The 144,179-nt window shown below is 45.1% G+C and overlaps 1 protein-coding gene and 1 long non-coding RNA gene across 2 annotated transcripts; both read right to left on the minus strand.

Moving 5' to 3' along the window:
* Positions 1-4,055: 4,055 nt before the first annotated feature.
* LOC139053201 (protein NEDD1-like) lies at positions 4,056-80,351 on the minus strand (the record flags this gene model as incomplete). The annotated part of the gene is made up of 13 exons (XM_070530289.1): positions 80,323-80,351; positions 76,225-76,250; positions 70,573-70,667; positions 66,117-66,230; positions 63,845-63,982; positions 57,691-57,920; positions 54,040-54,247; positions 46,877-46,982; positions 29,808-29,852; positions 21,820-21,861; positions 20,106-20,173; positions 10,921-11,002; positions 4,056-4,169 (listed from the first exon to the last, which is right to left on the minus strand). Coding segments are annotated over exons 4-13 (1,102 nt in total), but the record flags the coding sequence as incomplete, so codon positions are not given.
* Positions 80,352-83,166: 2,815 nt separating this feature from the next.
* LOC139053202 (uncharacterized) lies at positions 83,167-84,655 on the minus strand. Its single transcript, XR_011510297.1, has 2 exons — positions 84,543-84,655; positions 83,167-84,478 (listed from the first exon to the last, which is right to left on the minus strand). It is a non-coding gene; the product is annotated as an uncharacterized lncRNA (long non-coding RNA).
* Positions 84,656-144,179: the final 59,524 nt, after the last annotated feature.

Below are 144,179 nucleotides of genomic sequence, written 5' to 3' on the forward strand. Positions count from 1 at the left end.
CACATGCATATGATGCAAGGGAACGAAGTGAGTTCTGCGTGGAAAGCAGTGAATTCACTTTGCATCCCATAGGTTTCTCCAAGTTCACCATGTAATTTTTTTTAAAACCAAAATACACTTGAGCCTCATTATAAGGAAGTTGGAGAGGAAGTAATTTGTGATATCCATTACTTGGTTATACTGAACATTGCCCTTTACTACAGTGTACGCCCAATGGCACACACAACGTTAACCCTTTGAGGGTAGATTTTTTTCGCCATATGCGACCACCCAGGGTCGATTTTTTTTATTGCACATTTAAATTCTTCAGAGGGACCTATTTCGGAAAACATTTACCGTAATTTTTCTAGGGTGACCGTAAAGTGAGAAAAAATGTTTTCCATTGGCATATATGTACTGTTTAATCATGAAAAACAAAAAAATAGCAAATAAAGTTATAAGAAGTAAAAAAAAATTGCCGCATTGTTGTATACAATGTCCACACGAGAAAAATACGCAAGAAGAATGCGCATACGAAAATTTTTCGCAAGTCTCAAATGTTCCTCTTGCACTACTATTTATTCAGCGTGTGGTAGTCCTTGAAGCATGGCTCCACACACAGCGGTTTGTTGCACACAGCGCACGTGTACCTTGTGTCCTTGCGATATTTTTGCCGCCGAGTGGTGTAGGCGCATACGTGGCACCTCCTCTGGGTACTGCTTCCCTGAGCAGCCGTGGGAGGAAACTTCTGAATAAAGTGCCAAAAAAGGAAACGCATGCACGGCGGCATCTTTCGTATGCGGACCCCTGTGAGTAACAAACGAGCGAGTAACAGGCGGTCACCCTTTGAGTGATAAGAACGAGATAGCCATCAGTTTTGCGAGCGAAAGAAGCCGAAGCCGCATGCGATACAAAACCAAAACTAACCGCCGCGCGCCCGCGAGGGCGCCAATGCGCGAGCGGTAGCAGACGCTCCGAAGCAACGAAAACCGAAGGAGATAGACGCGAGCAAAAAATTCCATGTATTCCCACATAGTGGCAGCACATGCCAGGCAAGAAAAAGTTAGGAAATTAGCGTGCGTTTTAAACGAACAGACGGCACCGTAAATATACGGCTTCGACCATTTTCGGACCTGTTCGCGGCGCCGTATATTTACGGCGTCGACCCTCAAAGGGTTAAACATGCGAAGGAGAATATAGCTCTAAGGCCCTCTGAACCGCTACTAGGTCGGGTATACGATGAAAATTCAATAACGTAACAGCAGTAGACTCTACGTGTGCAACATGAAACTCTAGCATTCTCATGATCCAAAGTGATGTCCTTTTGCTTCCACTTTCCACTTGACCCACCCATGTCGTAAAACTGCCGAAACAATGACACAGTCGAAGGGCCCAGCTAACAAGCTGCAACGTGAACAGCCATCACATTTGACCAGCACTAACAGTGCAAACTATGCAGCTGGCGCAGTATTCTTGGGCGACCTCACTGACATTCTGAGAGAGTTTCACTTTCAAGATTTCACAAAGGCGTCTAAGTATACAGCCTGCAGAGCTTGGCCCACAGCCAGAAATGTGGACGTACGAGTGGATGTGTTCAACCTGTGAAAGCGAAACTACTATCTGATCTGCCGGTCTTTCGTGGCCCCGCGGCTGCCGTGGCTCCACTGTACGAGCACACCAGCTTGGCTTGGTCGGCTCGTGCTGGTTTTACCCAATCTCTGAGCTCATGCCTAGCTGCGCCAGTACAGCATGGTGTGCGACAGTGAGGGAGAAGTGGAGGCACTGGTCTTCAGCAGGCCACGGGCAAGCATCATCATCGATATGTGGCGTGGCACAGCTAGGAGTGTCCTCAGAGATTGCCCATTCAGAGGATCTCCCTAGTTTCACCATCTGGGAAAGGCGGGCAATAATATCAGAAATAGGTGCTGCTTCTGCCCGGCTATGAGCAGCGGTGAGAAATACCAGTGTTGTTTGAGAGCACATTTGGTACAGAAAATTTTTAACTACCATGCCGGACGATGCAGAACCAGGCGGAAAGCAATGTGCTAAATTCTGCAAGAGTATTTTTTGGTTTCGGAGACGACTAGTTCGTTATATCCATCGGTAGAAAATATTCATTCAAACTGAGCTCTTAAATAGATGGATCTCTGTGGCTATTTCAAGGGGGATTGCATTTACTTTGTTCTATTGCATCTCGTTATAACAAGGTTCAAATGTATACAGTATAATCTCGGTGATACAATCGCGCCTGATATGAATTTCAGGATGATAAATTTTTTTCAAAAGTCCCAGCCCACGTGAATTAGCTTACAGTATGCTAAATTTCAAATGTTCTGAACACTTTTCGCACCGTGATGGATGATACAAAGAACTGGGTTGCTGCGATATCCTGGGCAAGGAGTGCCTGCAGTGCCAGACACTGACTTTGTGGACATTTGTTGGCCTCAAGTGCAAGTGAAGCTTCTTTAAATGGCTCCAAAAAAGGTGATCAGACCTCTCAGCATATTCTTGTTAATCGCTTTCGTGGCAGCAGCATCCCTTGTTTCAAGCAGCACTTTTATTTCTTCAACCTGGCTGAATATGGATCGGAGCATCGAAAGTTTCGAGTTCCATTGTGTTGGAACCTCCCATAGTACTCCACTGCTAAGCAGACTGGCTAATCCATTTTGAGGCCCCCCGTAGACCGGTAGCACAGGACACTGGCCGCTGTGAGGCCGGTAGCGCAGGCACGCTGGTGTGCTGGTCTCATTCCCTTTGCCAGAGCAACCAATGTCACTCTGCCTTGACTACCCTACTCACCCAAGAAAAAAACGCCTTTGTTTGTTTGCAATATCGTACAACTTGTCCGCCTTTTTTCAAGCATACTGCAACTTTATCAGGAACTGAAAATCACATGCGACCCAGCCTAGCCACGTCTGCAAGATTGGTGGCAGTTGCTTCCATGGGTAGTCTTATCTCTGTTTTACGCCTTATATAATTTTTGGTGTTCGATGGATATTCAACCTTTTGACCTTTTAATCCGTCACACTGCACAATACGAAGCACCTTTGCTGCCGCACAGAAAAGTGCACGACTGCCTTGCATAAATAATGTCCTTATCACCATCAGGCAGCAGCTAGGATGCAGCAATGAAAAAAAAATAATAACCAGGCAGATCTTGCAATGTTGGCCTCGGAAGAAGTGAAGTGCACAGCTCGCTGCTGCCAAAGTGCGTGTGAAACAAGCGCGCCTGTGATACCAATTCACATCAGCCAATAGGAGCATTCCCTGCACACCATGTGACTGCAGTAACAAATTGTGACTAGTTTATTTCATTTTCGCGCTCGCTATTGTGTTTATTTCTGTGTGGAAAAATATAGTGCTGCGGCTGTCTGAATCTCTGATCTCTCGTGCTTACAATGATACCACGATGGCAACACTGCATCAACGAAAAGCCACACTCGCATGATCAATGGTGTGATAGCAACTGCCAAAGCCCAATTTTCTTCCCAATTTCCAAGAAAATAAAAAGTGCAACTTACCCAAATTCTGCTCCGTATTTCTTCCAAGTATTTCCCCGTGTGATAAAGGAAGCAAAAAAAGGGATTGCAAAAAAAATTGCATGTAGGAATTGTAAAAAAATAATAAATAAATAAATAAATAAATGATATTTTGAGCCAAGTTCACTACATATTTCATGACTGCCATAAAGCAGTAATGTATTACACACCGCAGCCCTAATCTAATGATGAGCAGTGGTTGAACCAGGATTGTCACTGAACCGAACGTTTCAGCAAGGGGATTTGTCTTCAGCAGGGCAGCAACTGTTTCGGTACTACTGATCACACTTCAAGGCTTCATCTTCCTGTGAACTTCTATCTTGATTGGAGCATTCAACTTAGATTATCCCACTATAGCATTGACAACAGTAATGAAATTTCAGATACATGTAGGTGCATCTTGCACGAAGCGATAACATTGTAACAGTACCATTTCGATGGCGAAAAACACTTAACTGGGGAATGGGAAGGTAAACAATGTACATGTGTCAATATTACACCACCGCACGGGGAGCAGCCCCAGCTGCAAGCACTGACCTGCTGCCTGGCTCTTCTCCTCCGGTACCGATTCTACTGACAATGTTGTCTCGGAGCTGTTTCTGTCGGGGCTTGGCAATGTATCGTTCAGTATTGGCATGAAGTCACTCAGCCCTGTCACAAAAACAAAAAGAAAAGGCATTCCCACGACGTACAAGGTATATGTACTAAAAACTCAGATTCAAATGCAAACATTTCTGAACAGACTGAACCTTGCTTTAATGATTATGCACTAGTAAGCAGACATTACACATTTTCAAAGGGTAGTTAAGGGTCAGCAGAACGTTTAGTTAGGATATGAAGAGACAACAGTGAAAATTCAAGTAATCCTATATAGTATGTTATATAACTTGGACTACTTATGATGTTACTTATAGAGCAGGATCACATGTAATTCAGTCTTTTCTGACACCCATTTATCTTCCCATGGAACTCAATGTATATGTGTACAGCTCACAGCGCAGCTGCACTATGAGCTGTACCCCCCTCATGTAAAACCCGACACCAGGGGCGTTTGAGGTACAAATAAACAAACAAATAAATAAAGAAATAAATAGAATACTCGTTATAATATAATGTGGCTTCCGGAAGATCTAGCAGGCAAGCAGAGGCGGCAAGCGCATTTCTTAACAAGGCGCACCGGTGGAGGGAAGGGCAATGCAGAGATGTGGGGAGAAGGAACAGAGAAGAGGTTGAGGGAGCTCAGTGGGAATGCAGAGGTTGCCTAGGCGATGGAGAAGTCTTTTGCTCTGGCCACATGTCAGTCATGTGCGGTTCCCAACAAATGCGTGCACATTGTCACTCTTTGGCTCTTCACTTTGTGTGCATGAAGTAAATACAGTCCCTGACTTATCTTTCCAAACATGGATGGAGTCGCAAAAATGTCTGAATTATTGGGCAGGCTGGATAAACAGCTTTCCACGGTAAGATCAATTTGTTGTTTTATACAATTCCAGCACTCTTACTGAACTAATTAATCGATTCGTCCCTCTAACAAAAATAGCCTGCACCCCGACAACCCCGTGGTTTACCGTAAAGCTTCGGCACCTTAATAATAAGAAAAAGCGTTTATATCGTAGAGCCGATAAAGCCTGCGACTCAGATTCCTGGCACCGTTATAAGACCTGCGATAAGCAATATCAGTCACTGATAAAATCATCTAAATGACATTTCTTTGCCCATGACCTATATTCTATGCTCACTAACAATCCTCAACGTTTTTGGCGCGTAATAAATCCGAAGAGCTATCCCGATTTAACACTACTTGATGAGCACGGTGATATGGTCCACCACTCGGAATGTGCTGATTTACTGAATAGCGCATTTTCATCTGTATTTACACAGGAAGACACCATATCTTCACCAACCCTTGACAATCTAATTAACATATCAATGCCAGAAATAATTGTTAGCGAAGCAGGTATTTCTTCTTTACTAAACAAACTTAAAGTTTCTTCTGCCTCTGATCACACTGGCATTAATAATAAAGTGTTTAAACATTTGTCACCTAGTTTGTCACCTATATTATGTGCACTCTTCTCGCAGTCTTTATCAACTAACACTATTCCACACGATTAGAAGGTGGCAAAAGTCATACCCATTTTTAAGTCCGGAGACTGAACTCACCCATTAAATTACTGCCCCATCTCCTTAACTAGTACTATTTGTAAATTACTTGAACACATCTTGTATACTGAAATCATTAACTACTTAGAAGAGCACAAAATTATTGTTGGTTACCAACATGGCTTTCGTCGTGGTTATTCATGCGAAACACAGTTAGCCGGCTTTTTACATGACATACATTCATACCTAGACCTAGGGTTTCAAGTTGATGCTATCTTCCTGGATTTCTCGAAAGCTTTTGATCGCGTTGCTCACCATAGACTAATACTGAAGCTAATGAACCTTAACATACACCCAACCATTATTGGATGGATTAAGGATTTCCTCTCATCCAGAGTACAATATACGTCTGTTAACAACAGTAATTCCTCTTATACCAAAGTAACCTCCGGTGTTCCGCAGGGCAACGTTCTTGGCCCTTTACTTTTCTTAATCTATATTAATGACCTGCCTAACTGTGTGTCTTCCCACATCAGGCTTTTTGCCGATGACTGCGTAATATATCGATTAATTTCATGCGACAATGACAAAGATATTCTTCAAACCGATCTTAACGCTATTAACACATGGTGTTCGACATGGTTGACGACTCTTAATACAGCTAAAACAAAGTTATTATCATTTACTAGGTGCAACCACCGTATTCCAACATCGTATGTAATATCTAACAACATAACTGAACTTACAACTTCATATAAGTACCTTGGTGTTCACTTACAGTCTGATCTAACGTGGCATCATCACATCCGCCCGACGTTGGCATCAGCTAACCACTCTTCAGGCTTCCTCAAACGCAACCTTAAGCATGCTCCAGCTAAACTACGCAGACTAGCATACATCACATTAGTACGCCCCAAAATCGAGTATGCATCAGCTATCTGAGGTCCTTTTCAAACATATATCACCCAAGAAATCGAATCACTGCAGAACCGCGCGGCCCGTTTCATTTTTTCTGACTATTCACCCTATACTAGCATTTCAGCACTAAAAGCTCGCGCTCAGCTTGACTTATTTCATCGCCGCAGAATTGCCCGCCTCTCACTGCTGCACAAACTTTATCATCATCCGCACCTTCACCGTATCTTCGAACCAGCGACAGCCTTCTTTCCATGCACAGACCATATCTTCAAGATAAAACGCATCAGTTGTCGCTCAGCTAACTATGCTAACTCCTTCGTTCCCCGAACAATTGTTACATGGAATAACCTACCATCACACATTGCTACTCTTCGCAACCTTTCAAGAACTTTTACGCAATAGTTACGTGTAAATATCCATCATGTACCGTTTCTTCATACGTTGTTCAGTGTATATATTGTTTTGATCATTTGTCTTACCATTCTGCGTGCACATTGTACAAGTAGATTCATGTCTCATTAATTTGTTAACGTGACAACTGACGCAGTTTCGAGCAACACCCTGTTTAACTTCTTTTACATTGTACCTATTTAATTCCCTTAATTTATTTTCTCAGACAGTTTTGTATTTTATATCCGAGTTTCACTTGCCTAATGTATTTCGTATATTGTTTTACTTGTGTATTTTGCTAAATATCGTACTTTTGTTTAACTTTTGTGTTTTCTTTTGTAAAAATTTTGTATAAGGTTTGTGTACTTCAGTTGTTTTTTCCATAACGCGCAAAGCTCATTTTTTTCATGTATCGGTACCCCCTGTGTAATACACCTTCGGGGTCTTTAGGGGTATTATGAAATAAATAAATAAAAATATCAAGCAACGCATAGTCATTATCAGTGAATTTCACCATTTCTCCATTCATGCACGCTGCTAATCGGGTGAGCTTTAAAGACAAGGCCGGCTGTGGGCCTTGCATTGTGTTGGGCCCCTCTGCCAGAATTCTTTACCATGATGGGTCAAGCGCATACTGATTGCTGCAGAAGCAACTTTCTGAAAGACCTCTGAGCTGATCCTCTCAACAAGTTTCACTTTGTAGGCTCCATACCAGAAGCAAATTGCAATGTGTCACGATGTGAACCCGAACGAGCGCACATGTGAACAAAGCGCTCCAGGCATTTATATAATAGGGCAGTGTTTGGGACTCAACTCGCCTCTGGAAAGCTTTTTTTTTTTGTTAGAAAAACATTCAGCATCTGGCTAAGCTTGTAAAAATTGGCCACTGCCATTTCGGAGTATATATTTAGCGGCTCGTGGCTGCATACTGGAGAAAAGTATAGACGTACTCTGATCTCAATGCAGTGAAAGTGTAACCCACATGTATTATGGAAGAGGGATGACCTGATGGAATGTGGGGTAGCTATCACCTGACAGTTCGGTTGAGGCCTGGTCAAGTGATTGCAGAACCTTCTTTGTAGCAGCTAAAGGTTCCATTCAGACATGGTCAAGTTCTCAACAGTGCTAGATTCTGCCACCGCCAGAGTAATAGGCCCCAGAAGCATCAGCAGCCTGGACATCATCGCATGCTCCCTGTTCCAAGCGAGTTGGAACATCCTGAACGACCTCAAGCAGATTTAAGTGCATCTCTCTATACTTCAAAAAGGTGTGCTCAGGCAGTGGCGCATGTCTTGTACCAGCCTACAATACTTCGGCATTTTGCGCAAGGCTGCACGAACCCTTTCACGTCTCACTTCACGTCACTAATGCAAAGCTGAAGGGTGTGGCCAAAACATTACACGCCTTGCCAAGATGACCGCGACCATAGTTGTAAAGTTTCTGCCGTTGTCTACAACCACGTAAATTGGCACTGGACTTTGAGCCGGGATCTCCCGCTTTTGAAGGCAGCTTTTGATGAAAATTCCAAAGTTGACAGCGATATGAGACTCCCATTTCAGCTTGTGCATATGCTGCACAAACTGCTTGTCCATGACGTGGCGAGTGACACACACATAACTCATTAGCATGCGAGGTCCTACGATCGGTAGTCAGAGAGTGACTGAACTCCGCTTTGGAAAACCATCATGAGATTGTGTTTTACCACTTTTTTTGCCTTCTACAGGTCTCGAATAATCACTCTGGAAAATGTCATGCATAATGACACTGAGTCATCTGGCATGGGAAAATTCGACATACTGAGAAACCCAGGCTCCTCAACAATGCGATACAAATGTATACTGCATGTAATGAACTGGGCAACGAGTTTTGTCATCACTTGTGCTCACAAAGTCCGAAACATCCACCAAGTCTAAATTTTAAAGAAAAATGAAAATGAAAAAAAAAGTGATATAATCCGGTATAAATGACTGGTATATAAGACAAGGGTAGACTTTTTGCCGCACTTTTTTTGAAAAAACTTTCAACCTATATTCCGGTTTTTATGGTAAGCGTTTCCATTTCGGATATCTAGTCATGGCAAAGCTAGTCCTGATGCAGCAGACAGCAGAATTTCTGCTTTGAACTGCAAACACAGTGTTGGGCCTTGTCTGTACTTTGTACTTGACGAAGCAGTCACTCCCCCCTGCCAGCACTTTTTGTGGTAGCGCTGTCCTAGTGCAGGCGACACTATCAGCTAGCTGTGGGAGTGGAGTCAATGTGAAAGTGGGGATGGCTTCGCTTAATTCTTACTGCTGATGTGAAGATATTGTCAATGTGGCGTGAAACCATATCATTCGTCGATGACTCCCAAATTCATCAAACTAAATTGTTTTCTCACTCAAACTTTCTTTTCTGAACTGCTATGGCCCCTTTTCCTCATAAGAAAAATCAAAACTCGATCGGCGACTGCACTTATTTGCATAAGAAGTCAAATTTCAATATAACGACTTGGCTATAACAAAGCAAATTGCTGATTTGACCTACTTCATTATATTGGGGCTTAACTGTGTATGAAAATGAAGGAGTATTGGCTAAAGTCGAATAGTGCCGGGGGTGGTTTATTCTTTTAGTGGTTTTCACCTCTCTAAGTAGAGACCATACTGCATGAAAGCTTTTCATGTTTTTTAATGCACTGCAGACATTCCGAACCAGCTAATGCTACGTGACCACGTCGGCAACCAAACCGAGGTGGCATCAGTGCCAACGAGCCCTCAAGCCAGCCATGCCAAATCGAGCAGGCAATACGAAACCTCACGTCTAGAGCAGTGACAGCAGAAGTTCTGCTTTGAACTGCAAACATAGTGTTGTGCCTTGTCTGCACTTTTTAATTGAAGCATTCGCTCCCCACTGCCGGCGCTTGATGTGGTAGTGTCGTCCTAGTGCGGGCGACACTATTGGCTGTGGAAGCAATGTGAAGATATTGTCAATGTGGTGGCATCAGTGCTGACGAGCCATCAAGCCAGCCATGCGAAGTCCACAGCTCCGCTCCCACAGCTGATGGTGTCACCCACACTCTCTTGCTCAAACGAGTCACCGAAACTTGAGATTGTGCAACCTCCGGTAATAAAAGTGCAGCAACACAGCTAACATGATGCCATGCCGTCTCGGCACACCAACTCTTTGCGCATGCGGCAGATTACCTCTAAAGCAGGGTGCCCAGCTGTGTACGCATTCAGCCACGCTTACAGCCACGCACTGCCAAGGCCGAGACATGCGGCCAAAACCGCGAAGCGCCAACTTAGGTGTACGAGAGTAAGCCGAAAAGGATGGTGGCTCGAAGCGCACAGTCTTCCCACACGAGTGGGAGGGACTATATTGGCCACATCGTTATCTTGAGAACTTTTGCAACGGTAGCCGACTTAAAAGTATTGTGTCGATCTCGTATAGAGAAGCATTGCTCTATTATTTGTGAAAGCATGATCTGAATGTTTGACAAGCTGACCGTGAATTCAATTTTTTAGAGAGACTAATAAAAATAATTAAAACCTTTTGAGCACCCACTTGACTTTTATTGTCTTCTATTTTTTTCATGAACACTGCTGTCACTGCCGTATATGAAGGTATTAAATTTCGCCATGTAGTACCACAGGAATGTTGTGTCATTTGATGTACTGAATGTCATCTTTACATACAGATAGCATTAAATTTTCATTATTTAGCAGGGGTACTATGTGCCCCCTCTAGTACCAAATAAACAACGGTGACCATTCACCAGACATCTCGCAAGGTATTTCAGCAGCTCCAGGAAAAATGCCTACCCCCAAAAGCCACCTTTTTAACCAGCACTCCCACTTCTTTCCTTCAAGAAAATTGCAAGAAACTGACTGCATAAAAACCCGTACATCTCAGTAGGGCATTGGTGAACAAGGTTTCCTTATTCAGGTGGACGTTGGTAAAGCAGGCACTGCTGTTCATTCTTTTGTTTTGTTTTTGCTTACATGCAAATACTTACGAGAAGGTCGACAATGGGGACTGCGGCTCAAGTTCTCCGCAGAAAACCACGATCCATCTAAAATGCAAGATTCTGCCCCCTCCTGCAATAAAAGAAAATTACTATGTTTAGAAAACAAACAGTAAACTGTTGTTCTTTGGCACCACAAAGCCAGTTAAGGCAATGGAATTGAAGTAACGCCATCCTTCCTTCACTAAGTCATGTCTGCTATGAAATATAAATGCTACAATGCCTGGTTACAACATAGTTGAAGCAAGGCGTATACATTTGAAACAAGATCGCACAACCTGTGGGCAGCTTGACCTTATACAGCTGTTGGGGAACTAATGAATGACAACAGTCACAAGTATAATTCATGGGCCTTATATTGAATGTCATTACATACAAGCCATCTTCTCATGCTTTCTCAAGTTGTACACATGCACTTGCACAGGATGCCACTGTGCGGTGTATAAACAAGCATTGGAAGTGTGTGTATTGACTGTATTTCTTGTACTGTCCCAGTTTGCTGTAACCTAATAAACTAAAACTGCCTGCAGGCTTACTTGAAGTCCCGCAGACAGAAGCAGTACTCCAAGGCCCAAATCTGTAAAAGAGGCTGGTGTTGACATTCTCTGTCAAAAATGTATCCCATTGTAGTGGCACCAGCCCTCGCCAACAAAATGATCAGCGCAGCGGGTAGCAGTGCCAGTGCTCAGACTATTTACTTCAGACCATGGTATACGAATACTTCTTACACCGTGCTCTAGAAAATCGGACACCTGTGCATGCTCTTTCCTTCTCTTTTCTCTCCCTCACAGCGGCGGTCTGCACCTCCTGCACTGGCCCACTGCAGTACCATAGAGAGTGAATAAACACACTATACCAAGGATTTCCCATCCCGGGCCCCTTCCTACAAAAGGGCCCTACTATTGGCGACACGATTTTTCCATTAACCTTATTAACGTAGAACCGCCTTCGTGGCCACTGACGAAGACAGGACACCAACGCAAAGCTGCAACGGAGTTGCAGTTCTAGCTTTCACAGATCACCTCTCAGCAGCAGAAATTTCATCACATCATCAGCTCACTCCCAACATCAGCCGCAGAAGAGGAAGCGGATATAGTAACCACATTCCGCAACAATCCACCGGCACAGCCCTACAATGACCTCAAGGCGGCCCTGCTCCAAAGAACAGCTGCTTCGGGCAGGACGAGGATCCAGCAGTTTCCACAGAGAAGCTCGGTGACAAACAGCCAAGTCAGCTCTTGTGGCACATGCTACAGCTGCATGGCACTAGTGCTCAGACCGCAGTGCTGTGTTAAGCGAGCTGTTCCTCCAACGCTTACCATCCCACAAGCAAACAGTGCCGGCCACAGCCACAGCTATGGACCTGAGATCTCTGACTGCATTAGCCGACAAAGTGATGGAGGTAGCTACACCACACCTCTCAGCTGCAAACAGTGCTGGCCACAGCCACAGCTATGGACCCGAGATCTCCGATTGCATTAGCCGACAAAGTGATGGAGGTAGCTACACCACACCTCTCAGCTGCCTCCGTAAGCACTACCATGCAGTCTGCGCCACCGGCCGCCCCTGTCATGACTCCTCAGCTGCGCCACCCTGCACCTACCACTGCTGATCCCACCAAGGTTGACCGCCTTTGTGTCCGGCTCAAGCAACTCATCGCGGCAGCTACTCACCCGGAGCCGCCAATATCGACGCTCCTCAGCATCTTGCCATCGCGGACAGGGTGAACAAAGTGAGTCTGTGGGTCCATGAATGTGCTTTTATCATCCCTGCTTCGGCGTCAACGCCCGCCACTGCCTCTTGCCATGCACCTGGACAGAAAACCGGCCGGCCAACCGCTAGCGGCGACGGGTGGTCAGTGCCAAGAAGCGTGTCGCCCCTTTCACGTCGGCGACCGAACAGCCAGACAAAAATTACTTTGGAGCTCAGGTGACATCGGAGCTCAGGTGAGCGTTCTCCCAGGCACTAAAGCAGAAAGTGCTTCCCCTGCAACATCCTATCTCTGCAAGCAGTGAACGGAACACGCACCCGTGTGTACAGGCAACATTCTCCGACGCTCAACCTGGGACTTTGAAGAATCTTCCGCTGGGTGTTTTTGGTCGCCGACATTGGATCTGCCATCATTGGCGCTGACTTTCTAACCAAACACAGACTTCTCGTTGAAGTCAAGAAGAATTGCCTCCTTGACTGCACAACCAACCTATTCATTCAGGGTATGGCTATGTGCACAACTGCTGATGTGGCAACCTCATGCACTACAACAGTTGCCAAGGAGCCGTTTGCAGCCCTGATCAAAGAATTTCCCAAGCTAATATCACTGCCGGACTGGACTCCTCCAGCCAGCCATGACACTCGGCATCATATCACAACCTCAGGACCACCTGTCTTCTCTAGCCCACGACCCCTGGCTCCCAACAAACTCAAAGTGGCCCGTGCAGAATTTGAACCCATGTTGGAGTTTGGCATCATTAGACCCTCCTATAGCAGTTGGGCATCTCCCTTCCACCTTGTCCTCGAGAAGTCAGGAGACCGGACACCATGCAGAGACTACCATTTCCTGAATACCAAGACCCTTCCAGACCGGTACCCACTGCCAAACATACAAGACTTCACTTACACTCTGCATGGTGCAACCATCTTTTCCAAAACTGATCTGGTTAGAGCCTACCACCAAATTCCCGTCGCAGAAGACATCCCCAAAACGGCAATCGCCACACCATTCGGACTGTTAGAGTTCTTAAGAATGCCATTCAGATTTCACAATGCTGTACAGACCTCCCAGCGTTTCATTGATTCCGTCGTATGTGGCCTTCCCTTCGTATTTGCATATGTGGACATCTTCGTGGCAAGCTCATCGCTTGAAGAGCACTTGCAACACCTCCGCCAACTTTTTCAACGACTTTCCGCAAATGGCGTAGTCATCAACACCGAAAAGAGTGAGTTCAGATTGCAAGCCTTCAAATTTCTCGGCATCACTTGGACACAAAGGGCATCCACCCACTCCCTGACAAAGTGCGAGCCATCATCGAGTTCCCCAAGCTCACTTTAACCACGAAGCTCTGCCAGTTTCTTGGCCTTGTAAACTTTTATCGCCGCTTTATCAGAAACTGTGCCACGCTACTGGAACCCCTCGACCGCATGGCAAGAACTTGGCGAAAGCAATACCCTGGGACACTGCGGCGGGTGATGCCTCTAATGCCACAAAGCGTGCCTTGGCCAATGCCACTCTACTCGTCCACCACAACCCTGACTGTCCGCTTGTGCTCATGACAGACACTTTCAACACAAAACTTGGAGCTGTTCTTCAGGAACAGGTCAGTGGTGCATGGCAACTTCTCACCTTCTCAAAACGAATGACTCCTGCACAGACCCAGTCTAGCGTTATCGGCTGCGAACTTCTCACCATGTACCTGGCAGTACGTGATTTCCGCCACTTACTTGAGGGCAGGGTGTTCACCATTTTCAAGGATCACAAGCCTCTCACCTATTTAATTAGCCATTCCACATCCCTATAAATGCCACGGGAAGTGCGACAACTAGCCTACATTTCCACATCCCTGTAAATGCCACGGGAAGTGCGACAACTAGCCTACATTTCCAAATTCACAACGGACATCCGGCACATCAGTGGTGTTGACAAGTCTGGCTAACGCTCTCAGTCGCGTCGATGCCGTCACCCGCAGTCGTACGAAAACATCAATGTCGTCCGCGTTTCCCTTCGATCTTCAAAAACTTGCAACAGCACAAGCAAGTGACTTGAAGCTGTCACATCTATGCACAGGACAAACGTCTCAAGCTCGACACAGTCCCCACTGAAGACACCTCTACAGGTACACCGAGACCCTTTTGGCACGTGCCTTTCCGGAAGAATATCTTGATTTCCTGCACACCCTTTCGCACCCTGGAATCCGGCCTACACAAAAGTTCGTCGGATCCCGCTTCGTCTGGTCCCATGTGAATGCAGACATTTGCGACTGGGTCCACGCCTGTGCACCAAGCCCAACGTTTCCTGCAGCCCAACCAGCGCTTCGCAGTAGTTCACGTCGACATCGTTGGCCCTCTTCCCTTTTGACAAGGTCACCGCTATTTATTGACACGTGTGGACCGCTTCACCTGATAGCCAGAGGCAACGCCTATTCCCGACATCACAGCAGCTACTGTTGCCGCAGCCTTCGCGTTATCAACTTGGGTGGCTCGGTTCGGCTGTCCTGCAACCATTGTCACGGACCGCAGACGTCAGTTTGAGTTGTTTTTCATGGAGCTCCTCAGGCTGCTCGGAACAGCACGGCTACCAACTGCTTCTGATCATCCTCAAACAAACAGACTTGTAGAGCATTTCCATCACCACCTCAAAGCAGCACTCATGGTGCACGGTCTCCCTTTCAGATGGGTTGAGGCTCTTCCTCTCACGCTACTCGGCATCCACTCCGCATTCAAGGATGACCTTTCGTGCGCCTGCACCGAGCTCGTTGATGGCGCCCCTCTGTCTACTAGCAGACTTCTTTGAACCCACAGAAGCTGCTGTCTCTCCCTCACCAAGTGAATATGTTGACAAGCTCCGAGATGTTCTCCGCGATTTCCAACCACAGCCAATGCAATCCTACCCACACACTGGATACGTGACTACGGACCTCAACACAGCAAAGCATGTTTTTGTGCACTATGGCCCTGTGCGCAGTCCTCTCCAGCCTCATTATATCGGCCCCTTCCATGTTCTTGAACGCCATTCTACTCCTGTCGTCGACATGAATGGGATAAGAGATGCAATAGCACTCAAGCGGCTCATGCCAGCCTACGACGACTGCCCCGTTTCCTCTGTTTCAGCCTCTGAACAGCTGGTGCCCAAAGGCCTTCCTACTCATCACCAGGCGTCCTTGCTCGTCACCAGGCGTCCGGTACAGCTGCGTGCATTGGCACCCCAGCTGTATGCACAGCCTGGAAACACTGTTGGCAAGTGGAGCCATATAGGAGCAACACAGGGGCTCCGAGATCACCGATTGCACTTGTTTGTCGTGCCAATTCACATGCAGAGCTCAGACTGTTTGCCGGTGTTTTTCTTGCCGTACCCGTGTGTTTTTGTATGTGCATGTCATGCACACCGCTGGTGAAAAGTTAAACCTCAATATAACGAAGGCGGCACAATCGGCCATTCACTTCATTATATCAGAATTTTCTTGTACAGTTGACTTCTGTGACCGAAAAAACTGGTTGAATTAAATAAAAGGCAGAGAAAACACCGAAACATGCCGATGATTTACTTGGCAGTATTCGCCACAGTACAACCACGTTATGTGGTGAAGCACACCAAGCATGGAGGAGGGGGGGAGAATACCACTGTTACGGAACATAGCACGTGTTCCTTAGTTTACGCATGCACATGCACCATCTCTGGTCACAACACAAGCACCTAGAGCCGTAAGAAGTTTACCGGCAGACCTTCAGAGTTTTACGAAGAGCCCCACTCTTTTGCTGACTTCAAACTTCCCTCAACTTAGAGTATTTTCATGTTACTGACTTCCTTTCCCAAAACACAGATGTTCTTTTTCTGCTTCACTGTGCACGGCGAGTGCAATAATTAAGGAATGCGACACAATTAATTCAGATATAATTAAAGGCGAAACAATGGCTCAAATCACCACAGCAACGTCAGAAACAGCTCTGAATGGTTGCCAGTAAGCTCACAGGCACCTAGGTGTTCGTAGTGTCACCGGAGACTGCACATGCGTGCCTGTATAATTAACAAATGCGTACTTTGTCCCGTGACAGTGACCCCTTTGTGTTCTTGGTATACTTCACCGCATAACATGGCTATATTGAGGCGAAGCTGACGAGCAAACTTTGAATTATCCGGCTAAAACCAATGTCGAGATCGATATAACGGGTTTGGGCCCAGAGAAATGTACGGGAGCCAGCCAGAACCTCCAGTTGACATCGAATTAGCGAAAAAAATCGACACTTTTATACAAGTAAGTACAGCTGCCGGTACATTTTATTACCCGAAGGGGTGCAAAATTTTCTGAACTATCACATCATTACAAAAAAACTCAATTCAATGACACTAAGGTTGCAATTTCACCCGAAATGCGAAGCACTGATACCAATAGCAAAATGTCACAACACTACACAAAGTAAGGTTCATAGTTTTGCTGGCCGTAAAAATTGTAAACATTCGTTTATTGATTAAATTATAGTGAGTATGCCTCACACACGCACAGACAAACGTGAAAACATCTCACTCGATGACTGCGAACATAACTGCAGGTGTCATGAACGCAAACAGAGGGAAGTGAACAGTTCTACTGCCTCTCTGAAACTTGATATGCAACCGCCAGCACTATGCACAAGTGAAGACAGTGCACAGCCCCACACACTTGACCATGTTACTGTACACCCACCTCCTCTACCTCGCATGCGCAGGAAAGCGGCGCACACCAAACCACCATGTTTGTCAGCTAATGTTCACACCCACAAGAGGGAGGCTAGCATGGGGAGGTGTGTAAAGCTCGGCACATATTTTGCTTGCCAGATGGGATCCCTTGGCGTACCGATGCCGCTAGGGACGCTGCTGCAGAAAGTGCTGTGCCGTGAGTAACTACTTAAGAGGAAAAAACGGAATCAGGAAAGAAATAATTTATGATAACTCAAAGGGGAGCTCCTTACTTTTCAAAGTGAGACCAGGATGCCTTAGAACATGCGCTTATAAAGCGAGGTACAACAAGGAATAAAAAAAAGTATTGGGGTTTTACATGCCAGACGACTTTCTGATTACGAGGCACGCCGTAGTGGAGGACTCTGGAAATTTCGACCACCTGGGGTTCTTTAACGTGCGCTTAACTCTAAGTACATGGGTGCTTTCGCATTTCGCCCCCATCGAAATGCGGCCGCCGTGTACAACAGGAATAGGAAGCATATGCTTGCTGCAGTAAAGCTAGAAAAACAATGGAGCATGCTTTGTTAGAATGTGAAGATATCTGCCGAACGGTCAATTTAGGCACCTCTGGCCTCCTTGAAGCCCTTGGGTTCAGTGTGAGCAGGGGAATAGTAAATATGTTCGCAATGGAGATTAGTAAGAGGAGATTGGAAGATTGGTGGAAGTAGGGAAACGACAAAAAACAGACATACAAAATCAAAGTTCACAATAGGAGGTTAGAAAATTTGGTTGTGCAAGTTGTTTTTTTTTTCGTTTTTAATCTAGGTAGGACATTAGGCAATATAATGACAAGTGCTTGGTCGCACAACCCACCAGCCCATTCCAAATAGAACGCTCGCAGCATCCATCCATCCATACATCCATTAATTAATTAATTAATTAATCCATCCATCCATGCAGGCAGCTTGTTCGTTTTTCGAGCCTTGAATAGTGAGTAATGCCCTTGTGGCCCGACGGCCCAGGAGTTGCCGAGCTCTTTTGCTTAGTGGGTACCCCCACCGTGGGGGGCGAGTGCCACACCTGGAAGCTCAGTGCGCACACGTCGCATCCGCATTAGCTGTGCACCTTTTTGTGGCTTCTTTGTGCAAGATATTTCCTTCGATTTTCAAGGTAACTATTAATTTCTCTTTTTTTCCATGTTTCACAGGATTGGGAATTTGCCGGGTGGTCGCCTTCACAGTTCACACAGTGGGGTGTGCCGCAACAGTTATCGTAGGAGTGATCTTTGCCACCATAATTTGCACAGGCGAGTTGACCTCGGCAGCTTTGCAAGCCGTGGCCGCACTCCTAGCACTTGAAACACTAACGAGGGTTAGGAATGCAGGGTCGGACATGGATTTAGTACAACCTGTCTCGAACGTGTCTGTTAGCCCACTAGAAGCAAATGTAATGATCAGATGCTTTATTGAAATTTCGCTTTCTTGCCCAATTTCATTTTTTTTCTTTTTACCTCAATGACTTTTCGGTCTTGCCAGCCTTCCAATAGTTCTGCTTTGGTTAGTTCTAATAAGTCCACATCTAAGATCTGGCCTCAGACTGTTCAGGGAATTATGTGGGGTCATTGTTATTTGGATGGCAGCAAAGGCTCTGAGTTCTGCTAGCTTTTCATGTTGCAGCTTATCACAAAACTCAAGGAAGAGGTCGTCACTTGCCACCTTCGTAGCTTTATAGCCTCGTCCAATCGTGTCCGTTAGGGATTTAGACAAAAGAAAAGGTGACATAGCTCTTACAGATATTTCAGGTTTATCGCAATGGACTAGTTAACATCTTACTCATTGGCTTAATTCAATGATCATGAAATTTTGTAAATGCCAGTTGATCCAGTCCTTGACAACCTTTATACAGTTATTAGCTTACTGCCTTTGAAGTCGCCTAGGAAATCCAATGCACAGCGTTCCACGGTTTACAAGGTTATCGATTTATATTGTAAATGGACAAACCTCAAGAAGGGGGTAGCCACTTGCCATCTTTCTAGCTTTAAAGCCTGGTCCGATGGTGTCCGTTAGGGATTTACATAAAAGTAAAGGTGACAAGGCTTTTACTGGTTTTTTTCAGGTTTATCGCTGTGGATAACGTGGTATCGTGGAAAAGGTTCTTTGTGTTGAACAAAAAAGTTCAGGAAGTCTTCAGTGCGTACACACTGAGCAGCGGTACGATCAGGTAGCAAAGGGAAAGATGCTCTATGCACGTTGGATGTAGTTGCTTGTAACGGCAGCCACCCGCCATGGAGCCCAACAAGAGGACACTACAAGCTTGACAGAGCAATGACTGGCACACGCCAGCTATGCATCACTGCTATAACCCAATGCACCATACTCAAGGTTAGATATACTGCACCAGATTAACCCAAGCCGCCTGGTAGAGACAGAAAAAAAATGGGAAGAAAGGAGATGACAAGAAAGAAAAGGTAAGTTGATAGGAAAGCAATAGATTGAGGAAAGGGACAGGAAATACCAACCACCAGTTCCGCCTGGACAGTCAGTCCAGAGCTGCCATCTCCATGAAGTCGAGGCCAAAGAGGTGTGCTGCCTCCGCTGAGGGACCTTAAAGGTCCAAGCACCTAGCATTAGCTCGACTTCCTAAGATCCCTTTTTTCCAGGACACGGCTAGGCACAGTAAGGTCTAATGTACCAAACGCCTGCTGACACAGACTTCCCTGCAGGCTGCGCACTTTGGTAGAATACCAGACAAATGTGGTGCATGCCCATGCATCATCTAAGCTCAAATTGCTGTCTTGTTGACTAACCTGGACTTCTTCATCACGTGAGAGAGCCAAGTTGGCAGCATCTTTGGGGCTGGTTGGCAACTTTCCAGCTGCAGGGTTTGAATAACAAAGAATGAAGTATCATCATCACCTTGAATATACTAATAGCACGAGTCCACAAACTTGCCCTATTTGAATTAAAATTTAAAATGATATAGTGATAAACGAATGAAACATTCTACTCATCACAAAAAGTAAAGGGATGGCACGAGAAAACGAACAGCATTGTAGCTTGAGTGCGCCTGCAGTCCCATAAATAAACTTGGTGCAAAGGCACAGAGTCAAACAAGAGCTTGCACAGATTCAACCACAGATGAAGAAATGGGAACACTTACTGTAGACAAAATGACAAAACGAAAATCACAGTAAAAGCACAACATTAACAGCCAAGCATGAGAGTTTTAAGCTGGGCTTGTTGGTTTACACTCACACGCAGGTAATACTTGGTTTGAATCCTGGCGACGCCGAAAAACCCACCAGATTTTCTAGTGAGCAAGTATGTACCTTGGGCTGGCACTCTGCTACTTGTACGTGTTCTCATCTCAAAAGGGGCCCAACAGATAATTCTAGTTGTGGTTTCCGGGCACCCCTTGTTCAACGGTGGATGGCCTTCGTGCAGAGCATCCGCCACAGCTGTAGCAGGCTTACCAGAGCTGCTACCAGGTACGAGCATGTTCCTGGCCATGCGCTCAGCCTTTAGGAACCCGAATGCTTGGAAAGGTATTTGTTCCCAACTAGAAGACGTGCCCATCTAATAGGTGCTTTGGGATGCTATATGAGAAATTGCCACCACATGAGCAGCCAAGAACTCCTTTTTACAGGGTTTTGTTGTGCCCATAGGTTGACAGAACTTGCATAGCACAGGCTCCTCTCCCAAGACTGTTTACCCCGGAAAAAAGTGGAGTACCGGGCCGTGGGTACACCCATGCCCATTTGCATAACCGGTGGGATAACAGGTGGAAGAGTATAAATGAATTCAATTATCTCATGATTTGCATAATAAATAGTGGTGTTAGACAAATGTGCCAAGATTTTGACCCTCCTGTGTAAGCAAGTGCCAAGATATGTTCTTACCTGTCACCAAGCGACTTGCTGTCATTCATTTCAAAAAGTTAATACAGTTGAACAGTGTTCTACCAGCCCAGTCTTTCTTTCTCTGCACTCTTTTCCAGTTTTCCTTACACACAGGAATGTGTGTCTAAATTTCAACTAGCGCAACTTTGTGCCTTTAATGAGTAACAGCAAAACAAATCTTGTCAAGTGGTTAGGTTGAGATCAAGAAATTGTGCCAGCCCTTCAAGAGCAAGTCAAAATACCGGGTCAGCTCACTAAAGCTGTTGATCAAGTGTACCCGCATGCGTTCCTCACTCGGTCCTTAGCGTCTGAAGCCAAAAGGACAACAGATAACGAAGCCAAGGAAAGCATAAGAAAAAAATGAACCATCTTTAATTGAAACATACACATAATTCAGAAGATAAACTAGGCATTGTGGTACCATCCAACTCAAGAATGCCTTGCTTCTTGTTATGTTAACAGGACATGCCAAATGCAACAACAAATTTCTTTCCCAGATTCTCTTGCATGAGTAAATACAGTATCGAGGCTCAGCACAGCTGAGTTCGGCTACCGGGCTCTCACCCAGGCAACCTTCATTCACAAAGACAAACCGCCTTCTCTGTGTTCAAAATACACTCACGTGTGCCAGGGTCAGGGTGAATCTGGATGGTGGGCACATCACCTTTGCACAGGAAGACAACACAGTGAAGGGAAATAAATATGTGCAATTGCTTGCAAGTGAAAGCAAGTATTGATGCATTTTATTTCAAAGTGACGAAATGCATTACCAATGTGCAACACTTACACACAAACTTCTTTGTTCAGATGCAAGAACATGCACACACGCTCTTTGTTAAAACAAAAGCAGCTGCCCATTGTCGCAATCGCTCAACAGGCCACATGATGCAAGAATGTGTCACGCGTACAAGCAAGGTGATGTGCAGCTGCAAAGACAGCTCACGACACACATGCTTGCACTAGCTTGCATGAAACATGGCCACACACTGCCAGTAAACACATGCATACATTAGGTGCCCCAGAAAAATGATGGAGTGCGCTTAGTAGAATGACGTGCGGCACGCTAATTGCATGGGATGACTGGCATATGCACCAGTGGGAACTGATTACGTCTGCGTTTACAGTCTGCTCTGCACAGACCAGTGTATTAACAATTCGTGTGCATGTGTTGCACATGCACACATTCTGTGTGTGTGTACAAAGTTCATACCGGCAGCAGAACATAGAACGCTGTCGGCACTCCACTATAAAGTGGATTGAGTGGAGTAAGAGGGTATGTTGACTTGGTTTCTTTGCTGTCTTACAGTAAAGGCAACTGCGTAGCTGGCATCTAACCAATGCAATAGTGTGCAGCCATCCAAGCATATGATATGTGAACTGAGTGTAAGAAACGCTTTACTAGAAACGTTTTCCTGTGAAGCAACACCACTTCTCACTCAGTAGATCATACCAGGACAAACATACATGCACAGGGAAAGACAATGAGTATGTGACATGATTGAAGAGTGAAAAGTAAGACCTGGCATGAAAGAAAAGCATAGACATGGACAACAGCTAGTTCCATGATTACAACGGACTAAAAACAAGTACACTGACACATGTACTTATCTTTCTTGGCTGACCACTTTTCACCATCTAACAAATGTTATGGCTCAACACAGGACGCGCCTGCGTGTATTGGAAGTTTCTCAAATGTTATCGATGCTTCTATCCACTATCTTGTCACCGAACCTTGTGTAATCTGACTGTATGCACGACGCGAATAGTGTGCTACTTTCTGGAAGACACGCAGGCATCAGTGATTACTCTGGAATTAACATTCGATGACTCACGTATAAAAGCCGACACGCTTGACACGCTGATCGAATTTTAGCCAACCGCCAATTGTGTTTGCCACTACCGTTCTTTGAGTATAGCCCGTTTTTGAGGGCACATGTTCGCCCAATAAAACGCTAGTTTCTTCATTCACAGTTTTGATGCTTTTTTCAACGTCACTACTATGTGACATCTCAAATGCACAGAGGAGAAACTGAAGTGATGCTGACAGGCATCAGCCCAGAGTTCAAACATTAACAAGGGCACAACAACTGCATACATCGAGGAAATTGTGGAAACTAGCAATGCGTTTTCCTCTCTGGTTCTGCTGCATCTACCTCAATGACCATAGTTGCCGAACCAGACTTTGACATAAATCCAAGTCTCTCTATAAGTAAGCAACAAAAGCTCGAAAGTATTTTCCAATGATACAAAGACTACTATGTGATCTCTTCCAGGATTCGACAAGTACCCGTTGCAAGACATCACATAACCGAAGAATCCGATAGACCACTCCACCAGAGCCCTTAGTTTCGACACGAGAACATGAAGCTATAGACCCTTTCACTGTTTACAAACATAGGCCGTGGACGACTTCTGGTTGTGCTCACTGAAGTACCCCGCTAAATCTAGCAAGCAAGAAAAGCATTGGCCACTATATCCAGTAGCAGCAGTTTGTTAAAATCTAAGCCCACAGATAGCCCACAGATTTTCAACACTTTTCCTCTGTACATAACGACAATTTTACATGTCGAGATTACCGCAAGCAATACAAGAAATTTTATGTATTAATCTTAAGGTGCAATGCACATGTCTTTTGTCTCAAAACTTAAAAATAGACTTTCCACTTAGTGAAAGAACTTAAAAACGCACTTTGTCTTCCGGCACAGCAGATTGACGAGGCCCGTGATCGGAAGTTTCTAGGGGACGCTCTTTCACTGCCGTTATTGCACGAGTGAAACTGTCTATAAGGCAACAAGTTGACGAAATGCTGTGCGACGACATCATCCAGCCATAGGAAAGCCTGTGGGCATCACCTGTGGTCTTGGTGAAGAAAAAGGATGGAACCCTGCATTTCTGCGTCAATTATCAGTTGAACAAGATCACAAAGAAGGATGTACACCCCCTCACACATATAGACGATGCATTGATCGGCTCTGCAACATGAAGTACTTCTCGTTGATAGATCTCAAGACTGGCTACTGGCAAACAGAAGTCGATGAGACGGATCGTGAGAAGACTGCCATCGTTACTACGCCAGACAGCCTCTACGAGTTCAAGGTCATGCCATTCGGACTGTACTCGGCACCTGCAACATTCCAGCATGCGATGGACGCGGTGTTAGCAGGGTTGAAGTGGCAGACCTGTCTTGCTTACTTGGATGACATCGCCTTTGCGGGAAATTTCGCCCATCGCCTTAGGCAGCTTGCGACAATACCGGAAGCCATCAAGCCATCAGGGCTGACTCTGAAGCTGGAAAAGTGCCACTTCGCTTACGATGAGCTTCTGTTTTTTCAGCCCCGTCATGAACAAATCTGGACACTGCCCTGATCCACAGAAGACAGCTGCCATTGCTAACTTCCCACAGCCCACCCAAAGGAAGGGAGTGCACAGATTCCTTGGCTTGTGTGCCTATTCCAGACGCTTCAGACGAAATCACACATCGATTTTAAATGGGAAGCGCCGCAAGCCGAAGCCTTCCAAGGGCTTGAAGGGCGCCTGCAGTCACCACCAGTACTCGCCTACTTCGACGAAGACGCCGACACTGAAATCCACACCAACGCAAGTAGCCTAGGCCTCGGCGCCGTCCTAGTCCAAATGAAAGATGAATTTGAAGGGGTCATTGCTAGCGCCAGTCATGCACTGTCAGAAGTGGAAGCCAATTCTACGATGGAAAAGGAATACCTTGCCACCATTTGGGCTACCACGAAATTCTGCCCTTACCTTTATGGCAGGCTCTTTTAAGTCGCAAGCAACCACCACGCCTTGTGTTGGCTGGCAAATTTAAAGGATCAAGATGCCTCGCGCAATGGAGTCTGACTCCAGGAATTTCAGGGTGTCTACCAAGGTAACATTTCCAAATTCCCTGAGTTTTCCAAGTTTTCCCCGAGTGCCTTTGCAAAATTCCCCGAGTGATGCAAAACTGTTTTTTTTGTCAAGCCAAGCTGAAACCATATCGCCCGGTGCTGCCACTCTAGTAAGCATATGAAAAAAAAATTTAAAAATGACTTAATCCAACTTGAACATTAAGGAGTAGCGTTTATGTTATTCAAAAAGAGAATAGAAGGGAGAAGTTAGTAAAATGCACAGCCAATAAAATCTCTTCGAAAAAAATTGCAAATCGAGTCGGACATTCTCAAATACGAATAAAAAAGGAGATGCATACAAAAGCAAATATTTTCGAATATGGGCTACTTCTATCAACTGATAACAAGCTCAGTGGTATGAGGCGTGAACTTTCTCACAATTGAGATTCTCTTTCAACAGCTCGTAAGTCAACCTCAACTGTTCTGACATACTCTCAGCCCGCACACGACGCCTCAGTGTTGTGTTTCACCTATTTAAAGAGTTTATTTTGGCTTGGATGAGGGACACTTGCATCTCGGCGTCAGCCAACACTTTGTTTTTTGAGCTCAAGCTCCTTCAAAATGGTGGCAGCATGCTTCCTATCCCGTTCATGCCTCAATGCATTGGTCCTTTCTGTTCTTGTACTCCTTCCGCTACTCATTCGCCCCACAGACCATTCAAAGCACCTTCTTGGTCAGTTGAACAGTCCACATCCGACTTTTTGAACTCCTTAGAGGCCGCGAAAATGTCTGAAAAATTGGCCAGTTGGAAAAAAATAAATGCACATCATTTACTGCCCTTAAGGGCTCAAACCGCCACAGGCACATTCGAAAACGCTCTGAAGGCCTGTCGGTACACGTATTAGGCATATCGGTGATCATGCTCTGAAAGGAAATACCGGGTGCACGCATGTATAATTAAGGAATACGTACTGTGTCCCGTGGCTATAGCCCCTTCCCACGTTTGTTATGCTTCACTGCAATACTTTTGCGTATGCTTCACCAAGTAACATATCTGTACGGAGGCGAAGCTGACTTTCGGGACCCGACATTAGGCAACGCACCGTGCTTTCCAAGCTTCTAAGCCAATCGCGAAGACCGCAAAGGCGGATTCCGTGCCATTGCTGACAGCAGTAAATTCTTTCAATAAAAAACACGGCACCCAACGGCAAGAAGCTTCATAGCGAACGTCGAAGTAGCTAGGCCTAGCGTTGCCGCAATGGTGGTTACGGCTGCCAGCGGATCTGCGTGCGAGAGCGCCGATTTGAGGCGGCGAGGTAATCAAAATGTGAGCAGTGGTGGAGTTAATGCCGTTTCGGACCTGCGGTCACGGCAAAACATCCGGAAAATCAGACGGCGAAGAGTTCTTGCGTCCGAAATTTCAGACGTTCTGATACAAATTGACTATGTAGCACATGGTGGTGCCGCGAAGCCGTCCAAATTATCGGGAATCCGGAAAGTCGGTCGTTGACTGTACACTGGTAGCACCTCCAGCCGATGGCAGGACATCAAACACGATTCATTACGATTCCTGTCTGTAACTCGAGCCAGCATTACCGCGACTTTCGACCCTTTCAATAAAATTACGCCTAATTATCCCTGATAGAGGCACAAATTCCCCGAGTTTTTCCGGACTACTGAAAATCCCTGAGAATTCCCGGCTTTCCGGTTGGTAGACACCCTGAATTTGACATAATCGTCGTCCACAAATCCAGTCAGAAGCACTTTGACGCCGACTGCCTATCACGTGCCCCCATTGACCCGCCAGCGCAAGACAAGGACAATGATGGCGCCTTCCTAGGAACAATAAGCACAGAAGACTTTGCTGAACTGCAACGAGCAGGCTTGTAGCTAAAAAACCTAGAGTATTTGGAAGGCAACATCGACAATGTCCCTAGGGCATTGATATCCTTGTAAAAAAGGACTTCTCCCCAGTCTGTGCAAAGTTCCTCCTCATTGTGCCAGCAGCAGTCTGGTCAGAAGTCCTGCACACCCTGCACAACGATAGGACAGCCGGGCACCTCGGGTTATCCGTACGCTCTCAAAAATACAACAGAAGTACTATTGGCTGCCCCTGACCGACGACGTCGTCCGTTCCGTCGAGACATGCCAAGACTGCCAGAGACGCAAGATACCACCTGCGGTGTTACTACAACGAATCAAGCCTCCTTGCCAACCATTTCAGCAGATAGAGATGGATTTGTTAGAGGCCTTTCCGACCTCAACATTTGGAAACTAGGGGATCCTCATGGCTACCGACTACCTTACCCGCTACGCCGAAACAAAAGCTCTGACAAAAGGTAGTGTGGCAGATGTCGCTAAATTCTTCATCGAGAACATCATGCTGCGACATGATGCCCCAGAAGTCTTCATCGCCAATAGAGGAGTGGCCTTCCCTGCAGAGCTCACCCAAGCCATTTTGCAATACAGCCAGAGCAAACCACACGAGGACTACTGCTTACCATCCACAGACAAATGGTCTTATGGAGTGGCTGAAGAAGGCCCTCGCCAACATATTTGCAATGTACATTAACATCGAACACAAGACATGGGATGCCGTCGTGCCGTACGTAAGCTACGCTTACAACACGGCGGTGCAAAAAACAACACAGATCGCACAATTTAAGCTGGTTTACAGGAGGAACCCGCACCTGTATGTATCGGAAATTTCTCAAATGTTATCAATGGTTCTATCGGCTGTCTGTTGTCACCGAACGTTGTGTAATCTGCTTGTATATGTGACGTGAATGGTGTGGTACTTACCGGAAGACATGCAGGCACCAGCGATTACTCTGGAACATTCAATGACTCATGTATAAAAGCTGAGGCACTTGACCCGTGATCAAATTTTCGATGATCGCCGACTGTGTTCGCCGCGACCGTTGTACTTTGAGTGTGGCCTGTTTTTGAGGGTACAGGTAAGCCCAATAAAACTAGTTTCTTAATTCACAGTTTTGCTGCTTTCTTCCCGGTCACTACTATGTGACAATATACACTGTCCACTCTGCTTCTGTAGATGCTCCCTCTATCAAGTTTAAAAGGCCACGTCGCATTGCCTGTTGTCTATCCCACGCATGGTCATGCAAAAGAGATTGAACCACTTTACACTTATAAAAAGATATGAAAGGCCTTAGAGAGCATTTAAGACAACATTTACTGTGGTGTCGCATGTATTTTTTTGTTGTTGATAAAGAAAATGTAAACAAAATCAGGGGCCAAAATGCAGACATGCCAAAACCACTTTATTACAGTATTTACCCGAATCTAACATGCACCCTTTTTCTAGAAAATGGGTCAGAAAATCATCTCTGTTACAGTCAGATACCAAACCAAAACCACATCTGCAGCATTCACAACAGCCCATCATCATAGGCGTCAAGACACAGTGTCATCGCCATCACAAGATGGCGAAAGAGCAAATTTTCATGAAGGTAGCAGTGGGTTAATTTTGTGCTCGACTACAATCTGGAGTGGTATTTCCGGTCAATTACTTTGGGAGACACTTTCAGTTTCATGAGATTTCATGGGACTTGGCATCTGATAGGTTGGCATATAAGCTCGGCAGTGTCCCATAAAATCTCGAAAAGTGATCATAGTTGCATCTATAAAAGAGGTCCCTCAAAAATACTGCCGCCATGTTTAGCACCTTTGGCCAAGATGTGCAAATGGCAAAGAGTACATGTCACTTATATTATGAAAGCTAATTAAAAGAAAATCCATTTTTTGTGAAGGTAAATTTTCTTCTATAAATCGGGGGCATGTTACATTAAGGTGCACTATTGTTTACTGCAGTATAGTGAAAAATTGGATGCACATTCAATTCGGGGTCGCGATAGATGCGCGTACACGAGGCACGCTGTAGTCGGGGTCCCCAGATTAATTTTGATTGCCTGGGTTTCTCCAACATGCACCTGAACCTAAGTGCACAAGTGTTCCATATTTCGCCCCATGAAATTTGACTGCCACCTGTGGGATTGAGCCCGCCATAATCACTGGGCTACCGGCGCAGGTACTGTGTTGGTAGCACCTCAAGGGGCATGAGTTCTCACAACTTTAGTAACCAAATCTTTGCATGTTCATTAGTGCACACTAATGTTTAGCATGTGGTTAACCTGCATTAACAGAAGCACCAAGGTTTCAACCACCAAAAGTTAACAACCGAGGTCTTGCCCTCAACTACCATTGCTTCAAAATACCAGGAGAGCTACCAAATGTATATCAAAAGCAATTTTAACCATTTTAGCAGCACTGCAGAAAAAAAAGAACAAGAAGAAAGATAGATGACCAGAGTGGAAAAATTTAGTGCATGGTGCTGCTACTGATGGGTACACAGATAGCGAAAGTGTCACTTTCCTAGGTATATGGCATGGGAGAGGCGGACAACTGCTGTCAGACGCAATAAAAATGTTCAAGCCTCATCTCAGTCATGTAAGGAGACTACAATTCAAAAGCAACGATAAAAATAATTCCAAAGGGAAAGCTTTAGTGTGGCCTTACAGTAATCAACAAAAAGTTAAAAGTGGAAATGGCCTGGCAATCTTGTTATCCATGTGTTTGCAAGCTGCAGTGTCAAGCAGACTAATTTTTGTGCTCCGGTCAAAATTGCTAACCTCTTTCCCAGATGACCTGTCCCCCTTTTCCAAACTAAAGAAAATCTCTGTATAATCAGAGTACACAGGAAATTATAAAAAAGTGCATGCCAAACCACAAGTTTTTCTTGACCACTCACTATTTGGTGTCGAAGCCATCACAAGATCACCAGCAGCCTCCGCATCTGAAAGAGCGGCACAGGAAAGCTGTGTCAAAGCTTGCATGCTTATTATTGTTGAACAAAAACAGAAAATCCTCTGCAGATGTATGCTAATCTCAGCAGTATATACATTGTGGACAGTAAAGCAGTATACCCGAGTTCTCACAGCCTTCAAAAGCACAAGGGCTGTTTGATGGCTGTTCTTACTTATGATCCATCACCAACGATGCCTGCAACTTCTCACCAACACCCTGGTCATACAGCTGCTTTGGGGATCCCAAGCAGACTGCTATGCTGGCTGCCCTTTGCCACTGCAGCCGTAAAAGCTCCCAGATGACCAACATGGCGCCAGTAAAGCATGTCGCATGGAAGAAGAATAACAGACTACTAGCTAAAAAAAAGCACAAAAGTGTATTTGTGTGAGACGTATGCAAGGTAACCTATTTTATAACCATTGATAATCACATTTCAAAGCAAAACTGACGCAGTTGTGTAATTGATACTAAGCACACCACCACATGCCAGCCTTCGTTTTATGAGAACAGCTGGGGAACTCCCATTAGGAGCTTCGCTGCAAACTGCAGAATCCAAGCAAAAAACCGTGGGCAGAGTCTTGAATATCCTAGCAGGTTCATGTGACCATTAGTAAAGTACGTATGAAAAACAGCGTCAGCTGTTGAATGGCACTCTCCCCAACTCCCTGCTAGTATCTCCAGCAAACCGACACGACAGTTACAAGACATTTTCTTGAATTAAATGAAGCTTGTGAGGTCTTAAGCGTGCTCTTGGGACAAAGGAACATCAAGACAGTAATGGAAGCAAACAAAAGGGTACTTATTACATCTTCTATTCACTAATGCCAGCTAGCTGAACTACAACTAGTGGAACATGCCGATGGGTGCTGATGAATCAATGAGTGGGAGGAGCAACAAACATTTAGTAAAAGAAATTGAAAACACAATAAGGCTTCTTGTTACTTGCACTAGCGGGGGAGGGGTCTAGGCCAAGACTCCTGTAGCCTCGACTCCTGCAGCTGTGCTGTGCTGGTCACGCAAGTTAAAGCTGGACGACACGGCCTCCGGCCGTTCGTGCATGAGGTTGGTAATTGGAGATGTGTGTGCTGTGTAGGCACATGCCCAAGTGGTGCAGTATAATGAGGCATATTCTTTGCGGTGCGGACATTTACAAGAGTAAAGTGTGGGGTGTATGGCACAGTAAAGACCGAAGTGAGGACATGAGCATTCAAAGCTGTCACCCTACCACGGTCTCTTCCGGCGCGAGACATGTGGAGATGGGTAGGTTCGTTGAGCAAGTCTGCAATGTGCTTTTACGGTGCTGTATTATAGTGGCATAGATTCCACTTTGTGATATGATCTTCATGCAGTGCCCAGAAGGCATGGGCCCTAGCTACAGCATAGGCACACTTTCTCAAAGGGACTTGTGTCCAGGGGTCCATAGTGGGCTTCTGATTATCTTTCCCTGGCAGTCCCAGATCACTGCCGAGGTGATCTGGGACTGCCAATGAGCATTGTGCTTGCAGCATCTCTGGCTGTTCTAGACAGTCAGGGACAACAAATCAAAGAGGCCCACTATGTCAATGTCCAGAAGGGTCATGTCAAGAGGTTGGAATTATATGTATGGCCAGGTTGCTAGACTGGACAGCTCAGTTTCTGTAGGACTCGGCAGCCCGGTGTGGTAAAAGCCAGTAGTTCCTCTGAATGATGAAATGTGCTTCAACAATTTCCCATGCGCTGTTATGGATACCCAGAGCCTTTAGGCAAAGGGTGGCCATATTTGGAGAGTTCTAAGGCCTGTTTGTAAGGTTTCTTAAGAAGGACGACGATCTTGTTAGACTACCACGGGGTGAGTGAGAGGTAGGGTGTTGCGTAAGCCACTAGGCTGATAAGAGCGTGGATGAGCTGAAACATATCTGCTTCTTTGAGGCAGATGTGTCGAGACATCACTATCGACCATGCTTATCTCTTGAACTGTTTGTGTGAGATAATAAATAGTGGTGGCACCTCCTCTGCCTTGTAGGTAAGGACCTAGAATGAGGATATTGTTTACGGTGGGGATTGGTCAGTCGTTAAAGGGGTCCTGAATCACCCCTCATCTTGGTGAAAAAACAGCCCACGTTTAGCATACACTGCAGTGAACATATCAGCCAAGTTCTGCACTTGTGTGCAACGCATGGAGCTCGCAAGCCGAGCACGAAGTCGCCTTTCTTTCAAATGCTCTTTCCAACAGAAGCCTGCTCCCTACTCTTTTCTGGATACTCATTTTGTAATATAGCATATTCCCATACGCATCTGCTATTGGCCAATAGCTGACATCAATCAAGAAAGGTGTTTGGCTCAGTGCGCTTCTTCCTAGTGCTATTGTGTATATTTGTTGAAGTTTAACAAACAGGCTAAAATAAGTGAGAATCTGCTTTCGAATTTCAATAAGAATTACATACTTCCAGAAGAAGCCGAATATTGTCTATCCACGCTCAGCTACAGCTGCCCATATAGGAATTAAACTTTCGCCACCCTACTTAGTGGTGTGGTAGCCATCGGGTCTCGCTAATTTAGACTAGTTTTGAATGCTCAACAAGCCTCAAAACATGGGAAACTTAAGGTCAGGCCACACACACGCTTGCCAGTGCGCATTCAATCATGGCCACTCCTTAGACGCCCTGGCAGACTTCGCTTCGTATTGAACTATATCTAGCGCTTCAGAATGCGCACATTGGATTAGACTATTATCCATTGGTCAAGCTACTATCCAACTACTATCGGTTGGTGCAGGACAATGCCAGTCCGCCCAAATTATCGGGAATCCGGAAAGCCGGTCGTTGACAGGGCGTCAGGCGTCAAAGACGATTCATTACAATTCCTGTTTATCACTCGAGCCAGCATTACCGCGACTTTCGACCCTTTCGATAAAATTACCGCAAATTTTTCCTGATAGAGGCAAAAGTTCCCCGAGTTTTTCCAGACTACTCAATATCCCTGAGAATTCCCAGTTTTTCCTGGTTGGTAGACACCCTGAAAGCCAGACTGCTCTCTCCTCGCATGCTGGCACACGCACGGGGAGTCCAGTCTAGCCATGGCAGTGCTAGCCATGATGCTGCAGGCAAAGAACAGACAAGGCAAAACACTATGTTTGCAGTTCAAAGCAGAACTTCTGCTGTCTTTGCTCTAGACTTGAGCTTTCGTATTGCCTGCTCAACTTGGCATGGTTGGCTTGAGGGCTCGTCGGCACTGATGCCACCTCGATGCGGCTGCCACCGTGGTAGCATAGCATTGGTAGGTTCAGATTATGCGCAGTGCATTTAAGAACATTAAAACTTTTCGTGCAGTACGGTCTCTGCTTAGAGAGGTGAAAACCACTGAAAGAATGAACCACTGCCGGCATTATTCGATTTTAGCCAATACTTCTACATTTTCCTATACAGTTAAGCCCGAATATAATGAAGTAGGTAAAATCAGCAATTTGCTTCATTATATCCAAGTCGTTAAATTAAAATTTGGCTTTTTATGCAAATAAATACAGTCGCTGATCGATTTTCCTTAGAAGGAAAGGGGCCACAGAATTTTCCAAAATATCGGGCAATCCAAAAAAGAAAGTGAATGAGAAAAAAATGTATTGTTATGAATTTGGGAGTCATTGACAAATGTCTCCCAAATTGACAGGCTGCCATTGGAATATGAACCTGGCAACGTTTAACGCTAGAACGTTATCTAGTGAGGCAAGTCTAGCAGTGCTATTGGAGGAATTAGAGGGCAGTAAATGGGATATAATAGCGCTCAGTGAAGTTAGGAGGCCAAAAGATGCATACACAGTGCTAAAAAGCGGGCACGTCCTGTGCTACCGGGGCTTAGCGGAGAGAAGAGAACTAGGCGTCGGATTCCTGATCAATAAGAATATAGCGGGTAACATACAGGAATTCTACAGCATTAACGAGAGGGTGGCAGGTCTTGTTGTGAAACTTACGTAATAAGAGGTACAAAATGAAGATTGTACAGGTGTACGCCCCTACATCCAGTCATGATGACCAGGAAGTCGAAAGCTTCTATGAAGACGTGGAATCGGCGATGGGTAGAGTGAAAACTAAATACACTATACTAATGGGCGACTTTAATGCCAAGGTAGGCAAGAAGCAGGCTGGAGACAAGGCAGTGGGGGAATTTGACATAGGAATATCAGGGGAGAGTTATTAGTAGAGTTTGCGGAACAGAATAATATGAGGATAATGAATACCTTCTTCCGCAAGCGGGATAGCCGAAAGTGGACGTGGAGGAGCCCGAACGGCGAGACTAGAAATGAAATAGACTTCATACTCTGCACTAACCATGGCATCATACAAGATGTGGACGTGCTCGGCAAGGTGCGCTGCAGTGACCACAGGATGGTAAGAACTCGAATTAGCCTAGACCTGAGGAGGGAACGAAAGAAACTGGTACATAAGAAGCCGATTAATGAGTTAGCGGTAAGAGGGAAAATAGAGGAATTCCAGATCAAGCTACAGAACAGGTATAGAACAGGTACCGCAGCCGTGGTCTAGTGGTTAGGGCGTCCACCTCGGCTGCGGTAGGTGGTTCGTTCGAAACCCGCCGCCGGAGACCCTACCGGTCAAGAAAACGGGTACAGACGTGAACCCTGGCCAGGCGCCCGGCTTTCCTTCTAGGGTGTGCGTCTGGGGGAGGCCTCGCAAACCCCGCCCCCTGGGCTGTAACAGTCTCTTATAGCCCAATAGTTTCGAACTGTTCTAACCTGAAAAGGTGGTACCCTCGATACGTCTGTGAATCACAGGTCGATCAAGTACGCCCGTGGTACTGTGATGACAAGTCTCACAGGTAAACACTGGCTGTCACAGGCTTGTACTATGATCACAGGCTTGTACTGTGGGGCGACTACGTTGGGAGAGCGAAAGGCACTGCCGCTGCCACTGGTCGAAGCGGCTGCTGCCGCTGCAAAGGCGGGACTCCTAGCCTGGATGGAGGGAGGCTCTGCAGGCAGGGCGGTGGAGGAGCCTGCACGACTGGATGCTGCTGCAGCGAGAGCTGGGGATGATGGCACTCCAGACATGTGCGGGGACGTTGGTGAACCCTGCTCACCCTCTTCCGCCGCTTTCTGGATGATGATTTCCTTCGGTGGCTCCCCATAACGGCCGGCAAGCGTAAGACTGATGATCTGGTCTCCCTCGACCTGCACCGAGAGGATGCCCAGCTCGCGGAGTGCCCGGTCACCACGCTGGGCCAGCTGCCGCAGCCGCAGCGCCGCATCACGGGGGAGCGTGAATGTCACCCGCACGCTGTTCCACGGCTCCACCTTTTTCACCCACAACGGCTGCTCCTCATCGGAGATGAGTTCCCTGAGGCGCAGCACGAGGCTCCGGAGACGCCCCGGGAATCCGGGGTCGCGCAGGTCCCCCTCACAGGTCAATACTGTGGTGGCTAGGTCCTGGCCTTCCCCTTCCTCCATATCTGCTTGAGATATTTTTTCGAGCATAATTTTATCCCCGTGATGTGCGCCATGGAACAATAACAGAATAACAGAACAAGGAAGAGGACCTTAGTGTTGAAGCAATGAACGACAATCTCGTGGGTATCATTAAGGAGTGTGCAATGGAAGTCGGTGGTAACTCCGTTAGGCAGGATACCAGCAAACTATCGCAGGAGACAAAAGATCTGATCAAGAAACGCCAATGTATGAAAGCATCTAACCCTACAGCTAGAATAGAACTGGCAGAACTTTCGAAGTTAATCAACAAGCGTAAGACAGCTGACATAAGGAAGTATAATATGGATAGAATTGAACATGCTCTCAGGAACGGAAGAAGCCTAAAAACAGTGAAGAAGAAACTAGGAATTGGCAAGAATCGGATGTATGCGTTAAGAGACAAAGCCGGCAATATCACTACTAATATGGATGAGACAGTCCAAGTGGCTGAGGAGTTCTATAGAGATTTATACAGTACCAGTGGCACGCACGACGACAATGGAAGAGAAAATAGTCTAGAGGAATTCGAAATCCCACAGGTAACGCCGGAAGAAGTAAAAAAAGCCTTGGGAGATATGCAAAGGGGGAAGGCAGCTGGGGAGGATCAGGTAACAGCAGATTTGTTCAAGGATGGTGGACAGATTGTTCTAGAGAAACTGGCCACCCTGTATACGCAATGCCTCATAACCTCGAGCGTACCGGAATCTTGGAAGAACGCTAACATAATCCTAATACATAAGAAAGGGGACGCCAAAGACTTGAAAAATTATAGACCAATCAGCTTACTGTCCGTTGCCTACAAAGTATTTACTAAGGTAATCGCAAATAGAATCAGGAACACCTTAGACTTCTGTCAAGCAAAACACCAGGCAGGATTCCGTAAAGGCTACTCAACAATAGATCATATTCACACCATCAATCAGGTGATAGAGAAATGTGCAGAACATAACCAACCCTTACATATAGCTTTCATTGATTACGAGAAGGCATTTGATTCTGTCGAAACCTCAACAGTCATGGAGGCATTACGGAATCAGGGTGTAGACGAGCCGTATGTAAAAATACTGAAAGATATCTATAGCGGCTCCACAGCCACCGTAGTCCTCCATAAAGAAAGCAACAAAATCCCAATAAAGAAAGGCGTCAGGCAGGAAGACACGATCTCTCCAATGCTATTCACAGTGTGTTTACAGGAGGTATTCAGAGACCTGGATTGGGAAGAAATGGGGATAAAAGTTAATGGAGAATACCTTAGTAACTTGCGATTCGCTGATGATATTGCCTTGCTTAGTAACTCAGGGGACCAACTGCAATGCATGCTCACTGATCTGGAGAGGCAAAGCAGAAGAGTGGGTCTAAAAATTAATCTACAGAAAACTAAAGTAATGTTTAACAGTCTTGGAAGAGAACAGCAATTTACAATAGGCAGCGAGGCACTGGAAGCCGTAAGGGAATACATCTACTTAGGGCAGGTAGTCACTGCGGATCCGGATCATAAGACGGAAATAATCAGAAGAATAAGAATGGGCTGGGGTGCATTTGGCCGGCATTTTCAGATCATTAACAGCAGGTTGCCATTATCCCTCAAGAGAAAAGTGTATAATAGCTGTGTCTTACCAGTATTCACCTACGGGGCAGAAACCTGGAGGCTTACAAAAAGGGTTCTACTCAAATTGAGGACGATGCAACGAGCTATGGAAAGAAGAATGATAGGTGTAACGTTAAGGGATAAGAAAGGAGCAGATTGGGTGAGGGAACAAACGCGAGTTAATGACATCTTAGTTGAAATCAAGAAAAAGAAATGGGCATGGGCAGGACATGTAATGAGGAGGGAAGATAACCGACGGTCATTAAGGGTTACGGACTGGATTCCAAGGGAAGGGAAGCGTAGCAGGGGGCGGCAGAAAGTTAGGTGGGCGGATGAGATTAAGAAGTTTGCAGGGACGGCATGGCCACAATTAGTACATGACCGGGGTTGTTGGAGAAATATGGGAGAGGCCTTTGCCCTGTAGTAGGCGTAACCAGGCTGATGATGATGATGATGACAAATGATAGTTTCATGCCATACGAGCGATATCTTCACATCAGCAGTACGAATTAAGCGAAGCCAGCCACGCTTTCGCATGCACTCCATCCCCACAGCTGATAGCATTGCCCACATTGGGAGAATGCTACCACGAAAAGCGCCGGCCGCGGGAAGTGAATGCTTCATTTGCCTCTCGCTCCAACGAGTCACCGAAACTCGAGATTAGGCAACCTCCAATACTAAAAGCACAGTAAGAAAGCTTACTTGGAGCCACGCCATCTTGGCACACCCACTCTTTGCACGTGTGGCAGATTACCTCTAAATCAGCATGGGCGGCTGCATATGCACTCACAACCATGCATAGCCTTGGGCCGAGACACGCACCAACTTACCCCCCACTCCGCCCACCCCCTCGTGTGTGCTTGATCACGTCACCTCTCTTTCCCTTTGCTTGCGCAGGAAGGCCGCACTCGTGAAGCCACCATCTTTCTTGCCTCACCCTCGCACACTTTCACTCATACCTAAAGCACACAAGTGCGTGTGGCACGATAGGATCTTATTGCACTTGGACTTTATACAGAACATGATATGGCTCCACTTTGGCGGTCACTCTTGTCACGCAGCACATGATTTGAGAGGTGTGCTTGCAAGCAGCCGTTTGTAATTCAATAATTTACCCATCTGCGTCCTTGCATTGTATTGGCATTCCTTTCCGGCGGCAGTAAAATTTAGTTATATTGAAATCGCATACGAACAGTTAGTTATATTGAGGTTCTAAATACATGGTGTTCTACGGAGAAGAGGTCATGAAAAGTTAAATACTTCGTTATATTGAGAATTTTGTTATATTGAAGTTCGTTACAACGAGGTTTAGCTGTATTGCTTTGCATGCATGTGCATTAAGCAGTCTGCCTATATATTGAGTTCTATGAGAGAAATACTGGTGGTCAAGAAAACGTGTTAGAACGAGTACCGCACTATAAACAGTTAGGTTACGAATGATCCGTACAGTAAATATTGTGGCTGAGAATACAGAACCCTGCCATGTGCCGTGATTGGGGTGCAGGCAGAATTTCTGTGCCTAGTGGATCAATGCTAATGGCAGCTGTGCAATTCGTTGGGAAAGCACAAATGAAGGTCTTGTATCTGCAGTGGCTGGTGTTAAGCTTGAGGAGTACACTGGGATCGCAGTTATTATGTCCCCTGATTTCGCGACGTCCCGGTTTTCATGACGAATTAGTGCACTCCCCGTGAACTCTACGTAGAGACAATGCATTAAAAACCTTGAATATATGACGTATGCACATCCTATCTCATAAAACCTCACCTCAACTACTGTCAACACGTATGGGGAACCTCAGCACCCTCTAGCCTGCAATGCATTCATCTTTTGCAGAAGAAATACATTAGTCATGTTTTAATGCACCGTACCGATCCCACACAGCCCAACTTTTTCACAATTCTAGAATAATTAGCATACACAGCTTTTATAAGTACCGACCGAGTGTCAAGTTCAAAACAGAAATAAGACATAACCGCAATAGTTTACAACTTTTTGCAAATTTGCAAAACAAATTACCATACTACCCAACTTCATATGCAGAAAGCTAGTTAGCAAATACTCCTCGTCTCACTACTGGACAACAACGTTTATCCTACACGTTACCCTCTTTTTTGAACACCTACAAATTATATAGCTTTGATTTATTTTCTTGTTCTTACCAGAATCTTCGCCTTATGTATGGTGCTTAATTCTGCGTACTTCCTTTTGCAGTGACTTCATTTTCATGATTTGTATTGTCATTAGAACATTTCTTTTCGATCATTTTCCTGTATATATATTTAACTCAGCAGCGGCAGCTGCTGTTGCTTTGTTTTGTTTGCATACTTTCATTATGTTGCTGTGCTTGCCAAAATAAACACACCAGGGGTTGTAGGCTCGTCAAGTTGCCCTCAAGCGGCTTTTTTCCCCTCCGCCCTCCCATCTAACATGTATGATGGCAAAAATAAACATTATTAACATGAGAAAACAACCTGCACGAAACTACGAAGCCAATGGCAGACACACGAGAAGCATGACCAGCTCCACCCACTCCCTCACGGCGCTGTCCCCTCCATCAGAAATGGGAGAGCGCCCCTTCGCAAATGGAAAGCTGCACAGGTTTCCAGACTGCTTTCTAGCTGTTTTCCACCCCTCGCCTTCACTGCCTTCTTATCGTTCATCTCCCTTCCCCCTGGATCACGTCGCTTAAACGGCACCCACTTTCGTCTCTTTGTTGCTGTCTCATTCCACTTTCTCGGCATTTTACCTTAACAGCACCTGCTCCTGTCACCGAACGAGTTCATGTGACACAGTGCCTTTGACACAGTGCCTTTGTGACACAGTGCATGGCACAGTGCGGCATCTTTGTACAGTACAGTAAGGGCACTCTCGGCTGCATATTCCTATGCATCCATTGCAGAGTCTCACGAAAATGAAACTATCTCTGAAAGTGATCACCCTAAAGTAACGCCCTAGTGCATATGGGAAGTTTGAAAGCATACACAAAAATTGAACCCATCAGCCACCGTAAGGCACACAGGTCGTATCGGCTAGTGTGCTCACATGGGGAATTTGCCGCACCAGCACCTGTAGGGGCCTGCCTCCCTAAGCTCATCACAACAGAAGGCTTGTTTCGAGGCTCTGCCCCCTGTAGTCTATGAGACTCTTTGTAGACTATTTTATCTAAGCCTAAATATTTTTGGTGACACATGACTGCTTTAGCTGGAAACAGTGCTTCATCACTAAGAAATGGTACATCACATCTCCTTCCAGAAGAAAAAACTGCTAAGGCTAACGCATATAACAATTTTTTTCAGTCAGTGTTTACTATAGATAACATTATTCCCGCAATTATAATGCAACATTACATGAAAATTGGTAAACGAGACATTACAAATGATGGTATTTTCAATCTACTGCTTAAACTTGACCCCAAGAAAGGTGGTGGCCCCGACGATATACCTAATACTTTTCTTAAAAGATATGCAGAGTGGTGTAAATATCTTGGCTTAGTTTTCTGGAAACCACTTACGACTTCACAACTACCTCAAGACTGGAAAATTACAAAGGTCATCCTGATCCACAAGGGAGGTGACGCAACATTGCCTCAAATTTCAGACCCATTTCACTAACTAGCACATCATGTAAACTTCTCGAATGCATAATCTTAAAGCAAATGACAGTATTCACATGAATTTTTTCTCTCCCAACCAACATGGTTTTTGCAGTTGTCTATCAACAGTAACTCAACTAACAGAACTAGTCCACGATCTTGCCGTTACAGTTAATAACCGCGATCAAACTGATTTGATTCTACTCGATTCATCCAAGGCTTTCGATTGTGTTTGTCACAACAATGGCTAAACTTTAATATGTTTGTGGTATAGGAGAATTGTCTTCTTAGATAGAAGGCTCCTTAAATAACCGCTTGCAATTTCTGGTTTACAAAAAAAAAAAAAAAACCGATTTCTAACACAGTCGCAGTAACATCTGGAGTCCTTAAAGTGTGTTCTCTGACCACTGCTTTTCTAACTCTACGTTAATGATATCAGAGCTAACATCAATTGCAATATAAAACTATTCGCAGATGACTGCATCATTTACAGAGAAATATGTTATAATGATCATATTGAATGCTTCTCTAGCCGACATAGCTAACTGGTGCTGTAAATGGCAGATGAAAATCAACATACGAAAGTCCTCGATCATGACTAACCAGGAAGTGGTATCATCAATCCTAATATACGCAATTGACGACACTCCACTAAACAAAGTTGAACAAAAATATCATGGCATTATATTAACCTCGGAGCTCAAATGAGACAAACATGTCAGTAATATAATCTCAAAGACGCTGCACAAGCTATTTTTCTTAAAGAGAAGCCTGGCGCTCAACACCACGTCAATGAAGCTGCTAGTCTACACATCATTTGTAAGGTCTGCTCTAGAATACCATTACTTTTTTGGTTTTTGGTTTTTGGAATTTGGTTTCCGCATACACTGACATAACATAAGCAAACTGGAATCAATACCAAGGAAGCTGCGATGTTGATCCATAACAAATATAAACATACAGACTCGCCAACAAATATTTCAACCCAGTCCAGTTTGCAAACCTATTCATAAAAGTTAAATGCAATCGCCTAAAATTCTTGTTTCAACTACTAAAATATGACTATACGATAGATACCCCCAAATACATTTTATATTCCTAGGCTTGACTTACACGTAATAACCATGTGCACACATTGACAGGACATGTACGTAAAAATGACTAAGTAGTCTTTCTTCCTGCTCACAACAGCAGAATGGGACCAACTTGATCCCATTATTGTCAACATTGAATCATCTGAATTTACCTCACAAACAGAAAGAACTGTGTAAGAGTGCCTATACATGCAGAGGCATCGGCACAGATTTATTTGTTCATTAGGAAATTGTAATGAACCTTTTCATTTACGACAGTTTATCCGTTTGCCATGATGATTCTCAAATGCTCAAAGTAATTTTAGTTACCGTATTTATTCGAATCTAACGCGCACTTTTCCCGATAAAACAGGTCCAAAAATTGCGTGCTTGTTAGAATCGAGTACGACCCTAAATCTGCGTTACCATATCGCCATCGGAATTTCAAAATGGCCACCTCGTACGCACTTCGAGTCTAGCTGCCGTAGCTTCCTCCATGTGCTACGGTATGTGTGCTTAGGCAAGGCTTCGTTTGGCTTAGGTTAGTGCACCGTCCATCTTTCCGTTTTCTGCGTTTGCTGTATCAGTATGGAAGTGCCGACTACAAAGACATGCCGAGTTCATCAGGATGCCGCAATTAAAAGGAAAGCAATCACGTGTGCGGAGACGGATGAAAATCGGGCCGCATCCCGGGCGTTCGGAGTTCCTGAAACTTGCATGCGGGACTGGCGCAAACAGGAGAGGCGATCTACACTGGCTGCTGCTACGTGCAGCACGGCCGCGCAGCCTCTATCTTGAGAGCGATCTACGACGGAGACAGGAGTCTACGCATCTAGGCGCACCGCGCTGTGCTCTCGTCACTTAGTTCACATTGAAGCGAGAGGCCACACACAGGTCAATTCCCTTGCTCCTGCTACCACCCTTCCTCGCTCCAGCGTTTTGATAAAGAGTTTCCATGGTCAATCAGTGAGACGTGTTCATGTTTGCTTGTCTGAATGTGACACCACGGTTGTTAATTTAGCTAGTAAGCGAATGTTTAAAAGCTTATACGGCCGATAAAACTACTGTGGTATCCTGTGTTGGCTTCTGGTTTCGGTTTTGGGTCATTTACATCAGGGTGCCACTCAGTGCCAAACGCTGTAAGTTGCCTCCTGTTTCCCCTCGCAGAAATAAAAATTCATTCTTTGTCTGGTCCTTGACTAAAGCAGTCCGGCTCTTTCTTGCGGCGCTGCGCACCCCGACCGTTTAGGCCTCATGCTCCGTCCAGCCGGCCCGTCGGAGCTACAACTACTATTCTTACTTTTCGTACAGCTGTCTACAAATTCGCTATGGTAATCGATGCTTAGCTTTTCGAATGAAACTGACTTTTTTTATTTATCGCAACTGTACTGCATAGGGAGTAAGTGTTTTTTCCAAATGAGAGGAAATTGTATTTCTGCATGAAAGAATGAGGTGCGCAGTACTGTAAAGGACTTTTTTTAGGTCACGGAAACGGGTGCACGTTACAATCCGGAGCGTTTCTTTCTCCTAATTTTTGGTCGTGGGAAAGAGTGCACGTTACAATCGAGGGCACATTAGAATCAAGTAAATAGGGTACTTGTTTATTACTTTCCCCTAGTGATACCTGTGCTATCGTTATTCTTGGCCATTTCTCGTAAAGCTTCTTGGCTTATTATTTACTATTCCATTTGGTTTTAACATTGTATTACTTGTATAGCTTGTATAACTTGAACTGCATATGTCGTTTTTGTATAACCTGCACTTTGTCTGCCTTGCACTGTACAGAAGAATTATTTTACTGCCCAACTGCCACGCTCTCGAAGGAGAGCAGCAGCATTGAAAATAAGATGTAAACACAGAATGTAATGGCAATAATTGCTTAAAAACAGATAACTTGCTTTCCCCAATGAGCCTATCTGTATGCCAACAAGCTGATTATTTTTAACACAAAAGTGTTTTAAGCCAGGCTCCACCGAAAATCGGTCCCACATATGTACGTCACGCAATCATCATGCAAATCCATGATATGGCCATACTCTGCCGTTTTGTACCAATCAAATGGTCAAGGAAGTAGGCACAATAAGGTTAGAAAGGATTGCTTCATTAAAGAAATTGTCCTCTCAATGTATATTTGTTGCAATGAGGACATTTAGGTATAATTCGTCTTATTGCTGAGCAATTTAGTTGACATGGCCAGCAGCCTGGACACCTACCAGGGTAGTAAAAATGCTAGTGCTCAAGTACCTTGCAGTCATTTATGGACTTCTATTGTGAATGTGAAACAAAGCTGCCACTGCTTGTTATAATACACATTTCACTTTCATGTTATATAACCAATTCCTCTTAAGGAAAGCAAAATTGGTTGGTTCCTTTTTATGCTGCATTTGCGAGTTTAATAACTTTGAAATACGCAATGTATTTGCAGAAACTTGCTAACGTTAAGAATACTGTAATGTGAACACTGCTTTACCCTAATGGTGAAAATTTTTCATTATCACAAACTATTTGCATAGTATGCAACATTCAATTCACTCTGAAAAATTACTGTTTGCATGCATCTAGCAATGACTATCACAGCTACAGTTCTGTGAAGTGTTCTGCAATGATCATGACCAGCCTTATGAAGCTTACAGCAGGATATCAGCCTTTCCCAATATTCTCCAATTACCTCAATGTCATCTCACGACTTCAAAGCTGATAAAACTCCTGCAAATCCTCTTCTGCCTTCCCCAGCATTTGTCTTCCTTGGTCACCAATTATATTACCCTAATAGACCACTGCTATCTGCTCTCTGCACTAGATGATCTGTTATGCTCCATTCCTTCCTTTTATTACCAGCATCGTACATCCACATTTAGATGCAATAAAATTATGAGGAACTCTTTGTAGGACAGTGGGACGTACACGTCCTACTTGGTGATGTGCGTGTAAACACTGCTCAGCAGCAAGGGTACAGATTTATCTCTTTTGTTTTGTGCTGCCTTCTACCTAAAGGTTTTCACACTTCATGCGAGAATAGTTTTGGAAGTGGTACTAAGTGGCAACAAGCATACAAGAGCTGGAAAACTTGTTTCTATTGTTGGAACACTTCCTAGATTTCGCCCACATTTTTTTGCAAGAGGAAAGTTCTTAATATCTGAAATAAGTTATTCCTCTTCCATGGTTTTAGATTTACACCTCTAGCTCACAATGAGCAAAAAAACGCTGATGCTGTTCATGTTTCGATGCATGGGTAAGAAGTGCACAAAAACCTGATCTGTGCTGTTCTGCACTGTCCGTTGCGCTTCGGTCCTTTTCACGAGAGAACTGGGGTCGTATTCTGAAATGATCCACTTCGGCGATACTATTGCCAAGGCAATAGTCGCATTCAATGAGTCAACTGCCTGCTTAACCATGATGACAGCATGCACTACCAACACACAATCTTGAACGCCTGACAGCGCACAAGAGAGCGCATCATATGAGTGCAGAGCGGCTCAGGTGTGCTGTTTTCGAGCGTAATGGCTGCAGTATGGATTCTGCGCACCGACTACAGTTGGCTACGGCCGCTTTAGGTAAAATAAACTGGAAAAGGAAGTTTAAGATGTTTTATCTGAATTAATAAATTGTGCTACACCTCATGCGGTTGCGAAACATTTTTTTATAATATATATAACACAGTGTTTCTGCATCTGCATGTCAGCCATTGCGCACCGCCAGAGCGGCATCGTTTGGCTTGTCACTACTACACTTCACCACCAACTGGTCACCACCAACCAGCAGTGCGCTGTTCATGGTGCTGCTACTAGCTGTTCCAAGACACTATCACTGAAAATTGTCACTTGCAGAAAGCAACACAAAGCAAAACAATGAAACAGCCGATCAACAGTCAACAAATATAGCACAAAACTGCATGCAAACTGCCATTAAAAGATACTACAATTAAACCTCGATATAATGAAGTCTGTAAAATCAGCAGTTTGCTTCAGGCAATAAAAAAAATCAAATTTGAATGAGAAAACAAAGAAAACAATTCACTTTGATAAATTTAGGAGTCGACGATGAATGATACAGTTTAATGCCCCGTACATCACTGACATCTTCACATTAGCGGTACAAATTAAGCGAAGCCACCCTGCTTTCGCACGCAATCTGCTCAAATGGCTGACGAGGGCGACACGCCCGCACTGGGACGACGCTATCACGAAAAGTGCTGGCAGTGGAGAGCAAATGCTTCATCTGCCTCTAGCTCCAACGGGTCATGGAAACTCCAGATTACGCAACCTCCAATACTAAATGCGTGGGAAGACAGCTTACTATACGCCATGCGCTCTTGGCATACCCACTCTGCATGTGCGGTAGATTACCTCTGAAGCAGAGTGTGTGGCAGTGTAAGTGCTTCATGGCACTTACAGCCATGATCAGCTATGGCCGAGATGCGCCAGAAATCGAGATGCGCACCAACTTACCCACACCCGCTCACACGCCCTTGATCGCGTTACAGCGAGTTCATTCCCTTCACCTCTTTCCCTTTGCTTGCGCAGGAAGGTGGCACTCGTGAAGCCACTATCTTTATTGTCTCACCCTCGCACACTTTCCCTTGCACCTAAAGCACAAAGTGAGCGGGCCACGATAGGATCTTATCGCACTTGGACTTTACTCGGAACATGATGCGGCTGCACTTCAGCAGTCGCTCCTGTTGTGGGGCGCGTGATTCGAGAGGTGCGTTTGCAAGCAGCCATTTGTAATTCAATCATTTGACCATCTGTGTCCTGAGAAGTTTCCATTTATTCTCTCGGCATTTCTTTGTGGTGGCAGTGAAATTTCGTTATATTGAAATCGTGTATAAACACTTCGTTATATTGAGGTTCTAAATACACGGCGTTTTATGGACTAGAAGTTATAAAAATATTAATACTTTCTTGTATTGAGAATTTCATTATATTGAAGTTCGTTATATCTAGGTGTAACTTTATAAACTACCAACACTCTTGTCTCTACTACACTACACCGTTGGTGGAGGCGTGGCCAAGGCGATAGTATCGCCAAAGTGGATTCTTTCCTCATACGGCCCCTGGTCAGATATCATTTTGAATGGAGACCCCAGAGGACCACTGGACAAACAAGTGACCTTCTGAAGAAAAAAAACATTTAGTGCCAGTGGTACCAATACTTCTCACTCCTGTAAAATAAACAGCTCATTGTATGGAAGTGAAATTCGTTGTAAACTACTCATGAGCCTCTCATTTACTCATTTCAAGAGTTGGGAGGTATGCTTCTGTTCAGACACTGTCAATACGCTTCACGCGGTGCATGTATTCCACTCACCAGAGCCCAGGGAAAACCGGACTGGAAGTTTGCGCTGCAATTGAACACTGCTGGCAGCAGATACACCTTCTCCATTGGCAGCAATAGCGCTCACGAACGCCATCATCTGCATGCAAACAGCAGCACTGTATGTTGAAACAATGTGTGTGACTGGGCTAGTCAGTAATCCATTGTAAAAATAGTGCAACAGAAGACAAAAAGAAAGAACAGACACAAACAGCACCATTTAATTACCTCCCATGCTACAGCATCAACAGTCACTGATAAGAGTGCTCTGGCAAATGTAACAAAGATGCTTCATCAACTAATCATTGGCATTGTACGCCATTTCGTACATATGCTACAGGCAACAATATGACGGCTACAGAAGCCTCCCTACTCTCGTTCTTGACTAAAAAATATGCGTCACATATGCAAGAGAGATAACGGGCATGCATACGTGATTCGACAAATCGAAGAGGCACTGGGGCTCATCGACTGCCATGAAGTTAAAAATTATCGAGTTGAAAAAGAAAAATGAAATCTGACATTGACACAGCATATGGCCTGACATTAGGGAAACGATTTAAAACTGCTTCCGTTGTGCTGGTTTCAGCAGTCCTGGCGGCAGTGAAAAGTGTTCCGACGTGTGCAACAACGCCGTCGAAGCCAACAAAGCCGTCGCCGGTTTCCACAAAATTTGGAGCAAGTTTTTAGCATTTCCAGAAGCTGTTGACAGGGCCACTGTCTACATGTTTGTGTCTGCAGATGAAGATGCCAAACGGGGACTTCAGTGCTAACATGAATGAGGACATGAAAGAAGGGAACAGTGACGACAAGCATACTAAGCCCACCTGCTCGAATGTGATGCATGCGCTCACCCTGTTCTGGCGAGAATGTGGAAGGCTGCGGGCTCAGCGGCTCCAAGTCCTTGGACAACGTGTAAAAATGGGTGCTCTTCCAGGGAACAAAGATATTTAAGCAGAAGAAGATTCGGGACTATTTCGTGCCACAGTAAACCAAAAGCAAGTCTATTTCATCATTAAAGTGCTGTAATGCTGCTGTTGAAATGCTGTAATGTAAATGTTGTGTGCTTTTAGGTTGTCCAATATTTTAGAATGTTTATATCAAATTATGCACTACATAGGACCGGTAGGCATTTTTATCGGTGCTTTTGCTTTGATGCAATATGCGAGGATGCAAAATTGTGCACACAGCACTTGAAGGGGTTAAACATACAAATTTCACCCCAAAAGGCAGTGCTTCAAGGCATTTCCTTTTTTTCAGTTTGCCAAGGGCATAAATATCAGTCGTTCTGAAAGTATGTAGTTGCGTCAAAATAAAGTATAATCAGAGTCCCTCAAGACACAAACCAAGAAAAATACCAGTTCGGTTCAGTTTCATTCCAGTTCAGGTTCGGCAAAAATTAATGTTTAGAATGGCTCGCAAACCGGTTAAGCACATTGAACTCACTGGTCCATGGCAACATGCTGTACAGTGTTATTAACTTTTCTGCACGGCAAATCGGGAGCTTTCCCCTGTTAGGAGGAGAAGAACTGAACTTCCTGGCACATGTGAGACAGCAATCAATGTTTCTACATGAATATTGATGTTTCATGTTCTACAGCTAGCCACATGCATAAAATGCAGCCATTTAGGCAGTGGCACTGCAAACGTATGGCGCACATGGTGAGGCATCTCGGTGTGTCCCCATTCCTGCGCTCCCCTTTCTCACCTTCCTTACGCCGAATTTGAGAAAATTGCACTTTTTAGCATGTTTTTGAAATTGAGAGGAAAATTGGGCTTCTGGAGGTGCTATCACACTACAGATCGCTGATCCAGCTTTCCACTGATGCAGTGCTGTCGTCGTGGTAGCACCGTAAACACGAGACATTGGAGATTCAGACAGCCACAACACTGCATTTCTCGACGCAGAACTAAGAACAAAAGTGAGCCTGCAAAAAGAAAGCGAGCTTAGATATTCATTACTGCAGCCATGTGGCGCACAGGGAGCACTCCTATTGTTGACGTGAATTTGAATTAACTGGCACGCTTGTTTGTGCACATTTTCACAGCAGCGAGTTGCCCCCTCCACAGGTTCCTATAGGCCGACATTTCAAGATGAACCTGGCTATCTCGAGTTTCTTGAGTAGCTGCATCCTAGTTGCTGCCTGGTGGTGATAAGGACATAATTTGTGCAAGATAAGGGAAACGAGAGCGTCGTTGACAACTGGAAGAAACACACATTGGCTCCATTGCTTAGCGAGTACGATGCACACTGTGAGGCAGCTCTTTTTACATGATGCTGCCCACAGAGACGTTTGCAGTGAAGGACACCGCGGTCAAGGATCGAAAGCAGGGCAAGATAAGAATTGCCGTTCTGTTCGGCGCAAACATGTGCGGTAAACGCAAGCTGCCGCTACTCGTAGTTGGAAAGAGTGGGAAGCCTCGCTGCTTTAAAGATGCACGGCTGCCGCCAAGAAATGAGTTTATCTACTGGCACAACAAGAAAGCCTGGGCCACAAGTGCAATATCTGAAGATTACGTTCGGCAGCTTGACTGCAAGTTTACGGCCACAGGCAGGAAGGTGCTCTTTGTTGTCAATTGCCCGGCGCATGGTGACATCCCACACATGAAAGCTATCAGGATGGTATTTCTTTCCCCGAACACCATGTTGATCTCGCAGTCAATGGACCAAGGCGTCATTCACCAAACGAGGAAGTTAGTTAATTCGGGTTTAATGACGCAACATCGACTAAGGCCATGTTGCGCCAGTCACAGGACAGTATAAGATCCAATGTTAAGGCAGCAATAGCTGCGTTACCTTAAAGTCGATGTAGATAACCATTTTCCTCTAAAAACTCGAACTACTTAGTGAATGGCACTAGTGGATCACCGCCCAATATTAAGGCAGGGTGCAAAGGTATATGTAAGTGATGCAAATTTTTGAAATGTTTCCGCCTCTGTGTTTCAGTGTGCGGACATGATATGATGTGGGTTACTGTAAGCATTTCATGACATTTCTTGCATGTTGGTGGGTTTTCATTTCGAAGCAAAAAATTGTGTGTTAGATGCGTGTGTCCAATTCGAAGTCGACACAACATTCCCTCATAGAACTGTTCTTGGTGAATGCACGATTTCCACTTGCGAAGCAGGGTTTTAGTCATATGTAACTTGTTATTTATACACGAGTTCCATTCTTGTTGCCATTTTGATGCTAGGGCCTTACGAACCGCTCGGATACTGTCTTTGTATGGAAGTTGTATGTGTGTTATGCTTTTGTGCACTGCCATGGATGCATTTCGATCTGCAGCTTCATTCCCTGCAATCCCAACATGGCTTGGGACCCAGCAGAATCGTATGGTTTCTCCGTTTTTCCTGTTAAGTACTATGTTTAAGATATCGTCAAGCAGGGGTTCAGGCGCAGAGCTTAAGTTTAGGGCTCTTAGGGCACTTAACGAGTCTATAAATATTAGCATTCTCCTGCTTGTCGGTAGTAATTTTCTTAAGTGCCATCCATATCGCATTAACTTCGGCTGTAAACACTGAAGAAAAATTATTTATCCGAATGCTATTTTTGCAATTTTTCTTTACGATCCCGACACCTACGTATTCTTGTGTTTTAGAGCCGTCAGTGTAAAATTCCGTGCAGCTCTTATATTTTTCTTGAACATCTTGGAACTCTTGTATGATGTGTTCTTGTGGAATGTATTTTTCTTTAGATGTGTTGATGTCCAGTCACATAGCTGTGAGAAGTTGTACCATGGGGGCAATCTTGGTGGCCTTTCGGCAACCTGCAGGACCTCATGAGGAACTTCATAAGTGACAGCATTGTTCGTGTCTTAATATCTGTGGCCGAATCATGTTCAGTTTGTTTGTATAGTGTACCCGTGATGTGCACTGTTACGATGCTGTAGCATATATGTTGTGGTGATGACCGAATTCTCAGTATGTAGGAAGAATTGCCGTAGGAAAGTGTAAGTAGTGCTCTGCGGTGCTGTTAAAGACGGCTCGTTGAAGTCAACGTATAAACTTTGGACAGGTGATGTTCTGTAGGCACCACTCGCCACACGAGGAAGATTTACTGCCACCACCTGCTCAAGTGCATGCTCCTTTGCTACGACAATGGCAAGGAGTACTCCATCGACCTCCTCGGGGCCATATGTCTTATTGTGTGTGCATGGAAGCTCAAGTTAGAAGTTCAAGTTAGATACGTTTCAGGTATTTCTGAAAAATGAACACCATTCCAAGTTTGTGAAGTGGTCAGCAAATCCACAACATGCAGACGCAAAGCCACATTAAAGTGCCGTAGTGTCTAGGCGACACTACGAAAGTGGTTACACGTCAAATCAACACTTATGTGACCGCCGCAGCAGCTTTGTGGCTATGGCATTGCTTGAGGTCGCGGGTTCAATCCTGAAAGTGGCAGCCATATTTTAAAGGGGGTGAAACACAAAAATGCAATTGTATTTAGATTTAGGTGCACGTTAATGAACCCCAGGGCATCAAAATTATTTCAGAGTCGGCCACTACGACATGCATCGTAATTCGGTTGAGGTTTTGGCACGTACAGACAATTCAATTGAAGTTTAACACTTCTGCCCTATGCTAACCTTCTTGGAGGTTATGAAAAATGGTGCACAACAATGCCTCAGGCAAACATGTCACGCTGCGTGTTCTGTCCGATGAGCAAAATGAGAACAAGGTAAAAGCAGAGCCAACATTTCGACAAGTGGACTTGTCTTTTTCGGAGTGTCCTGTGTACTATGCAGACAAACAGCAGAGGTGAAAGCAAGATATGTTTAACATCAACTTACCAGTCTCGTATTGAACTAAACGCTGAAGAAATTGAGCATTCCCTGTCAACATGCCCACTAATATTCGTCGGTCAAAGCAAGAAGCAAAGAGAGCTTCGCTTACATCGATTTCCACAGTGCGCAGGATCAGCATAATTTTTCAGTTAAGTTTTTGACTTGTGGGCACCATATGATAATGGCTGCGGGCACTAAGCACAGTCACCCATGGCATCCAAGATTTACGGTGCCACGCAGTGCAACACATGCAAATATCGGATGTCGTGAACCAAGTCAACACATTGCTTTCAGTGCAATCTTTACCATGCATGCTCATAGCTGCGCTACAGCAAAAGCTCGTTAATTCAAATCCCACGGGGACGCCACAAAAATTTGAATTATACCGTGTTCTGTCCGATGAGCAAAATGAGAACAAGGTAAAAGCAGAGCCAACATTTCGACAAGTGGACTTGTCTTTTTCGGAGTGTCCTGTGTACTATGCAGACAAACAGCAGAGGTGAAAGCAAGATATGTTTAACATCAACTTACCAGTCTCGTATTGAACTAAACGCTGAAGAAATTGAGCATTCCCTGTCAACATGCCCACTAATATTCGTCGGTCAAAGCAAGAAGCAAAGAGAGCTTCGCTTACATCGATTTCCACAGTGCGCAGGATCAGCATAATTTTTCAGTTAAGTTTTTGACTTGTGGGCACCATATGATAATGGCTGCGGGCACTAAGCACAGTCACCCATGGCATCCAAGATTTACGGTGCCACGCAGTGCAACACATGCAAATATCGGATGTCGTGAACCAAGTCAACACATTGCTTTCAGTGCAATCTTTACCATGCATGCTCATAGCTGCGCTACAGCAAAAGCTCGTTAATTCAAATCCCACGGGGACGCCACAAAAATTTGAATTATACCAAATTCTAACTAATGAGTGAAAAGATAGCTCAGTTAAGGCACATATATAGTCCATATATATAGCGCACGCTCTGTATGTAGTGCATGTGCGCACACTACGTCACGCTGGCGAGAACAACGTCTGTATAGTTTGACGCACTAGTTCAGACAACGTAACCGGATGTGGCCAACAGGGTCCGACGTGACCGGTGTCGAGATGGCTCTTGCTCCAACTGCACGTTCGTCGTACCGACTGCACTGACCCACAATGCATGACGCATAGAAAAAGATGGCCATTTCACTTCGCTGATGCTTGCAGACAGCTGTTGAAAGTGTCGCGCAGGTTGGAACGATTTGTGCATGCTCTGAAGAGAGCAGCCACCAGCGCACGCGTCAAAGTATAGAGGGGACGGCATTCCGGCTGGCACAGTGCAAGTGGTGTAGCGAGCGTGACTGGCAGCGAACGATGTGCGCTAAAAGCGTCGGACTATAAGCGCACCCTCGTGCTGCCGTCACTCACCGCAGGAGCAAGAGCTGCGCCCAAAAATGCACTCGCGAAACGCACCGCAACCTGCTGCAACGTTGGTCTCTGTTATACTCTCATAGTTGCACTCACTGTCACTAGCTGTACGCTGCCGAGTTCCACTATAAGTATAGGTAGCGTCCAAACACATAACCAAGTGATGCTTTCCTTTGAGTAACAGCCACGAATCTCGAAGGCTATACTTTTTGATACTGCAAGCGGCGATGCACGTCATGGCCGCCATGTTTTAGACATTACCTAGTGCTAATGCTGCTTCTTGGCAGAACACCTTGCAGAACTCCTTGTAGAGAAAGAGCATAGCCTCTAAGATTAAAATGAAAAAAAGAAACATGCAGCACTGTGTCTGCATTTTTATCTTGAAAGTCTTGATAAAGGGAGAGGACCAACTTGTGACAGAGGGTTTGGCCATGCCTGGCCAGACACAAACGCATCTCTCGCCAGTTAGGCCCAAAGAAAGGGCCGCAGATATAAAGAGCAAAGCTGCACGGCCCGCATGGCAACACCAGTCTGTTGCCAACATGTTCCCACACACTAATACGTGCCTCATTCACAATGGCATGGAGTTCGAATTATCGGTGCTGGTGCAGATTTCCCAGTGAATTAGCGGGACGTTGTGAATTAATGAGCTTTTACTGCATTACAGCCTGACATTCTTGCAATTTGTTTCTAAGTGCTTGGTGACAAGATACTATCCACCAGGAATGCTTTGAAAATTTGTGAAGCTGTTTTTACTGCTTAAACATTTATAACTTGAACTAACAAAATTCACAATTTAAGTCTTTAGCTGCTGCTACAACTTTATTACATCAAGATTTGACTGTACTATTGCTATCTACATGGCTGTGTGGAGTCTCGACAATTTTCGTAGGCATGCTAGTCACAGCTTGCAGTAGAGAGATGTGCGAGACATTTTTATTTGTCATTTTAAATGTCCTCACCTGCTGCTCTGCCTGTACACTGTGCATGGCGGCTATGGCCGTGACAGGCTTGAGGTGGTTGCCAAGAAGACTGGGTGGCGTCTGTCTTGTGTTCCGCAGGTCGTACAGGTAAACCCGCCCCGACGTGGCCCCGCCTACCACACGCTGGCCATCCGGCAGGAATGCCACCGACTCCAGGGGCTCTGGCGTGAGCACAAACACCTGCTCACTGGACAATGCGAAACAAATCAGTAAATGATAGTTTTCATTCTCAACAGGATGGCCTTTCAAAACAAGGTGGCCTGCACACTGTCGAAGTTTTGCATTCATCCTCTAACGTGCCAAGTACTACTGACAAACTGCTGAAAAAGTAAGAGACAACAGAGTGCTGTGTGCTTGTCTGGTGTCATTATGTTTGTCAGTGGTTTGCCAGTAGCACTAGCCATATTTCGAGATGCATTAATACCAAATAACCCAATTTCTTGTGGTAGACCTCTTGCAGTTTGTGGTGTAAGCATTTATGCCATGGTGCTATTGGTACTAGCAATGTCCCATTTTACGGCTTTTCCTCAGCCTTTAGGAATGCATGGGACCATGACTTTTCTCAAAAATTAAATTCTGGGGCTTTACATGCCAAAGCCACGATGTGAGTATGGGCACGCTGTAGTGGAGGACTCTGAACTATTTCTGACCACCTGGGATCTTCTATGCACTCAACGCATGGTACACGGACGTTTTGGCATTTTGCCTCCCATCTCAATGTGGCTGCCATGGTCGGGATTTGGTCCTGCACTGTCGGTCTTAACAGTGCAATGCTAAAGCCACTATGCCACTATGACAGGTCAAGATTTTTCGAATGTGGTTTCTAGCTGCACACCGCAATTATGAAGTGCATGCTTCATTAACCCTTTCGGGGCCACGAATGAGTCACTTGTCAAGGGATTTCCTAACGTCTACTGAGTGCAACAGAGAAGTAGCAGTTCTATCACTCTGCTACGAGTGCAGCTTCACTAGGTGGCACCCGCTTCCCAGAAAACGAAATTCTTGTCTGGCCACTTTTGGCAGAAATACAGCAAAAGTCTTGGGTTTTAAAAATGGCAACACAGGCACTACCTTTCTTTTTTCAATAGCAGAATCGTGGGGTTATTGGATGTTTCTTAACTTCAAGTAAACAATAGATCTGGAAAGCTCTAGTGAGTTGCGTTAAAAGCTTCAACATGGTACTGATAATTTTGACAGTTCTAGCCCCTGGCGGCCCCCTCTTGTGTCAATGCAGCTCCACGAAAATGCTTTACCCCTAATGCCTGTGGCCTTTTCCATACCTCGCAGCACCAGGAATTCACGTCAGATGGACAACTAAAGCGCGACTTCTGTTTCATGAAATGTCAGTGATGATGTGGATTGTATGGCCATGACGCGATGGAGAAACGTGTCGCCACGAGAGAGACAGAGATGCGTGCGGCTCAAGTGTATGTAAAGCTTCTTCAAATGGCTCTAAAAAGTGATCAGTTCCATTGTGTTGGAACCTCCTGTAATACTCCGCTGCTGGGCAGACTGACTACTCCACTTTGAGGAATTTGACAACACATTCCACATTCCGCAAGCTCTCATGAATTGAAGTGGGCTCTTCTGCAATGAATTCCTTGGCAAAAGTGTTGTGGAGGACCGTGTTTAGCAAATGCGTGCAACAGTTCAATCAGTCACAGGGCTGTAAAGCACAAATAATGTTCGTGCCCTAGCGTTCCCATCCACATTAATGAGAGAAATGACAGCATGAGCTGGCATCTGTCACTTGCGGCAAGTTCTGCAACTTGCAACTGCTATACATTGAGGGAGGATTACTCCTCAATTTAATGTTCCATGACACACACCAATATTCACTAGTTCTTTGGCTAGCACCGGGAAACCACTGGCACTGACGATATAAAGCCCGAGAACAGAAGCATGTAAAGTGACACATTTTTTTCCCTATTGCAAAACAAATGTGCTAGTGCATTTTAAGTGTTAGATTTGCTTTTCCTGGACATTCACTGCTTTACATGGTGCGAGGATGCTCAACTCTCTTGCATCCCCTCACGTTTTCCCCACATGGCTCTTGCATCTCCTGTAATCTAGTTTTGGCGCGTAGCTAGGTGCCGCCACCAGTCGGTGTGGTTGCAGGATAGTATAAGAGATGGTGCGAGTGTTGCGATGCTAATGTCATCTAAGAGCAGGGTTACCAAGTTGCTAAAGGATGTGGCCTCTTCTTCTTTGGCTTGGGGTAGGCACCACGTGTCTCGCATGCCGGCCAACACACTTCGCGAGACCATACCAAGACAGGTTTCAGAGCAGGATATGTGGTGAACGAGCACGATCGCTCCGATGCACCGTCGCTCGATACCCTGTCACAGCGAGTCAGACTTCCTCTATTTGTCCATCTCCATCAGCAATAGATTTTCGTTGTATGCTCTCAATGGAGTTAATGTCGCACTGCTTATGAGGGTTCCAGATAGGAGAAGCATAATCTAGGATTGGGCGAATTAGGCGAAAAGTTTTATACATTAGTAACTTAGTTTCCTTTGGAGAATTGTTGAAATTGTGCCTCAAATACCCAAGCTTCCAGAGTGCTTTACCACAAATTTAGTGCAAATACAACGATAGTGTACATTCGTTAACTATATTAACTATATTAACAAAGACACTGAGCATCAGTGATAAAGCTGCTCCCCTATAGCTCTCTTTAGCTTCACCTCACGCACAACAGGGAAAGTGGGACAAGGCAGGCCACCAAGTGAGGAGTGAAATGAACGACAGGATGGGGAAAGCAGTGTAAACACTGCCAACCAAGCCAGCAATGAAGTGCGGCTTGTGTCTTTCGCTCCGTTTGCGTTTGACACAGCGAAGCCTTTCTTTTCGTGCAGTTCTGCAAAACGGAACCATGTGCGCTCGCACCGGTGTATAGTTTCTGAAATGGGGAGTTTGTCAGATCGATTCTGATCTACCATAGAAAGGAGGTCGCAATGTCAATATCAGAGTGCGTCGCTCACAAGAATTTTCAAGGAAGGAAAAAAATTCCAGTACTTTCAAGGGCCTTGAAAATGTACTTTCCAATTTCAAGGGTTTTCAAAGATTTCAAGGACCTGTATTCAAGGTCCTGGTATTTGCATAAAAGATCGAATTTCAATTGAATGAAATTTCTACATAATCAAGCAAATTGCCAATTTTACCAACTTCATTATATCGAGGTTTACCTGTATTATGCATCTCTAACAATGAATTCTTCATTGGTAAAGGAAACGGCTCTTGTAAGCAAGAAAACAACTAAAATAGAAAATCGGAAGTGGTGCCCCCCGTTGTTGACTGTGGCATCTCTTGCGTACAGCGCCAGCACTTCTGATTTACATAGAGCGGCCATGGCCAACCACTGCGAACAGCGCTGCTCTTCTCTGTTTACTAAGGCTGAGCTTGCAGGGTGGTCAATTGCTACACGTTGCCGCCTCGCCCATTGTAAAGAGAGAAGAGCAATGCTTTTCACAGTGGCAGGTCGTGGCTGCTCTCTGCAAATAAGAGGTGCTGGCGCCACATGCAAGAGATACCGTAAATACCATACCAGAGATACCTAAAAGCTGTTTATAACGCTTTTAGCTCAGGTAGCCATCCAGAACTATCTGGTAAATGAAGCGATTTGATCACCTGGCCGTGAGCATGTCGAACAGGACTAGGCGGCTGTCGTGACCGACCGTGACCACCAGCGATTCATTGACAGGCGAGAGCGACAGGCCACTGGCGCCTCGCTCGGGATGCAGGCAGTACCGGTTCTTCAAGCGCCTGGTGCTTGTGTCCCAGATGTAGAGGAAGCCATCCGTCGAAGTGGTCACCAGCTTGAAACAACTGTGCGGTGACCACTGCAACCCGACCACTGCCTGGAAGAATGAGAAACCGGGGCTTTAGCTCTGTGCAGAGAAAGCACCCATCAACCTTAGAAAAAACTTCCCCAGATCAAGGGATTTCGAGCATTTTATACCAACTGTGACGCCGGCTAACACTGCAAGGCATAATGGCATAAGTAACAAAATGGCAGCGGTGTGCATCGGGGCACCCTGCTGCGAGCATGATTGCATGAAATGGTGCACCTGGGTGCCCCTGCGTGCACCAGTGCAATTTGTCGAGGGTGCCGGAAGTTCTATCATCAAGAGCCCATTTTGTAGCGACAGCTACATTACTCTAGTTTTTCGCCGCTTTCCCGTCGCTGCACTTTGAGCCGTGGCCGCACTGTGACGTCACACCACAGCCCTCGATTCTCCAGCAACTCGGCTCGTCGCGGTCGCCGCGTGGCCACTGCTCCTGCCTTTCTTAGTCTACTGGAAAACAGCTAAGTTTAATAACAACATGTCTAACTACAGGCGAAGCCTAAGCGCAGCCGGGGGTCTGTAGCTATCACCTAGGTTTAACTAAACTAGGTTTAACCAGAGCTAAACCACAGCCAAGTTTTTTAAATTTCTACTGCAGGACAAAAGCCACTCCCGGCAATATCCAGTTACCCCTGTCTTGCATTAGCCAATTCCAAGCTGTGCCTGCAAATTTTGTAATTTCATCACCCGCAGCTAATTTTCCGCCATCGTCTACCACGCTTCCCTTCCCTGGGCACTCAATCTGCAACTCTAATGGACCACCATTACACTACACATTATGTACATGGCCCGCCCAGCTGCATTTCTCCTTTTGTTTACTAGAATAACAGCTACACCTGTTTGCTCTCTGGAAGACAGTGCACTGCTGTCTTGCAATTTCCTAACATTATGTTTAACATTTCTCATTCAATCACTCGTTGTCTGGTTCCCAATTTTATCTAGAGCCACTTTGTTAAGGGGAGACATGGTTTGTCGACATAATTTTGTTATTTCCTTGCTAAATTTGATGAAGCTAGACAGGCCTGTTCAATTTCTTCTTCCGATTTTAAATATACAACTACATTTTAAATCTGCCAAGTAGTTCCTGAAGTGAATAATAATTGCCCTCAATTCTATGCTCAATTTTATATGTATATGTGCTAAAGTTGCTAAACATATCGATGGATACTAGAATTCATAAGCAGGGCAACACTGCAAACAAATTTTAAATTCGACAATTTCAGTCATTGTACAGCACAATGATGTTGGAAGTGTTTACACAGGGAATCAGGAGCAGCAAAAAATCAAAATAAAAAATTTTTGAAGATGAAAATGAAAACTATGCTCTCAACACTTATTTTCACACATTTAGCACATTGTGGCAAAAAAAAAAAAATCATACCTATAGCTGCCCTAGGTCCAGATATATAACTGCAGCAAATTATCGAAGTGGCCCAAAGCCATCTTCTCAGCCACACGAAAAAAAAGAACTCTGTAGTAAAAAACCTTAGAAAATCTGCACATTTACACTGCAAAAAGGCTAATAAGCTTCAGGCCTAAATTCGCACGAACTGTGAAGGCCACGATGCATAACTTGAAAAGCACGTCCTTTACCACAGTTTGCGGATTGCTAGCAATTTGCATAGCGCGCACAGTGAGAATATTTTTGGTAAACTGATTGGTCCAATTACTATGGACACATGGAAGACTCACATTGACGCCTCACCACAGTTTGCAAATACAGAAGCATCAGCTTGATGGCAAGACCATGCTACCGCTCACCTTTGTTTATTTTTGCTTTTATTTTTGTTTCTACGTTTTACTTTCATTATTACTTTTTATTTTTGTTTTATATCTTGCACTTTGCAACCGCTTAGAAGGCACTCGTGCTTCCAAGCTCATAATTGGTGGACATTGTTGCATCAAGCAGTAAGTCAGTTGTGCCGGCGCGTCCAGCGAGAAAGTTTCGTTTTCGTTACACTGCTGAGCGGGCATCTACTGTAGTCTTGCTTCTGCTTTGTGTTTTAGATGCGACTGCGATACTTGCATGTATGTCATGGTGAATATGGCCCCTGTCCGCAATGCTGTTAGCAACTGATGGGTTCTAGTCTGTTAGGCCTATCACAGCGGACCCTGCGGTTGTGCCCCCGAGCACGGCAAGTCCAGCGTCCTGGGTGCCCCGAGTCGTTGCAAGGCACCTTTTGATGTTCTCAGCCAAAACCAGTTTCTTGAATTCACGTTTACAGCAGAACTAGCGAATACACCAAGATAAAAGGATGCATGCTGACACAGACAAGCAGACGACGAGAATGCTGCTTGGCCAATTGAATGGCGCGCTGTTGTCTCTTGCGTGAAGCAGCCAAAACGATCCACCATTCGTACATCTCGACTCTTTTTTCCTGAAATTCTATGAACAAGAACAGTCAGGGGTGGCGAGAACTTAAAGATGAGGGGTCGCTCTTTCAAAGGAGACCAACATGGCTATGATCACAAACTTGAAATGGCAGCTGCATGGTGCACGGTTCCTCGTTCATGCCATGTTCATCGTTGAGTGTTCATCGGTGAACAGTATCATTATTCAAGAAATTCTGCTCACAAATGCGATATAAAGTGCTATTACAAGTAAAATATTGATGAAATACGTATCAAAATTTTGGAAATCAGGCATCAATTGCTGTAGAAATAAAAATTTTTTAAAACTGACATTTTTCTGCGACTTTTCAGTGTCTGAAGCCTGTGTCCCCCCTTAACCTGCAAGTTTTTGCCCCATATAGCAGCACCAGTAGAATGCAACGATTGTACACTTGTTAAGGATAGCAGCAAGCTGCCAGTCACGATTGGTAACGCCTGCTGTATGTGCTCGAACTCATTTTCGTTTGGTAAATTTCCTTCTCATTTTTTTGCTCCCCGGTGACCGATTGGCCTAGGTAGGCAGCCCCCCACCTACTATGGGGGAGAATTTCGAGATCAAAATTATCACAAATTCAACTACGATTCATATCTTAAACTAAAGTAAAAAAAATAAGTGATTTGAAACCCATTTCCATAGTCTTCATTGTATATGATGGAGTCATGACATTGTATAGACATATACCATATTTACTCATGTAGGTCCACCTTTGTGTAAGGTCTGGATGCCATTATCAAGTGCTAAAGTTCGGAAAAACATTCAACTACGCGTAACGAGCATGCTCTCATGCTGGTAAATTCCTGCAAGCCATTACAATATGGCACTACAGGTTTTCCTGCTGTTTAAACCAAGTGCCATTGAAAATAATCGAGGTCCCAGCCACTTTAATTCAAGTGCCATTCATATTAATCCCAGTTCCTGCCAATTTAATCCTCTTGGAAACTGATAGAGTAATGAATAAATAATTGCAACAAGAGGTCGTAATGGGCTTCATGAACTGTCTATTTAATGACATCACCACTCTTGGTGTCAGCGCTATAGGAGCACAGTTTCCATGCTACCAGTGTCCTCATGGCTGCTTCACAAACACTTCCATGGGGTATATCACTAGCTCGCTCCTTTTAGAGTCGCATTTCCGTGTGTCAGGAGTGACTCGCATAAGTGAGTCACAATCGTGATACACACGGCGCGACCTGGGTTGTATGATAACATGCGATTTCATTCCCTATTGTCATGCATATTGATCGAAATGGTTTACAAGCGTAAAAGCTTGCTCACCATTACGCGGCCACTTGAGATGATCGCTAAGCTGGTGCCTCAGCATGCACTCCTATGCTCCTGCTATGCATATCAAGCAAAATGGTTGCAAGAGGAACTGCATGCTTAATATTAGTGAGTCACATGATTAAGTTCTTAGTGACTCACTTGATGTCACTACCAACACCACCATCGCACCCAAGCTGCACTCTCATGACCTACCGACATGCACATCAAGTGAAATGTCCTTCAAAGGGTAACTCACTATCATTTAATGAAATGACGTGATCAATAGTAAATCATGTGACATCATCGCAGTTTTTACTCATGCATGCACTCTCCTAGCCTGCAGACATGCATATCAAACAAAATGTTTTTCCAAGGGTAACAACTTGCTCACCATCACTTAGTGAAATGATGCGACGATAGTACAGTCATACCCGAGCATCTGCTCTCCTAATAAAATGGTTTTCGAAGGGCAGGTAGCTGACATGATCACTAGTGACTCACGCAATGTCACCAGTCGTACTCAAGCATGCATGCTTCTAACCTTCTGATGTGCATATGAAAAGAAAATTATTTTCACATTGAGACTGGTTGCTCGATAAATGAGGCAAAATAACTAAATCTGAGTGGAGAGTTTTCATAGTATGGGCAATTGTGTAGGAAAAAAATCTGCAATAAGTGACATTTCAGTCTTTTCATGATAATGCACTTTTGCTCCAAGATAGAGAATTTTAATGCGTCCGGTATTCCAGCAAGCGCGGGCGGTTTGCCGGTTGAGCGGGGGCGTAGACGTGAGCGGCCAGATTGGTGGTGCCAGCTAGTGGTGCAAACCTCAACAGCATAAACAGAAAGCCAGTTACTATATTCTGCCTAGCTGCTGGTGTATATATTCGACAACGGCGTAATCCTATTTACAATTACGCTGCTGCCAAAAATTTTCACCAGCAGCGAAGCAGGATATAGTGGGTTACTGCAATTTTAGCTGTGTTTGTCTGGTTGAACTATGCCACAGGCGGCTTCACCGCTCCGGCCGCTCACATTTACGCCCCCTCACATCCGACAATCCGCCCCCGTCTGCTGGAAAAGCGGACACACTAAAAGTGTCGATTGCTATCATGGCGGTTGGCCGCACAGTTTATCGTCCCCATTACCTACCTGCCAAGTGGCATTTGTTTCGTACCTACGATTTCATAGTTATGACGGCTAGAGCAACACTCGTACCTGGGCGAACCTTAAATATAAAAAAATTCAGTGACGATTACAATACTCCCTAATGTGAAATTTGAGTGCAGCTCTATACATGTTTTCATTGCACGATATACTGAGGCAAAGAAATTGAGACATGTAGCAGAGTCAGTAATCGTTGAAAATTTGATCTGCAGGTCAAGCGCCTCGGCTTTTATACATCACTCGTCGAAATTTTCAGTGTAATCGTTGGTGCCGCATGACTTCCAGAAAGTACTACACAATTCGCGTCATGCATACAATCAGATGACAAAATAATCGCAAACCATGACAATCAAAACAAGTGTGAATGAGAGCTGACGCGAGCAGTTAGTACGGAACGAGCGGTCTGCCTGAGACCAGATATGAACACGCATCGAGCAGTCAGGTGGGTCCGCATGAAAACAGTTTTCCGCACACACATCACTGAAGGGGCCACTCTCACCCACGTGTCTATACTGTATTCTAGTGGCACTCACGTGTGGCAGCAGCAGAATTTCTAGGAACACCGGAAGTTTCTGTCTTATAGCATCCTTGTGGACTCGTTTTTCTATATACATTTTTCTATATACATGCCTGCCTTCTGCCAGGAATGCTGCCGCTTTTAAATACTCTACACATCCAGTGCTAGTCTCGTGCAAATGGGAAAGAATCTCCGAAAGTGAAAGCGCACGAATGACAATGCTTAGGTATTGCCGTCAAATTTGTTTGCAGAAACAACTATTACAATGCATTGGCTATGGTGCTCCAATGCTTGCCAGCAAACTTGCTAGGGTTTCAAGGTCAACCTTCAATTAACAGACACAAATGTCACATCAGTACTTTGTTTTACAATAGAAAGAGGAACCTTAATGAGTACAGCTAACGCTTTGTCAGTTTCTGTGATAACCATAGCTATGGCCAGCACAAAGGTGACGAAAAATCAAGAAATAGACAAGGGAAGTGCACAACAAAGTGACCATTGACGTCTCAATCAGCTTCACGATGCCTAAAGCCATTGTGCTGCATTAACTGCAAGTGGCATTGCAGCGCACATTCTCTGGACAATGTATACCCTTACCCTTCCAGTTGGTTCCTTGAGCATCTTGGTGTTCCTGATGTCCACCGACAGCAGGGCCACGCTGCCATCATATGCCCCGCTTGCCACAAAGCCATCATTGCTGCTGAACGCGATGCACGTCACCTTCTCCTTATGTGGCTGCAAGGAACCAACTTTGTTATTATTCCGTGAATGCCTATCATTGAATAGTCTACCTAGATGAACCCTTCCATCTGGTACACTTTTCCCGTATAAATGCTGTATTGTTTATTTTCTAAAACCTCTTCTGTTTTTAAGCTTAAACTAAATTTTTGCAATTGCTCACTTCATTTGAATTTTTTTCCCTTTTCATGATTACTTTTACGCGTGTTTGCATACCGCAGTGTGTTTTGTTGTACTGAGGAATGCTGTGTGCAGTGTGTGCGAAATGTCAGTTCTGCACTATCTCTTGCTGTGCAAAGTGGTCTGCAGGTGACTGGCACGTGACAGCGAAGTTCCGAGTGCCACTGGAATCCCTGCATAACTGCTACCACACAGGAAGATAAACGGACTGCTAATGGAAGAAAAGCAGAAAATATGTGTTATAAGCAAAGCATTCTTTGGTGTTTACTGAAATGCCTGCACTTCAATGCAGCTCAACACTAACCACTTAATGGACGTTCCGGTCTAATTTTGTTTGCTTCACTTCCTGCCTCTTGTCCTGCTTGTTCATTTGGCCACCCACCCATTTGGCAAATGCCCATTCCGGGGGATAAGACAAGAATGTTGACATACCCAGTATCACAGGCCAAGCTGCACATACCCAATGTCCCCCGAGTTCGTCTATTCTGGAACATACTTAGCGAGCAGCCACAAAGTCAGGTGAAGAGGCCAAGAAAACCTCACGACGCACATTTAGGAACAACTATACAAGCACATGTGTCATGAACACCACTAAATTTAAGAGAAGCAGTAACAAGTGGAGTAGCATTTAAGCTGCTTTTCAAAAGTTTGCAGGCCACTAAACCCATATATACATGGCTGGAGCTCATGCCGGGCCATTCAGTCGAGCTTGTATTGCAGCCTTAGGATCCTAGAGCTGTTCCAGAGCAGTGGTTCTCAAACTTCTGGCTCCTCTTCATCCTTACCATACATAATATAGCTGGTCACAAAAATTTCGCAAAGTGTAAGTCAAGCATAAGACACACATCTGTACCGCCAGCCAAATCTACTGGTAGATCCACTGAGAAGTTCTTTAAAGAAATAGAAGTCTGACACAAATATGCTGCCCCTTAAAAGTGTGCTGTACCCATTACTGGGCTCAAAGGAGAAAATCAACTAAAATGCTGCTGGCAACTGCTGCTGCCAAAATACTGCTGGCAACTTCCTGGCAAGTGTGAACCAATGCAGGCTTACAGCCTGCTTTATTATCGTAAACTTGTGCTGCACACACATCAGTCACTTTTTGGAAACTATTTTCTCGAAGCACGTCTAGCGTTTCATTGCATAACAAGATCCGTAGCTGCTCCTCATGAACACTGAAACAGGATCGCAATTCTTGATGCAATGCAGTACAAAATTAACGTTTCCTAAGCTGCTAAAAGACGTTTTTTTTAGAATTCACTACATTGTGGCAAAGAAATTTGATCAAATTGTGTACCATGCCAAAGCTGCACAGCGAGCAAAAAACAAATTTGGGTTTAGTTGGCATACTTATTTATATAGTTACTCTCAGGGCACTTTGGACATTACAGAGGGGAATGGTATAGTGTTAATAAATACACTGAAAGCTTGATGTAACGAACTTCAAGTTAACAAATTTCTTAACGAAGTATCCAACTTTTTATAACTTGTCCAAACACCATGTACTTCAAGCTTCAACATAACAAAGTATGTTTTTACAGGATTTCAATATAACAAAATTTCAATGCCACTGCTTGGCAAAGTAAGCCCACCAGCTTCTGGCAATTTTTTATTTGCAAGCCATTTCCTCCCGTCTTTGCCATCTCATTCTCACAACGACAAATTCCCACAAAAGTTAATTTTCTTGCTTTCCCCGACGATTTCTTTATTGCAGTTTCGGCTGTACCTACATTATGACGATGAGTGCATGTGGAAGAGTAGGACAGTTTTGTTTCTAGCCTATTATTAAGGAACCAGACAAGATCATAGGTTCTCTGCTCCAGGCAACAAAATACCATTTGGCTCGCACGTTAAGAACAGCATTGTCTGAAGACTGGAAACGTTTCATGTCCTCAAAATGTTTTGGTGCCCCTTTAAGGTTTAAATAAATTACCATAACGATGACGTGTACCTGGTAGGAGTAGGAGGTCTTGCCATTCTTCAGCAGCTGCACAGTGCCGTCCAGCAGACCAACACACATGCTGTGGCAGTCCTGGTGGCTGAACTGAGAACACACACATGCGCCCTGGGAGAAGAAACATGCTGCAAATTCAGGTTCAATACTTAAAGAAACACTAGGAGAGCCTCGCCAAGTTGCCACACTCCCTCATTCCTAACAAAACTAAGATTGCTATATGCACCCAATTTTTACAACCAGAGATGTAAAATGCAATGACCTTCAAAACAACTACTATAATCCCCAGTGTATAGTGTGCAGAGACCAATTTGGGCATAAAATAAAATGTTTCTTCTAAATAGTCTATAGCCTGCAGTGTAGAACTTCGGCCAAAAATAGTTTTTATCAGCAATTCTGCAAACAGCACACAGTAGGCAAGAAAAATTATTTTCAGCCAGTAAAACCCTTCGTCACTTGTTAAATCCCTCTCATCTGGGCAGCCAGAATAAACCGCCACTTTAAGTATTGTGAACTGCGAGTATAAGCTGGAAATGTGTTGTTAGAAATAAACAATTTAGTATTTAGATTGCACACATGACCACACTGTTTATCACTGCTTGCTCTTTTTGTATAATTACCCTATTTATGTAATCATAGGACATCTCCCTAATAGTTTTTTTGTAACACTGAGGTCTCCTGCTGTAATATTTATTTGACATGAAACTCAAACATGACTCGTGAAATAAACAAACTACTACTACTACTACATGGGTATGTATGCTTTTGGTTACTGATACAGGCGCATTCTGTTAAGCATCTGGTGCACTTTCCCATTGCGCTTCCTTGAGTGTTATTTGCTACTGCTACTCCCGCATGACATTTGGTGATGGCAGCACATGCATTCTCGTGCCCATGCACTTTGACTTCAGAGTCTGGCAGCAGACTACCGCAACATCTCTGTTGTACAAATGTCTCAGGACCTCGAACAGTATTCATGTTACTCAAAACTGGTTACAATTCAAAAGACACCACAATTGCAGCCGTACCAAAGGGAAAGCAAAACGTTCTTGTTCGTTTACGGCCACTACTTCCAATTGAAGAAGCCCTCGACAATTTTCTGAATGTTAATTCCCTTGATGTTATCAAGCCGACACTTCCATAGTGTCTAACACACTGCACTCGTTCCATCACCTATGTGGGTGCAAATGCAAGCTGCATGCTACAGTGAGCACTTTTGAAGTGCCTAATGTCTCCCCAAAATCATGGAAGATCAAGATTTTATACACCAAATTTGCAAAAGTATGCGACAGCTGTACTCTTTTAGTGTGAAAGGTCTTATAGTAGCTAAGAAATTCACGTAGACCATCAAAGCACAATAGAGTGTTCAAGACATCCCAAAACGCAAGACATGGTTAATAGCCCAGACTTTTTCAAAATTCATATCCCCCTGAAATTCGGACGCAATGTGACTATATCCATCATCAAGAAAAAAAATTTTTCATTATAGTATTTTGCATGACAGAATCGTCATCATCCCACCTAGTTTTCTGCTGTTCTTGACTATGCTTCCCTTCTCTTGGCACCCCTTCTGCAACTAATGGTCCACCAGTTATCCGTTCTACGCATTACATGGCCTGCCAGGCAGCTGCATTTTTTTTATCTTAATGTCAATTAGAAAATCTGGTATCCCCATTTGCTCTGATCCACACTGCTCTCTTGTCTCTTAACGTTATGCCCAACATTTTTCCTTCAATCGCTCTTTGCATGGTCCTTTCTTTTCAATGAGAGTAGTAAGCTCCCAGTCAGGATTTGGCAATGTCAGCCGTATGCACTCCAATCCATTTTTATTCTTTTGTGAGTTTCCTTCTCTTAACCAAGGTCCCCTGCGAGTAATTACCCTGAAAAATGTACTCCTTCACAGACTCTAGAGGCTGACTGGCGATCCTGAACTCTTGTTTCCTTTCCAAGCAATTGATCATTATCTTCTGCCTATTAACCCTGCTCTTACATTTTTTCTGTTAAGGTCCTCAATCTTTTTGCTGTAATTTGTCCCTAGTATTGCTGAACAGGAAATCAAAGGTTGCAGAGATATTCACCCTTGATGCTTACTCCTAAGCCTTCCCAGTTTAATAGCTTGAGTACATTCTTACAAGCATGCAGTGAATAGCATTGTAGAAATTGTGTCTCCTTGCGTGATCCCTTTATAGGTATCTTTATACTTTTCTTGTGGAGCACCAGGGTAGCTGTGGAATCTTTGAAGATATTTCCCAAGATATTCATGTATGCCTCCTGTACTCCTTAATTATGTGATGCCTCTATGACTGCTGGTATCTACTGAATCAAATGCCTTTTCATGACCTAAGCCTTTTCATGACCTATGAAAGTCATATATAGAGATTGATTGTATTCTGCGGATTTCTCGATTACCTGTTTGTTGACATGGATGCGATCCATTGTAGAGTATCCCTTCCTGAAGCCAGTCTGTTTTCTTGATTGACTGTAGTGTTGCCTTTATTCTGTTGGAAATTATCTATGATTATTTTATACAATACTGGAAGCAAGCTAATGGGTCTGTAATTTTTCAACTCTTAATTGTCTCCCTTTTTGTGGATTTGCATAATGTTGCCATTCTACCTGTTCCCTGGAACACTTGAAGTTGTGAGACATTGCATATAAAGAGCCGCAAGTTTTTCAAACATGATATCTCTTCCATCTTTGATTAAATTGACTGTTGTTCAACCTTCTCCAGCTGCTTTTCGCCAGGTCATGTCTTGCAATGTCACTAATTTCATCATTAGTTACAGAAGAAGCTTCTGTATCCTGTTCATTACTACTACAAATGAAAGTAGCGTGGCTGCTCTGGGTACTGTGCAGATAAGTATAGAAGTCTTCCGTTGCTTTTAGTATATCTTCTGAATTGATGATATAACCCTGCTTATCTTCCAGTGCATACTGATACAACCTCGACTAGGTGAGGTGCGTCTTCACTGCAACAATCAGGAAACGACGACGAAGGTGGGCATCGTGTTGATGAAAAAAAAAAGTAGAAAAGAATGTTCACTTCATTGGTACACGGTTGTGACTATCCGAGTTTCGAGCGGTTCTGCCTAACACGTGGGCCAGGACAGCTTTAAATAAACCCTCGCGGTCTTGTGGTCGTCGATGTCTTCTTGGAAAACTTAGGGAACTTGTAGAATTGTCAGTGCGTTTTGTCAGGTTAAAAAGTCGACTAGCTCTTCTTCGAGTCGCCTCCTTTGGGCCCTCCGTGTCTGCTTAGAGCATAGAGAGGCGACGCTTTTTCGGGGAAGAAAGCAATTATCTTGACATGGGAACACCCACTCGAATCTTTCCCGCACTGGTGAGCTCTAAGTCCAGGCTGATCCTAACAGCCTTTTCTGGGATGAGGCAGATCGTCTCGTCATGGGAATGCAGACCTGAATGTTTCTCACACTTGACAGGTCAATCATAACAATACATCTTGGCTGGTCCTATGCCTAGTTTTCTCACCAATGTCATGGGGTGTGTTTCTTTTACTGCTCCCTCAGTCTTTCTAGTGTTGTAATTTCGAATATCCTTTACTTTCTCCTTGTTGATCAGTTCTGAGAGTTCAGCGAATCCTATCCGATTCCTTGAGCTGGATCAGACCAAAACCATGATGTGATTGTGAGGCACGTTGTAGTGGGCTACTCAGAATCAATTATGACCACCTGGGGTTGTCTAACATGTACAGAGTCCAAGTACACTGAGTACTTTTGAATTTCTCCCCCACTGAAATGTGGCCGCCATGGCCGAGAAATAAAACCACAACATGCTTAGCCGTGCGACGCCATAGCCCTAACCCCACCACTACAAGAGCGCACCAGCTGCTCACCAGGGCAGCTCTGCCTGCACCAAGCGGATGTTCGTGCCACGAGTTTCCTACAAGACATACCAGGGGGAACTGTGGCGCCAGTGTCTATGGGTGCTGCAAGCATTCCTATTCAGCCAGCATGGGAATGATGGTCAGTACATGTATTTGCCTGAACTTTGTCCTTCTGGATCCAAATGGCCTTGCAACATTGCAAGTTGATCCTATTCAGCAAAGTAGTGAATTACAAATGCGCCAATTCAAAGTAATTGTGCATGTGCACAGTGAGTGCACATGCATTCTGCATTCCTTCTGCATTCGGGAAAGCACTGCTTCAAAATTTAGTCCAACGAAGACAGATAAAGTACAGTAACTACAGCCAAAAGAACGTCTGAAGTCACATGCACAAAGATCAGCCAAATCCCTGTATTAACCATCATTTCCACTGAAGCTGAACGAGTTTAGCACCAGAAATCCCTCTAGTAATTTTTGTAGGAAGCTATGGTTCACACTAATGGTTATGACCACATTATGCGAGAGACTAAGACGTACAAATTTAGGGCACTGTTTCGTGCAAGCAACTAGCAAAGTCAAAACCGAGCGCTGCCACCCAGGTATGCTCACCTCAACATCAATCTGCACATGCCTGTGCCTACTTGTGGAGAACTCCGTAACGTGGACAAATTGGCACAATTGTGAGATAGAGGCCAGTCGCCGCCCTGTAAGAAATGGACGATAAAACTGGGATCAGAGATGACACGTTAACTGAGCAGGTCTGAAAAAATAAATTTTAATTTCATATCGGAAACATAGAATGTTTTGCAAGTGTACTGGAGTGGCCAGAGACTTCCTTTTCAATTTTAAATTTCTAAGATCTAATAGGAAATCTTTTCTGCAGACAAAAAATTCTTAAATCAGCTCAAAGGCATCTCCTGGCCACCAGATTTAGCAGCAAGCAATGCAGCTGTGCATACACCCAAAATACATACAAACTGATACAGCCAAGTAGTAGGATACTTGTGGACAATATTCTGCAAAAGTGAAGGGAAAGGTACGGAGGCAAAGTGCACACAAATGAGGAAACTTCCGAAAAAACATCCCTCATTTTCATCCGTATTACAAGCTATTACAAGCTCAGGAAAATGCCTTACGTACAACAGCAAAATAAGACTACACACAACCGAGCTAAATTTGACTTATTTTTATGCTTTTCCCTTCTGCGTCTGAACAAACATGAGATTATCGCACATTAAAACTACGCTACTGCAGTATCTGCTCCAAGAAACCAAAGGTACTATCAAATGTTGCCAGGCTACATTGTGTGGTAAATGTGCAGAAGCTCCACCCCCTTATCTTTCACTTCACTGCCGCAGAAAGTTGCAGTGAGTATAACTTATCTGAAAACAAATAAAAAACCATAAATTGTGACTAAAAAGATACAAGGACACCCACCAAAAAAGATTAGCATGAATATAAGATAAACTTCCACTGATGAAAGCAGCATTTCTGCAGATAAGCGAAATGAGAGTAAGAACGAGATGAGAAGATGGCGATTCAGAATAGCCCCGTTAACCCTTTAGGGCAATACAAAAATGCCTGAAGAAAATGTTTTTTTATTATTTAAATTTATAAAACCCTAACTATAAGGATAGTCAATGTGTTTAACTTTTTTCTGCACAAACCTTTTCAGCCATAGCTTTTTTTACACGTGGGCAACCGCAGGCAGAACACAAAATTGAGCTTCGTCCCAAGCCACCTATGGCTTTGTGTGGAACTTGTATAGACAGTTCTTGTCAGATGTGACACAGGAGCACGCTACACTGGCTTCACATCACCTGTGGGATACCACTGCAGCCCAAGTTTTTACAACAGTCTCTCCTTGACGTGTCCACGTTTACAAAAGTAAGCAAGGCATGCACCAAACCTTTTCCTTATCCTCTGTTCCAGTTTCAATACAAGAAACGTTGACTCTGAATCAAAGTTTGGAAGGCTAAAATAGAAAACACACAAAGACTGGTGGCCCGTTTTATATGCTGCAAGTACTGACACATGGAATCTGTTACAGCCATGTTAAAATCTTGTAAGCTAGAATTACCGGATGAGCACAGACGTAAGCGTCGGCTAAGGTTTCTTTTTAAAATCATGAAAGGACCCACAAGACTACATAAGCTTTGTTATTTTATTTGCAACCTCAAAGAAGGTAGCTTGTATAAACCACAGCAGAGCTAGACAGTCTCACTTAATGCGTGCCGACACTTTTCGTTTCTCTTTTTTTTGCCCAATAAATTGAAATGTGGAGTAGTTTACCTGATGCGCTTGTAGCTAACAAACATGCTACTAATTTCAAATGTGCACTGAATATGTACTTTGGAACATGTGTATTTTGGGCACTGCTATGAGCACATCCCTTTTAAATTCTGGAATTTTAAGCGCCAAAACTACAACTTGATTTTGAGGCATGCCATAGTGGAGAACTACAGATTTGTTTTGACCTCCTCAGGTTCTTTAATGTGCATGCTATGTACAAAACCCAGGTGTTCTTGCACTTCGCCTCCACCGCAGCCAGGATTTGAGCCCACGAACTCGTGCTTACCTCGCAATGCCAAAGCCACTGACTGTCCACTGTACACCAGTCAATTTGTGTGTATCACAGCACACTATATATTAGTGATTTTTTAAACATTATTCGCCCTGTAACAACCCTGAGAATGGGGTAATCAAGTTGATAGTCTAAATAAATACATTATTAAATAAATAAACAGATGATGCTTGCTGTCTGCTACTCAGTATTGGCCGAATACATTTAGCCCAAAACTTTGCACTTAAAACCAAAACTCAACAAGAAGAAAATATATTTTTCGTTTGTTGCCTGTACTAGTCCTAGCAACAATAGGCGCTAACATTAGTACTAGCAACACTAGTCCATAAAGGGTCCATCAGGATCACTTGCACTCTGTCATGATATTCACTACCATTTGTAAGTGATAGCAGCAACTGTGCTTGGGTTCTGTCAAGCAAAATCTGCAGTTTTAAAAAAAAAGTAATCGTAGGCATCTTAAAGCAAAGAAAACAAATCCTGGGAGTTTACGCGACATGCAAGAACCACAATCTGATTATGAGGCATGCCATAATAGGGGACAATGAATTAACTTTGACCAGCTGGGGATCTTCAATATGGACCAAATTTACAGCACACGGGCATTCTTACATTTCACCTCCCTCAAGATGTGGCTATCACAACTCCATTTCATCCCACAACCTCATGCTTAGCAGTGCAACACCAAAGCCGCTAAGCCGCCACGATGAGTATGGGTCAAAGTATGTGGACGAATCAGTCTTTGCTCTTATTTATTAGCCAAAATAAGGTACGCACAGACAATTATACATATGCATACTATTCCCGTACCTTACACTATTTTTCGACATAGTCACTGGTTCAGACATTTGCCCCATCGCAGCACTAAACATTAGATGACCCTGTGGTAGAATTCGTTCAGCTGACTGTGGAACCAGGCTGATTGTCATGCAAGTCTTCACACCCGTTTGCGAACTCGCAACACCACCACCTCACTCTTCTCAAAGCAAGACACCTTTCCCCCTACGTGGGCTACATTTTCCTGTGGATTTCGATGGCCGTTCGTTCCATGCTCCACAGAAAACGAATCACACCTTGTTGCTCGCACACCATGGACGTGTGAAGCACAACTGCCATCTTCAACTTACAGCAGCGCCATGCTGCGGAGCTACCGGCAGATAAGACCGGGCCGTGCCCAGAAAAGCCCACTGCTGGGATATGTAGACTTCGCATTTACAGCCGTAATTTGGCTCAAAAAATTTGTCAGCCCTTCCCACCTGTGAAGGACGAGCAGCAAAGCTGTGGTGTGTTTTACCTTAATCGACGCGTCTGTGCACATATATGTATATCATCATCATCATCCTGGTTACACCCACTGCAGGGCAAAGGCCTCTCCCATACTTCTTCAATAACTCCGGTCATGTACTAATTGTGGCCATGTCGTCCCTACAAACTTCTTAATCTCATCCGCCCACCTAACGTTCTGCCGCCCCCTGCTATGCTTCCCTTCCCTTGGAATCCAGTCCGTAACCCTTAATGACCATCGGTTATCTTCCCTCCTCATTACACGTCCTGCCCATGCCCATTTCTTTTTCTTGATTTCAACTAAGACGTCATTAACTCGCGTTTGCTCCCTCACTCATTCTGCTCTTTTCTTATCCCTTAATGTTACACCCATCATTCTTTCCATAGCTCGTTGCATCGTCCTCAATTTAAGTAGAACCCTTTTTGTAAGCCTCCAGGTTTCTGCCCCATATATAAGTACTGGTACACAGCTATTATACACTTTTCTCTTGAGGGATAATGGCAACCTGCTGTTCATGATCTGAGAATGCCTGCCAAACGCACCCCAGCCCATTCTTATTCTGATTATTTCCGTCTCATGATCCAGATCCGCCGTCACTACCTGCCCTAAGTAGATGTATTCCCTTACCACTTCCAGTGCCTCGCTACCTATTTTAAATTGCTGTTCTCTTCCGAGACTGTTAAACATTACTTTAGTTTTCTGCAGATCAATATTTACACCCACCCTTCTGCTTTGCCTCTCCATGTCAGTGAGCATGCACTGCAATTGGTCGCCTGAGTTACTAAGCAAGGCAATATCATCAGCGAATCGCAAGTTACTAAGGTATTATCCATTAACTTTTATCCCCAATTCTTTCCAATCCAGGTCTCTGAATGAATATGTATATATGTATATCTATATGTTTTGATAAGGTCACCTAGGCGACCATGACGTAACCATCATAACACACAACGCTCACTGGTGGTAACAGTGTGTATAGGATGCAGGTGGCCATTAAACCAAGCCTCGACGCGAGCAACGATATGCGTTGAGTGGGGCGCAGTCGAAGGAGTACACGAAACAGAACACTTTGTTCATAATTTGCAATTGAGCATACTTGTTGATTAGCTGAATGAAACTGGGAAGGACTAGAGTTTTATTCGAGCAGAAAAATATGGGGCTGTCCATTTCCCTCCCACAGAAGCCCATGTATTGACAGCACATGGGAATTCCACAATATTTACAACTTCACTGTGAACTATGCAATTACAAAAAATAAATAAACTAATGTTAGTCGTCTAAGCAGCTAATTGTCATATAATCTTTTTCAGGATAGTTTTGATAAAATAAGAGTTACAGCCATTTTCTGTCACCATATTCCCTCCGTGGACAGCCATGTATTAACAGCAGACGGGAATTCTACAAAATTTACAACTTCACTGTGAAATAACTAATGACAAGTAAATGAAACTCTGCGTAATGATAGTAATCTTAGTGGCCAATTTCAGTATAATTGTTTACAAGATACCTACGTTAGATTGCGAGTTACAGGGCATTCACAAGAAGCTGCAGACAAACATTTTTTCGTGTCGACGTAACGCATAGACAGACTGATATCGACCACTACCGCAGGGTAGCTATAAAAAAAATATGGGCAAAGACTGATTCGCCCTTGTAATTGTACAGCTTAACATCCAAAATCTGCAATGTTGGTTATACGAGGGACACATTTTTCGTGATAACCTAAATACACTCTTTGATAACATTGTATAATGTTCCACTGTTATATTTGCAATCTTTGTTTCGTTACCTTCTTTATTTGGTGCTAATTTTTTGTTCTGTAGAAACTTACCCAATGCCCTTCAATGGGCTTGCAAGGTATAGTCAATAAATAAAATAAACAAGACCTGTGAACTTAAAGCCTTCTTAAAGCTTGCCCAGAGTCCTATTATGGGCTACATATGCACTTTAGTATACGTGATTTACCTTTAGACACAGCAGACAAGAAGCAGCAAACTTGGGTCAACAGAGATGTACAAGCAAAACTTCAACATCCAAGTAACTTTTTCAGCGATTTTGCTATTGCCAATTTTGTTTGCTAGAAGAGCTTGCCCGAATAAGCTAGCTTGAAACGGGTACCCTACTCCTCGCGTGTCCTTTCACCATGAGAATACTATAAAGGACACGGTCAAAGACTGACGAGCAGAATTTTTATGAACCTTGATGCAACCTTAGAAAAATCATACAACAGGTCCAAATTCGTAAACTTATGAAAAATTTGGGAGAACTAACAAGTATAAGAATGCCATAGCTACTTATTTAACACTGCCGGTTATTTCTTATTTTTCCCAGAATTTTCAGGTGGCTTGATAGAATCTTCAAAAATGAACAACTAGAAAGCACCAAAGCAACTCACCAACACCAAACTTATGTGTCCAGCAGCTTTGAAAAAAGGGACAGAAATGTTCAAATGAGAACAACAGAAAGGAAAAAAATACATGCATTCAGGCACACAATGGTGCATTCGTGTTGACCTGCACAGCTTTATTTGCGGCAGCTGGCAATGGTAATTTAGGCACATGGTATTTCTTTGCAATCCTCGTCACTCCCCTGACAACAGCCCAGATAATTTACCGATGAGACATCTACATGGAGAAACTTGGGCAGGCATCACTGGCGTTAAACGGGCCCTGAACCCCTTTTTATCGATGAGCCAAAATGTATTTAAAGCAATGCATCTCATGAAGCCTCAAGAAGTACTTCAATGCATTCAGCAGAAGTGCAGTTATTGGCAATCAAACACCCTCACTGCTGTGCTCCTGTTCCTTCTTCAATGCCTTGGAGTGCGAAGGCTACGGCGGAGCGGAGCGTGCCCACAACGCGTTATAAATGTCATCGTGGCACGCAGTTCAAATTTGCGTTTGTATGTTAATGTAGATGCCAATACACAACGATTTTGGCGCCTACGAAGCGCCAAACATGGTTGTACTCAGCAAGCCACAGTGTGTTTAGCCAGTCAACTCGTGGCAACACACTGCAGCGGCTGCAGTATCTATGCTACAAAGAAGACCACAGCTACATGAAACTGTAGCGTATATGCGCAGCGTTTGCTTTGTGCACAACAGAGCTTGAGTGCATGCTCGCACTCATATCCTACAGTCTGACTATGCTACGTGGTGCACACTGGCTTTATCCTTCGCCAGCTTGACTGACAGATAGTAGCCACATCCAACCTGTACATTATTGAAGTGCTATCAAGTATTCCGCCGAGGCATCTAAGTAGGAGAGGCCAGGAGTGAGCACGCCCTGGAAACTGTGTGGTCTGATCGCAAGTTCTGCTTGGTTCAAGACTAGCTGAGCATTCGAAACTAGCCTATATAGCAATGGAGACCTGCCAGCTACAACACTGATAAGCAGAGTGGCTGAAGTTTAATTCCTATGCGGGCAGATGATCGTAGGCTTCTTCTATAAGTATGTAATTATAGAAATTCGAAAGCACATTCTTGCCTGTGTATTAAACTTCATCAGTAAGTATACACACTAACACTAGAAAGAAGCACACTGATCTAAACACCCTTCTCGATTGACGTCAGCTATTGGCCAATAGCAGCCGCGTATGGGAATCTACTTTATTACAAAATAAGTGTCCAGAAGAGAACGAGTTGGCTATTGTTGAAAAGAGCGTTTGAGAGAAAGGAGATTTCATGCTCCACTTGCAAGCTCCATGCACCGCATACGACAGTAAAACTTGGCCAAGATGTTCACAGCAAAGCAATGTATGCTATCTGCAGACAGCCTTTTTACACCAAGCGCAAGGGGTTGTTCAGGACTATAAATTCATCAAATACCGCGCTGTTTGTAACGCTTTAACGCGATAAAGTTGAAGGCCCCATGTCGCAGAAAATCCGGTGTAGGCATAGTAGTCCTTCAGCAAAGATTTCCATATATATTTAGGTATATGTATATGCCACGCCTTGCTATATGACTGCGGTATAAGCAGGTTATATTGCCACACCATTCTATCACTAAAGTTGCTCATACCTGTCTTACATTCTTGACAAAGTTATCCCTCAGAATTTTGAACATGACAGCCCACAAACAAATGTCACGAAGCAAAACACCACAGCACTTGCCTTTTATGTTAAATCTTAGACTTATAAATATTAGCGTTCACTGCCAGCGCTTCCTGGTGAACATTACGATTATGTAAGCTGCAGTTGCCAGGAGGCGCGAGTAGTAGTCAGGGTTCTTGAATGCTATCACGTTTCATTTTTAATGGCGAAGCTCAAGCGCCCTCCAATTTTTTTTTTTTCTAACCAGTCTCGCAATGCCAATATCTCATACCTTTGCCTTGCCTGAGTTACCATTGCGCTATAAATGTGCCTGTCTGATTTCTCTCTTTAGCCCCATCTACATCTCCAACCCTGATCGCACATTTAAGATCAGAATACCATCATGCTGAACAAACTTGTGTAATGGCTATTCCAGAAAACAGCATGCAGTGGAACTAGCATTGCCATTACTGACAGCAAGCAGTTCAAGAATGCTGTACACAGTGCCTACTGTTCAGTAATCTTTTTTTTTCTTTTTATTATTTTTTTTACTGTAAAATGCTCCTCACTCCTTCCTGTAATGTCTTGGGGCATTGGAAGCATCTGCACTAAATAAGTAATAGGCAAATCGTAGCACATTAGACAAGGGACAACTGCAAGAACAAGACAAACAGGTTGCCACTTGTTTCTGCAGTTGTCACCTACCTAATGCACTGCGATTTACCTGTTACGCAAGATTACTTTTAGTGATCTACATGGAGCTGTCCTGTGCCACACATGATACAGGGGGAGGCCAGGACAGCTCCATGCTTCGAAGATGTGTATAGAGCAGTTCCACAACTGCTTTTGTGTGGCAGCAGCGGCATCATGTGGTGGTGCGGTTGATATGAAATCTATCAAGAACAGCACGTAATGCAGGCTGAAGAAGCCGTATGGTCACACCATTGAAATGTGCAACCAGACACCACACTGACAGCATTAGAAAGTACACAAGTACTAAGCTTGGACGTAAGTCAAGCACTCAAAATGACTCGGATTTAGCAAAGAATGTGCACGAGATATGGTAAGGCGTTTGCTAAGTCTTGATTAGACTACGGGCAATGGCAAACCAGATGCTTACGAGTGCTGAAGGGGTGCAAGAGCTCCCTTAAAAAACTTCCTTTGCTGCCTTTGACTCCTACTATGCCTCCATCCAGAACATTCTAAATTATGGCCTGCAGCCTCTTCATGCAATCACAGTCCTTCCTTGAGTATGCAGCAACAATGGGGCAGTCTGCCGTCACAGTCCCAACCCCACCTGACAGTTTCCCAACGAGCTTTCACAAGAATGTGACACTCCACCTGCGGAACTTATGTTCCACAGGTGCTCCTTCAGACCGTGCCTGTGAAACTTGTAACAGCACATACCACACTTGGTCACATTCTCTATAGACTTTCCTCTAAAATAAAGTACGTACATTGTGAGCCTCGAGGAATGAGCATAAAGCCTGTCACAACTGCCCAACTTTTTCGGAGTTAAATAAAACATACCATTCCATTCAAGTAGCTGGAATCTGCATACATCTGAAAAGGCTTTTTTTTTCCCCCTCTGGCATGTAAATGCTGTATTTAATGTTGCCTCATCCACCAGCAACTCAAAAGATCATAAGGCCACCAACATTAGTCACAGATAAAGGCTCATTGTATTCGTGGTCAAACGTCAAGTGCACTGTCTTGCACAGTCACATCGCTGTAGTGGCTGCAACTGAAGTGTTGGAGAGCAGTATGCGCAGTCATACAACATTTCTCTGAAGGAAAAGAAAACTGTGAGCTCGAAACAAAACTTTTTCCCCAAAAATGCCAGCAAAAGTAAAAAAAAAATCTAGGTGAAAATTCAAGGGGTGTTGGGGCATGGTAGAACTAGCCTAAGCTCGCCAGCAAGAAACCGCATCGCTACCGCGACTCGAATGCATCCTCCACAGATGGAAAGGCTAAAAAAAATAATAAGAAGAAGAATACAGGAATATTAGGGGGGGGGGGCGTGAAGGAATTAAGACTTCTGCAGATTTATGTCAGTCTGAGGAACCCGTACAACAAAGACAGCGAAGGGAGCAGTCCCAGCCTTCTGAAGTCTCATTGCCAGAAATCTACCCCAAGTTATGCAAACGCTTCGCTGTAACCGATGCAATATCCTTTCTAAAGTTTCATTATAACTGAGCTCAGAAGTTCTATGCACTCCATTATAGAACACGCACGTTCCTGCGCTACCGGCACCGGTGGCCTGCTGCTCGACATTCGATAGTGACAACGCAGACGCATGCGACTGGCCTTAAACCGAAAACGCTGAACCTCAGGTATAGAGTATCTGGTTGCCTTACGCCAACAAACACGACAACGGGAAAACAAAAATTTTGAGAAAAGGGTAGTGGAGAAACTATAGCAAGCACATCCCGGGAGAAAATCTTGTCCAAAATTTCTCTTACGAGAACAGGGAACCCCAAGGGCGCGTTTTCAAAACCTGCAGTACGAACCGTCAGCTGACCACGAGACGCTCGAAACGGTCCGGGACTTGTCAACATCGAATCGCAAGCACGGTTGCAGCGTCGAGCAGGACCACAGCAGAACGTCTTCACCGGCAGTGGCGAACATCGTGGCAGACCGAAGACGGTTGAGCAAACCTTCCGTGCTTTAAGTACCACGTTCAGCCTCGTTCCACGTTTGCGTCGAATGTGACAAACTGAGCAGCCGCGCGCAAACCTTCGTCATGCACAAAATACGCGCGCCTACGCAACTGTATGGGGCTCTTGCATTGCCCAGGGGGCGCTGCGAAAAAGGTGCTAAAAAGCGCCCTCTGCGCTAAAATGGGTCGTACCAAGCTCGGTCGTCTGCTTTGGAAAGTACGCTTACAATATGGACCCGCCACTTTCGGTTGTGTTGTTTCACGGCCTGCAGCGAATATCGGGCGCCGAAGATTTTTTCAGGGGCGGTACGCTGCGTAAAGGCAAGAAAATATGCACTGCCGAATACGTGTACGCCGTTCAAGAATTAGGCGGCGAAGTTTTAGCACCGTGTCAATCGCAAGTGAAGCGAGTCGCGTACGAAGTGGAACTTCAAGTAAGGTTTGCACGCTAGCTGCTAGATTCAGGCGCACAAACGCGAGGAAATGCGTCCTATAAATGAATCCACAGCAGCGATAAGCAGGCATCATGTGTACGGAACTGCTCGAGCACACGACGGTACGCGCCGCGATGTACGAACTGCTCGAGCGCACGACCGTACGCGCACGTCGGCAGCGGTCTTTCGACATGCCGCGAAACTGCAGGCCCCCTGCAATCTTTGTTGACTCCATGGCGCTAAACAGGTAGTTATGCCTGCGCTGTAGTAGCGGCCATCTGTCCCTTTTAGTAACTGGTAATAACTGATGCAACGCATACGAGCTCGCACGTACGTGCGAATCGCGGTGCAGCGCGAGCTCGTGCGCTGCTCGCTTGATGTAGGTTTCAATGACAGCGCTCGAACATCGATGTGCTGCAATCAATACTGCCTTGCTGCGCTGCCTCAACGTGCTAGCTTGAGATGAAGGATGAGTGCATTTACCTCTCTTAACCTGTGCTGCTCGTAGTGGAGTAGTGAATTGTCATCGAATGAGGCCAACTATTTGTGCTCATTTGCACACACCTGGTCACTTCACCACTTCGCATCGGTCGAATTGTTAATTGTCGCTGTGGCCAGGTCTCGAATCGTGAATTACCAGCCATGCCTGCTGCTATGTCGGTCTGCCGTCGGGACTGTAGGTGCGAAACACTGAACTTTAGAACGCAGATAATCAAGCAAGCTTCAAGACAGGCGAAGCAGTCAGCATGGCGCGAAGTTTCGCTTACTCAGCGCGACGAACTTCAGCTATGCAGTGCGCACGACGCTCCACTTCGTGAGGCCTTGAAGGAAAACGGTAGAATCTGAAGTTGGGATTCAGGCCTTCTTGTTCATGGCAACCCACGACGCAGAAGTAATGACGGTGACGCCTTTTCGAAGCTGGGCTAGGTCTCTCCGGATCGGCGTCACCGATTCCTTCTGCTCCTAGCATTACGTCCCACGGCACACGGAGAGTCCGTTTTAGTTAAACTATACGCTGCGGCGAGCTCGCAGCGTGGTCGGCGTGGTCTGTGAGAAGTGACGAGCCTTTTCGCACTCGCAACAGGGCAGAAAAAAGTGCGAATCGACGCAAAACTCGGCCTAGAAACGTGCTTCGCCACAGCCAGGGTTCAATACGACCCAAGCTGGTACGACCCAGATGTCGTTTCCCGCGCCGCCACCAGGCGCCGCTACTGTACCTCAAACTCCAGCGCAAGACGCCCTTGGGGCTCTTGCATTGCCCAGGGGGCGCTGCGAAAAAGGTGCTAAAAAGCGCCCTCTGTCCTAAAATGGGTCGTACCAAGCCCGGTCGTCTGCTTCGGAAAGCACGTTTACAATATGTACCCGCCAATTTCGGTTGTGTTGTATCACGGCCTGCAGCGAATATCGGGCGTCGAAGATTTCTTCAGGGGTGGCACGCTGCGTATAGGCAAGAAATTATGCAGTGACGAATACGTGTACGCCGTTCAAGAATTAAGCGGCGAAGTTTTAGCGCGGCGTCAATCGCAAGTGAAGCGAGTCGCGTACGAAGTGAAACTTCAGGTAAGGTTTGCACGCTGCTAGATAGATTCAGGCGTACAAACGCGAGGAAATGCTTGCTATAAATGAATTCACAGCACCGATAAGGAGACATCATGCGTATGGAACTGCTCGAGCACATGACGGTACGGGCCGCGATGTACGAACTGCTCGAGCGCACTATTGTAACGTACGCTCCGCGACGACAGCGGTCTTTCGACATGCCGCGAAACGGCGGGCCTCCACGCAGGCCTGGAGGGGAATGAGCCCAAGTAACCACGGATATCCGGGCGACGTCCGACGGACGTCCTTTCTGGATATTCGGGATGTCCGTGGGATATCCATGAATGTCCGACGTACGTCCGAGGGACGTCCCTGGGGAATCCAAAGGTAATCGCTTTGGCATCCGTAGTACGTCCGACGCGGACATCCAGCATGGACATTCAGGGGACGTTCAGGATATATATATATATATATATATATATATATATATATATATGTGTGTGTATGTGTGTGTGTGTCTTCCCGGGGATATTCCAGATATACACATGCCTTGAAGCGACAGTAGTGGCCGGGACACATTCAAGCACCGGACCATTATATATACATATATTACATTGGTCTAATGCTTGAATGCATTCTTGTTTTAAATAAACGAGAAATGAACTTACACCAACTTCCAAATACAATTAAACGTTTATTGTCACCTTATACATATACATAAAAAGACCAATAAGCAGATATATGCGTACTGTTCAAAGAACAAATAAATACACGGATAAAGAAGAAAACTTGCAATTTCAATAGCACAACACAAGGTAGAGAACAGCAGAACAAAAAATACTTATTGCCCACCCTGCTTTGACATTTGTGTTTGCAGCATGGAATAAAAAGAAAGCAAAAATACATCAATTAGCATTATTAAGCAGCGAAAGCAACAGAAATGACATGAAGGAATTAATCTTGACTACATCACTTCACTAGCACTCTGCGACACGGGCACAAAAAATGACATTAACTGGCTAATGCCTTAAACTTTAATGTCATTCGCGGGGTGCCACACGGACATGCTTAATGGTATTGCAGCTTAAATGTTATTCGCGACGTAGTGCGTTCTCGTAAGTCAACTTGCCGTCAAATGCGTACTCTCGTTCCCAATGCCTCCACATTCTGACGTAGCTAAACGAACTATTAGTGAAGAGCAATCAATACAATCTTCACTTTCTTTAAACAATAGCTCTTTCTCGTGGCGTAGTGCGTTCTTACAATTATTAAAACTCACTTGGCCATCGAATGCGTACTCTCGTTTACAATGTCCCCGCCGTGGCCGTAGTGACCATATTCTCACGATATTAAACAAACTTGTAGATAAAAACAACTAATATATTCTTCACTTTTTTAAAAGGAGCTTTTTATTTTTCGTAGAGATCAGCAGGCGATCTTGCTGCTACTGACGGCTACAGCTCTGATCATGAGCGCATTAGCCAGGAGAAGCTCTTTGCCAGGAGAATCAAAAGGGCGCCAATGAAGAGTCCGCGGTAGCTAACGAAAAATGTAGACTCCGGGGTCCTGCTTACCAGAAAACCCGCATTGACTTGTGCGTACACCTCTCCTAACGGATCCTGTTCCGTTCTCACAGCGAAGTGAACCATCCGAAGCGTCACGTAGAGTATATCCATCAGGGAAACAAGGCACATTGTCCTTAGTGAGCGTAGTGTCACAACCACCGTCCTGAACTTCCGATGTCGCCTCGGTGCAGCGACCAACATCACAAGGCGTACAAATGTTTGCAGGGACAGCCCGACCGCACATGTTAATGCATGCGTGCGGGGTATACGCGCCACTGCACAGTTCTAGACTTGCGAATTCTCGAGCTGTTGACTGCTGCCTGCCGGTGCGAGATCCGAAGTCCTCGAATATCGTCTTTGTTTCCAGCGACGCTCTTTTTTCGCGCGTGCGGCTTCTCCCGCAGTCTAGGCATCCTGGCACCTGTGAAGAAAACACATTTCAATACCCAAACGAATTAAAAAAGAAATCGATGTAGCTGTCATACCTTGGTAGCTGAGTAGGAGACTTCGGCAGGCACGGAAGGTGACAAACGCTGCTCCGCTGCCCTAAAACGATCGCAGAATGAAAAAATGGCGTGGCGACGATGGCTAGAGCTTGGATTGGATTGGATGACTGCAGCGTTCTGTTTTGCCAAGGTTCTAACACTTCCACGTGCATCTACGCAAACATAAATAGGTTTTTAAAATATTCTATTATTACACAGTTAAATATTTACTTATTCTGGGAATATTCGGTATCTGATTTTCGAGTTTTTTTAGTTTCTGCTAAAGCTGTCGGCGCCAGAATAACATAGCCTTTGAGATTACTGTCAATGCATGGCGGCTCTGACGCATTATAGCTTTCGTAATCGCTTTCAACGCATGCAGCCACCAAAAGCGTAGCCTTTGAGATTTGTTTTTGTTACCTATAATGATATTATTGTATGCACAATTGAACACTGCAGACAACTTCCTGTTTTAAGAAACCAGCCAAAAACAGGCGCACACAGGAAACATACGAGAAGACAGGAAAGAGGCTGGAAGAGGCCTGTCTTGTGTATGTTTCCTGTGTCCGTCTTTTTTTTTTTTGCTGGTTTTTTTCTTAATACAATGCACCAACTAGCCCAACAACGTGTTTTACTTCCTGTTCCAATTATAAACCTGAACGTACATGTTAGGAGGTCAGGACCAAAACTCTATGATCAGGAACTTTTCATAATGAGGGGTAACTTGAGTGCTTGGCTCTAGGTCGAATAAGTGGCTTCAAATGGGCGCTTATATATTCTGCTAGTCATCCACAAGCATTTTTTTAAAGCAAACTACAAATTGTTTGTATGACCCACCGATAGAAAAAAAATCGTATTTTAATACTGCGATGTTAAAGTGGGCAGAATTTATATCAAGTTGGAAATATATTTATTTTGCTTTGAAAAAAAGAATGAACTGTGTCCGATAGAGAACAAAAATAAACAGATATAATATGAACAAACTAAAATTTCCGGCAATATATTTATGCTAGTTTATATATAACTCACTAGTGTATATCCTGGGCATGCCTATTTATGGACAGCCAGCGGACGTTCAAAATGGGATGTCCCATGGACATCCCGGTGGGATGTCCTTCGAACATCCAAACAGGATATGGACTTTTCATGTACGTCCCACGGACGTCCGTGTTGGATATCCGGATGGATGGACGTTGGGACTTATGGTGGACGTCCCACGGATATCCGTGGTTACTTGGGAGAGGGCTGACGCTCTAGCTCGGGAGCTCACGAACCGAGCGGAGCAACCATCGCCCTCCCATTCACAACCCGCAACTTCACAGGAGAGCCGACGCGAGGAGGAGGATAACGATCCGGCACGTATGGCACCACGCGATATTCTTGCTCACCAGCGCGGCATGCGGCAAAAATACGGCGCCCCCCACGCATCAACCACGTCCTGGGCTAGTTCACCGTGCGGCTAATTATGCGCTCCAGGCAGAGACGCAATGTATAGCTGCACATATTCACGGCTTCACCGGTAGTCGGTTCACAATATACACCACAAGGTGTTTGCATATAACAGCCAACGGCTCAAACATAGAAGCTATTCGCAAAATCGAAGGCAAGGTTACAGCGGCTACCCGCCTGATCAAACGCATTACAAACAAGCACACGGGCATGAAGGAGGACAGTGTCATGCGCCTCATACACTCTTTCGTAATCAGTCACATCACTTATGTGGCTGCCTTCCACAACTGGAATGTCACTGAAAGGGAGAAAATCAACACCCTTATACGCAAGACTTACAAGATCGCCCTTGGCCTACCGGAGTCCACAAGCACTGCTCGTCTGCTACAGCTGGGGGTATACAACACGCTTGAGGAAATTGTGGATGCGCAAAGAACCTCTCAACTCGAACGCATGTCTCTGACAGCCACGGGCCGCTACATCCTGCAGAAACTCGGCTTCAACTACCACGTCCAACACGGTCAGAAACAAGTCATTCCACCTGACCTCAGCGACACGCTGATTGTCGCCCCTATACCTCGAAACATGCACCCCGAATTTAATCGGGGCCGACGCCAGGCCCGTGCCAAGGCACTGCTGCGCTCCTTGGGTGGAAAGAGGACTACGCGCTTTGTAGACGCCGCAGAATACACACGAGAACACCGGTTCACGGCGGTAGTCGTAGACGTTAGCTCCCGGCTTACGCACGCGTGTAGTGTCGCAACAGAGTACCCCGAAACAGCAGAAGAGGTAGCAATTGCGCTTGCGCTTACCGACCCCCTCTGCGAGGTAGTTTTTAGCGACTCACAATCCGCAGTTCGCAACTACGCGCGGGGGCGCATTTCCTCCGAAGCTCTCCAGATTCTAAGGAAAGCTGGTCGACAGCACTTAGATAACACCGCCATCATATGGTTTCCAGCGCACGTCGCCACCCCCACCGATGAGGGCCTCATTAACTTGAACGAGGTAGCACACCGCTCTGCGCAAGAACTGACCCGCCGCGCAGAATCGGAGACCGCCTCTTCGAGTTCAGAACTGCTGGCTCAAAACACGCGAGAACGCCTGGTCAGGTACAATGACATCACCAAGCACTACCAGCTAGGCAGGCGGTTGCTGCCCCCACCTCACCCCATGCTGAAACGTCGCCAGGCAGTCATCTGGCGACAATTGCAAACACAAACCTTCCCCAGTCCGGTGCGATTGCAGCACATTTTCCCCGCGCAATACCCGACTGCTCTTTGCAAATTATGTCAGGCAACTAGAGCGACGCTGTCACACATGTTGTGGGAGTGTCGGGTTACATCAGCTACAATGGCAGTAGCTCCGGAGGCTCTTGCGTCGAAGTGGGCCGCCGCTCTGCGCAGCTCCAACCTCAAGACACAAGAGTGGGCTGTCCAGCAAGCCCGAGAGGCGGCGACGAGGCAAGGCCTCGAAGTCCCCTCATGGGAGACCTGAGCCCGGGTCGTCAAATTTGCCGGATTCAGAATAAAGTTGTTTCCATCCATCCATCCCCCACGCATCTTTGCAAGGGGAAGACGCAATAGATCTCCGCAGGATTCAAACGGGGATCTACAAAATTTTCCCAACGATGTACGGGCGTGCCTGTCCGTGGTGTAGCGACTCACCACCGTCTTTGTACCACATCTCATGGGGATGCCAAAATAGACCGCCGAATTTAAATGCCTACTTAGTTAGGTATAACCTAACCAACACACTGGAGCAATGGGAGGCACAACTCGCCAGCTCAGACCCGAAGGTGCAGAAGGCCCTTCTTGGTCACGTTCGGCTAGCGGCAGAAGCCAGTGGAGCCCTGGACTTGGGGCACCACCCATCAAGCTCCTAATCCCCTATCCCCATTTCCCCAATTCAATAAAGTTATTCTCTCTCTCCTGCAATCTTTGTTGACTGCATGCCGCTAAACAAGTAATTATGCCTGCGTTTTAGTAGCGGCCATCTGTCCCATTTAGTAACTGCTAATAACTGATACAATGCATATGAGCTCGCACGTACGTGCGAATCGCGCTGCAGCGCGAGCTCCTGCGCTGCTCGCTTGATGCAGCTTTTAATGACAGCGCTCGAACATCGATCTGCTGTAATCAATACTACCTTGCTGCACTGCCTCAACATGCTGGCTTGAGGACATTTAACCATCTAACCGGTGCTGCTCGTAGTGGGGTCACCGAATCGGCCCGGCCATTTGTCGTCATTTGCACACACCTGGTCACTTCACCACTTCGCATCGGTCGAATTGTTAATTGTCGCTGTGGCCGAGTCTCGAATCGCGAATTACCAGCCATGCCTGCTGCTCTGTCGGTCTGCTGTCGGGACTGTAGGTGCAAAAGACCGAAATTCTGAACGCAGATAATCAAGCAAGCTTCAAGACAGGCGATCGAAGCAGTCAGCATGGCGCGAAGTTTCGCTTACTCGCGACGAACTGCAGCTAAGCAGCGCGCCCGACGCTCCACTTCGTGAGGCCTTGAAGGAAAACGGTAGAATCTGATGTTGGGATTCAGGCCTTCTTGTTCATGGCAGCCTACGACGTAGAAGTAATGACGGTGACGCCTTTTCGAGGCTGGGCTAGGTCTCTCCGGATCGGCGTCACTCATTCCTTCTGCTCCCAGCATTACGTCCCACGGCACACGGAGAGTCCGTTTTCGTTAAACTATAGGCTGCGACGAGGTCGCAGCGTGGTCGGCATGGTCTGTGAGAAGTGACGAGCCTTTTCGCACTCGCAACAGGGCAGAAAAAAGTGCGAATCGACGCAGAACTCGGCCTAGAAACGCGCTTCGCCACAGGCAGGGCTCAATACGACCCAAGCTGGTACGACCAATCTAGTAACGTTGGGTACGACCCAGATGTCGTTTCCGCACCGCCACCAGGCGCCGCTACTATACCTCAAACTCCAGCGCAAGACGCTCATGCGCGCCGGTACTGCATGATGAGATTTCTTTGGTCCTTTCTTTCAACAAACTTGTGCAAGAACTAATCAAATGCATCATTTTACCCTCCTTTTTAAAGGTTACTACACCAGTAATAAGCGATAGAAAAGGTGTAACAAATTCCACTACGCTGAACTTTTTCTCTGCGCGTAGGATAAATAACGGCACTGAGTACAGCACTTCTTATATAAAAATATTTCAAATTTAGCATAACAAAGTAATATTTCAAATAGGATCTACTGTAGAACAAAAATTAGCTAAAAGCTTTCTTTTAAGCTTCCTAAATACGTGTTTTATGTGACCTAATAAGCGTATTGTTGCTGGCGCCAAAAGGAGTGTTCAAAGAAAACCAGAGTCGAGGCATTTCTGTGTCAGCCCCTCCTTTTTGAGCAACGCGAATGCGCAACTACCGCCCGTTAGTTTAGGCGTCCAAACTTCCTACGTTTCCTACAATAGAGGCTTTTAGCTCAGCGGGTTTAGGTTTCGCTCCGCTCGCGGTCTCCACCGTTGCGCCAGCGGAGCGGCTCGCGAAAAAAAAATTTTAGCCCGGCTATGGGGAACCAGCGCTGGAGATTTCACGACGCCTGCAGCGCCGCCCTGGCGGTCAGAACGTGCACAATGCAGCCTCCCCCGCGGACGAAAATTGCGTTGCGTGCCCTTAAAGTCGAAGGAAAACAAAAGGGCGCCGACGATACTGTTGCGTATACAAGTGCCACAACTAAGTCGGGATGAGATAGGATGTATCCTTCTGCGTCTTTCCATATAAACCCTACGAACAAGAACGGAGGCGGCGTTGGATCCAAGCAGTCAGGCGAGCGGAGTAAACTCCCGTCTTGTCGCCCTGTCAAGCGGTGTCGGGCTGGTTTCTAAATCAAATTTCGCGTGTCTCCTTGGTTTATTCGATAGTGAAGACGGTCAGCCATGGCAGACAGTACCAAACAGCAGAATCTGCAGTCGGTATTTCGTCGGAAACAAAATGAGCGATAGCATGCACCATCCGGCATATGTACCATTTTTTCCTTCGCAATGCCACCGCCAAGCCCCTTCCAACGCCACCGCACCAAGTGAACGATACGAAAGGTAAAAATTATTCATTCATTGCCAAGAATTATGTGGGAGGGAAGCTGCCTTGTAATACGAGTAGTATGCGCATATAGTGCCGGCGCACGCGCGACTAAGCCACCTATGTGTTTATAAAAATGCACATGCGGATGAGGACTCGGCGCTGAGATGCATCCGGCAAATTTATGTAATTAGTGCTAAATTTAGCCAGGATTGTTACGGATCAAGCAGCGGAGCACTCAAACCTTTGCTTGCGCGAGTCAGCTGATGCGATAAAGCTTTCTTCTCCATTGACTGCTGTGGCGAAGTAACATCAGACTTTTTTATGTCTAGCCAGAGAAATATGGAATATCTTCAGGCCAACTAATACTTACGAAACCATAGTGCAGCACGACCTGCTAGACCTGCTAGAACTGCTAGATTTGCGAGGCAGGCAGCCACGCAAGCATGGCATCGAGACACGACGCAACCGTTAAAGAAACACACGTGCTCGCCGCGACGCTGTGAAAAATATATAAAGCTTAAAAAGCTTCTTTCGTCATTTCTTCACTTGATGGCGCTAGCTTCTTTACAAAAACTGCCCACTTGAAGCGGCGCGAAAACGGAAACATACGAACTATAATACGGCTGCGTATGTGTGTGTGTCGTCTGGTTGTGTGGCTGGAATATGCCGCGTTTCGTCGCCAGGGCGGCGTGCAACGCACTCTTTTCGACGCGCGGCCTATCCAGCCATAGAGTGTATCCAGCGCTGGTTCCCCATAGCCCGGCGGATCACTCACCCGCTCGAGCGCCCCGGGGCGCTCTGCTGGCCCACCTAGTGGTCCGAATAGGAGGTTCTGAGAAATGAATTTGAATTACGCTTGCTTTTATAATGCAAGAAATGATGAATAAAGATATATTACATGTTCTCAGTACATTATTTGTTAATAATGTATTGAGTACTAATGTACAGGTCAGCGCCGCAGTCGTCGTCGTCGATGTAGACCTGCCGGCGTTCATGTTCGCGGCTGCCATCTTGCATTTCCCATAATCGGCCGCGCGCGCTTACGCACGCTCGCGCGCTGCGTATACCGTCCGCTGGGGAGTGCTTTCCAGCGGGCGTAAACGCTGCTCCATAAAACCGCTGGCCGCCTCAGCGTTGTGCGCATGCGCAGTCGCGTCTCCACGCGCCCGCTCCGCTCCGCTGGCCGTAAACCCGCTGGGCTAAAACTTTCTAATGGAAATGTGTTGACATCGTCGTCGAGTCGAAAAATTTTTGAGTTCCGTGGTGTCAAGGTATCGACGGTTTCGCGCACCGTGTCCACCGAAATCTGAGCCGAGGAAGAGACAAAGCGCCATCGACGTTCTCTGGACGCAGCAGTAACGGCGCGCGCTACGAGGGACCGGCAGCGCGGGCCCGAGCAGCCTCACCGTGAGTTGTCGGGCGCGCGGGGCCAGCGAATCGGCGGCGGCGCTTCGTCCGTCGTGTGTGACCAAGCGCTCGCACCCGACTCGATGCTCGATGCCGCCGTCGTTTCTTAACGCGACAGCGTGTCGCAGAAAAGCCGGTGTCATCGGCGTCCGCGGCGTTGGCCGTGAGTGATAAATCCCGGCAGGCACTTCATAAAGATGGGCTGGGTGGGAATCGAACCAGGGTCTTCGGAATGTGAGACGGAGACGTTACCACTCAGCCACGAATTTTTTCCTTTATCGCCTGACTTTGACAAAGAAAGAACAGCAATAGCAATACACAAAACAAAACATAAAATGATACAATGAACACGTCGTATTGACATAAACAGCCTGGTAGGGGGCTGGCTTCGCCACATTAAAATTCATTTAGAGCCATCAATGGCTCCACCCTTGACAGCCACTCGGGGGTATCGCCGCCGGCCTTGAAAATTTCAACAAACCGATGTACAGTTTCCCGGAAATAAATTCGCGTAGGTCGTGCGTCGGGATCGCAGTAGTATCCTGCCATTCGAGAGCGCCAAATACTGTGGAGGCCAATTAACATCATTAAATCAAACGGAAAACCATCCTCGTTAGTAATGGGTAGATACCGTATTCCATGAGGGTCGAGGGGAAATTGTTTGTTTAACGTTCTTTGTAGTACGTCCCCAAAAAAATACCCCTCCCCAACAATGAAGAAAAACGTGATCTATCGTTTCTGGCTGTTTGCAGATAAGGCAGTGAGATCCCCATGGAAGAAATAAGCCCTTTTCCTGTAAAAACATTTTTACTGGCAACGTTCCAGTGTGTAACTTAAAAAAAAAGTTTTTAACCCCTGGCGCAACTTGCATTTTTTTGCCACTCACCCACGAGTAAAAAAAAAATTATCTATTGCAGTGGTTGGCTTTTGTAAGCGATGCATTTTTCCCTAAATGTCTACAGCTACCTTAGCCGAAAGTTTCGTCATCCAATTGCCAATGCAACCCCACTCAGCCACGAGTTCGATGCTTCAAAGCGGTGCAAAAGCGCCTCTAGTGAATGCGGTGTTGCCTTAGAAACGAGCCGTAGAAAGTTATATACTGCGGTGTATATCGGTAATTATGAACATGTAACTTACAGAAGTCGCAGTTACACGAGTAGCGAAGTGAGTTTCCGCTACATTTCTTCAGCGCTTTCCGCACACGCAGAGCCGTCTTGCGGCAAACGCAGAAGACCCCCTCCTCTCAATGTACGGCGCTGCCCCGACAGGTGGCGCGCCACGCACGCAATGGGGTAGAATCACTGGGAAAAATTTCAGAGTACCGCGAACATAGAGTTTCTCACTACATGTGATAGAAACTCTATGACCACGAAGGTCGGGATTTGACTGGCAACACTGAGCGGCCGCCGCCATATACCTTCCAAGCCGACTGCGTCGCGGGTAGGCCGCCGTGTTGGAAGAGCTTGATATTCGGTGACACATCGGGTTGAGTGTTTACTGAAGTACAAATACTTTGTGCACGGAGATAATGGTTGCTAAGAACAAAAATAAAATGTTATTTTGTGCGACGTAATGCAGCCGGTGGTTGTTGCACGCTGATCGTGTTAACTGCTGGAACTGTGCTACGATTCTGGGCAGCAGCTTAGCGCTGCTATTGGGAGCTTATGCACGCGTTTTTTTGTTTCCCTTTCCGCGGAGCGAGCTACGAAGTAAACATTTCGTCACTTCGAGCCGAAATGAGGCAAGCTTGTGCTTTTGGGCATGGACATCGTGGACCGCCGTCGGCTTCTATTGAAAGTTTCCAAGCAGGACGAAACTAACACCTGACAGTGTCACAGGCACGTACGTTCATTGTATAATTTCACAAGCTAAATCGGATACATTTATTTAGTTTGTAATCGGATACCGCGCGTTCTCGACTCTGCCGGGCGACTTCGTCCGCCGTATACGCACGACACACTGCGACTGCCGTGTGCGCACCGGTGTTTGGCCGGGATCGTAAGACGATCTTTGCACAGCAGGTATAAAAACCAACTTCGATAAGCATTTTGCGCGCTAAATCTTGTGGAAGGCCAATATGAACCATTTGCGTGATTACAGCAAAGTATATGTACTTCTGTACACTGATAATGAGCGAGAGTTTGCTATACATTGCGATTTATGAACGCGGCTGTCTAGTGCGTTCCATGCGCGGCTATTCTTCTCAACTTATTTATGACTGTTTTCTTAGACTGCCAGGATTTGTTGCCTGTGTAAAAAAAAAAAAGAGGAACACCCGCTAGTGACGCAACATTTTTTTTCTAAGGTACATGGGCGATGTATAAAATTCTTGTGCTTTTAGAGCGGTTTATGTAACATGCATAGTGATAGAGTGAAACTAAAGCTAATGGGTGCTCTGTTGTTTTGTATTATGCATCAAGCACAACATTATTTGGGTATGCACCGTAGCATTTCAAGATAAAACATATGTATGCTGACTTCAGTTCATTGCATGTGCTCGGCTTACAAGCTCAAAATTTGAAGCATGTGTTGTGAATATCAGCTGGCCGTTGGTTTCCAGCTCAGAATGCGTATGTATAAATGAGCAAAGGATAAGTGGAATGTTCATCCACTCTAGGCTTCTCAAAGTCTTCAGCACAAGAGTGGTCCGGCAAATGTTTGTTGTATGGTTAGAAGTGTGATGCTGTCACCCTAACGCTGGGCTGCCCAAGGAGGCTTCCAGGGCTTTTTTGAATGAAGCCCTGCTTCAGATATGTGAAACAAGAAATACATGAAAGGTAGCTGTAATAATAAGTTGAAAGATACAGCTAAAGAGACGAAGAATACGTTATAAAGGTTTAGAAGTTCATGCAGTGAGACAATTAAAATAGCTCAATTGAGATGTAAACGTGCATGCGGCCGCAAACACGCACCTTCAAGGATTGCTAACATTTAACCCCTTTCTATTTTTCTACCAGTGCCAACACAACTGCACAGAAAGCGGCCGTTATGTGGACGCACGACATGCACTGACCATGTTTTTATTGAATGCGATCGTCACGGTCTGCGAAAAACAAGTGCCATATGGGTCGAGTTACTCGAGGCGACAGCACGCTCACGTGCGCGGAGAAATAATGCGAGTAGCAGCTGGTGCACGTAAGGACGCGGAATTCTCGCGCGACCAGTGTGCCTTCGCGTGCCACGACCACGGAATAACCGCGTGTGTTGAACAACAAACGCGTACACCCGCGTCAAGCGTGCAAGACGCGAACGATCCCTGCAATGAACTCCTATTTTCGTAGCATCGCTAACACGGTGTGCACTTCGCTTAAATGTCTTCTAAAACAGTGCCGAAAAGCACAAGCAAGGTGTACTTATACCTCGCACACGCGGGTGTTTTTTGTAGGCTTGAAGTTCTCCCGGCCGATTCTGTGTAACCACGCAGAACGACGCTCTCGGTCATTTTTCCCGGTCGGAATCGAATAAAAAGTCTTTCCAGACTCGTTTCGGTTGCTGCATCCAAAGGCACAGCAGCCAGGCATGATTTCCTTCCAGTCAAACGCGAGCGCGACAATCGGAACACACACACAAAAAAAAACGTAGGGAATGTGCGCTGCCTGCGCTCAAACTCAGCCGGCCCGCCCGGCGCTTAAAAGGTATTTGGCACCCCAAAGTCACGTGGTGCGGTTGGGCCAATGAACGCGTCGGCGGCGCGAGGAAAACAAATGCGGTACTCTGAAATATTTTCCAGTGACTCTAGCATTGGGGTTGTGCGGGGACAGGTGCGAGGCGCGTCGCGTCCCGGACTCCTCTCCCCTGACGACGTTTCTCCTTCCTCCCTCACGGGTTGCAGAATCAAGCGTCCTTCCATTCTTTAGATCACTATCTGTCTATCTCTCTGCCCGTGCCGATCACGACGTTTGGCTGGCGTGCATCGTTTCTCCCTCCGAGACACCGAGTTCTTTGGTTCGTTCCGCTTGCTCAGGCGCACGTTTCGTTGCCGCGCCGAACGCTCCGTTGCTCGACGCTCACCGCGTCCGATGCGGGGCGCCTCGTAAGTAATCGCTGCGCCGTAGCCCATTGTCTTACACCCCTTGGCGGGTCGACGGGAACGCTGTCGCGTTCCACTCTTGAAGGCGAAGCTTAAGCGTCCTCCAATTTTTTTGTCGTTGCGCGCGTCCCGGGGATTGTGTTCGCCTCGCACCTCAGGACGAAAAAAAGAAGAGCCAGCGAGTGCGTTTCTTCACCATGAGGAAAATGAGTTTAGAAATTACAGTGCGACAGCTTGGCTTGCCATTGAACACTCCGGTACTACTGTCTTTCGGAGCGTCTGAGCTTGGGCACTCACACAGGAATGTGTGCTTCGCCTTAGAAAAATTTATAATTGAATCAAACCGATTTCATTGATGACCGTATTATTCTATTCAATCCTCCACTATTGCCTCATTGATATATTATAGACAATTTTTTTTCCTCTACGTAGCATGACAATCTACTGAACCGTTTCGATTTTCCCTCGCCTAAATTCATGTAACAAAATTTTAGATTTTTACCTCCATTTTCTGAACACATAAGCAAAGTCTGCCCGACTCTTGGCCAATCTCCGCGAGTGGGTAAGCGCCACACTCATCAAGGACATCATAATCATCACAATCATCATCATCATCATCGAGTGCTGACGCTCCGGCAAATAAAGATGTCGTGTGTCGGGAACGCGCGCCAGAGCAAACGCAGCGACGCGCCAAACTGCGGCCTCGCGATGCCGCGACTACGAGCGTGGGCCATTCCGCGCGCGTCGTGCTTTGTACAGCGTCGCCAGTGGAGGTGTCGGGAAAAGTGCTCCGTTTCACTTCTCGTGTACGATCTTTGCTCAGGGATCGGCACCATCTCGCTCTTTTTCTGTCGCCCGGGCGCACCTTCTCGATGTGGCGCGCTGGCCAACTGCCGCGGAGTTTGACCTTCGACGCGGCTAGAAATCGCGACGCACGTAGGAACAGTATGCTTTCACAGCTTCCCTCTCGCCTAATATCGACCCCTAGCGACTGGGGACAGTGTGTGTTCAAACATTTAGTTACGTACTGTGTCCCATTCGTTCTACATGCATGATTTCGTACGTTTAGCGAGTCGAGCGTCTCACAAAATTTCGGCTACTATCACTTCACAAGCGAAATAAAAAGACTCGGACGCCACCGCGTCTCGTTGTCGATGAATCTGAAATGTTTGTTGTTATGTAAGTAACGAAGTCCGCGTGTAATGGGCATTTGTTTTTCTTTAACTAGCCCCCTTTGCAGTGACCAAGTTGCAGACACTGACGTTGTCATCCCTTTTTACCCATAGAACCTGAGTCATGGCAGGCGGTGACGGCAAAGATGTACGAGAGCCCACGACTACTGCACCTGTTTTCACAACTGAGGTAGGTGTTGTGCCATCTTCACTGCTTGTAGCCCACCTCATGCGCCAAACTAATGTTTTGCTCTCTCCCGAGCAGCTGCACAGCCCGGCCCAAACCTTCCCGACGACCCAAACCTTCCCGAGGGCTGGTACCGCAAGGTCTGCCAGCGGCAGAGCGGACGCTCGGCGGGCAAGTTCGATGTCTACATATACAAGTGAGTCGGGGGAAATGATATCTCCTTTTGCAAGGCTTCGTGATTTCAAGACTGCGCAGATGGCTTCGTTTAAAAAACAGCTGTTGTCAAAACAAGGGCAAGGATCGGAAATGGATGGATTTCGAGGTGCACACGGGACACATACGCACTGTGCGACACACAGGACAGCTGCGTCCTCTCTTCATTGCTACCACTTATTAGCAATTACACATTTATTAACCAAAAAAAAGAGAGAAAGCTACAGCTCAGCATGTGCATCCCCAGAGGTTACAGAAGCTATACTGGAGCTAGTTGGGCTTTTTGCAGGCCACATTGCAGAAGCTGCGCAAGTAGTGTAGTTGCAGAAGTGTCACTCGATGCATCAGAGGGCAGTTTTCCTTTTTTTAAATATCTGTGATGCTTTCCACGGAAGAAGTATTTCATATATTACAACTACAATGTGTTAACGCAAGGGTACGTCAAATTGCATATTTTTTATGCACCTTAGTGCTTACAGTATGGGACCTACTGTGTTTTCGTTGCGAGCCCAAGTCGTGCAACTGTAGTAACAGAAATGTGTCGCTCCACTCATCTGGTATTCAGTAGGTTCAAATCCGTGACGCCTTCTGTGTAAGAAGTATGTATTATTTTTCAACATAAATGTATGAGACTTCACTTTCATATCGAATTACATAAAGTGCCCCACATTTTTCTTTCATTTGTAATGCAGTATTTTTGTAGCAAATGCAACAAGTGAGAGCCTTTTTAGCATTGCCACCTACTTATGAAACAGCGTATAGATACTTAAGTCACCTAGCCATCAGTGCCTACATCCTATACCATTGCACATGCCTTGAAGCTCTTCAGGAGCGTATGCTCGTGCCACACATGCAGAAGAAATGATATGAATTGGTTAATTGGTTTTGCTCGGGGGCCACACATGCATACTTGATGACGTTGAATCTTATTGCCGTTTACGTACTGCGCTGTGGCTACTCATTCAGCTGTTGAACATGTAGTCTTCCTCCCATTGTTTGCAGTTACAACTGCACATGAACACATTTCTTAATAAGTGAACCTGTTCTGTTCGCCAGCCAATCTTTTTTTGGTCGACCCAGGTCGACGGCAAGCATCAATTTTTTTTACGCCAGTGTTTCGCCACATGTAGCCCAGCCTTAATGAGGAGGTTGTGGTTTCGGCTCCCAGTGGCGGCAAGTTCTTTTGTTCACTGTAATTTATTTTACCTTATCACTTTGCATCTCAAATAAAAACTACAAATAATTTCCTCTATGCATTCCATGACTTCATGTGGTTGTATCTAATGCAGGTAGCTGATATTCTAGCTGGTCACGATTCATGTCTTGCATTGTGTGTTAGGCAGTCAAGAACTTTATTGAAGTCCTGAGGAGTTTCAATCCGTTGGAGATCCCATGCGGGGAACTCCTCCGGCAGAAACCGTAGGCGACACCCAAGTCGGGACGGGAACGTGGTGACGCTCCGCCAGTTCTTGGGCCCTCTGGACGGCCTTGAGTTGTAGTTTGAGGTCCGGGCTTTTGAGGGCTTCTTCCCATTCGGGCTCACTGGAGAGAGGGCCCTTTGGTAACGCGGTACATTGCCATAGCATGTGCGAGAGTGAGCAATAAAGTTCTGGGCAGTCTGGGCAATTTGCCGGGATTTCTGAGTTATAGTGACTTAGAAGGCCTCGGGACGGATACGAGTCCGTTTGTAGCATTCGAAACGCGGCCGCCTGCGCGCGTTCGAGTTTGGCGTGTGGGAGCGGGAATTTGGTTCTGCCTTTCCGATAGTGGGAGGTGATCTCTTGGTATGTGAGCAGCGGGTCATTAAACTGAATGTCCAGCCCCTCGTAGGCCGTGGGACCGTCGCGGCGGGCAAGTTCTCGCGCACGGTCGTGGGCCGTTTCATTGAGGTTAGCTTTTTGCGGGTGGATGTCTTTCCCCATGTGAGCGGGGAACCAGGAGAGGCACCGTTTGCTCTCCTTTGAGCTCGCTAGTAGTATACGCGCTGCTTCTTTAGATACGTTGCCGCATTCGTAGGCCCGAATTGCGGCACGCGAGTCCGTGAAGACATAAGTAAATGTGGGGTCTGCCATGGCAATGGCTACGGCTATTTGTTCCGCTTTAGCGCTGGTGCTCGTTTTAACCGATGCGGATGATCGTAGCGTTCCGTTGCCGTCCACGACCGCTATTGCGAAAGTGGATGTGCTGCCGTACTGGGCTGCGTCCACAAATGCGGTGGCTTCACGATCCGCGTCGATGCGGTCGAGAATTGCGCGGGCGCGGGCCCGGCGCCTACCCACGTTGTGTTGTGGGTGGACGTTTCTGGGAAACGGTGAGACTTTGTATTTGTCTCTAATTTCGCTCGGTAGGGTAACCGCGTGCTCGAGATAGGGAGACGGGGAGACATTGGCGTCATTTAGGATTAGCCTACCGGCTTTGGACGAGGATAGGCGGAGTATTTGCGCCATAGTCTGAGCCTCGATCACTTCGTCAATGTTGTTGTGCATACCTAGCTGGTCAACCTTTGCTGTACTTGCTCTTTGTGGAATTCCCAAGACCTGTTTGATGCTTTTGCGCATGAGTGTGTTTAGCTTCGTCTTTTCTAGTTTCGTCCAGTTGTGGGCAGAGGTGTTAGGCAGCAAATAATTTTTTTCCCCAGAAAGAAAATAGTGAAAAGAACAACAAAGATAATGGGATGAAAGTGCGATTATTGCGTTGCTGTATTCTAGCCTGTAGTTTCATTTGATTCACCTCCACATTCTGGAATAGTTCGGGTGGTGGTGCACTTTTATTCATTTCACCAGTTCAACATGGCTGCATTTGCTCATCACCATTAGATTCACATAGCACAGGCTTTGTACAGGACAAGTTCATAGCATTCCGTGCACTTGCCAGAGAGGGAGTGTAATGTTCATATAGTTTATAGAGTTTCCAACAAAAATCACCAGAGGGAACTCAGGCATTAGTCTCTCAGGGAGCTGCAGATGTGGTTGTTGAGCCACCATAGGAACAATGGTTAGTACGTGGATTTTTTTAAGGGGCCCTTTACCAGGCCCTATAGCATATTTTGGTTATATGCTGGAGTACAACGTGCGGCCGTCAATCCAGCTGTTACGTCATCGTGGCGATAATTTGGACCACCGCCCCGATTTCAGCTGCTACCACGTGGCGGACCTGAGGACGACGGACGTAAAAAGGACAGGCGGATCCTGGATTCTTCGCTTTTCGGGCACAGCAGTGGCAGTGGACGGCACGCAGCATCGCTTCTCGCGCACTTGCTTTGCCACTGTTGCAGGTTGGTGTTATTTTGCTTCGAACTCGCTCTTAACCTCCTGGCGTTCCCTGCTGCTGCTGTGCCTATAGTTAATCATTGCCCACTGTTATTATGACTGAATGTTTGGCGTGAAATGGAGACATTCGGCCCGATGAAATACCCCTTGTGTGTACAGTTTGTAAATATTCATACCATGTTGGTAAATGTTCTGGGATTACTGGGTCTGCTTTTCGCAGTAAAGGCGATTCCTTGAAAAATTCTTGGAAGTGCGCAACATGTCAAACAAATGAAAAAAGGGGCGGTGCCTCATCCAATATGTCTGAAAGCCAAAGACTTGAATGTAAGCTGAACCAACTCAATGCAAATGTATTATCACTTCTTCCACTTGTGGCCAAAGTGGACGCCTTGTCCGAGGCTGTCAAAGGCATCAGTGGCATTGAGGCATCTATCCAAATGCTTTCTGACAAGTATGACGAAATACTTAAGAAGACTGACAGTCAGGGTACTGAAATTGCGGCCTTGAGGAAGCGTGTTGAACATTTGGAGTCTGAAACTTCTCCAAATGCCCTCGAAAGCTCAGTTAAATGAATTGGAGCAGTACAGTCGCCGACAAAACATCGAGATTCACGGTATGCAAAAAGAAGAGAATGAAAACCTTCTTGATAAGATGAACTGTCTGGCACGTACGCTCGAGCTTCCCGAGCTATCAGACTCTGACCTTTATTCCCTTCATCGGCTGCATCCACGTGCTGGTAAAAAACCTGTAGTGATAGCTCGCTTCCGATCTGTCATGTTGAAGGAACGGTGGATGCAAAGTCGCTCACGTCTTCGGGAGAAAGCACCAGACTTTCGAATTTTTGATAATCTAACTGCGATGAACAAAAGACTTTTGTGGCTAGCGCAAACGAAGGGAAAAGAAATGACGTACTGCTTCGTGTGGCAAAAGAATGGTCATGTTTTGGCACGAAAGAATAGCGGTGACAGTGTCATTCGAATTTGCCAAGAAAGTGACCTCGCGAACATGGTTTAATGTTAACGCTTCCGGTATTGTTTGATAAAGTTTATTCTTTTCCATGGCGGTTTCATGTTCTAAGTCTTATCTCGATTTCGTTTCTTTTCGCGATTTTGCTTCTGAGGAGAGTAAGCATTCGAAGTTCTTTTCCTTTTATCATTTAAACGCGCAGAGTTTACGGAACAAAGAGGAGCAATTAAACACATTCTTAATGTCCTTAGGCTTTGAGTTCGATATTTTGGCGTTTACGGAAACTTGGTACAATACCACTGAAGATGCAATCGAAATCAATGGTTACAAACCTGAATGCTTGAGCAGGTGTAGTAAAAAAGGGGGTGGGGTTGATTTATACATAAAAACGCTATTCATTATGAAGTAATGGCCGAACACTGTGCTATGCTGTCCAACTACGAATTTCTTTTTGTCAGATGTAGAACTTTCATAATTGGGGTTGTTTATAGGCCTCCCGCTGGGTCTCTGGTTGAATTTTTCCGTCAGTTTGAAACATTGCTTGATTCTCTGTCGTCACTGAAAATGCCTGTTGTAGTTTTGGGTGACTTTAACATTGACTTGTTGCAACCTGCTAACACATCAGTGAATGATTTTGTCGACCTGTTATCAATGTATGGCTTTTCAAACACTATTGCTCTGCCTACTCGCATCTCTGCATCCAGTGAAACCTTGATTGATTTGTGTCTGACTAATCATGATGAAAGTGACGTGAAAACGGGAGTGCTTGTAAGTGCAATCGGTGATCATTTACCTTTGTTCTGCTTCATTCCTAAGCGCACCTTTCCACAGGTTACCATAGAAAACTCGACAAAAACTACGCGGATGATAACTGATCGCGCGATAGATAACTTCCGTCAAAATATTGCATCTGTAAACTGGAATGAAATTTTAGATAAAAATAAATCTGATTCAAACCTTTTATACAACAGTTTTCTCGAGAAAATTATTGAAATTTACGAACATTCTTTTCCTTTGGTAACTGTTAGAAAGTATAAGAAAGCAAGGAAACCCTGGGTTACCTACGACTTAGTCAAGAGAATGAAAGCACGAGATAAGCTCTTCAGCAACTTCCTGAAATATAAGGATGCAGAAATTTTTAAGCAATATAAAAAGGTCAGGACCAGGCTAAATGCCGACATAAAAAAGTCACGTGTTGATTACTACGCTAACAAATTTACGGACATTCTTTATGATCCTAAGAAAACTTGGCGAACTCTGAAGGACCTATTACGGCACACAAAAAAATAGCATTCCCAAGGAACTTACGTACGGCGATAAAGTGTTAAGTGGTAAATCCCTCGCTGAAGTATTCAATCAGCAGTTCTTGTGCTTTGGCTCCTTTGACTCAGAAGTTAGCAACAACTTTAAGGATTATATTAACACCAGTTTGCGAAATACTATGTATCTTCGTCCTGTTACACCTACAGAAATAGCACACATTATTAGCAATTTAAAGAACAGCTCTTCTTGTGGTTATGACGGTATTAAAATAGCACCAATTAAAGCAGTCGCGGATTTATTATGCAGTGTTCTTTGTGTCATAACAAATATTGTTTTCTACAGGAACATTTCCGGATAACATGAAAATTGCTAGGATCGTCGTCTTGCATAAAGGTGGCACAACTGATTGCATTACTAATTACCGGCCGATATCAATATTTCCAGTATTTTCAAAAATTATTGAAAAAGCCTTAAATTCTAGAATAACTGGACACATGCAAAAGCATAACCTTATATCCCCGAATCAGTATGGCTTTCAAAGGGGTAAATCCACTGAATCTGCGTTACTTGAAATACGTGATAAAATTGTTACCAATATAGAAAACCAACAATACACAATAGGCTTATTTTTAGACTTTAATAAAGCATTTGATTCAATTAAACATGACATACTTTTTTCTAAATTACCCTTTTATGGAATTAGAGGCATTGCTTTAGACTTACTGCGTAGCTATCTATCACACCGCTCCCAATTTGTGGAAATCAACAGCATAAAATCAGATTTAGCAGACATTAGGTACGGCGTCCCGCAGGGTTCTATTATAGGTCCTACGATTTTCCTTCTTTATATCAATGATATCGTGGCAATACCAGGAACACACGATATTGTATAGAAAGCAAGAATACGGTGGAATACAAAACTAGCTTTTATTGGGCGAACCTGTGCCCACAAAAACAGGCTACACTCATAGCACAACGATAGCGGCGAACACGGTCGGCGATCGTCGGAAATCTGATCAGCGGGTCAAGTGCGTCGGCTTTTATACAGCAGTCATCGAATGTTCCAGACTAATCGTTCGGACCCGCATGCCTTCCACAAAGTTCTACAACATTCGAGTCACGCGATGAAATCAGATAACACAAGGTTCGGCGACAACACAGCGGATAGAAGCATCGATAACTTTCCAGAAACTTCGGATACATGCAGACGCGTCCCGCGCTGTGCGATAACATTTGTTAGGCGGCGAAACTTGGTCGCCTGTTAAATATAAGTACACGTGTCAATATGCCGACGATACAAACGTTTTTTTCTCCTCTGATAACATCTCTACTCTAATTCCTCTTATTAACAACTGGTTAAATTCCCTTTCACTGTGGCTATCGGCTAATCAGTTGAGCCTAAATGTGAAAAAAAAACAAAGTATATTGTTTTTACTCCTATTAACAAACCAGTTAAGTTCGCATCTTCTTTAATGTTTCAATCGCAACCACTTGAAAGGGTTTCCCAGCACAAGTTCTTGGGTGTACTCTTCCATGAAAATCTACGGTGGACGCATCACGTAAGTTATATTAAACGTAGCATAGCACAATTAATTGGTATGCTCAATAAGCATCGCACGCTGTTACCTTTAAAACTTAAACGTCAGTTATACTTTGCTACTATCCATTCTAGACTCCACTATTGTCTACTTATCTCGGGCGTCACTTCTAAGGCTAACTTGGAAACTCTATTCCGAATGCAGAAGAAGTGTGTTCGTATTATTAATAACCTATCGATGTACGAACATACCTCTGAGTACTTTCACCAGGACAGTATTTTGAGTGTCGCTAGTCTATATAAACAAAGGTTATCCGAAAAAGCTTTTTTAGAATTCATAAGTAATCGTGAGAACTTTTTTTTCTATATATACTAATACCACAACTACCTACACCTTAAGAGCTAGGAACTTTATTAAAGTAAAAACTAGAACAAACTACGGCAATCAGCTTTTACAGTGGCAGATTCCTAATTTACTTAATGATGAGCATGCTTTATTTGATATCATGCAAGATTCCTCAACCATTTCAATATTCAGAAAGAAATCAAAACTGTATTTTTCCAACAAATGACACCTGTGTTTTGTAATTTATTTCCTGTTTTTTCGACTGATATGCAATTTCATGCGTTGCAAGACTTTTTGTTCCCATGTGGCTTTTTGGCCTTCCTGTATCTTTCTGTACGCACTTTATTTCTTCATTTTCATTTTTTATACTTATTGTGTTGCAATGATATCTTGTATGTATATTTGTATCATTTGTATATATAAGTATGTATATGTGTGTATTATGTGTATATATGTATATATTTTTTGCACTGTTGTCTGCTGTGTTCGTGGCACCAGGGGCCTAGTCAGGCGTGTATAGTCTCGCCTTTTGCTCCGGTGCCATGACAATCTTGTATTGTCAAAATTGTAATAAACTTCAAACTTCAAGTTGTTACGTGTCCTCTAGGGGGCGTTCTGCCGCAAAAAGTTTTCAAATCGGCTCTCTAATAGCCGAGATAAAAACAGTTCAGTGCCTCAAACCCATGATTTCAGAAGGTGAGGTCCACTGCATAGCGCCACTCTCTCCACTTGCCCCGTCTAGCCTCCATAAGCCAAATTCCGTCCCTGCGTTCTCCCATACCAAACCTCGAGGATCGCATGATGCACATGTCACGGGCCCCGCCTTTCTTCTCTTTCTTTCCTTCTTTCTTTCTTTTTTTCTTCTTTTTTCGGAGCTGCGCGTTTCCACCAACACGTTATGCGTGAGCTGTTGTGATGTCACGTTTCGCGCAGCGCACAATTTTGCTCACTGTTCACAAGGATACACGACTAGCGGCACAATTCAGTGCTACATGAATACTGAGGCAGAACAAGCGGATCGTAGAGCATGATCACGTGCTGTAACATGGTAGAAAAAGGCACAGTTTCGGTACCTGCACACGTGTCTGCGCGACCGCGGGAACAAGCAGACGAAGGGGAAGTACATCTCTCTTGCTTCCATGCAAAGTGAAACAAACGACACGCAGATATTCCGTTTGTGTGTTTTATTATTTCTCTAAACTTCAGTTCGTCAATTCAAGCAATAGATCACACAATTAAGAGATGTTGCCTTGAACGATTCTTGAAGTCACGTGTCACCATGAGCGACGTCACACTGCGAACTCGAGTACATCACCGTCCGGCTTGGAGCGTGGTTGCCAGGAGGGAAAGGGAAAATTTTGTTCGGACTGAAATTTTAGACCTTTCTGCAGCGCGTAGCAGCATAATTCTTCACCAACACGATCGTTCGTGCGCATTGTATGCTCTGCGCTTGTCACCTCAAAATGGCCAGACCTGGTGAGGGGCCCTTTAGCCCTTTGAGGGTCGATTTTTTTCGACATATGCAACCGCCAAGGGTCATTTTTTTATTGCAGATTTCAATTCTTCTTAGGGACTTATTTCAAAAAAATTAACTGCAATTTTTCTAGGGTGACCGTAAAGTGAGAAATAAATATTTTGCGCTGGTATATATGTACTCTTCATTCATGAATAAAAAAGGAAATAAACTTATAAGAATGAAAAATTTGATCCTTTTTTATACGCATAGTTCAATGCCTTGAAAATGCACACACGAGAATATTTCGCAAGACTCAAATCTTCCTGCTCTTACACTAATATCTAATATGTACAGGCTCGTCCACTCTTAGGGCGAACACGGCTCACCGTGGCCGCGCTCCGCGGGGCGCCAGTGCGTCCGGCGCGGCGGCGCATCGAAGCGAAGCGGCGCAGGCGCACACGGACTTCGGGGAGGCGCTTCGCGTCGTCTGCTACAGCGCTGGAGCGCGCCGCTCTTGCTTTGCTGTAAAGTACACTTCGCTAGACCCAGGTGACTGAGCGACCGAGGCGGCGTGGCGGGAAGGCGCACTTCACTTACTGGAGCATTTTCCAGCTGGTTCGGTCTACAGCTTGTGAACAGCCTGCTTAATCAATATACATTAACAGAAACAAGCTTATCACCACATAAATCACTTAGCATGTTTTTAATTAGTGATGAGGGTAAAAATACAGTCATTTCTTCGCGCTCTTTATTAGGCTGGTGCCATATTATTTTACTCTCACAGCACTTGGTGTAGTGCCTACCGAAAAACCTATTAGGCGCGCTCTTCTTCGTTGGAGTCATCATGTGATGAGCCTAGCGCGCCATTTCGCGCATGTCTTGATGCTAGAACGAATTTGCTTAATTGACCTAAAAAGCGACCGAAACCCGCAATAAATTCCACAGAAAGTTAGAGAACGATTGTTCAATCATGCATCATCATGTTTGCCATCGATTTTACCATTAAGGAGTGCAATAATATTACTTCGACAGCAACTAAGAAGTGACATCCGCTACTTCGCGACTTTCTTATTGACACGTTAATGTCGCTGGTAGGGGTGCATGGAGCGCTTTACGCGATGTTGGAAAGGGCTCTCCCCTGCATAGCAACTGATTTGGCGGCAGTTTTACTCCCCCTTTTCATCTTTCTACATCATATTTTTGTTCTCACAGATTGGTTAAAATCGCCGAAGCGGTGCCGGTCCTTTGACGGCTACCTGAGTTGCATTCTTATTTAGAGGAATCATCGGTCAGTTATTTGATTACATTGATTAGGTGGAGTGAAACATGTGGCGCCGTCGTTTATTTGGGTGTTTGTTTTTTTCTCCTTGGAGTCGATGCACGCCGCATGCGAATGCCCTTTCTGTCCGTTTTGAATAGGTAATTGAATGGATGGATGAATGGACGCAAAACTTTAATAAGGTCCTGAGGTACGCGACTCAGCGCGCTGCGGGCCGCTCCCACGTTGGGACAGTCAGGCCTTGCCCGACCGCGTAATTGAAAGGGAAAATCTATAATCTACATGTCTGTTTTCTAGCTTAATTTACGTCTTGCCGGGTAATTAAGTCGTTACTCGCTTGTATTTCATTTCAGTACTTCCTCGGAATAGGTCACATGTATGTTCTCACTAGCATTTAATTGTGCGGTATGCATCCTGAAGCGGCACATGGCCTCTGCGTTACGCCATATAGGGGGCCATCAGATAAATTTGGAGAAAAGGAGGAATTGATTTCTCTTTCTTTAGGGATTAAGGGGGTGGCGAGGCTGAGTGGGTAAAACTCAAATATGAATACGGCACAGGAACCTTTGCCTTGAACAAGCGATGCTGTTGCCTTCGTGGGGAAGTGGCCGGTCCGTGTGTTGGACGAACGTGGCCACGATAATTAAACCGGCGGTCATGAGGCCGGCCCGGTGTCGTCTGTCGACAGCATGCCGGTGGTCGGCCAACGGGCTCGACATTTGTAAAAGCCAAGCCCGGCCCAAGCCAGGTTGCTATGTTCGGGCGAGTGTACTTTTTAACTGACCATGGGCGTCAACCGGATCTACCGCCGTGCCCCCCCCCTCACCCTTTTCTTTGGCTTAGGTCATGCTACTCCATTTTAGCTTAATATGGTGATGTGGTGCAGCCAACGGCTGCTCAAGTGAGTGACTGGCCGCTCACGAGTTAAATATTCTGGGATGACTCGTCAAATCGAAAGACACCAGAGGTGTTTCCATTAAACGCATTTCTATCGACTTGCATGATGAATTGCATTTTGTTCGGTTGTCGGTTGCCGGTGCACTTCGGCGACAAAAACGCTGTAACAGTGCAGGATTTTATTTCCGCGGTGCACTTTCGCAAACTGGCCATGTCGCGGGTACCGGAAAAAGAAAGACTACGCATTGTAGATCTGTGCCTACAAAACTATTCTCAACGCGTTATATCGTAGATGACAAAAAGGCCACTGAAAACTGTGAATCGAATAGTCCAGGCTTACAAGAAGGATGGAAGAATTGCGGATGCTCCCCGTAAAGCCCGGCAAACAGTGACCACTGAAGCTGAATACATGACCATTGTTGCGGCGGCTGCTGCAAACCCGACCTTTATCGCTCGGGAAATTAAGAACAGCCTCTGGCTGGGTGACGTCTCTGACACGACTATCAAGCGTCGCCTCTACGCCCTCTACGCCTAATAAAGAGCGCGAAAAAATGACTGTATTTTTACCCTCATCACTTATAAAAACATGCTAAGTGATTTATGTGGTGAAAAGCTTGTTTCTGTTAAAGTATATTGATTAAGCAGGCTGTTCACAAGCTGTAGACCGAACCAGCAGGAAAATGCTCCACTAAGTGAAGTGCGCCTTCCCGCCACGCCGCCTCGGTCGCTCAGTCACCTGGGTCTAGCGAAGTGTACTTTACAGCAAAGCAAGAGCGGCGCGCTCCAGCGCTGTAGCAGACGACGCGAAGCGCCTCCCCCGGGTCCGTGTGCGCCTGCGCCGCTTCGCTTCGATGGGCCGCCGCGCCGGACGCACTGGCGCCCCGCGGAGCGCGGCCACGGTGAGCCGTGTTCACCCTAAGAGTGGACGAGCCTGTACATCGGTAGCATAATCGAACTGCGTAGGTGAGCGCACTCGAGAAAACTGTGTGGTTGTGTGCCCATCAAAAAAGCAAAACGTGTGACAAACTTCCGCTAATCTTCATCTTATCGCCAACCAGAGCCAATTGGTTTTCGCGAGTGTCAAAAAAAAAAAAAAAAGCCGTGGAATCGCATGCACGGCGACATCCATCCTATGCGCACCCCTGTGAGCACTGAACGAGCGAGAAAGAGGCGGTCACCTTTTGAGCGATTAGTAACGAGATAGCCATCAGCTTTGCAAGCGCAAGAAGCCAAAACCGCTCGCGAAAACAAAACCCGAACCGCCACCCGCCCGTGCGCGCGCCAATGTGCGGGTGGTAGTATATAGACGCACAGGAGCGAACTAGCGCTAAAACAAACCATGCAACGAAAACCGAGAGAGGGAGGCGTGCGAAAAGTATTCCCTGTATTCCCACATAGTGGCAGCACATGACAAAAAAGGAAAAGTTAGGAAATTGGCGTGCTTTTTAAACGTACAGACGGCGCCGTAAATATATGGCATCGACCATTTTCGGTCTTGTTCGCGGCGCCGTATATTTACGTCATTGACCCTCACAGGGTTAAACTTCGTCCTTTTGGCTTCAGATGGCTTTGTGACTTAGCAAATTGTTCATTCTTAATGAAACGTTTGTTGTGAACATAACAATTTGTAGTAATTCCACACATGCGCTTAGTATTATTGCCTCCTGCGTTTAGAATTATACAATAGCTTCAAAGTTTAGGCGTACAACAGCAGATAGAGCACAGTGAATAAAGCCGCGAGCATGACGATCAGACAAATCCACCTGCTAACCATCATTAAGATGCTTGCTGAACAATTGTAGTGCCAGAGTTCTCTCTGGTAATTTTAGTCGGGAACACTATGCGGATGGTGCCATGCCTGTTCACCATGAGCAAGACCTGGCTAGCGGAAACTGGTTAATCAGATGCAGGGCAAATCTAATGGACCGATAATGAGGTGAAATTGGAAGAAATGTATAACAGACATACTACAGATAAACCGTGGTCTATCGAAGTCACAGGTCAGCACAGTCAGCAGATATTCACTCAAACTTGCCCACCAGTAGTTTTGCAAGCAACGTACTCACTCATACTCGTGTTCATCAGCACTCACTCGCATTCATAGCTGCTTCTATTCACACTGTACTGGCAGCCACTTATGCTCATACACTACTTGCGTCAGCTCCCTGTGCCCACATACGTCCAACCTAACTTACCGTCACTGACTTCTGTTTAATTTGTTGAATCGGCACGGAAAATGACGGCAAAGCAAAATGAAGACACAGGACGAACGCTATCTAACAATTGCAGTTCATAAAAACAAACACACAAAAGAAGGAAGACACCATCTGCGTGCGCTGGTCATTAGGTCACATGGAACAAATCGCCTAGCTTGCCACTTTACTGACTTGTTTGTAGTCACGTTAACAGGCACTTACTTCCTTTCACGCTGGGCTCAACTTGAACCCTCTGTCACTCGCTGATGCTGCATCTCGTATGTGTGAGATGAGTGTGGAGCGAGTAGTATGCTTGTGACTGTGCCAACCGATGATTGAAGTTGCAGAGTAGTGTGCCAGCTGAGGACAATAGATCTCTACTGCTTAAGGCCTAGAATTCAGGCTAGCAGTACTTAATAAATAAATAAATAAATAAATAAATAAATAAATAAATAAATAAATAAATAAATAAATAAATAAATAAATAAATAAATAAATATCTGGTGTGATGAGGCTAGGAAATTTGCAGGCGTGGGATGGAGTCAGCTAAAGCAAGACAGGGGTAATTGAAGATTGATGGGAAGAGAGTCCTACAATATTGATTGCTAACTGTGTGACTTCAACTGATCCCATGACAGCAGTAGCAAAAAAGAGCACACACACACGCAGTAAAACCTCGTTAATTTGGACTTCATTGGACTGAAAAATTGTCTGAATTAAGAGGGGACGTGGCAATGAAAGCTTTCTTTTTATTTATGGAAATAAATTGATAAAATCTGGCATGCAGGTGTGATTTGTTATGCTGATACAATAACTGAAATTAGTTTTGTGCTATCTATTATAGTTTTCGAGTTACAACAATTGACAGCCTTTTATGTTCATCCCCAAATTAATTAATTAATTAATTACACATAAGTTTGCCAAGATTTTCACACCGCCATGTTCACAAAGGCCCATTCTGTGCAATAAAGTTATTGGTTTATTTTTGAAGTACCAAAATGAGCATAAATATATGTTTTGAACTTTCCTGTGCACATTGTCTTACTAGCGAATTTTGCAAAATATCCATTATAAATTTTTGTATGAGGTGCAGTTAAAAATGGACAGCTTTATTGCGCTCATTAATGTTTCAGGATCTAAGTGCAAACGACGGAATGACTTTGTATTCATTCGTTGTGAAATGGCACTGGGATGACTGAAAGCAACTGCACAAAAAATGAATGCTGAGAAAACGGAGCTCATAGTTTCATTTGTTGCAAACATTTAAATATTAATTTTGAGCACCTAAAACCCGCCTGGAATGTAGTCCTTTGCCTGTGAGGGCACATTTTCTTTACATTTTGATGTAGCTTTTCGCTCTCTTGCAGCAGTTTTGTGCACCTTAGTTGCCTTTTTGATCGTCGTGCATCCATGCGTTATGCAGAGGCAGGTGACAGCACATTCAAAACGTCCGCTCTTGTCTCTCGTCGCGAAACCTCTTTATTAGTGAGAGTTGGTGCTGAAATCCGCAGTTGAATATTTGACGCGAAACCTTCTGCTCTCGCCGAGGTCGCGTTGGCATCACGATCACACGTGGATGCACCGTGACTATCACTCGCAGGCGCACCTTCATCATCGCGCGTGCATGCACCCACGGTCCCGCCGTCACCATAGCCCATGATAGCATCGTTAGCACCGCACGTGGATGTGCTTTTCCGGTCACCCGTGTGCGACGGTCTTGCCTCATCCACAAGCTTTGTGGCATCGGCTTCTACGAGTGGTTTCCTCCGTGTTTTCGACTCCTTTTCTGGTCTTCCATACGCGTGGGCCGTTCGGAACTTGACTCCTTTGGGGCTCATCACCGAACACATATGTTAAGCTGCCACGATCGTCATTCACATCGATCGGATCGCGCAGCTCACTGCTGTGCAGGTGCGTGCGATAGAAGTTCGTCAGCAATTCGAATCTACAACAGCCAATAGGAGCACACCCTGTGCCCCATGTGACTACTGTGCCCTATCGCAATGCCGCATTTGCCTTTTATGCGAAGCATATTACGAGGGCTCAACCCAGCTCCTCAGGCGCGGCGGTGACCATGAAATCACGTGACACCGTGACGTAACGACAGAGGAGAAGTGGCTTTGGCTCAACTCTTGCAAGACGGGCTGGGTGGGAATCGAACCAGGGTCTCCGGAGTGTGGGACGGAGACGCTACCACTGAGCCACGAGTACAACGCTTCAAAGCGGTACAAAAGCGCCTCTAGTGAATGCGGTGTTGCCTTAGAAACGCGCTGTTTCTAAGGCGTGCGTCTCTTGCTCAGGCGCACATTTCGTTGCCGCGCCGAACGCTGCTTTGCTCGACGCTCACCGCGTCCAATGCGGGGCGCGTAGTCGCTGCCCTGTAGCCCATTGTCTTACACCCCTTGGCGGGTCGACGGGAACGCTGTCGCGTTCCACTCTTGAAGGCGAAGAAGTAATGCATGAGTTGTTTCTTCGTCTAGCCGAACCAAATATAGCCAAGCAACAGCAGTTCACCAGGCTAAACAGTGGTTCAACAACTAAAATAAAGGCTAGTATGCTTCGCATCCTGGGCTTAACCTTACCTAAGCCACAGCCATTTTTTTTTTCACTTGCGTTTGCCAATTTATTTTTCAATGGAGGAATACGTTGCTCTGGCTATCTTTAGCTCCGATCTCTCCTCTTTACGATCATACCGAGATGGCGGCACTGCGTCAACGTATAGCTGGGCGATCAGCGGTGCGACGGGGTCTTCCGAAGCCAAATGTTTTTGCAATTTGTTAATGACAGCACTCTTGGACAGCGCTGTTTTCCCAATTTCTACCGTGCATTTCATTATAATATTTCACCGCGAGGTAAATATAGGTTCCGTGATCGTGTAAGAAATAAACAAAAAAATTGATAATTTTGACATTTTCACCGTTTCAATTGCCACATCCCCCCTTAACCAAATGATGAATTATTGAGAATACCACGAAAACAATAAACGAGGGCGTACTATTTCAATACACTTTTATTTACTGAATGAACCAGCAAATCCTGTTTCTATTTTGCACAAAGTCAATGCGGAAGTGGCAATTCTCGTCATCTCTTGACTGATTAGTGCTCGCTGCAGGGTAGGCCTTGTGACTTGCTTCGCAGCGGGGCCGCAACGCGCGTCTTCATGAGCTGTGCTTTTTCACTACTGCATGCACATCATGAATATTTTTTTCGCTAGTGAGCGGGTCGCCAACAGATCGTATGACCATCATTTTAGCCAGTGCTCTTCATCCTCGACAAGTTTGCACAGAGTCAAAATGAAACTGCCGTTTGCCGCAGCCACAGCTGGCGAAGCCGCAGCCACCAGTGGCACGATCACGGAGGGCGACTACACAGTTATAAAGGCACACAGCAGACGCGGTGTTATAAGCAGCGGTAAATGCAAGAATACAGGATTTAAAGGCATAAATAGGCACGAATGTATATATATATATATATATATATATATATATATATATATATATATATATATATATATATATATATATATATATATATATGTAATTGCAGCTTTCATAAGAATCCTTTCAGGAGTGCCATATGACAGTGACATTATCACTAAATATTCAAGTCAATTAGGCTTAGAACATTTTCAAATGCAAACTAAACACACATTCTTAGAAGTGCATCGAATTGGGCTAGTTCATACGGATTCATTTCCCTAACACAGTGGAAACAAATTGTCACACAGGGAAGACGCACCAATAAAGCAATATGAGACTACCAACTGCTACGGTGCTGGTACTCATTGTAAAGCCCAATGATGCAGCATAGGGGATGACTGAGCGAGTCAGAGTGTTAAAACGGCGCGATGTTCTGCTACTAGATGACAATCTTCTGCATCATGACATCGCATCACAGTCAGCTCTTGGGGGAAAGGAATGTCACGAAGCGAAGCTTTTCATGTTTTGATTGCTTTCTAAAACAAAGAACTTGAAATCAAATATTAAAGATGAGGCTGTTTGCACACATGCACCGCACACACAAAAATTATATTTGCAAAGCAGCTGAATACAAGGTAAAGAAAACAAATTAGGCGTTAACAACAAGGTTCAATGATAATTTATAACTGGTATTTAAAAAAATGTCACCGAGTCATGGTACATATGGTGGACACATTGTGGGACTTACGGAGATGTTGGCAGTGTCATGTTGCCACGTGCTGCAGCGACCAAGCCGAAGCGGCAGCACGTGGCAGCACGGCACCAAGGTTTTGAAGGGCAGTGCATGTTCTGTGCAGAGCCCCAACCCATTAGTTTTTTTTTGTTAAGAGCGCCCTTAGAGGAGCCATTAACCCGGCAAAGATAGATTGCGTAAAAAAACTAGAACCTCCAGGTAACGTAACAGAGTTATGCAATGTTCTGGACATGCCGAATCATCTTGGACAATTTTTGCCAATGAACAAATCGCGACTGCACACTTGACACATTGACAGCTCCCCCAAAGATATTGCCCGAGTCCATGTGCACCGAAGAGGCAGGATAGGCACCTAGACACCTGGATAGGCACAGGACAGACACCTGTCATTCTGAAGTTTCGTTGAAGCACACCCTGCTGAAGTGTTCCTTGATACTTTGGCACTTCTTGGCCTTCGCTGGGCAGGAAGTCCTGGCGTGCATGTTGCTTCCAGAGAAGTTGCACCGTTCATCCCGATCTACGGAACCTGGATTTCCGAAGACTTTCCTCCGCTGTTTCTTCTGATACCCACGGCTTAACGCCAACCTCACTGCACTCCAGGGACACGGAACCGTCACTGAAGCCTTTAGATCCGCGAAGGTCTTCTTGTTGGATCCGGACAGTTTCCTTCAGCCATGCTTTCACTAGAGGTGCTGAAAGAGTCAGCTTGCCGTCCATTTGAAGATGTTCAGAAAGCTTTTCGTCTCGCAGACCGACCACGCAATGGTCCCTGAAGAGGCATTCCTTGGAGTCGCCAAAGTCGCACCAGTTCGCCAGAACGTGTAGCGTTGTTTTGAAGTGGTCGACAACTTCTCTGGGCATCTGCTGCTTCTTGTGGAAGTGAGCGCTTCTGTACACTAAGTTGTGCTCCTTTATGAAACACTGGTCGAATGCCGTTTTGACGACATTGAACTTCTTCACTTCGTCGATTGAAAGGATGAACGTAGAAAAGATGTCTCGAGCTTGCAATCCCATTGTATAGAGCAAGGCATGCACTTGTAGCTCCTCCGAGCGCTTGCTCAGGCCTGATGCGTAGTGATAGTTTCGAACGTCTGTATCCACGCCGGCGATTCTGACGTGTTGTCGAAGTCCAGCTGCAGGGCTGTTGAAGGCCGTGCACTGTAGAAGCCACGGTGCTTCATGTTTGGCGATGTCTCGCTTTCGTGCGCAGGTGTGTGAATGGGTTAACTTCCTGACACTATGTCGTGCTGTCACATACTGCAGTGACCAAGCGGCCAAGCTATTGGCGAGGAAAGAAACACGCAGGTCACGCCCAGCTCCCGGAAGTACATGAAAGAGCCCCCGACATTTATTCCCCTTCGTATATGTAAGCCCCGTGACATCGTCGCCCTGTGGCTTCCGGGGCCATAGGTACAGAAGACAACAGCATAATGCAACTCATGCACGATAACAGCACGCAAGCACCTATCAGGACAAGCAGTGAAGCTCCATGCTGGTGCAGACCTGATGAAACAGTGGGAGTAGATGGCACTGTCGCGGGTCGGACTTGCATGTGGAGGAGGCAACAGTCGGATGCCCTTTTGGCATTCAGCAGCCGGAGCTTGGGCTCAGCGATAGATGCTGGCTTTGCCCGGGTTGTAGGCCCTTGCGACGTTTGGCAACTGCGGGTTGCATAAAAGAGCTTGTGGCACGTATGACCAGATGGGAGCCTGCAGCGACTTTTGGCCAGAAACTCGGCAGGCCGCTACTCCCACGCCCTGGACACCAGCTTCTCAGTCCCTTCACGTCTGCCACACTCGCCATCTCCCTCCAAAATCTCTCACGCGCCCTTCCACCTGCTTCTTTTTCTTCTCTCCGCTGGGCATGTGCACATGACATTGATGCACCGTAGCTGCCCGTTTTAGTATGTCTGAGTTGCCGTCCGCTTGTTCATTTCACCGACCACGACGCATATAACCACATATGTCCACTCCACTCATGTCATGACGAGGAGCCAAAGCTGGCTGTAGAGAAGCTATTATGCAATTAACTCCTGTTAATTTGACCCTTGCAGGAACACAGAATTTCCTAAAATTATCGGAAAGGTGAAATTAGCAAATGGCAGCCGACTGAACATCATTCTAGCTTTATTATTGTTTGAAATATTCTGTTAATTCTTGATTTTGCTTCTTGTTCTTGAAGTGCATAAAACAGCATGTGGCAAAGATTGAGTGTCGACATGCTTAAACGGTAATTTACGGTAATCAAACATTGCTCTACCTTATACCTAACTTTCTCCGCAACAATAGTCATATCCACGAACTTATTGAAAACTGTACTTCTATCCACAGCTTAAAGAAAAATGTTACAATTTACTTACTGTCTGGTGCTCTGTCCTAAATAAGTTCCTGAGTTTAAAAAAAAAAAAACTTTTTATTGTTCTATAACCTCTATGTTCTGCTGCGTTTTCTAATAGTTATACATTGTTGGGAATTATGTTACATTTTGTATAACGCTTGCACAAACTTTGTACTTTTTAATATGTTGCCATTTATGTACGCGTTTGTGCTTCTTATGGGTTGTTGCTGTTGCATTATTGTGAGTTTCCGTTACCCAATTTAAAATGCCTAATCACGATATTACCTCTGTTCATGAAAATCTTTTTGTGGCGCTTTAATGTACAAAGCCATTGTTTTTCCTTTTTTTTTCTCACTGCTTCTGAGCAAATGCATGGGTGGAGGGACCTTAGTCAGGCAGAGCTCATCTGCCTTTTAGTCCTTTCAACCCAGGCAATGTATGTCTGAATAAACAAACTGAACTGAACTGAACTGAAAACACTACCTGTGCGTCCTGCTGAAAAAAAAAGAAAAGTTTCAGAACATTGAGCCCAGCCTCAACATCAGCTTCACTATGAGGCTGCAGCAGGCACTGTTGACAACGTTGTTAGCATTACTTTCATCACTGACACAACACGAACCAAATGGAAATGGATGGCTTCACCGGTAGAGGGAGGGATTGTTCACTACTAAAAGGCTATATAACTTCATGCCTAGGGAAGTGGTAGTGCCACTGCTAAATTTATTATGTTTTCAAGCTTTTAAACTGCTTTGTGCATGAAAAGGCGCTGGTAGCGGTATGGTGGGGTCGATTAAACCCAAGCAGCTTGCTTTTGCATTCAAACCAAATAAGCTTTCTTTCCATGGCCACTGCATCGGTCCTTGCCAGAACTTTCCAGTTTGTTCAATTTAACTGAGGTTTAATCAACGATAGTTAGCTGTATTAAATTATTTAGGATGCTCTGAGGCTTGCCAGTAAGTAGGACCTAGACTGCGACTAAACGCAACAAAAACAACGAAGAGTATAAAATATGACGTCAGTACTTATATGGCAAGTTCAGAACATGTGCAAAGTGTAGTTTGGCTTCAAACGTGAAAAAGGAGGCTATTCACATTACCATAGTTCGTGGCAGTATAATGGTGCCAGACACTATTGACGCGCACGCAATATGAACATGCCACTGAAAGCTGAGTCTGCTCGTCACTTGATAAGCAAAAACGAGAGCGGGTGTCCCTGCATTTCCAAAAGGGAATGATTTGAAGGGCCGATTTGGCAGCTTTGGCGACATGGTAATTTTTTGGCCATCAACCGCCTCACGCTCAAGTTGTTTGCAATACCACATGACCATCAGCTCTACTTTTGGGGACACAGTAAGTCTACTTTTTTATGTCCAATGATGCACCGCTCTTGGTGTGCGTTTTGAGCGGGTAGGTAGCATAGAAGGTGCTGCCTTTATTTGTGATGCTCTTGAGGAATTAAAGCTTTTTTTCTTTAACTATCGAGTCAACTACCCAAAGAAGCAGGAAAATTGCGACAGACCAAATTTTCTGGTCAGTACTCTTTTTTTAAAAATATGCGGTATCTGTCAGTGAAACATTGGTAGAAGCAGCAGAGTAAAGCTAAGGAGGTTATTTTTCTGATGCAACTTTATGAGGAATGGCATTCGAAATTGGCATTCGGACATTCGAAATTTTATGATAATTACTGATTATGCACTGAAGGTGACCAATGTCATGCTTGTGAGGTTAGAAAGTTTCGAAAGTTTATGCTTCCGGCCAACTAGAATGCTTCGCTCTCTTGTGCAGAATACAGTCATGTCCAGACGGCAGTAGAAGGTATCGCGAGCTCTCGAATAAAAAATGACGGCTGCACCTGCAGTTTCGAAATGACATGTGATCAGAACTGGGCGCTGTTTTGAAAGAGCTGTACGACGACGCACTTTGTTCTTTAGATGGACATTTCTAATGGAAATTTGCAGCTAGGTGCAAGAATCTACCGAGAACAAAACTGACACTGAAAATGACACTGAAACTACAGCCCCTGAATAGCAACACCTTAGTGCATTGTAGGGTAAAAAAGCTATTCTAAGGGTTGATTGGTTGTCCCCTATTTTTCCATTCTATTGATTGATTTAATTCCTTTATGCAAACAGATGGCACTAAAACACTTCTGCGCATGTGTTGTTTGTATCAGTTGTGTAAATCACAGTCCCTGCTCTTCGTACATTGCAACTTTGCAGTCGCCTAAACAGTTGTGGGAATTGTAATGCCCATGTGATCACGTAAGCCAAAAGTTCATTTGTAGCCTGTAAGAAACATGTCCGGAGTCAACTTCTTTGTCAGGCATGTGACGAGGTGCATAATGTCTTGGTTATCAGATTGCCCTGTTATGGTACCCTGGTATGATTGATTGTTATAATGCCCATGCGATCACGTAAGCCAAAAGTTCATTTGTAGCCTGTAAGAAACATGTCCGGAGTCAACTTCTTTGTCAGGCATGTCACGAGGTGCATACTGTCTTGGTTATCAGATTCAGTCACCCATAAGCCTATGTCCACAGCCTAGCCCACCGAGTCTCTAATGAATGTGCATTCTTGAGCAGCCAGAACATACAGTACCAATGTACTTGCAACATACATCTTCAGTTCGTCATAAGCTTTGGTGGTAGCCTCATTAAAAAAATTGAGGTTGCGGATTTACTTCTTTTGGTACAGCTGGCTGGTTCCTACTGTGTTCTGATTTGTACCACAAGTTGTACCACAAACAGAGCCACTCTAGCTCGAAGCCAGAGACAGTGTGCACAAGGCTCTCACCAGAGCACTCAGTGGACAGAAGTGTAAAGATGTCAAGGCTGCTTTTCTGATAAACGAATATGGCAGGCGCACAAAATGCTCACACACATAATTACTGCCACAGCAGACAAATCAACAACAAATGCTTCAGAAGCTCTGGGGCTGGAATTTTGGCAGATCTTGGTCATGCTCCCAGGAGTTGGAGCATAGCACTTCTAATAAACCAGGCGAATGCATTCTGAGTGCTCAAAAGCAACCAGCCAGATGTACCATGAGTCAAGTGTGACATGTGACCTAGAAACGTCAACGCACACGTGTCACAGGTTACACAGTCATCTTAGCTTCATGCGTGTCTATGGTAAAACTGAAGCATTTAACTCGTCTGCAATTCCACATGCCATTATTCTCTGGAACAGCCTCCCCAATAACATAGCTGCGGAAACTGACCGTGAAAAATTCAGGCACTCACTCATCTCGCTTAACCCTTGTTAACGATTCCTACCAAACTCACTGTCTGGTTTTATTTTTCCTACTTTTCCTTGCACTGTAATACATTTGTTACAAACTTATCCAGTTCCTTTTCATTGTACTCATACACAGTTGTATGTAGCTAATATGTTTCTCTAATTTTTGGGCTGTTTAGGAATCTGGCTGGTGCTGTTTTTTTCTTCTCTACCTTCATATTGTTACGAAATTGCCACCCTTATTCAATGCCTCATGTGCCTTGTAAAGTATTTTACAAAAACAAAATAATTGTGCAGCACTTAGAAACATAATCACTGAAGAAATTTGCAAACCCCAAGACATTTCATAGCTCCCATTTAGCGGTTGACTTTTGCAGTTTCATTCAGTGTAGAAGCATCATAACTACGAGGGTCTATGGTGTTACTCGCTTTACACTGCACACCTCTGCATCTGCTTGAGTAGGCACTTGGCTGTGGCTCAAGAATATTAGGAAGCACCTGTGGAGATGGGTTTTGGCAAAGCTAGGACTGACGGTGCGGGAAAGCGCACGATGCTTCTTTACTCTGTAGCACACAGAGGACACTATTGCTGGGTTCATCAACTTTACAACATCACGCAGATAAAGTTTCGCAGTCAGACCACGAAGAATGCACCACAGTGGGACAGTCATGGCTGGTGGCAAAATGCTCACCGAAGGATTGATCGATTGTGTGTGGCTGCTGCAGTCTACTAATCAGATGGTGGTTCACCGATCACAAGAAGTCGCGGGAGCAAAAGTCATGCAACCGGCTCCTAGTGAGCCTGTGGAGCATCTCTCTGGTGTTGTCAACTACTTGTATGTGTACCCCAGTCTTAGCCATGCCGCTTACAGGTTTTCTCAGCTGTTTAAGAGGCGCATTTAGATCAGGTACCTTGTAGCCCTTCTGGTATGCAGTTTCTGCGTGTACTGTGCTGTTTCCGTCAGGGTGACCACTCAACTAGGGGTCACGGCTTGATATGGTGAACCAGCCGCGTTGAGCAACAGATGAGGCAGCGGGAGGCAGGGCTGGCACTAGTGGCCTGTGACCCTCAAGGTAAAAGAGAGGCACGGCAGGTAGGGCCAGGGACAACAGACACAGAGAGGACAAGAATGCGTCCTGGCATAGTTAGCTTGCCAAATAAAGGTGCCCACCCCACGGAACTGCCCAAAAGAGATGCCTTTTTGGCTTTCGCTACATCTAAATGACTTGCATACTCTCTACACTATAAAACCTTGTACATTGGTCCTAAATGATATATTTTTTACGAATCATCCGACTCTGTAAAAGAAATTGTGCAGCAATCATCCCGTCCTCTACAAAAAAAAGTATAAACTGAAACTTGCACCCAGAAATGATCTTTTGTTTTCCGCAGTCGCTATTAACGCACACAGTTATCTTCCGAAGCACGAGTTTGTATCTAACATCGTATAATCAACAGGCAGCAACTTGCTCATTCTAACAGAAACTTGGCTACACAATGACGACACGGATACCGAAGTTTTGGCTGAGCCACCTGACTTCCAAGTTTATCAAACCGACCGCATAGGCATAAGGACGGTTGTGTTCTTGTAGCAGTTTTTATTTATTTATTTATTTAGTAATACTGCAGTCCAATACTTCGGCCCAAGCAGGAGGGGCATTACAGCAAAAAAGAAATACAGACAGGCATAAATAGTGTTGCACAAAATTAACCTAATGCATAAAAAGAAGCGGGGATCACACTTCGACATCGCTAAAGTTCACAAAATGCTTTTTCAATGCAGTCATGAAATCGTCTGACTCAAATGCACCAATGGGAAGTGAATTCCACACGTTCACCATTCAGGAGAAAAAAAACAATTAACCTAATGCATAAAAAGAAGCGGGGATCACACTTCGACGTCGCTGAAGTTCACAAAATGCTTTTTCAATGCAGCCATGAAATCGTCTGACTCAAATGCACCAATGGGAAGTGAATTCCACTTGTTCACCGTTCAGGAGAAAAAAAAAACGTACTTGTAAGCATTTGTTCTAGTGAAAACTGGCACAAGCAAATATTCGGAACTGTGTGATGTTATTCTTGTAGTAGGCCGACATACTGAAGCGGGTAATGCCATTTTATTTTTTCCAGAAAGAGTATTATAAGGCGAATAATTTTTCTGCATGTTTGTAGTGTCTGTATTCTGTTTTGTAATATTAATGAGGACAGGGAATCTTTCGTGGCATATTTTCCGTTTATAAATTTTGCAACTTTTCTGTGGACTCACCCGAGTTACATAATGTCTTTTTTAGTATGCAGGTTCCAGACTTCAGCAGCATATTCTAATTTAGATCTCACTATTGCATTGTAGGCTAATATTTTAGTTCTTATAGGCGTGTGTTTAAGCTTCCTTTTACAAACCACAGTTTCTTTAATGCCGCTGAGAAGATATCCGAGATTTGTGTTCACCGTGCGATTTTATTGGTAAGAGTAACGCCAAGATATTTATATTTTTCGAAATTTGTGAGAGCTTTGTTTTCAAGCTGGTAATGAAATTTGCTGGGAGATTTTTTTCTTGTTACGCATAAAAGTACGTTTTTTTTTCTCATTGAGCTGCATTCCCCAATTCGAACACCAGTCACAGATAGCTACAAGGCACCTCTGCAACACACCATGATCATCATGGGACACAATTTCCTTGAAAAAAACACTGCAATCAGCGTATAATCGAATGAACACATTAGCAGGAATAACATCAATTACATCATTGACATAAATTAAAAATAACAAAGGCCCTAACACACTGCCTCGTGGAACTCCTGGGGTAACCTGACGGGTACTAGAACTACGATTTTTAACTTCAACAAACTGTTCCCTATCTTTCACGTACGCACGAATCCACTGTATAATACCAAAAGGAAGTCCATTTTTTTTTAGTTTATATAGTAACTTACTACGGGGAACCCTATCAAATGCTTTGCTAAAGTCCAGAGAAAGAGCACATCTATTTGTCCTGATAAATCAAGTATTTAGGAAAGTTCATGTGCGGTTGTTACTAGCCGAGTCACCGTGGAGAGTCCTTTTCTGGAACCATGCTGAAAAGGTGATAGTATGTTATGATCTTTCAAGAACCCTTGTATGAAACTAGCGACAATATGTTCCGATAGCTTGCAACTCGTGCTAGTAATAGATACAGGCCAGTAGTTTGAAACTGGGAGATGGTCTTCTTTCTTGTGTACCGGAACAACATGCGCTTTGTGCCAGTCTGCAGGTATTTCTCCTAATTTTAAGGATAACTGAAAAAAATCTGAAGTAAATTCCGATATTTGTTCGGCATATCGCCTCAAGAAAGCATTGTAAATGTTATCAGGACCAGCAGATTTTGTTTTCATATTTATATTTAGGATCAGCTCGAGGACACCCTCGGGAGTGATTAAAATGTCATCTACCAATGGGCTATATGTGCTTGAATGCTCAGTCTGATTGTGATCCGCAAACACACTCTGAAAATAAACATTGAAATGTTCTGCAATGCTATGTGCATCTTCTATTTCAATTCCATTAACTTTAATGCTCTCTATCTGCTGTTTTCTTTGGCTTAGCTGTAACCACAACTTTTTCGGATCACTAGAAAGAAATTCTTCAATATTCGTGCTATGGAACCTATCTCTGGCCAAATTTACCTTTATCAGTAATTCCTGTTTCAGATGCTCAGTCTACAGGGGCGTCGTTCTGTTGCTCTTTCTCAGTCGTTTAATTTTACGTTTGGCTTGGATAATTTCCCGATTTATCCATGGATTGAGCCATTGTTTTCGAACAGCTTTTAAGAGCACAAACTGTTCAGAACAGTACTTTACAGTATCCTGAAATCGTTTCCATGAGAGCTCAACATTATTATCAACTATTTTAAGATGTGTATCTAGATAATCCATGACTGCTACATCATCGGCCTTAGTAAAATCTCTAATTGTTTTTACAGTTCTATGACTTTGGTGCATTTCCAGTGGTGCATTTCCACTGGGACATCGCAGCAAAAAGATATAAGCTTGCGATCAGATATGCCAGGCTCGACCACTGCTGTTCCGCCAAAAAACATTTCGCTCAGGAGCAGAATATCCAGAACATTATTTCCCCGGGTACCACTATTGATAACCTACTGGAGGTTAAGATTGAGCATAATGTCTATCGCCAAGTCACCAGAAACTGACGAACCATAATTTAGGTGATTCCAGTTTAAAAATGGCAAGTTAAATGTCACCAGTTATTTCCTCTCAGTCTTAAAATATGAGCATACAATTTATGCATATATATGAGTCATCCGCACATGGAGCTCGATATACAGAACACAAGAAAAAAGGACAGTCCCCAAGTAGACAGCGTCAAAAAACAAACTTTCTTGTCCCATGATTTCTATGACTGTTACATGAACATTGGATTTTGTTACGACTGCAATGCCGCTACCGCGAGAACCCCTATCTTTTCGATAAAGGTGATAGTCTGGTGGAACGATTTCATCATAACGAATGGCTTCATGCAACCAAGTTTCAGAAATGACACAAACATGAAGGTCATATAACAAAAGCAAATCTTCTAACTTATCTGTTTTATTTACACTACTTCTGGCATTGAACGAAAGAAGCCGGAGCTGATGTACCTGCAAGCGCTAGCTTTCGGTCGCTGAGCAGTTCGTTCCAGATTTTTGTCTGTAAATACACACGAAGTGGTTCGTGGGACAGGTATATCGGTAATGGGCATACGTGGGCTTCCTCAATTGTGCCTTTGTTGGAGGCACGCCGTGGCACGCCTGTGATACCAGTTGTGTAATGTGTCATTCACCTCGTTCCTCCCATTATCATCCCTCATTGTGACCCTTTTTCTTCCCCTCTTCCCCTTCCCTTACGTAGAGTAGCAGGCCAGATGCTCCATTATCCGGCCGACCTCTCTACATTTTCCAATCATTAAAATACTTCTTCTTGTCTGTGGCACCGTGAGCTGCCAGTTGCAGAAATCCTTTTGTGGGAGTTCGAGGCATCATCCCAAGAAAAGTACTGGTCATCAATTCGGAGCTTCACAGGTCCGTTCACAGGTGGGCACTGTTATATAGAAACGAGGCTGCCTATACGAACAATGCTGCCATACTGCGTTTGTTTTCTTGAGATTCATAAAGACTGATTGCCTCGTTCGTGATGGGTGAAAGGTGACTAAGAGTTTCTCACTCATTTGGTTTTTCTAACATGTACGCAACCATTATGAGTTTTCTTGCGCGCATTCATATATTCAGTTCAACTATGCTACAAGCATGCACACCAGTTGCTCCGCTGCAAGTGTCAAGTAGCGATTTTGATGCTCGATTCCCAAATGCCAAATCGGAGTCGGAGCCATCGGATGGCACCTCTTCAGACAAGCTTTGTGCAAGCCCATCTGTATTCATGAATGAACAGTGCATGTATACCTATGCAGAAGATTTTTTTGCTTTATTGTTGCTCTAAGCAACTCTAAATCAATTGCAGTAAATTTTCTGTTTAAATATGTCACTCTGAAAATTTTAAATCTGCAATAAAAATACCTACCCTGGAGGCCTGCATTTGGCAAAAAAATTGACCTTCAAAGGGTTAAATTATAGATGAAGGCGGCAGTGTGGACTAGCACATCTGAACAGGAAATCAGACTTGTTAGCGACAGAAGTGACTCGTACGTGGCACACTTATTAAGACTGCCTGCTTGTTGGGTTCATATCTAAGAGTCCATGATCGCCATCCTGTCTATGCGTTAGCGGCATATCTCCTCATGAGTTCGCCAATCCTGTAACATATTTCTGGTGTGGGTTGGCCTGGCAGGCAACATTCAAGATGGTGATGGGTGAACACCATCGGAGTGTTATGATGTTCATTGTCAGTCTCTCTTCACTTGGCATATAGACCAGAATTGGCAGCATCTATTGACCTTCTTTTCATAGGGGCTGTCATGGATGGTTGGATGGATGGATGGACGGTATGTGTGTGTGTGTTATGAGCCTCCCCTTTGGAAAGGGGCGGTGGGTTGCGCCACCAAGCTCTTGCTATTCTACTGCCTAATGTCCTGCCTAGGTTACAATAAAAGAAAAAAAAACTCTATGAACTCCCACAACCAAACTTTCTGATCCCCTATTGCAAACTTTGCTTTTGTACGTCTGCGTTTTTTGTCGTGTCCCTACTTTTCTTCCTCCAATCGCCTCTTACTAATCCCTATTCCTGACGTTATCTTTCCACTGCTCTCGCTGAACCCAAGGGCTTCAAGGAGGCCAATGGTGCCTAAATCAACTGATGGGTAGACATCTTCACATTCTAATAAAACATGCTCCATAGTTTTCCTAGTTTTACCGCAGCAGGCACGTGCTTCTTCTTCCTTCTTACATCTCGCTTTATAGGTGCGTGTTCTAAGGCATCCCGGTCTCGCTTCGAAAAGTTATGAGCTTCCCGTTGAGTTATCATAAATTGTTTCTTTCCTGATTTTGTTTTTTCCTCCTAAGTAGTTACTCATGGCAGGTTTCTTTTCAATTGCCGCCACCCATGAGATTATTTCCCCTCTCAGACTTTCCGCTTGACGTTCTTTGTTGCTGTGTTGCCCACCCTACAGGCGGCATACTAGCTGGTAAGCTTCCTACTTTTCCTCCACTATGAATCAACATTTTCCCCGTACAGATACCTCAAACTGTCCCAGCCCATTTACTTTCTTCCATATTCCTCAGTCGTTCTTCATACTCAATTTTACTGTGAGCTTCCCTCACTTCAATACTAGTCCAGCCCACATCACCCTGCACAGCTTCATTTGTAGTCTTCCCGTGAGCGCCCAATACGAGGCGTCCCACTGACCTTTGGTTCCCATCGAGTCCTGATTGTACCCCTGATTTAAAGCAAACAACCACTTTTCCAAAAGTAAGTCCTGGAACCATTACACCTTTCTGCATACCTTGGAGCACCTCGTACCTATTGTATCCCCATAGTGCTCTGTGCTTCATTATGGCTGAATTTCTCTTCCCTTTGACTGTTATTGTTTTTTTCTGTTCTTTCATATATCTATTGCCTTCGTTTATCCATATACCAGGGTATTTATATTCTGTTACCCGAGGTATTGCCTGGCCTTGTATTGCCACTGTTGGTTCACTGTTTTTATTGAATACCTTAACACCTGATTTTCCAACACTCAATTTTAAACCTAAATTGTTGCCTTCGTGTCCACATATATTAGCCAGACATTGCAAATCACTCTTTTGTTAGCAAGCAACACAATGTCTTCCGCATAAAATAAATCTGAAAGCTGCTGCTCTACTGCTGTACCCGCCTCCTTGTATGAGAGATTAGACCCGATATTACTTCCTTCTAGCGCCCTCTACATCCTCACCATGTACATCATAAACAGCAGTGGGGATAAATATCAGCTTCCTCCTTGCTCCTCATCCCTTCCCAATCAACGCAAACGGTATTTTCTAGGTAAATCTCTCTGAAAAGCTGTAGACAATCGTCGCCTAAGCCTTCCCCTTCCAGAATATCCTACAAAATGCTGCAGTCTACGTTAACATACGCTCCTGTAATGTCTAACAAGGCCCCATATAACGGTCTGCTTTCTACTCTTGACATTTCAATACACCGAGCAAGAACAAATAAGTTCTCATCTAAATTCCTACCTATTCTGAAGCCGTTCTGAAGTTCTCCCAGAATGCCACTATGCTCTGTCCATGCTTGCAGCTTTAATTTGATTGCATGCATTGCCAACCTGTATATATTACCGATGTAATAGTCAACGGTCTATACGAGTGAATTCTGTCTTTCTCCCCCCTTACCTTTATAAATGAAATTCATTCTACTTTGTCCCCAACTGCCTGGTATTCGTCTATCTTTTAAAGTTTTTCCACTGTTTCCACCAGAACTTCCTTACTTTTTGGTCCTAGTCCATTAATCAGCCTAACGGGAACCTCAACTAGCCTAGTGGTTATGCGCTTAGGAATTTTCTCTTCGGCTTTCTTCCAGTTGAAATTTGTCAGCACCAGCTCCTTTTCCACCTGCGTCTCTTTCATGCTCTTTTTTTCTTCAACTACAACCTTGTCATTGCCCTGAAAAAATTCGTCTGTTATTTTTTGGATGTACTCTATTGACGCTTCTCCTTCCAGTCTGTTTTCATCTTCGTCTAGGATATGTTGTTGTATTGTTGTTGACTTCCTGCCTAATAATTTTATGTGGTTCCAAAATATTCTAGGTGCGGCCTTCTTTTAAGCGAAGCATATTACGAGAGCTCAACCCAGCTCCTCAGGCGCGGCGGTGTTGGGTTCAATGACCTATGACCCCATGCCATACCACGTGACACCGTGACGTCACGACAGAGGAGAAACGGTGCTCCAACTCGCGCCGTCGCTCGCGGCGTCGCGGCGGTATATAAGCAGCTGCGCTTGTTTCTAAGTGGCTTTCTCAACTCTTGCAAGATGGGCTGGGTGGGAATCGAACCAGGGTCTCCGGAGTGTGAGACGGAGACGCTACCACTGAGCCACGAGTACGATGCTTCAAAGCGGTACAAAAGCGCCTCTAGTGCATGCTGTGTTGCCTTAGAAGCGAGCTGTTTCTAAGGCTCAGGCGTGCGTCGCTTGCTCAGGCGCACATTTCGTTGCCGCGCCGAACGCTGCGTTGCTCGACGCTCACCACGTCCAATGCGGGGCGCGTAGTCGCTGCGCCGTAGCCCATTGTCTTACACCCCTTGGCGGGTCGACGGGAACGCTGTCGCGTTCCACTCTTGAAGGCGAAGCAGAGTAACGCATGAGTTGTTTCTTCGTCTAGCCGAACCAAATATAGCCAAGCAACAGCAGTTCACCAGGCTAAACAGTGGTTCAACAACTAAAATAAAGGCTAGTATGCTTCGCATCCTGGGTTTAACCTTAGCTAAGCCACAGCCATTTTTTTTCTTACATATTTCTGAAAACCAACATTCACTTTCACCCTCTATCTGTGCTCGCACCAGTATTTGAGCCATAGACTTTCTCCAGGTATATTTCTCATTTACTGGCTACTTCATCCTGCGGCAACTGCGCCTTCTTTGCCTGCTTGTGTTCTCGGGATGCTTTCTGTCATTCAGCGATCGCTTCTAGTATCTCCCTGTGCCACCAGCTTTCCGGTTTCTTTTTTCCCTTCCAATCAACATGTTGTTTCTCTTTCCTTATTTCCGTTGTTATTACACTTAGAAGCTCACTATATACCCACTCTTTATTTGGCCATTTGCCAAGTTCTTCCTCGACTCTTGTGACTATATTTGTTATTTGTTCGGCGTTCGAATTCGGACTGGCCATTTTGCACTCCTTGCTCTCTTTCCCAACAACATATCCCATTTTCGAAACGATACGTTTATGGTGACGGCCTATGCTGCTATACACTTCCTCATCAATGACCATTTCTCTCAACTTATGAATTCCTTCTGTCATCAGACAGTAATCAATGGTTGATTGCCAGTTTCCGACTTCCCACATGATCTGCCCTTCACACTTAGGCCCTGTATTCACCATAACGAGGCTATGTTGCTCACAAAGGTCCAGCATTGACTTGTCGTTGTTGGTATAGCCATCTAAATCCTGTATGTGGCATTCATGTCAGCTAATAGGATAATTTCAACCCCATTCCCGAAACCCTTAATATCGGCGCTTATGCATTCCACTAACTCTTTATTCTTCTCTGTGCAATTATTTCCGGTCCACAAATGCGTAACGCCCAGCCAAGTTTTTTTCCCGCTCATTGTTCCTGATAACCAAGGATGCTCTTGACATTTTGAATTTACTCTTTTCCATTTGGCTCCCCTATGGACGAACATTTCAACTCCTCCTGCCTTTCTGTTCGACTTGGTTCTGTTGCACCCTTCCCAAACATAATTCTTAATCACTGACGGCTCTTCCGAGTCTCTAAGGTGCGTTTTTGTAACCACATGCACCCGTATTTTTTCTCTACTTAGCTGCTCCTCAATCTCTGCCCACTTTTCCTTTCTTCTGCCACCCTGCATATTTGTGTAGTCTATTGCATGGCGAGCTTTCTTTCTTGCTTTCCTCCTTTTTCTGTTATTGACAGCGATGCTATACTGAGGTTCCCTTAGGGGACCTCCTTCATTACTATCTACTCTGGCCTCCTTGGCTCCCGTGGGCCCCCTAAAAAGCAACAGCACGACCAGCAAGTCGCCAGCCCACTTCTCGTGCAAGCCTGTAATTAAAGTGAATCCTGTCTCGTTGAAAACCACCACACCTTCTCACTTCCTTGTTTACTTCGACATCCTCGAAGCCTTTCCCTCAGCTCATTTTCCAAATCGGCTAATTAGCAGCCATTACGGCTCTTTGTGTGTGACTGTCACGTACAGACATCTCCGGCACCGTGCACACCGCGATCTGCACCTGAGGGGACAGCACGCGCAAGTCGTCCACCCTCTTCGCCAAGCGCTGGGCTAGTCCTGGCCCTTTCCTGTTGTGGACGTCATTTAACCCACCTGCTACTATGACAAGGTTGCGCACGTGTGCATTTTCTGCGAGTTTTACTTTTGCTTGCTCCATGACAGAACCCAGCATCCGCCCCGGAAATGTCCATGCCGCCACTCGTTTATCTCCCTTCACCCTCTCCACAATTGCTTCTGAGCACCTATCCAGGTTTGAGTCACCGGCAATAATCACCATTTCACTGTCTCCTACCTCTCCCTGCTTCCCTTTGTCCTTTTCCACGTAATTCTGACTTGACAAGGGGCATTGAACCATATGCTCCTGCTTTTTATTATTTAAAGGCTATTTAAATTATTATTTAAAGGCTAAAAAAATCAACAAATGAAAAACAGAAGCAAGCTGAAAGCATGCACAAAAACTTATGATTTCGTCACCGCCACAGAGCCCTAAAAAGCACGTCCATCCGCCACAAAATCTGGAGCCAATCATATTGCATAAGCAATGGCATCATCCATTAGCTGTGTGAATACTGACTTGGGCAAACGCTGTGTTGTATGGCAGGTATATGTTCAGTGGTAGTTGGTGGTGGTTGTTTTTGAGCTTGCGGGGTCTATTTAGTACAGGGTGGCATCTTCTACGTTGGAAGTGGTTCTGTGAGACATACTTAAGTGATTTAATTTGGCACAGCCGGAATATCTGCTGCCAGTGAGGTTGACGGAGCGTCCAGTATGATGTGTTCGTGCGGGTTTCAGCCTACAGTCAGCCTTAGAGATGAGTTCTGTATTTCAAAACATTTTTTCATGAATGTGCCCTTACTTCACCTTCTCTCTGTCTTCTATGCTGAGGTTTAGCAGCAATGAGTAGATAAACATATGTGACAGTCGTTACAGCTTGGGTACAATTATGCTATTGTTTATTTTACAAGCATTCAAATTGTTTCCTGCACACACATTGCGATACTACCTAATTAGTTAGAGCTTCTGCCTATGAATAAAATAGTTTTGGTTAGTAATAGAAGCATACTGTGCAGTTTGAATCACACTTGTCAAATGCTCGAGCAGCTGGCTGTGCAAGCATCCAAAGCGGGTAGTGCATGGGCCAAATATGCACCATGATCGTACATGGTCTTATTGCGGCGCTAGCTCATGTTTTTCTCCTTTCCTTTTTTTGAAGGATGGTGGTCAAATTAGTTGATTGACCATTCTCGACAAGCATGATTGAAATTCTGCAAGTGACAAGAGGCTGAAAACAATTTTTTTTCGTTTGTTTAGCTCGACCTCTATGACACGTTCACCCATATTACGGAAATTGTGTCCTCAGAAATAGCCGTTACAGTCTTTTTATGTCATCCCCTTGGGATATTACTGCTTAGCAAAGAGGCAGTTCCAGAGCGCAAAGCTTATAGGTATTATGATGGTTCACTAATCGTAATGATCAGTGTGTCAAGCCACGTCATCAGCCTCATACACGAAGCTAACGTACACTTAGCATACATATATAGTAGACTTAAGTGCATGCGAACGATGCCAGTGGTGATGCAAATATTCTATAATGATTGGTGCTTAGAATTTTCAGGGCTGTATTGAGTTGGTCACGTACACGAGTACTTTTTAACACTGAGCATTCAGAAAGTGACAAGATTGTCCAGTTCATGCCGGCAATTCACAGGCGCTGCTGCACTTCGTTGAGTGGTAACAGATGCAGTCAAAATAGTTCATGCCATGTACTCACACCACGGCTGATGATGCGCATTGCATGTTTGCATAGCCAAGAAAACTTTCCACATACTGTAGTTACTGCTGCAACCAAAGGCTATGCAGTGGTTCTCTGACAACCTTGTATGAACTGATATCACAGCAATTTCTTGGAGAACAAGCCAAGAAATCTCCACGTCATTCTGCAGCACGTGACAACAGTATATTCAAGCAGCACTTGGCCAGCTCACGACAACCAGAGAGGAGGAAAGGCTTGCGGTACGTTATTTCATCCTTTCCTGATGGAAAGATCTATAGGGCGCTGCCATATCTTCCCTTGAACTATGGAAATGGCTGGAAAGAAGAAAAAGACAACTGCAATAGCGTTCAGCTTGTTTTTATTGCATGCTTGCCACAACTGTTCACTCGCCAGGGCTATTGTCGGCTGGACCATCAACAAATTTGCAGCCCAGCGCGGGCTGCGCCGACAGCAGGTAACTGGGGTCGAGATTAAGGCCACTTGCTCCAAGTGAGTGTGTGAGAGAGACAGTCTGATTCGTAGGCCCTCTAGTGATCAATGGTGTTGGGGGTAAGCACGAAGTCTGATTTCAAATGAGGGAGAAGTACCTGTCTTACTCTTGGTAATCTTGACCATGGCAGATAGCCATTGTCAGGTAATAGAGTGAGTAGCAGCCTTGCATTCTTCAGCAAGTTTCCATATTCCTTGGTATTGACCAGACGGCTATGCTCACTCCAGAGGCGTTTCATTCATGCTCACGCTCAAGGAAGACTTGGAGTGGGCGAGGGCAGTGGTGCAGATAGTACTACCTTCATGGTCCACCGCTTCGGCAATCCTCTCATTTTTCTAAATGTCCACATGTCCTGGTATCCACTGTAGTTGTTTCCAAACAGGTTGATTATCTGTGTTGGCTCACTTGCATGTCTACATTGTTTCTTGGTCTGATCATCACCCGCCGCGGTTGCTTAGTGGCTGTGGTGTTGGGCTTGCTAAGCACGAGGTCGCAGGACTGAATCCCGGCCACAGCGGCCGCATTGCGCAAGTAATTTCCCCTATGCTGTCCTTGGAGTTGGTGCTTGTTGGCTTCTTATGATATGACTAATGAAAATTGGGTCTCTCGGTCAACCCCCTTTCTACTCGTTTATAAACATTACAAATTCATTTTTAAACAAACTTCTTGTGCACAAAACAAACAGGGACAAAGAAAAGGAGCAACACAAGGACGAGCGCCTTCCAACAACTAGTTTTATTTTCGAAGAACAGCCTGCTTAAGTACTTACAGATCTGCACGATCCAGTAAACAGAACACGCCAATAGCGCATATAACAACACTTGTGATAAAATGCCGTGGATCAGTGCTACTCGGTCAACATAAAAACAGCAAAGCGCATAAAACGAGCACTTAAGATGAAAATGCATTCAAGATATGATGACAGGACAATGAAATACTGTCAATAATGACAGTATTTCATAATAGTGAAATGAAATGAAATTTCAGAATGAAATGACAATGAAACAGACGGATGACTGATGCATTTTTCTTTTACTTTTGCAATCCAGTGAGCTTCCACAATTTCTCTCGCGGTTTGATTTGTATGCCCAAACAATATGTTGGTGCTTATAAGACAAGCATTACGAATGTTTTATAAAAGTGTGAAATAGGGACAGAATTTCGCAGCCACCAAGACAAAAGGCATCTGGTATATGCAATAGCACAGTCATGACCACAATACACTTGCACCAAGATAGCACAGATTTCGTGGCCACTTGCATCAGTGAGCACTTGTGTTGGGGCTGAAGCGTGAAAGTCACCAATGATAGGTGGTGTGGTAAGCAAGGTCATGTGATGAGAGAAGGCGGCCGCTTGGGAAGAGCCCCATAAAAAAGGCACACCTTTCTTGAGGAGGCCTGTAAGACACCATGCTATGGTGGCAAAATCTTTGACAATGTGGCAGAAGAACAAAGGCCTATAAAGCTCTGGACACCTTTTGCTGAGTGTGGCGCAGAAAATTCTTTTGACGGCATGAATTTTTCCCAGGTCGGGTTGGATTCCAGAAGCATCAGCAACATGTCCCAGCGCAGCAATCTGATGGGGGCCAAAATGGCATTTTGTTGTGCTGAGCAACGGTATAAGCCTTGCTTATAAACACCAAGAGTTGCTGGGAGACATTCAAGGTGTGCACCGAATGTGTACGAGAACAGCAACGTCACCCAGGTAGCAAAGACAAGTCAACCAATGAAGCCCTTGAAGTAAAGAGTACATCATGCGCTCAAGCATGGCCAGTTCAATACCTAAGCCAAAGGGCATAGATTGATTGAGACCTTAAATTGATTAAGTCCACCTGGCGTTATCAAGGTTGTCATTGAACAATAGAGATCATCCAGAGCAATTTGCCAATACCTGGACCGAGGTCAATGGACAAGAAGTACTGGGCATCAAGAGACAATCAAGGACGTCGTTTATACGAGGCAGTGGCAGACCGCTCTTTGTGGTGCACTCTAGGTGGCGATATTGAATGCAGAATCTCCACATGTCATCTTTCTTTTTGACTAACATGACAGGTAACGCCCAGGGACTTGACGATGGCTCAATTATGTCTTTGGCTAGCATCTTGCTGACTTCTGCTTTTATGACTTGGCACTCCGATGCTAAAACTCGGTAGGGTCGACGATGTATTGGCTGAGCATCGCCAGTATGGATACTATGTTTGACAAGGGATGTCTAGCTCAAGGGACGGTCATTTAAGTTGAAAAGATCTCTATAAGAAAGCAGTCATTTACAGACAGACAGGTTCAGCTTCACCAGGCAAGAGGCCTACAGCAATCGTTTTTGCAGTGTTGTCAGAACAACTGGCAAGCTTAAAAGGCTCACAGGAGTCGTCAGCAACAGAAGTCTCAAATAATCGATCTCCTAAAGCACTGATCGTAGCCAGGAATATTCCCTGTGGTAGTACTTGCTTTGAGTAGCCAGAATTTACCTTGGTAAGGCACATGTGTTGTCACTACTAGTCAGTACGGTATGAGGGACGGTGACATGTGTGAGAACAGCAGTGATTGGCGCAGCGATGTAATCACCATCCAAAACTGACAGCGAAAGCGACAATACAATGTACATCAGGAGCTTTGGTGGCACATAAGCAATATCAGTAGGACTTAGGCAGACCCCAGGAGAACCAGAAAGGAGAGGCAGTTCAAGGCAGACAGTACTTGCAGAATAATCAATGAGCGTAGAATGATCAGAGAGGAAGTCTGTGTCAAGTATCAGGTCATGGTAACACTGGACAAGCATGGTGAAAAGGGTGGCAGTATGGTGACCAGCAGTGTCCGCGCTGGAAGTACACATTCACACCACACCAACCGTGCTGCCGTCGGCGATGCATGCAACCTGAGGGATAACAGGTGTGAGAATTTTTTTTACATATTCCTGTGGGTGGGCAGCGCAACCCGGACAAGGACGAAAGGAAGAACACAACACGAGCGCAGACTAACAACTGGTTTATTATTTCAAGCAACGGACTATATTATACAGAAAACGTAAACACGTGTAAAATGACGTTCACGAGGGTGTTATCCTATCTTGCCATTCAAAAAGTCAGCTTCTTTATCCTGTAGAGTGATAGAAGGCTGGCTGACGCATGCGCCTGAGTTCACATGCATGAAGTAGGCCTCTACAATCTCGCGGTTAATTTGATGCATATTTTTATAAAGTATTTCTGTTTGTTCAAACATGGGTTTGCATGAGCAAACTCTACAATGCGCGGCGAGATTCGAACCTGTTTCATTCCTGATCGCACCTTGGTGCTCCCTAAGGCGGATGTTAAGGCAGCGTCCCGTCTGCCCAAAGTACATTTTGCCGCACGAAAGAGGGATGACGTAGACGACTCCCACCGAGCATGCCACAAGCTGCCCCGAGTGTTTGACGCTGCATGTAGCTTCGGACGGCTGTTTAGGCCTATTGACAAGATTGCAAATCTTTTTTAAGGAGTTCTTTGCTGAAAAGATTACTTGAACGCCATATTTCATGGCTGTCTTTTTTAACCCATGCCCCATCTGATGTACATAAGGGATGACTGCGTACTTTTTAACTTTTTCGATCTGTCTTTGGGGTGCGTCCCCTTTCTTTATTTTCTTCACTAGCCCTTCACATATAGATAGAATAATGCATTTTGGATAACCGGCCTTCTCTAGACGATTGAGTTGTTGCGAAAAGCTCAGATTGGCGAGGTGGTGGCACGACTTTCTAAGTTTCCATGTTTGAACAAACAGAAATACTTTATAAAAATATGCATCAAATTAACCGCGAGATTGTAGAGGCCTACTTCATGCATGTGAACTCAGGCGCATGCGTCAGCCAGCCTTCTATCACTCTACAGGATAAAGAAGCTGACTTTTTGAATGGCAAGATAGGATAACACCCTCGTAAACGTCATTTTACACGTGTTTACGTTTTCTGTATAATATAGTCCGTTGCTTGAAATAATAAACCAGTTGTTAGTCTGCGCTCGTGTTGTGTTCTTCCTTTCGTCCTTGTCCGGGTTGCGCTGCCCACCCACAGGAATATGTTCAACCACCAACTCGCCCAACTCGCCGTCTTAATTCAATTTTTTTAGATGGCAGCGGAGGTAGAAGCTCATAATGGAGATGTGTGCCCTGGCATCAGCGAATGCTTTGACAGGTGTGCATCTAGAAGGTGGTGCATTGTTGATAGCATCAGTGGAGGATTTTGCGGCAAATCAGACATTGCAGCTTCACCTCTTGGTGCCGGATCGTCTAATTTTCCGGCTGGGTCGGTCATGGGTACGTCAGCAAAGTAGAGCGGCGAAGTTGGGGTGGACATTCCTAATGATGCTGTGGCAAGGGCACAAGCGATCTTAATGACAATCAGCGGTAAAGGTGTCAGAAGTGGCGCGGAAGCGTTGGGGTAAGGCATTTCAGGATAAAATGGAGGGATTACAAAAGGTGTTTTGGAAGACGTTAGCAATTCAGCTCCAGCAGAAACAGATCGGCTTGTCGTCAGGTGTACTCGATTCAGATAGATTCAATAACGGGAAGCAAAGGGCGGGCTGCAGTAGGGCATAGTCAAAGATGTAGTCGTACTGGCTTCAGAGTGATCGAGAGCAGGCAATGGGGAGGTACAACTTGGCAACTTTCTGGAGCAACTTCCTCGCAAACCATGAAATGGTTTGCTGATATTCTTGCATGAGTGTTGTCCCAGGGCATCTGCTAGGATGAGGCAGGAAACAAAAGCTTGGAATTCGCAACGCACAATACAAGTCACATTGTTGCATGTGGGTTGTAGGCTGTGTTGGAGGATGCAGGAGGATGTGGCAGCAGTATTCAGAAGGCGTGAAACTGAAAACTGATGGGGGACCTGGCAGTTTTTCACTAGCTCAAAGCGGCGGCATTATTTTGTGATGGTGTCGGCAGTAATGATGTGGATGAAAACTAGAAGTTTGAAAGTGTCATCCACAATGCATTTGAGTATACGTCCTACTTTGTCACTCTGCCACAGACATGTCGATATTAGGACAAAAGGTCAGGGCATCCTAGATGTAGAAGTATCACTTGGTAGCTGTATGGGCACATGTAGCAAGCTCCTTCTTGGCAGCTGTCGACCATATGAAAAGTCAGACAGGATCTGTTTGAACAGCTCACACCTAGTGAGTTCCTTCTCGTGGGTTCGGAACCAAGCATGCAGTGGGGGATTTTGTCCAAGTAGAAAATGACATTAGCTGGCATTATGGTCAGGTCCCGTACTTGCTGACTTGTTCAAACATGCTCAGCCATCCTGCTACGTCAATATCGTTCGAGACCAGAGAATCTACCGGGGTCATGCAGATGTGAAACGCTAACATACTGGGTAGACAACATGTCGTTCTCAGAAGGCATGGTCACTAGCTGGATGTGAGGTCTGCTTTAGAGCTCCGTTGTGAAGTCTGCTAATTCACGCTTCCACCGAATGTTACACATATAAAAATTTACAAGATGTATTTACAAAGATACAGAATGCTTGTGGAGACAGAAGAGAGCCCAGTTAGGCTGTGTTGACTTTTTGTTCTCATTCTCCCCACTCACCATAACCATGTGATGACACCTTCCTGCCTTTGCAGAATGTAAGAAGTTCACAGCACCACATTAGAACACCACGGCCAGTAAAGCACTACCATGACAAACAGCTTGTGCAGCCAGTGTGGAATGCATCCATACAGCACGCATGCAATCCAGCCCAGCTGTTGTGCTGGTTAGTCTTCATTGTGGCTGCAGTGACTCTTTAGTTGCTTGGTATGGTTGCCAACATCACTTAGCCATTTCTTGGTCATATCTTGCCTGCACTCGCATAAATGTCATAACAGTCTGAAACTACTAGTCGGAGCCTGACACTCTGAGAACCATCCAAACATACTTCAAGTGCTCAATTTGGAACAACCATATTATGGTCCTGTGTAATGTATAGGTCGGCAGCATAAACAGATACTCGCTCATTCTCATATGCACTAACGCTTGTCGGCGCTTACTCTCACTCCTACTCATGCGAATCATCACTAACCTCCACAGTTACTTCCTTTCGTACTTACCAGCACCTGTTCACTCTCATATCCTCATCAATTCCTCATCGCCGGCACCTACTCGCGTATGCACTGACGTTCATTGGTACTGATGTAACTCAAGTTTACTGTCACCACCTTTTGTTTGCACTCGTGTTAAGTGGTGCTCGCTCCTGTTTAATACCCAAGGCCACTCAGCGCCCTCCCATCCATACTCACGTACGTTCACTCCCTTCGTCACACACTAACATTCTATCCCACAATTGCACCATGATTGTGGAGCGAATGTTAGTCAGTAGGCCTCTTCGATTATCTATCCCTGAAAGTCCAGTACTGCCTGAGATGGGGCTTTCTGTCAGTGGGCATTGCGTATGTGGCATCTCTGGCAGTCCTGCATAGCCTGGATAGAGTGCAATGGGACATACCAAATAGAGCATGTTGCTTTATGCTCTACTCACACTGAACTGTAAATTAGATGGACTTTCACCGTCATAGAGAAGTCAAAGTACTCGGGTGGGTGTGTTAGCAAGTTTCAACATCTGGGCCAGGATAACTTAAAACTATTCCAATCTGTTTTGATTCCAAATCCACCATTAGCCCTCTGTAATTGGTCAGAATATTTTGCGCCCAGCCCATATGGGCGGGGCCCAAGCCGTTTCGACCTATCACACAGGGCTAATGGCAGATTTGGAATAAAACCAAATTGGAATAGTTCTGCATTATCCCAGACCTGAACTCTGAAGGAAGCCAGTCAGGATTCTTCATCTACCACAGTAGCATACATCACAAGGTATTTAGTTCCATCAAATGAGAGTGACACCCCTGTTTTTAGAAGAAATCAGTGCAATACTATTAATGGCTACTTCTCATTCAATGACTTTGTTCATGCATCGTGCCGTTGTGAACAGTTATGTGCTGTACGAGATCCGTACGTTTATTTATTGAGCATTTGCTCAGTGAAACTTTAGTTGGAAGTCAACGCTTGCGTTTTCTGCTCTTTTGTGGTCCACATAATTTTAGAGCGCAGCTCTTAGGAACCCGTTCCTGCGGTGAGCGTAAGCGTTGTCCCTTGTAACCAAGTTCATGAATGAGCACAGTGAAAGATGAAACTGAATGAAGAGCACAGCGGCCAATAAAAGACTGCGATAGTGAAGAGAGCGCGAGGAGGAAACCGGAGGAGGAGGAGGGTACAGCGGAAGCACGAGAAGAAAAGCTCAGTGCCGCGCAAAATGGGTTTTGTGGCAGCAATGCCTATGACATGTTGCCAGAGTAGCGTGCGTCGTCTGTATGGAGCAAAGTGTTGCATGAGTGGAGGTCTGTTTGCAGCTGCTGCTGTGAATTGCGCCCACGCATCACCCACGTGCTGCTTCTCGTGGTCTCCCGATTAGCGAGGCAATCGCACTACACTTCGCTTTATTTGCAACATGCTCCACAATACAGATTGACCACACCAGCCACTATATCGTGAAATGAAAACATGTATAGAGCTGCGCTCAAATTTCCCATTGGAGAGTACCGTAATCGTTGAATTTTTTTCACAGTACTAGTACCCATCACCGTGAATACGAGGTCTGTCCTAAAGGTTTGTGCAGCAAATAAGAAAGAGTTGTTTCACAAGCTTTCAGATCAGTACTGTGGTCATCTTCAAAATACTCACTATTATACAGTCAATGACTCATTTTTCGGACATTCCTGATAATTTGGGCTCTTTCATGGCAATGCCACATACTCCATAGAACCATCGTGTAATGACTTACGAAATTTTGAACAAAGAAACTCATCATCATCAAGTTTTCTGGGCTTTTTGCTGTGACTGCAGCTCCAAAAAGGGCAATAATTGAAGCCATCACCACAGCCATGTTGACTATCTCGCTACCTCGAACCAGCACTCGCACAGATTCACTGGCAGCCATAGTAGTCGTTTTGTGCTATCGTTAGGCCTAGCTGCTTGGACATTTTCGATCAAGCTTTCTGCTGTTCGATGCAGCATTTTTCATTTAAAGGATTCCCTGCTGTCAGCAGTGGCATGGACTCCGCTTTCGTAATCCTTGTTGAAGCGCAAAAAAACGTCCCAAGTGTTGCATGATGCAGTTTTCTGAAAGTCAGCTTCACTGCATTCGAGCAGTGTTACGGGATCAAGCATATGCAATGTATTGCGGTGAAAAAACTGGTTAGCATCAAGGAAGTCCACGATATGTGTGTAAATGATATGTTCAAGGATTTTGCAGGGTACAGTGACTAATGAGATGGGGCAACAATTGAATCGGGAGGGTTCGTTACCCGATTTGTGGACTGGAACAACCTTTTCGGGTTTCCAATCTGGAGGCAGCATGCCTGTTGAAACTGACTGTGAAAATAGTAGACAGAGATATGCTGCACAAATATATTTAGTGTTGTTTAGAAGTTTTGATGCAATGTCGTCCACACCAGCTGACGATGAAAGTTTGATATTGTCTATTTTCAATTCTGTCTTCTAGTTCGCATGGGGAATAGAAAATGGCAGTTCAGTTTCTTGAGTAAAAACTGATGTAAAGGCGGCGTTAAACACGTGAGCACATTCAGCGTCGGTTAGAGTCACCTGACTCATTCGAGAACGTAATAGTTCGCGAGTCCTGTGGGTTTAAGACTTGCCAGAATTTTTGCAGGTTGTTCTTAAGCATGTTCGGCACATCAGAATGAAAGAATGAGCATTTGGTGTGATGTATAGCTTCCAGATACGCAGTTTCAGCGGCTTGGTATTTCCATGCATCAGGGGTGTTACGGGACTTAGCTGCGCGGAAGAGACATTTTTTTTCTTTTTTTTAACAGTTTGGGTCAAAACGGGTTTAATTACGAAGTCGACATGAATGACTTTATAGTCGCTGATTTCGGGAAGACATGCTATGGATGATACACCCTCAGGATTGCTTGTTAAGACAAGGTCTAGAATATTTTGGCAGTTCCCGGTGACACGGGTTGGTTCTGTGAGCACTTGGGATAAGTTAAGGTTGAGGCATACCCCATGGAACTAGTTCGATTCCCTTGATGTAGCCGCTGGTTCACGCTGACTTAACCAGTCGCTATAAAGAAAATTAAAGTCTCCAAATAGAATTACGTGCATGTTGATGTGTTTGGTCGTTTTTTCACTTAGGATGTTATTCAGCTTGTTACTGCTTCCCTTAAACTTAGTGCTGTTGATACCACATGTGCCTGTATAGTTGTTCCTTAATGTGAATTGTGAAGTGAAGCTTTCTTGGCCTGTTTTGATTTTGTGGCTGCTCGCCAAGTATCGTATTTCATCATTATCATCCTCATCAGCCTGGTTACACCCACTGCAGGGCAAAGGCCTCTCCCATACTTCTCCAACTACCCCGGTCATGTACAAATTGTGGCCATGTCGTCCCTGAGAACTTCCTAATTTTATCCGCCAACCTAACTTTCTGCCACCCTCTGCTACGCTTCCCTTCCTTTGGAATCCAGTCCGTAACCCTTAATGACCATCGGTTATCTTCCCTCCTCTTTACATGTCTTGTCCATGCCTATTTATTTTGCTTGAATTCAACTAAGATGTCATTTACTCGCGTTTGTTCCCTCATCCAATATGCTCTTTTCTTATCCCTTAAGGTTACACCCATCATTCTTCCTTCCATAGCTCGTTGCGTTTAAGTAGAACTTAAGTAGTTGAAGTAGCATTTAAGTAGAACCCTTTTTGTAAGCCTCCAGGTTTCTGCCCCGTACGTGAGCACTGGTAAGACACAGCTGTTATACACTTCTCTCTTGAGGGATAATAGCAACCTGCTTTTCATGATTTGAGAATGCCTGCCAAACGCACTCCAGCCCATTCTTATTCTTCTGATTATTTCAGTCTCATGATCTGGATCCGTGGTCACTACCTGCCCTAAGTGGATGTATTCCCTTACCACTTCCAGTGCCTCGCAGCCTATTGTAAATTGCTGTTCTCTTCCGAGACTGTTAATCATTACTTTAGTTTTCTGTAGATTAATTTTTTTAGACCCACCCTTCTGCTTTGGCTCTCCAGGTCAGTGAGCATGCCTTGCAATTGGTTCCCTGAGTTACTAAGCAAGGCAATGTCATCAGCGAATCTTAAGTTACTAAGGTATTCTCCATTAACTCTTATACCCAATTCTTCCCAATCCAGGTCTCTGGATACCTCCTGTAAACACGCTGTGAATAGCATTTGAGAGATCGTATCTCCCTGCCTGATACCTTTTTTTAGTGGGATTTTTTTCCTTTCTTTATGGAGGACTACGGTGGCCGTGGAGCCGCTATAGATATCTTTCAGTATTTTTACACACGGCTCGTCTACACCCTGATTCCGTAATGCCTCCATGACTGCTGAGGTTTCGACTGAATCAAACGCTTTCTGGTAATCAATGAAAACTATATAGAAGGGTTAGTGATATTCCGCACATTTCACTATCACCTGATTGATAGTGTGAATATGGTCTATTGTTGAGTAGCCTTTACAGAATCCTGCCTGGTACTTTGGTTGACAGAAGTCTAAGGTATTCCTGATTCTATTTGCGATTACCTTAGTAAATATTTTGTAGGCAGCGGACAGTAAGCTGATCGGTCTATTATATTTCAAGTCTTTGGCGTCCCTTTTCTTATAGATTAGCATTATATTAGCGTTCTTCCAAGATACCGGTATGCTCGAGGTCATGAGGCATTGCGTATACAGGGTGGCCAATTTTTCTAGAACAATCTGCCTACCATCCTTCAACAAATCTGCTGTTCGGAATGTGTACTACGCGTTTAAGTATAGCCGGCTGCCCTACCTCTGTTTTCTTTGCTGTGACAGACAACTGCCTTCATGATGTTATCCTTGGGTTTGACTTTTTATCCATTCATTCTGCTCTTGTCGACTGCACAACCAGCGTTCTTCAGTTAGAACTACCTCAACTCTCCGATGTTCCGAGCACCGCCCCATCACACTTGTGCTTGCTTCAAGATGTGCATCGGTCACTTGAGGCAGTTACTTGCGTCACTTTGACCGCCCAGCCACAGGCTCCCGACAGTGACTATGTGCTTCGCGCCATCATCGACGTGCTTTTGAACGAGAACGTTGCTGTTCCGCATATGCTGGTCACGTTTTCTAATAACGTTATTCTACCGCTTATGAATTTCAGCCTGTGCCCTCAAGTGATTGCAGCCGGCACGTTCTTGGCCAGTGTTTCTAATGGTTCCAAATTTGACATTGAGAGTCGGAATGCCGACGTTGGTTTATTAGCACCAATTGCAGCTCACAGCTCTGGTTCCTTAACGAATGACTTCGCGAAAATGATTGCACCTGACCTTACCTCTGCACAGGGCACGGACATACGTCTCCTGCTTGCATCGTACAGTGACATCTTTCATTTCGGCGACAGGCCTTTAGGCCAAACATCTGTTGTTCAGCCCCGTATAAACACTGGAGACACGAATCCTATTCGTCGGCGTGCCTATCGTGCATCGCATGCTGAACGTCGAGTCATCCAGTCAAAAGTGGACAAAATGCTCCTCAAAGGGGTCAT

This window comes from Dermacentor albipictus, unplaced genomic scaffold (assembly GCF_038994185.2).
Source record: "Dermacentor albipictus isolate Rhodes 1998 colony unplaced genomic scaffold, USDA_Dalb.pri_finalv2 scaffold_76, whole genome shotgun sequence".
Classification (NCBI taxonomy): domain Eukaryota; kingdom Metazoa; phylum Arthropoda; class Arachnida; order Ixodida; family Ixodidae; genus Dermacentor; species Dermacentor albipictus.